The sequence below is a fragment of the Schistocerca piceifrons genome, chromosome 9 (genome assembly GCF_021461385.2).
Source record: "Schistocerca piceifrons isolate TAMUIC-IGC-003096 chromosome 9, iqSchPice1.1, whole genome shotgun sequence".
In the NCBI taxonomy this organism is placed as follows: Eukaryota; Metazoa; Arthropoda; class Insecta; order Orthoptera; family Acrididae; genus Schistocerca; species Schistocerca piceifrons.
This window is the reverse complement of record NC_060146.1, coordinates 74,636,361-74,758,256: the sequence shown is the minus strand read 5'-3', so window position 1 is coordinate 74,758,256 and position 121,896 is coordinate 74,636,361. Positions and strand designations below refer to the sequence as shown.

The window sequence follows — 121,896 nt, the reverse complement described above, 5'->3', positions numbered from 1 at the left end:
TTATGCACTCAATTAATATTAAATTTAATGTAAATAATATATCCTTCTGAATGACTTTTCTTTTCATAGATTTTGTCCATTTGTATCCATGAAATTCAGTTTCAAGCTTTAAAATTGCTCTTATGAACCATTTGATAATGTGGACAAAGAACGTTATTTTCCTGTGCTCTTCAATTGTTATCAGTGTTCCAGCACCTGCTGTACAGTTTTTTCCTTTCATATGCATGGCTATTGCAAATATTTACTAATTTCTTCTAGAATCGCCACAGTTTTATTGGAATGCATAAGTACTAACACTGATCATAATTTTCATTGAACTCGGCATAACTCATTTTGTGCATATGTTTTCAGTGGTTAAAGTTACCTTTTGCAATAATTTACAATCTTGAATATATAGCATAGCTACAGAACTGGTTTGCATTTTCCTTTGAATAATACGTGTAGGACTGGTTGCATATAAGCGAGCAGTAATAATAATACACGGTGTTCATTCGTGGTCGTCAAGGAGTTAGGCACTTTAATTCCACCATCACAATACACATATTCGCTAATGAAATTCTTCATAAATAATGCATCACAGTTTGATAAGAACAATGATACCTCCAACACTAGGACAAGAATTAGCTTTGTTACCCATTATTGAAACTGCCAGTGGCCCTGAAAGGACTTCAATAAGCATCAAAATAAAGATTTTGACCGTTTGACCAATAATGTGAAACATCTAACAGGTAGCAAAACAATTTTTAAATCTGACCTAAACTTATTTTTCCCAGACAACTCCTTAGATTATATGAACGAATTTCTGTTTAAAAACCGGTATCCTGCAAACATGTGTATATATTCTGTAAAGTGGCGCGTTCCACATCATTTCGATAAAAGACTGATTCAAATTGTTTATGGAGCATATAATTAACCAATAGGTCGTTTCTATTAGAAACTATGCTGTTCCAGGGTAATAGTGTAACTGTTCTCATTTGTTTACTTCATTCTGTAGGTTTTCCGTAGTAGGGAAGACGTGTGTCACAGTGGCGAAGATGAACAAGTGTTCATAGCTCTGAAGGTATGAATCTTAGAGCTCATGTCTACTCTACGTTTTTTCTTGTTGTGTTCCATACAATCACGTCTCATAATATGGAATACATGAATGCAAAAATTGTTACATACTTGCTTTATGGCACGTCCTCTTCAAAGGAACCATCTCAGCATTTGTCTTAAGTGTTAGGAAAACATGTAAACCTTAAATGCACATGGCTGCATGGTGATCTGAACGTGAGTCCTCCAAGATGTGTGTGTGTGTGTGTGTGTGTGTGTGTGTGTGTGTGTGTGTGTGTGTGTGTGTTAGTGTATGTTGGTGTGAGTGAAAATGAGCGAGAGATACAAAGAGAGAGAGAGTAGACAACTGTAACAAAATTTATCAAAGCCAGGCATTAGTGGAGTTTCGCAGAATTTTGTGCTAATGCATCCAGGACTCATAGTAGTAGAGGACGGTGTGGTAAAGTGTCGATCGTATATTTTTGGACTGATCAGTACTGCTACATGCCAAAGAGTGGGCAAACCAGTTCTAATATACACCATGAATATTGTTAAAGATTTGAAACAGGAAGCTTGTTCCGGAATTTTTCATAACATCTGTTCGGATTTTCAGACCGCTCATGTAAATTAAGTCATTTTACATTCTGGATAAACAACTTATCTAAGCAGTACCTTGGGGCTAAAAAGTAGTTACTTGTTGTTTCCTTCTTTTCGATGATTGCACCCGTGAACCACTAATGTCTACACCCGGTAGGGAAATGTTGCCACACTACTCGTCGGGAGACGTGGCCAAGGTATTTCCCCAATAAGAGTTAGTTACATACGTTTATCATGCATAATGCTACAAATCAGACTATCTTCTGAATCCTTTCATAAACAAAGCTATCACCCGTTGTTATATCCTTTTGTAAAACCATCTCTGTTCTGTTACATTTGCCGACCGAAAACAGTCTGCTGCAGCCTTACGGTATTTTCCATGTACTAGGGCATCAAGATGACTGGAATACGTGTTGAAATCAGAATAACAAAAATGGGATCCTGTTGCGATGGCATTGGCCGCATTATCCCGTTAGATAGGGAAAGTGGTCACTATGTAAGCGTTCAGAAAATCGCGGGTGATTCATATATAAGTTACTTTCCTTTTCACTTAAAATGTTCGGTTGGATACCTTATATTACGTACATTCAGAATGTGTAGGCTTGACTTCTGTCAAGATGCACTGTTTTGTGAAAATCCAGTTTCCCCTGGAATGGTCGCTTTATGGTCACTTTGCCCCACGGTTCTCTGCATCTTGATCGTAGCCTAGTCAGGACTGCCTGTCGAGGCAGTACGTCACAGGATTCCTGCTTAAGCTCAGGCTAAGCTGGTGCCTAGAGGACAGTCACTCGTTGTGCACATTTTGTACTTGAAGTTGTATACAGCACTATTTTCTTTACTCTTTACCAGTTTGTACCGTCATACTTTTGCTGCTGCCGTTGCTTCGGCACTAGATGACCCTCTTGATGCAGGTAGCGACCTCCTTGTGGGGCTCGGCGGGTGTGAAGACGACATCCCCGTCTCGCTCGTACTGGGCATACGGCACGGAGAAGATGCATTCGAAGCCGAGCCGACTGGCGGCGCGCGCCGAGTAGTGGCTGGTGCAGTCAATACGAACCAGTGGGATGCCGTGTTGCTTCGCCAGCTCACTGTGAAAGAACCACACCAGCGATGATAGGCATTAACAGAGATCCCTGTTGTGACTGACAATTCGCAATTTTTCACAAACTTTTATTGATGTAAGTTCACGAGGTTGATGACTGAACATACAAACGAAAGGCAACGATAACGAAAAAAGTCTCCTAATAGAGGTAAACAAAAGTTCACTTCTCATTTTCCACAAAGGTTCATGGTAACACACTCACATACTAGTAACAGTCCAGTTCCGAGACGAAGACGTAATCTCCAACGGTCGCAGTGCACGAGGTCGGCATCCTGCTTGAATTGATCTTCGGACCTGGTTCTAGCCCCTAAATAGCTGCCTCCAGCCAATCAGGTTTTGGCGTAGTGATACTACCTGCAAGCCGTGGCTCGCGCTTCCCCTGCAGGAAGTAGTGCTCCATTGTCTTGTAAGTAAATAGCCGGTGTTTACCATGGTGCTTTAGGGTATGCCTTGGTCATAGGAAACCTCGTACTCTGTGGTGTTATGTGGGTTGCTGTCCCTCGGGGACTACCTGGGTTCCGGTTAAGCCTCTTTTTCACAGCACAGTCACAATTATTTTTTTCATCCAAGTAAAACATGAATGATATAATAATCTGATCAAAAGCATCTGGAAAGCTACTAGTGAAATATGGGCTCTTTTCCCCTTTGGCTTTGCGATGGCTTGTCTTAGCGTCTGGTTGGTTGGTTGGTTAGTTGGGTGGAGGGGACCAAACAGCGAGGTCATTGGTCCCATCGGTTTGGGGAAGGATGGTGAAGGATGTCGGCCATGCCCTTTCGAAGGAACCATTCCGGAATTCGCCTGAAGCGATTTAGGAAAATCATGGAAAACCTAAATCAAGATAGCTCGAGACAGGTTTGTACTGTCGTTCTTCTTCATTTGGGCTTTCCATGATTTCCCTAAATCGCTTCAGGTGAATTCCGGGCTGGTTCCTTCGAAAGGGCAAAGGGCATGGCCGACTTCTTCCCCACCCTTTTCCAATCCGATGGGACCAATGATCTCGCTGTTTGGTTCCCTGCCCCCGACCAACCAACCAGACCCCCACCGTACTGATAGTTTCCCCATATATCATACTATATATCATATTATCATATATCATATTATCACACTAACAATCAATATACATATATATAATTACCAACAAACGAAAGCAGCATTATACTAATAATATACTATAAGGTACTATGTACTTACAAGAGCAGTTGAATGGAATGGACAGTGTCTTGAAAGGAGGATATAAGATGAACATCAACAAAAGCAAAACAACGATAATGGAATGTAGTCGCATTAAGTCGGGTGATGTTGAGGGAATTAGATTAGGAAATGAGACACTTAAAGTAGTAACGGAGTTTTGCTATTTGGGGAGCAAAATAACTGATGATGGTCGAAGTAGAGAGGATATAAAATGTAGACTGGCAATGGCAAGGAAAGCGTTTCTGAAGAAGAAGAATTTGTTAACATCGAGTATAGATTTAAGTGCCAGAAAGTCATTTCTGAAAGTATTTGTATGGAGTGTAGCCATGTATGGAAGTGAAACATGGACGATAAATAGTTTGGACAAGAAGAGAATAGAAGCTTTCGAAATGTGGTGCTACAGAAGAATGCTGAAGATTAGATGGGTAGATCACATAACTAATGAGGAAGTATTGAATAGGATTGGGGAGAAGAGGAGTTTGTGGCACAACTTGACCAGAAGAAGGGATCGGTTGGTAGGACATGTTCTGAGGCATCAAGGGATCACCAATTTAATATTGGAGGACAGCGTGGAGGGTAAAAATCGTAGAGGGAGACCAAGAGATGAATACACTAAGCAGATTCAGAAGGATGTAGGTTGCAGTAGGTACTGGGAGATGAAAAAGCTTGCACAGGATAGAGTAGCATGGAGAGCTGCATCAAACCAGTCTTAGGACTGAAGACCACAACAACAACAACAACAACAACAACAACAACTACATACTATATTATATATACTATATTACTATACACTATAATAATACTAATATATATATATATATATATATATATATATATATATATATAATGACTATTAGTGTAATGCTACTTTAGTTTGTTGGTAATTTTCATGTAGGTCATGCTCCTGGGGTGTCATGTGGGATGCGAGGCCTCCTTACAATGTGCCTGTATTGGCTCACAGTGTTGCCTCAGAGTCTGTAGCGCCATGTGCTGTGCTGTGCCTTGCGATGGAGCCTCTCCTGGTGAAGTTCTTTCCTGTGGACTTCCCAGCAACTGAGAAATACATATCAGCGATTCGATATGGAACGTTCAGTTAGTTCAGACTCGATGTTGACTTGGCTTGAAGATTCTACCAAGTTGCCAATTGAATCCACTGTTTTAAGATTTAATGTACTGTTAGTAAACCACGTGGATAAACAGTCCAGTTGCCTGGAAACGACTGTATGAAGAATTTTTGAGACTTTTCAGGGTTGTCGTCTGACCAACACTGGGGCCTAAATGTAAACAGTAGCGCTCCATTGGAACAAAAGGTCACACTGAGGAGGAATGGCAGCCAGTTATTCTTCAAGGCCGAAGCGACAGTAACGGTTACGACAGGGTCTGTAGCCAATTCGAGGTTCCAACTCATCCCACAGGTGCTCCATTGGGTTCTGTTTGGAACCCGATACAGGCCAGGCCACTTCACCAGCGTCATTAGGGATAAACAATTGTCCCCACAGATGCTGCTTTACGATGGGGAACCTGCGTCTCCTTACTGTTCCTTTAATGCAAACAATACACAATTCTGTGAAATGTGTTCACATCCTTCAGTATTGAGCGTTTTCTTAAATACAATAAGGGGACTAAACCATAATCAAGAAGATCATTCCTAGACTATAACGCCAACTCCTCTGTACTCCGCCAATGGCACTACACTTGATGGTAGGGAACACTTTCTAGGTGTTTACCAAACCCATGTCCTTCCTTAGGAGTGCCACAGGGTATAGAATGATTCATCTCTCGTTTCCAGTCATCCACCGCCCACCTGAAGTGTCACTTAGGACTGGCTACAAAAATATGTTGCTAATAAAGATTGGCATTCTTTTTAACTCCCTTTTTTCTGTTATCAGTCTTCTAACTGGTTTGATGGGACCCTCCACGACTTCCTCTCGTGTGCCAACCTTCTCATCTCAGAGTAGCTCTTTGTCGTCAAACTTTTGTTGAATATTCCCGCCTCTGTCTTCCCCTGCAGATTTTACCTTCTATAGATGCCTCTAGTACCATGGAAGTTAATACCTGATGTTTCAACAGATGTTCTACCATCCTGTCCGTTCTTCTTGTCAGTGTTTTCCACACTTTCCTTTCCCCACCAATTCTACAGAGAACTACTTCGTTTCTTACCTTGTCACTCCACACAATTTTCAACATTGTTCTGTAGCACCAAATCTCCACAACTCAAAGGGCTCGATGGTATTCTGTTCTTGTTTCCCACCGTCCATGTTTCACTACCATAAAATGCTGTGCTCCAAACCTACATTCTCAGAAATTTCTTCCTCAAATTAAGACCTATGTTTGATACTAATAGACTTCTATTGGCCAGAAATAGCCTTCTCGGAAGTCTTGGTCTACCTTTTATGTTCTTCCTGTTCGGCCTGTTGTGGATTGTTTTGCTGCTTTGGTATCAGAATTCCTTAACTTTGTCTACTTCGTGACCATGAATCCTGATGTTAAGTTTCTCTCTGTTATAATTTCTGCTACTTCTCATTATCTTCGTCTTTTATCCATTTACTCTCAGTCCATACTATGTACCGATTAGACTGTTCATTCCATTCAACAGATCCTCTAATTCTTCTTCATTTTCACTGAGGATAGCAATGTCATAAGAATCTTAAAACTGGCATCCTTTACCTAGAATTTTAATTCCACTCTTGAATCTTTTTAACTCTCCACATGCAGCCACTGTGCTAGATGGACTGCTGGTATAACTTTTGAACTCATGAATGAGTCCTCGTGTTCATTTAATGCGACTTTTACAACAGCTCTCCGCAAAGCTGGAAGGTCCCCATCTGTCAATACATGGTATCTGCCTGGTCTTGTTTAACCTACTTCTACATGGTTACTCTGTAATTCACACTTTAAGTGCCTGGCAGAGTGTTCATCGAATCATCTTCATACTACTTCTACACCATTCCACTCTCGCATGAAACACCTAAATCTTTCCGTTCGAACTCTGGTTTTCTTATTTTATTATGATGAACATTTCTCCCTACGTAGGAGGGTGTCAACAAAATATTTTCGCATTCGGCAGAGAAAGCTGGTGATTGAAATTTCGTAAATAGACCTCGCCGCAAAGAAAATCGCCTTTGTTTCAGTGTCTGCACCCCAACTCATGTATTATATCAGTGACACTCTCACCCCTACTGCGCGATAACACGAAACGAGCTGCCCTTCTTTGCACTTTTTCGATGTCCTCCGTCAATCCTACCTGATAGGGATCCCACACCGCGCAGTAATATTCCAGCAGAGGATGGACAGGTGTAATGTAGGGGTTTGTCGCATTTTCTGTGTTCTGCCAACAAAGCACAGTCTTTGTTTCGCCTTCCCCACAATATTATCTATGTGGTCTTTCCAATTTAAGTTGCTCGTAATTGTAACTCCTAGGTATGTAGTCGAATTGACAGCCCTTAGATTTATGCGATTTGTCGTACACCCGAAATTTATCGGATTTCTTTTAGTACCCATGCGGATGACCTCGCAATTTTCTTTGTTTAGTGCTAATTGCCACTTTTCTCACCATACAGAAATCCTCTCTAAATCATTTTGTAACTCGAATGGATTTTCTGATGATTTTACTAGACGGTATATTATAGCATCACCTGCAAACAATCTGAGGGGGCTGCTCAGATTATCACCTAGATCATTTATGTAGATCAGGAACAGCAGAGGGCCTATGACACTACCTTGCGGAACGCCAGATATCTCTTCAGTTCTACTCGATGATTTACCATCCATCACTACGAACTCTGACCTCTCTGAGAAGAAATCAAGAATCCAGTCACACAACTTAGACGATACTCCATAAGCACGCAATTTGATTAATAGTCGCTTGTGAGAAACGGTATTAACAGCCTTATGGAAATCTAGGAATATGGAAACGATCTGAGATCCCTTGTCGAAAGCACTCATTACTTCATGGGAATAAAGAGCTAGCTGCGTTGCACAAGAACGATATTTTCTGAATCCGTGTCGGTTATGTATCAATAAGTCACTTTATTCAACGTGAGTCATAATGTTCGAGTACAGTATGTACTCCGAAATCCTACTGCAAATTGAGGTCAGTGATATGGGCCTGTAATTCAATGGGTTACTCCTATTTCCTTTCTTGAATATTGGTGTGACCTGTGCTACTTTCCAATCTTTAGGAACAGACATTTCGTCAAGTGACCGGTTGTATATGATTGCTAAGAAAGGCGCTATTGTGTCTGCTTACTCTGAAAGGAACCTGATTGATTTACGATCTGGACCGGAAGACTTGCCTTCCTTAAGTGATTTGAGTTGTTTCGCAACACCTAAGATATCTACTTTTATGTCACTCATGCTAACAGCTGTTCTGGTTTCGAATTCTGGAATATTTACTTCGTCTTCTTTCGTGAAGGAATAACTCCGCTTTAGTGGCACCGTCATCGGTAACACTTCCATCGCTATCGCGCAGTGACGGTATTGACTGTTTTTTGCCCCTGGTCTACTTTACATACGAACAGAATCTCTTTGGGTTTTCTACCATATTTTGAGACAATGTTTCATTGTTGAAACTACAAGGTGTGTTTTTAAGTAAGTACCGTTTTGAAATTAAAAAAAAAAAAGACGTGCTAAGATTTCTCAATAATTTTATTTTTAAATGAAAGCCTGTACCTCAAAATACTTTTCTACATAACTTCCGTCAATATTGAGGTACTTGCCATAACGTTGTACCAGTTTTTGAATACCCTCCTCATAAAAGTCTGCCGCCTGACTTGTTAACCACTGCATCACCACCGTTTAGACTTCGTCATCGTCTTGAAGACGCTGACCGCCCAGGTGTTTCTTCAAGTGCAGGAACAGATGGTAGTCACTGGGCGCAAGATCAGGGCTGTACAGAGGACGATCTAGAGTTTCCCATCGAAAAGATGTGATCGAGATCATTTGTCTAATTCGCCACATGCGTACGGGCATTGTCTTGCAGCAAGACGATGCCCTTGCTCAACTTTCATTGACTGTTGCTTTGATTCTGGTGTGACATAGGCCACCCATGTTTCATCGCCCGTAACAATTTGGCTTAAGAAATCATAACCGCCGTTGTGGCACCGCTCAAGGAAAGTCAATGCAGTGTGTAAACGTTTCGTTTTGTGCACATCCGTCAACATTTTCGGTACCCAACGTGCGCACAATTTTCGATAATTCAAGTGCTCGGTCACAATGCCATACAAAACACTACGAGAAACGTTAGGAAAGTCATCCCGCAAGGAGGAAATCGCAAAGCGTCTGTTTTCTCTCACCTTATTGTCCACTTACTGCACCAAACTTTCATTAACGTCCGTAGGACGCCCACTCCGTTGTTCATCATGCACATTTGTGCGGCCATCTTTAAATCTTCTCACCCACTTTCTTACCATTCCATCGCTCATAATGTTTTCTCCGTAAACTGTACAGATCTCACGATGAATATCGTTCGCTTTTAGGCCTTTAGGACTAAGAAATCTTATAAGAGTCCGTACTTCACAGTCGGCGGGACTCACGATTATCGGAGGCATCTGAAACACTCAGTACACAACGAAGAATCAGACTGTAATGGCGTCAGTGCGTAGATTAAGGTACAGGCTTTCATGTAAAAATAAAATTATTGAGATATCTTAGCAAGTCTTTTTTTTAATTTCAAAATGGTACTTACTTAAAAAACACGCCTCGTACTAAAAGCATCTCGCATTGACGTCCGCACTAAACCTGTGGTCGATCCTTTGCGTTTACGCTTTACAATCACATCACCTCAACAACAGAGGAAATGGGCAGGTTTAAGACAGTGATGCATTTGCCAATCAGGTAGCATCCAGTGACTTGTCCACAATCGAAGTCACTGTGAGGCGTAGCGCCGTATAACGATCCTGCCTTGGAGGCGGTTCAGTGGGAGATGTGTCTCAGAGCTGGATAGTGACAGATGGTGACGCGAGACTGGACGCGCACGTAGTTTATGTATCAGCCGATAGAGGACAATATTGGATAGGGGGACTGTGATTTTAGTTTCGATTGTGCCCACTAGAGTGCACTAAAGTAATAGAATGTTTTTCATAAACTGTTCTAGTATTTTCGTAAAGTGTTATTATGTCTTTTTGTGTATGTAAAATGTTAAAAATGTGTTTTAGCAGTATGAATGATGCGTGAGTGTGGTTTAAGGTTAATATGGAGATAATTGTTTAACGAGTTATGTTGTGGAATTTAGTGTGGGAAGATTTCGAAGAAGTAGGGATATGGACAAAGGGGATTTTTGTAGAATAGATTTGTAAAGTAAGTTTATGGTAAAGGGAAAGTTAATTCAGGTATAAATAACAATAGTAAATAACTTTATCCATAAGCAAAACTTCAGCATATTAGATAATTACGTCGGTAAAAAGTGCAGTTGTTAGGTTTACTATTTTGCGATTGGTTATTGATGAAACGCGGACTGACGCGGAAGAATGTTGTTTTGCTATTGGCTGTTGAGTAAACTGACCAATGGTAAAGCAATATTCTTCGCGCGCCTTTCTCTGCTGGTAGAGAAGACTTAGAGTATGCTACAGTAGACTGGGAGCCTAGCTATAAAACAGTTCGGACGTGTGCAGTAGTAGTTCCGATGGAAATGATAAGTTGCTCGATCTAGCAGTGTTTCATACATCAAAAGTGTGGTAAAGTGACGGCATAATTATTCCGATGTGTGTGTAGAAATTTCGGCATTTTTAAGTGAATTTTGTGACGAGAAAAGACATAAATTCCTCGTGGCGTATTGAGCAGGTCGGTGGCTAAAAACTGCGACTGCATTTGGCACCGACAGGCTTAATATTTGGCGAGCATTCTCAATCAAAAACAATCCGCATTTTTTTAGCTAATACGTTTTCGGGAAATGCAACACCATAAACTTGCTAACGTGAGTGAAAGGGATTGTGATTGTGTTAAGACTAGCACAGCCTTGGTAGTGATATAGTAATTAACCCTTTCGTGAGCCGCGGGAAACATGCTTCCCACTACAGTGAATTCGCTCCTAGTCCCGTGGGATTCACAGTTCCCACCTCTGTACGGTGCTACCACCTAGTGAACAGTATAGGGTACTACTTCCAATCGGAAGTTCCCGCCGTTTTTGCTGTACCTTCGCGCAGAGGCATTGTATAGCTGAGTGTTGCTCTGTAGAGGAGCCTTTCAGTGCTGTCTGCGTGACATTTTGTGATTTTTTTCCTCAAAGCTATAGTATAAGGTAAATACTTTTGATTTACCCAAATTTATGAAGGAAAACGTAAAATTGGAAAGTGGATGATTCCAGTTTGAAACAAAAGGAGCCATTTCTGCAGTAAAATGGATGGATAACCGACCAGTCACTTTCCTGTCGCCGGACGGTTTGGCCGTGCGGTTCTAGGCGCTTCAGTCTGGAACCGCGTGACTGCTACGGTCGCAGGTTCGAATCCTGCCTCGGGCATGGGTGTGTGTGATGTCCTTAGGTTAGTTAGCTTTAAGTAGTTCTAAGTTCTAGGGGACTGATGACTACAGATGTTAAGTCCCATAGTGCTCAGAGCCATTTGAAGCATTTGAACTTTCCTGTCCTCAATTCATGACCCACGAGAAACAGCCACAGTGAAAAGGAAAAACAAGGGTGGTACTAGTACAGAGATTTCTTGTCCTGAAGTTGTGGCAGAATATAACAAACTAATGGGTGGTGTCGATAAGTTTGATCAATTACGAGAAAGGTATGCTACTGGCAGACGTTCTGTAAAATGTTGGCACAGAATATTTTATTTCCTAGTGGACGTTTCTGCAGTGAACAGTTTTATCCTGTGGAAAATAAGTAAAAGAGAAAGTGGACAGCATGATCAGCTCACATACAGTATCCATATAGCCAGACAATTTATTGTTGGCTTCTCATCCCAAAAAAGGCGTGGACAAAAACCTGTCTTTCTGGCAAAAAGGGGTAAAGTACCTGAAGAGTTTCGTCATGTGGGTGTAGGGGAGCATCAACCCATTTTAGGAGAAACCTACTGGACGTGCCGTCATTGTAGTACCAAAGCTGCGGAAAAGAGCACTCGCTCTGTTTGTACATATTGTCAAATACCACTTTACATAGACCCATGTTTCAGAAAATTTCATGGCAAGTAATTGTGAACAATCATTGTAACAAGAGAAGTAAATTTATCAAATAAATATGACATATATTGAAAAAGTTGATTTGTCATTTAACTCCAAGGAAGGGCAGTGGGAAGAATAAATGGTTCAAATGGCTCTGAGCACTATGCGACTTAACTTCTGAGGCCATCAGTCGCCTACAACTTAGAACTAATTAAACCTAACTAACCTAAGGACATCAGACACATCCATGCCCGAGGCAGGATTCGAACCTGCGACCGTAGCGGTCGCGCGGTTCCAGGCTGAAGCGCCTAGAACTGCTTGGCCACTCCGGCTGGCTATTGAGCATTTCCTGTAAATAACATCATCGGCTCCAGACTGTAGCGCATAGAAGCGCACGGCCATACCGGCCGGCAGTGGGAAGAATACGTCCCTCCTTGTTGTGTGACCTCACTTTCACAGTTGGAGCAAATTTGATATTCTGTATGATAAATATACCTATCTGTTGACTACTATCTGATCTCAATTCATTAAAAAAACTGCTCAATAATTTTGCCCACAAAAGGGTTACGCACGAAATTTCCAACCTTTCATTTCGTGAGAAAACTTTCTCCCGAAACGTAGATTAGTGACTTTAATTGCAGCCTAGCTCACGTCGAAGTACAGTAGGTTTCACTCGGCTTCCCTACTGATGATATGCTGATGGTTCAAATGGCTCTGAGCACTATGGGATTTAACATCTGAGGTCATCAGTCCCCTAGAACCAGGGTGCGATTTGTGCTTTTACCAGTAGGGGGGATGTCTTAGGGGGTTAGTATAATTACATATGTTACTAGCTTGGACCGTGGCGTTACCCATGGTTAAACATTTACTTATAAATAGATATTAATGCCGAAGCTCACTATTCACTCGTGTACACTATCAGAAAAGCCATCCCTTGTTATATCTTTAAAAGTACATTATAGGTAAAGCTTATTTACAAAATCACTACATACAGGTATACGAGAGGAATTCAAAAAGTAGAGGCCCATTTGTGAAAAGCTGTACTTATTCTGATGTTAGAAAACTGAAACATATTAATAGTAAGACTTACTAAAAACTTTCAGTGTTCGGCTCCACAAATTTAAATTATATGTAAAGTTTTACTCCAGTGCGTGCGAAATAAACATCCCAGGTTGGGATGCATAAACTAAAACCAGAGGAGGGGATGGTCTGATGCAGAGAGGGGGAAATCCCCCCCCTCTCATCCCCCCCTGCAAATCGCACACTGAAGGTTAGGACTACTTATACCTAACTAACCTAAGGACATCACACACACCCATGCCCGAGGCAGGATTCGAACCTGCGACCGTAGCAGCCACGCAGTTCCGGACTGAAGCGCCTAGAACCGCAAGGCCACCGCGGCCGGCTGATATGCTGAGACAATGTTCACAGGTAGGTGCAGGTCGTAAAGGGACGGAAAGAACCGCGCTGCCGCAACTGACCTCTTTTGATTTATTAGTATACTGTGAACTGCTTCTGTACTGACAACAGAATGGTTCCCACCCCCTTTTATACTGGCTGTTTCCCCTATCAGTCAATTCTGCGAAGCTGTTGGTATAAACTTCTCTCCTTGGGTGCCGGTTCTAACAGAGTGTAGAGGCAGGGTAGGGTGGGTCGGGAGCGCCAACCTGGAGCGGCTGATGAGTGCCGTGGCGAGTCCTCGGCCGCGGGCAGCGGTGTCTACGCTGACGACGCGAACCTCGAGCTGGCGGCGGTCCGCTGGGTCGGGGAAGCGGCTGGCCAGCTCCGCTGAGGCGCGGGCGTCCACGAAGGTGAGCAGCTGCAGGATGCGCCGGAAGCGCGGGTTGGGGCACTGCGCAGCCGCCGACTCCCCCTCCGCCTCGCCGCCCGGCTCGTGGATGCCGTTGATGCAGACCGCCAGCATCTCGCCCGACGCCGCGTCCACCGCCATCAGCGACAGGTCTGCACATCCAGAAGGTCACCTCACAACATTACTGGCAGTGTCGTCACCTCACACACGACACAACATATCACTACCAATTATTGCACTACTGGCCATTAAAATTGCTACACCAAGACGAATTGCAGATAATAAACCGGTATTCATTGGACACATATATTATACTAGAACTGACATGTGATTACATTTTCAAGCAATTTGCGTGCATAGATCCTGAGAAATCAGTACCCAGAACAACCACCTCTGGCCGTAATAACGGCCTTGATACGCCTGGGCATTGGGTCAAACAGAGCTTGGATGGCGTGTACATGTACAGCTGCCCATGCAGCTTCACCATACCACAGTTCATCAAGAGTAGTGACTGGCGTATTGTGACGAGCCAGTTGCTCGGCCACCATTCACCAGACGTTTTCAGTTGGTGAGAGATCTGGAGAATGTGCTGGCCAGGGCAGCAGTCGAACATTTTCTGTATACAGAAAGGCCCGTATGTGACCTGCAACACGCGGTAGTGCATTATTCTGCTGCAATTAAGGGTTTCGCAGGGATCGAATGAAAGGTAGAGCCACGGGTCGTAACACATCCGAAATGTAACGTCCACTGTTCAAAGTGCCGTCAACGCGAACAAGAGGTGACCGAGACATGTAACCAATGGCGCCCCATACCATTACGCCGGGTGACGGGCCATTATGGCGATGACGAATACACGCTTCCAAAGTGTGTTCACCGCGATGTCGTCAAACACAGAAGCGTCCATCACGATGCTGTAAACAGAACCTGGATTCATCCGAAAAAATGACGTTTTGCCATTCGTGCACCCAGGTTCGTCGTTGAGTACACCATCGCAGGCGCTCCTGTGTGTGATGCAGCGTTAAGGATAACCGCAGGAATGGTCTCCGAGATTAGTCTATGCTGCTGCAAACGTCGTCGAACTGTTCGTGCAGATGGTTGTTGTCTTGTAAACGTCCCCATCTGTTGGCTCAGGGATCGAGACGTGGCGGCACGATCCGTTACAGCCATGCGGATAAGATGCCTGTCATCTCGACTGCTAGTGATACGAGGCCGTTGGGATCCAGTAGGCATTCCGTATTACCCTCCGGAACCCACAAATTCCATATTCTGCTAACTGTCATTGGATTTCGACAAACTCGAGCAGCAATGTCGCGATACGATAAACCGCAATCGCGATAGGCTACAATCCGACGTTTATCAAAGTCGGAAACGTGATGGTACGCATTTCTCCTCCTTACACGAGGCATCACAACAACGTTTCACCAGGCAACGCCGGTCAACTGCTCTTCGTGTACGAGAAATCGGTTGGAAACTTTGCTCATGTCAGCACTTTGTAGGTGTCGCCACCGGCGCCAACGTTGTGTGAATGCTCTGAAAAGCTAATCATTTGCATATCACAGCATCTTCTTCCTGTCGGTTAAATGTCGCGTCTGTAGCACGTCATCTTCGTGGTGTAGCACTTTTTATGGCCAGTAGTGTAGGAGGTGAAAAACAAAGCTTACATATACACATCGTAATTATAGAAATAGTGTAGTACTTAGAAAGGGCGTTCAATAAATAATGGAACACATTTTTTTTCTAATCATGTTGGTTCTGCTCAGGATTTCAATACACCTTTTTTTCAATGCAATCTCCTTTCAGTGCGACGGCCTCACTGACAGGATCTGCATGCCCACATGGTACCACTTAACTGATCCACGTCGGAGTCAACGGCTTGCTGCGTTAATAGCTTCCCAACCATCCATGTATTATAGTATGAAGGCTTTCACGACCGGATGATATATCTTCTGGTAAACCATCCGGGATGTAAGGTCGTGGTCTATGAAAGTCTTCAGCTCCTAACGTTTCGTCCAGAGCTGCGCTGGACATCTTCAGAGGGGTGTTTCTCCTCCGGTGAGTCTTGCCGGCAAGACTCACCGGAGGAGAAACACCCCTCTGAAGATGTCCAGCGCAGCTCTGGACGAAACGTTAGGAGCTGAAGACTTTCATAGACCACGACTTTACATCCCGGAAGGTTTACCAGAAGACATCCATGTATTGCTGCCCACAGAGTGCATCCTTCATTGGACCAAAGAAATTGAAGCCGGAATGTGCGAGGTCCAGGCTGCTGGTCGGATGAGGAGGAACTCTTGTGGGCTCCTCTCGGGACACTGGACGCATTCGGGAGGACGGCGGTTCAATCCCGCGTCCGGCCATCCTGATTTAGGTTTTCCGTGATTTCCGTAAATCGCTCCAGGCAAATGCCGGGATGGTTCCTTTGAAAGGGCACGGCCGACTTCCTTCCCCATCCTTCCCTAATCCGATGAGACCGATGACCTCGCTGTCTGGTCTCCTTCCCCAAACAACCCCCAAGCTCCTTTCGGCTGCGCAGACTTGTTTGAGGCCTTGGGTTGTCATGGAGACGGGGAAGTCCGCTTCCATTTTTGTGGCTACGAACACGTTGAAGCCGTTTCTTCAGTTTCCTTTTGCAGCACAGTACACATTCAAATTGATCGCTGCGCCATGAGAGGACATCAAACAGAATAACCCATTCAGAGACCCAGGAGACCTTACCGGCTTTGAAAAGCTCTTTGAGAAACAGGTAGTGTGGCGCCACTCCATATAATCCTGTTTTGTTTCCGTTTCGGACTGATGAAACCATGTTTTATCGCGTGTGACGATGTTCGATAAAAATTGTCACTGTCAGCCTCGTGATGCGCAAGCAGTTGCACGGAGATGGCCCATATTTATTTATTTATTTATTTATTTACACGTCTAGTTTTGTAGGACCGAATTGTGGAGCAAGTATCCAAGGTCAGTACATGAAATTGCAACATAAAAGGAACAACAAATGAAACAAAATGTTTATGAACCCAAAGACGTCAAGCCATAAGTTTATTTAAACGCAATCAACAATGTAACATAGGAATCAGCTTAATTTTTCAAGGGACTCTTCGACAGAACAGAAGGAGTGACCCATGAGGAAACTCCTCGTTTCGATTTGAAAGCGCGTGTAATGCTGCTAGAATTTTTTAATTCTTTTGATAGCTTACTGAAAATGGATGCAGCAGTATACTGCACAAGATTTAAGAAAGTGCGATATAAATGCAGACTGGTTTTCTACCTGGTATTAACTGAGAGAAGGCCGCAAATTCTTGGAAATGAGCTGATGGTGTTAACAAGAAACGACAGTAATATATATAGATGTATATATATATATATATATATAGCCATATTAGTGAACAGGGGTCAACAAGAGGTTCGCAAACTTGCACCACTTATTGCCCAAACTGCCCGTTTCTGAGCAAAAAATATCCTTCGTTGCTACTTACGGTCTTGTGTTAGGCAGTGAGGAAGCCAGCGGGCTCACACCTTTGAGCACCCTAACTGGTGGAGGAACGTGACTGCGCTGCTAACAGAGACGTCCAGTTGAGCAGCGAGGTGTACGACTGTGATCCGTCCATGACTTCGAATGAGAGTATCCGCACGTTCCAACACTGCAAGAGTCACAGGGGATCGGACAGGTTTGCATGACATTATTGCATTGACGCCAGAAGCCTCTCCCAACGACTCACAGTGCTTTTGTTCACTGACAGGTTTCTGTGGACATTTTGCAAGTGCCTGTGAATATCTGCGGTGCTCTGGTTTTCCTTCAAAAGAGAATAAAAGAGAGTTCTCTGATTTGAACGCAATCCTGTTACAGACGCCATATTGAAGGCTAGGTATAGCACCGCCACCTGTAGAAACTACAAGGGCTGAAGCAGGGATATTCCATGATGTATCACGACAAATTATGCATTTTTTAAAACCGAAACTGGCCAAGAAATGGTTTGCATTATTTACTGCACGCCCCTCGTACCTTACTTATGCATTGCTCATCACAGTGTCTCCAGTGTTTCTCTGAATAATAGCGGTGTGGTTATACAGGTTTGGGATGTCTCCATAAGTTAATTCCGTCTATAGTACTTAATCTTGTTCAGAGGTTGTATACTGCCCTCCCCTCCTTTTCCATCTTCTCAGGCCTCTCCCTCGGCAGGTCGCTCATGGCAGTTTTGTTCTTCATAGTGTGTGCTCCAGGTGGGTTTAAAGTGTGTTGTTCTGGAGTGTTTTGAATACTGTGGCCAACTTTTAACCTGTGCGTATAACTTCAGTGTTTTTTTTTGTGTTCTACGAATCGACAACTGTGTTTTTAAACTTTGTGTCGACTTTTGTAATTGTCCCCCATGAACGTCTCCATGTCAGTGTCTTTTTACCTCCATTATCTCCCCTTACTCCGTTTTATTTTCCCCCTTTTTTATCGCCTTATATATAACGTTTTCTTCTTGTATTAACTGTTCTCTCACTCGGCTGAAGAGTGGCGGATTGTGCCGCTGACAGCCCTCCCCTGTCCATATTGGGCAGGGGAATGAAATTATAATAAAGAGAAAAAAATTGCATACTGGCAAGTTGTTACTTCCACACTTCCTATTGTAACATCTCCTGTTAATTTCCTGGTTTCCGATGGCAAAACACACTTCATAAGGCAATGTATCTGAACTCTTTACGAAACGTCAAGCACTATAAACGAAATAAGCTTAAAAATATATCTAAAAACTGCATGATTGCATTGCTAGTTACACGAAGAAAGATTGGAGACACTTGGGTAAGTATTGCAGTAGTAAGGTCTGTAAATGTCGTCTAACTCATGGCCAATCCTGAGTTGGACGTTTTACTGTATGAATCCGTTTGCTAACAGTCGCACAACACTTACATCGATTAGCGCCTGTCGCCTGCATGAATATTGTTTCTGATACCGACGTGGAGCGGGTTATGTAAAACGAATCGCTAGAGGCAACTGAATCACCCTGTACATTAATTACATTTTTGTCCCCCCCCCCCAACCCCCCATGTTGCACTTTAAGGGGGGAGAATTGAGCTGTGCATGAGTTAGGATCGATTTCTACCGCTCATGAAACCTCTGTGCTCCTCGTATCCCAGCGACAGGTTGCTCGGTGCATCGCAAGGGGGAGCATAGTCGAGTACTGGGCTCCAATTCGCTGTGTTTTAGATGGCTATGGAAAGTGCGACTACTATGTTTGAAGAATTACTGTTTCCCTCTGCCTCCGTGGTCGCGGGTTTGCGTCATTGGAATTTGCACATTTGTTACTTTTCCTACCTTGGTTGTGGATACCGTGATGCCAGTATTTATTTTGCAGTTAAATATTTGCGTACAAGTAAATGATGTGCATGTGACACTTTAGGAATTATTGCTGCCCCCTGCCTTCTTGGTCGTGGGTTTGTGTCTTCAGAGACCTTCTGTGACAAGGGTATTGGAAAGTTGGTACAACACTACAGCAAATGTCTAAGTCGGAGCCCCGACTATGTTGAGAAGTGGGGCTAGAAGATGTAGTTAACTGTTGCAAATAAAACATTTTATTTTCCCTGTGATTTCCATTTCGAGATCTATCGGACCTTAATAAACGAATAGCCCTCAAGAATAAGCATTCCATGTTAACAGCACAAGTCCGAGGTTATTCTAAGCCTACTTCTAAAAGGTAAACAAAATTTAGGTTATGGTGTTGCTCGTTTTATGCAAGTTTTATTTCTGTGTTTATTTGCCAACAAGAAATTAAAATTAAAATTGATTGTTTCCTTTTAAAAACCCATAAGTTAAAACTTCAAAGACGTTAGCCTCTGAAAGAACTTTTTCTCTTTTTAACTCTCACGTGGCAACGTACTATTGTTATTATTAAGACACATTTAAAACCTGGCTCGGCCTTATGAAGTTTATTATCGTGCGAATAATAATTCCTGTTGTTATCACCTTCTCTCTCTCTCTCTCTCTCTCTCTCTCTCTCTCTCTCTCTCTCTCTGTGTGTGTGTGTGTGTGTGTGTGTGTGTGTGTGTGTGTGTGTGTGTGTGTGTGTTATAGAGCTCCTAATTTAAGCTGATTGAAGGGACTGAATGATGTCTTGGGTAAGTTCAAGTTAATCGCCTTGTGCTAACTTCTCCATAATGACTACATGTATTTGTTTCTGGTCATCCAGCTGTCATTTAATATTGTCATTATTTTTAATTTAAAATTTTATTAAAAGCGATTATATTATTTTTTAAAAATCGTGTGCATTCCTGACGAAGATAATTTCTTTAAGTATTTCATGACTTAATTTAAAATTTTCATTGTGTCATTTTTTAAATGTTTTATGATGACTTTCTCATTATTTAGCTATTGTTAAAATATCACTAAAGCAAATCAAAATTGTTAATATTCTTTTCGCTTTTGGTTCAACACCTTACCACTCTCAGGTTGATGCTCTCTGCCACTTGAGCGATGTTCAATGGTCTAAAGTATATTAAGCTGATGATATGCTCTTAGTTACTGATGAAGAAATACTATGAAGCATGCCTATTCACATATAGAGGTATGTAAACAGGCAGACTACGGCGTTGGGGTCGGCAACTGCTAAATAAGAGAACAAGTGTCTGGCGTAATTGTTATAACGGTTATTGCAGCTACAATGGCAGGTTATCGAGATTTAAGTGAGTTTGAACGTGGTGATAGTCGGCGCAAGAGCGATGGGACACAGCAGCTCCAAGGTAGCGATGAAGTAGGGATTTTCCCGTACGACCATTTCACGAGTCTACCGTTAATATTAGGAATCCGGTAAAACGCCAAAGCTATTACATCCCTGCGGCCGGAAAAAGATCCTGCAAGAACGGTACCAACGACGACTAAAGAGAATCGTTCAAAGTGACAGAAGTGCAATCCTTCCGCAAATTGCTGCAGATTTCAATGCTGGGCCATCAACAAGTGTTAGCGTGCTAACCATTCAACGAAACATCATCGATATGGTCTTTCGGAGCCGAAGGCCCACTAGTGCACCCTTGATGACTTCAACACAAAGCTTTAGTCCTTGTCTGGGCACGTCAACACCGACATTGGACTGTAGATCACAGGAAACACGTCGGACGAGTCATGTTTCAAATTGTATCGAGCGGATGGACGTGTACGGATACGGAGACAACCTCACGAATCCATGCATTCTGCATGTCAGCTGGGGACTGCTCAAGCTGGTGGAGGCTCTTTAATGGTGTGGGTCGTGTGCAGGTGGAGTGATATGGGACTCCTGATACGTCTAGATACGACTCTGACAAGTGATACGTACGCAAGCATCCTGTCTGATCACCTGCATCCAGTCATGTCAATTGTGCATTCAGACATCCAGAATTGCTACAGCGTGGCTACAGTCACACTCTTCTGAGTTTAAGCACTTTTGCTGGCCACTAAACTCCCCACTGTTGAGCATATCTGCGGTGTCTTGATGCCTGATTTTCAGAAGAGATCTCAACCCACTCGTACTCTTACGGCTTTATGGACAACCCTGCATAATTCATGGTGTCAATTCCCTCCAGCATTATTTCAGACATTAGTCGAGTCTATGCCACGCCGTGTTGCGGCACTTTCGCGTGCTTGCGGGGGCCCTACACGATATTAGGGAGGTCTACCAGTTTCCTTGGCTCTTCAGTGGGTAATAATCGCTACTTCACATCACAAAAATAGACAATATTAACAGAGTAGGGTATTCTATGTGGTCAGAGTGACGCATTCTACGTCTAGAGACATAATCCACCAACCAACATGCGGTGCATGGCGGAGGGAACCTTGTACCTCTGGTAGTCATTCTCTCTCCGCATAACGAATGGACGAGGGGAAAACGACTTTCTATATGCGTCCATACAAGCACTGATTTCTCTGACCTCGTGTTTGTGGTCCTTACACGAGATACGTATGCTGGATTGTTCTGCAGGCTGTCGCAGATTGCGCTTCGATGTACTTTCGCAATATTGGTTCGTTCGTCTTCTTCCCTCAAAAGGCTCGCATTTAACTTCGTGGAGTATTTCCGTAGTAGCCACGTGTTCATCGTACTTAATAGTAACAAATCTTACAGCACCCATCTGAATTGCTTCGACGTCCTCCTTTAATCTGATACAATGAGGATCCCAAATACTCGAGCAGTACTATAGAATGTGTCGCTCAAATATTCTGTATATATGTATACATGAGCTACATTTTCGTTTGAGTCTTCCAGTGAACCGAAGTCGGTGATTAGACGCCACTAAAAATCACCTTTCGCGTTTTCGTTTCTTGTCACTTTGAAGTATTACGTCGATAGAGGGTGAACATTAATACAACCAACAAACTGCAGGGATGGATGCCTGATTGCAAACGGAGGAAAGTAGTTGCTATGAAAATGTGCCCGGAAATGGACGGTGTGCGCGCGGTGACAACAAATCGTCCCGGAACACTGTACAGAGCTGCGGCGTATTCACGTCACAACAGATGTTCAAAGCGGCCTCCATCGGATTGCAGGTGACAGGGATAGTATAGGTTATCATACATGACACACATAATCGTACTTTGGCTTACACCATGTTACCGGACCACTTGCCTGGAGCTTGTACTAGGGTTGGTCTGACAAGGGAACCTCCCCATCGCACCCCTCTCAGGTTTAGTTATAAATTGACACAGTTGATAGGCCTTGAAAAACAGAACACAGATCAATCGAGAAAACAGGAAGAAATTGTGTGGAACTATGAAAAAAATAAGCAAACTATAGAAACTGAGTAGTCCATGCGCGAGATAGGCAACATCAATGAGAATGTGAGCTCAGGAGCGCCGTGGTCCCGTGGTTAGCGTGAGCAGCTGCGGAACGAGAAGGCCTTGGTTCAAGTCTTCCCTCGAGTGAAAAGTTTACTTTATTCATTTTCGCAAAGTTATGATCTGTCCGGTCGTTCATTGACGTCTCTGTTCACTGTAATAAGTTTAGGTCTGTGTTTTGCGACCGCACCGCAAAACCGTGCGATTAGTAGACGAAAGGACGTGCCTCTCCAATGGGAACCGAAAACATTTGGTCGCAAGGTCATAGGTCAATCGATTCCTCCACAGGAAAACACGTCTGATATATCCTATACGACACTGGTGACGGCATGTGCGTCACATGACAGGAATATGTTGTAGACCCATCTAACTTGTACACTTGGCGAATGGGTAAAAAGATTCCTTTACCTTGCCCGATTTAGGTTTTTTCGTGGATGTGATAATCACTCCCAAAAAAGTGATGAAAACATAAGAGTTTGTCACATAAACTGCAACAAATGAATGCAACAGTTTCACAGTCGCACAGTTTTCCCTGTGCTCTGTCAAAACATATGTATTTAACGTTTTCAAATTTTTCCGCGTGTAGACCGTCAAATCCTGCATATGTCCAAGCAAATCTGAACATGTTCTGGAATTTTGTAGAGCGAAGTTGATTATGTGTGAGTGCCTGAACTTCGATAAGTGTCTGAAAATGAAAAATTAAACTTTTCACTCGAGGGACGACTTGAACCAACGACCTCTCGTTCCGCAGCTGCTCACGCTAACCACGGGACCACGGCGCTCCTGAGCTCACGCTTTCATTGATATTGCCTATCTTGCGCATAGACTACTCAGTTTGTATATTTTGCTTATTTTTTCTTAGTTCCACACAACTTCTTCCTGTTTTATCGATTGATCTGTGTTCAGTTTTTCAAGGCCTATCCACTGTGCCAACTTATAACTAAATCTGAGGGGGGTGCGATGGGGAGGTTCCCTTGTGAGTATCCTGTACAACTCGGTCCTCTAAATCTGGTGTACCCACAGTCCACCTCCTCCCTGCGCGTTCGTCTGTCTGCGAGGACCGGTGATCACACAAAAGCTTAAGAAGGACTTGAAACGTTGTGTGAAGTGGTTGGTGTCTGCGAGGGTACTATTTTTAGTATAGACGTGCTGCCTCTCGACCATTTCCACGTCCTGGCAGTACACAAACACCACCTTTGTTTGTTCCCGACACGAATACGTAACCACTCTGTTACTAACCCAAGCTGCGTCAACCACACAGCCTGAAACACACAGAGAACACACGGCGCGTCTACCGTGGCAACGATGCGCTTCCGGACACATGCTCGTAGGACGTTTTTCCCTCCATTTGCAGTCAGGGATCCGTCCCTGCAGTTAATATTCACTTCGCATACTTAGTGGAATTTTTACGTCAATCAGTACACCACTGATGCTACCGGGTGATCAAAAAGTCAGTATAAATTTGACAACTGAATAAATCATGGAATAATGTAGATAGAGAGGTACAAATTGACACACATGCTTGGAATGACATGGGGTTTTATTAGAACCAAAAAATACAAAATTTCAAAAGATGTCTGACAGATGGCGCTTCGTCTGATCAGAATAGCAATAATTAGCATAACAAAGTAAGACAAAGCAAAGGTGATGTTCTTTACAGGAAATGCTCAATATGTCCACCATCATTCCTCAACAATAGCTGTAGTCGAGAAATAATGTTGTGAACAGCACTGCAAAGCATGTCCGGAGTTATGGTGAGGCATTGGCGTCGGATGTTGTCTTTCAGTATCCCTAGAGATGTCGGTCGATCACGATACACTTGCGACTTCAGGTAACCCCAAAGCCAATAATCGCACGGACTGAGGTCTGGGGACCTGGGAGGCCAAGCGTGACGAAAGTGGCGGCTGAGCATACGATCACCACCAAACGACGCGCGCAAGAGATCTTTCACGCGTCTAGCAATATGGGGTGTTTTTTTTGGTTCTAATAAAACCCCATGTCATCCCAAGCATGTGTGTCAACTTTTACCTCTCTATCTACATTATTCCGTGGTTTATTAAGTTTTCAAATTTATACTGACTTTTTGATCACCCGGTGTACAAACATTACGGGATTGTTTTTGTGGTCATTTTCAAGAGGGATGCTTACACCCTTCCCTGGGGGGCCCCATGGTGAGCAACACTCTGGGTTTTATCACTTAAAAATTCTTCGGGACAGGTGACTGAGAACCAGTTCCGTATGCTCCGATCTTTGTTAAGTCTCCAGTTTGGCACTATGTCAAACGCTTTTCTGAAACCCAGAAATGCGGGATATACCTATTGTATGCGTACAGGTGGGAAAAATCAGCTGCTAAATAATCGTTGAAATTCATGTTGAAACCTTTAGCTGTCTTATTTTGTGCAGTGCTACTAGTTTCGGTCATACATCATTTTCAAGCTTAGCCTGCTAAGTTTGCAAATGGTCTACGAGTGAAACAGGCAGCACTGCGAAAATAAAAGACACCTCAAGGTTTTCAACAGGAGCTTCTACGATGTACCTGTTGCCCTTCCTCCATGGTTCGTACGATAAAAGGGATGATGAGCTTCACAAGATCAGTGGTTTCTGTATGATGCTATTTCTCTCAGAACAATGGTTTTCACTTTTGCTGATGTTAGGCTCCTTCTATAAAAGTTTAAAATTTCCTTCTTATACAACGCGTTTTGTGTATATTTACTCTCTTACTTGGGATGGTGTTGGTCAAACGCAGAAAAAGTCCTACAAACACATTCCCGAAAACATATAGTCTTTCAGACATCAGCCATTCTGTCCCACGATAGCCGGCCGGTGTGGCCGAGCGGTTCTAGGCGCTTCAGTCTGGAACCGCGCGACCGCTACGGTCACAGGTTCGAATCCTGCCTCGAGCATGAATGTGTGTGATGTACATAGGTTAGTTAGGTTTAAGTAGTCCTAAGTTCTAGGGGACTGATGAACTCAGATGTTAAGTCCCATAGTGCTCAGAGCCACTCCAATTTGTTCTATGATAGCTGCAGCGTCCGTACCGTGCGCCTGCGACGTCAGCAGCCCGCACGACGGAACAGAAATGCGGGGTGCCTTCATCACAGCGAGTGAAACTAAAGCAGACGTTTACGGTATGAACGACTCCGCTATTTTCCTACGCCACTCCCGTGATCCGAAGTAGTGCCAGAAGATTCATTCGCCAACCGGCCTTATAAGCCGGCGCACCGATGGCAGTTTCACACCACCTGCTCGCAGGGGTACCCTATTCGAGGGACCGATTCAGAACCACTGCCAAAACCTTTTACGAAAACACACAACAGTCAGATAACGACCTTGTACGAGAACTTGGACACAGGGTGCACTACCTGGCCTCCTCCAGATGGCCCGACGATCTATGCGAATGACAAGACTGCACATCTTGTGTATATATTTTTATATAATTTTTTTAATTTTAAATCTTATTTATTGCATTTATTATTTATTTATTTATCTATTATTATTTTTTATTTAAAAATGTTGAATGAATGAGTGTGAGAATGTGTTAACTGTAATATGTATGAGTGTGTACAATGTGTATATCGTGTGAATGTGTGAGCGAATGGGAAAAAGTATAAAAAAAACAAAATAAAATAAAAAAGAAAAAATAAAAAAATAAAAAATAATAAAAATAAAAAATAAAAAAATGAAAAAATAAATAAAAAATATTAGCATCCAGTCAATGTCTTTTTAAATAATTGAAAACCAGAGAAAAACAAGACAACCAAAAAGCTATTGTTTTAATGTCAATTCTTATTATTGAAGGCGTAGCCGCAAGGCCTTTAACTTCCATTTTCAGACTGGGCAATCCTTGATGCCCCAATATATTCTGCAGCGGCAGTTTGACACGTCACCCAGACTTGTAGCGGTCTGCTATCCCGGCCGCAGCATCCACACGCCTCGTTTGCCGGTAGTTCTGGATCGTCAGAAGTGGTAGCTTCGCACTGTGACTCAAGAATGTCGTGTTAAGATAGTCTGGCCTCTCTGGACAGCTTTGTCGTAATGTTGTGCCAACCACTCTCTAGCGGCGTTGTTTTCTTTGGTGGACTTTCTCGAGCGAGAGACTTGTGAGGAACACATTTTATTTTTTTATCCTTCTGATACAATACCCGAAGTAGAATTCGTACTTTGTTTTTTGCTTAAACTGTGTTTTGTTTAACTACTTTGACGACACCAGCAATGCTCTTGTCTATTGGTTTTTCGCAAAAGAAACAGACTGAGAAATATCGTGTGGTGTCACAGGGCTTAGGCCTGTCCCGCCCCTCATTAAATCGATCAAGACTTATACGAATAATTGTAAGAACATTATTATTATAATGTTCTTTAAGTTTGTTTTTGGGGTTTCAGAAATGCTGTGGGAAGAAAGTTTATTTATGTTGCAGATAACGTGGAAGACGTTGCCCAACGATCACCATGAAAGTTCGACGTAGTGGCAAGTGGGCAAAGAATAAAACGAATACTGCAAACTACCGCGAGACATGGAAGACCCTGGGCCGCGAGGGCGTCGAGCTTCCTAGGTCGTTGTTGGACAACGTCAAAGAAAGAGATATTCTTCTTTCTCTTTGTAAACAGATCGATCGAGTCTTGAAAGGTTCATGTAAAACGTATAGGCGGGTGACACATTAGGTGGGACCCGATGCCTGTAATACTTCCACAGTTATTAAAAAGTTGTTAAACGGTAAAACCAATAGTTCATCATTTGTATAGATAAAAAGTAGTATAGATATAGGAAAGGAACAGTTGCGGCGTCAGAACTAAAAGTGATACATCGCTCAGCAACGAAGAAGGACGTAAACAGCGGCAGTTACGTGGTGAAAACAAATCAACTGATAAAATAGTAAGTCTGCAATTAAGCATAAAGCCACGTAGCACTGCAATCGTTCGCATTTTGTCTCTGCTGCCGAAAATACAGCATTAGCTATTTGCCTGTTGACTTTACATGAAATGCACAATTTTGTTCCCAGTCGCTATTACGCGTGGCTAAGGACTTCTGAAATGATCATGGACTCTTGAGGACACGCCTGACTGCCTTCGACTTTGGTCACGTGGAGGACATACGCTCCTGTAGCGTATGCACGTTGTCGATATGTGTGTAGTGCTACAACCGCTGAAAATTTGAACATGTAACACGTCAGCCTCAGTTCCAAACATAAACCAAACTTTACCCAGGTTTCAGCCAAAATAATTTGGCCTTCTTCAGAAACGAGTGGCACTATACTTTTTTCTTGACATGGCCAAACTTAGGCATGCAGTAGTTTATTGTCACTCGCTTCTGAAGAAGGCCAAATTATTTTGGCTGAAACCTGGGTAGAGTTTGGTTTCCATTTGCAACTGAGGCTGACGTGTTACATGTTCATTTATCACAGTTGCTAACAGGGTTGCACAATGTTAAAAATTGTTAAAAATTCCCCGCAAATTTCCCCTTAGCTGAAAACCTATCATAATGTAAACGGGCAGGCCGTGCTACTGAACCCTTCCAGCCAAACAATCACTCAGTAAACGTTTGTGTTAGGTGCTGCTGCACGACGTGTAGAAATTGGGCTGGTGCCCGTCGTGTACAAACCATTCTCGTTCTCCTGTTTTCGAGAGTAACGTTTTCCAATAACAACAAATTTTGCAGATCAGAAGTCGATGATAAACTCCACCAGTTAATTTGCCCGGTAAAGTCTTTGGAGCTATTAATCTGTCACTGACTGTTCCTGCCCACGCATTATTCAACCACGGCCCTATAATGGGTAAAATAGTATGGGTGCTAATGACTCAGATGTCCTGCAGCTTAAGCTCAATTACGTCAATTCGTCCTCCACACCAGAAACAGCTACACTATGAAGCTCAGAAGAATTTCTGTGTCGGGTGCCCCACGACTGCTATTCGTCGTCTAAAAAAGTATTGCCAATAGACTTAATTCTTCAACCTTGTGTTTCATTATTCGCTGTTTAGGACTCACAGTTTCTTTTATATGTTGTTAGTAGAGAAACCCGGCGTTGCAGGTATGCGTCCACGCCAGTAGCACGCAGCGTCTGACCTTCTCCTAAATGTTTATGACGTCACGTTTCCAAAACTGTCCCGCACAATGGTATAATTTTGTAGGTACTTTCAGCAGCACTGTGAATACTACCTGCCTAATGTGTTGCGAGTGGAGTTAGTAGCAATGAAGTAATAAATTTAAATATCACTCATGATGAGGCAGTTTTTCTTGCATCTCACTGTTTATGGCGCCATATCTCCATATATGTGTCGCACAGTTATATAATGTAGTAGGTGCAGTCAGCAGAATATGTGGATACTCCAGAATGAAATTTTCACTCTGCAGCGGCGCTTACACTGCTGTGACACTTCCTGCCAGATTAAAACTGTGTGCCTGATCGCATCTCTAACGCGGGACTTGTGCCTTTCGGGGGTAAGTGTTTTAGCAACTGAACTACCCGAGTGCGACTCGTTTGGTGGAAGTAAGGTTTTCAGGACTGTCTTCAGTCGCGGTAGGGTAGCTCAGCTGGTAGAGTACTTACCCGCGAAAGGCTGAAGTTCCGAGTTAGAGTCTCGGGCCGGCATACAGTTTTAATCTTCAAGGATGTTTCATATGTGTACACTGTCTGCGAAATTATTGCGAATAGAGTTAGCACAAAGGAATAATAAATTTAAATGTCATGCATCATGCGGCAGATTTTCACGCATCTCATTGTTTACGACGTGATATTCCCTCAACTACGTGTCTTGGAATGACATAATTTTGCAGTTACATTCAGTGCTATATATCCATACTGTCTACAAAATGTGTCGGTAATACAGTTTGTAGCAAGAAAGTAATAAATTATTACGCCATACCTCATGGACTACTTTTAGTGCAAGAGCAGGTGAAAAACTGTAAGCGATAACCTTTTTACCTCCACCATTTTGCAGGGGCTGTCACCGAGAAAACATTTCCTAAGGTTTTAAAATTTAAAAAATTGTTGCAAGTCGCTAAGTGCCCTCAGTCTCAAATATTGCGTGAATTAAGTCTGGGAATTCACGTGTCACGTGCTACGCTACTTTTTCACCCTTGCCCACACCGCTTTGACAGACAGGTGGTTTATAAGCTCACAGCGATCGTTGTCTGACAGTATGTTATACAGGGTGTAAATTTTAAGCTGACAAACCAGAATAACTCGAAAAATAAGCTTCACACGAAAAAATGTGTTGAATGCAAAGTTGATGGTTTTCGAGGGGGACATCTGATGGTGCTAAAATTAGCCCGCCACCCCAGTCCCCTGGGGAGCGGGGGTGGGGGGGGGGGCGGGAGCCAACTGTAAAATTCCAAATGGGAACCCCCATTTTTTATTGCAGAATCAGATTCTACATAAAAAACTACGTGCATTTGATTCTTGGTAGTTGGCGCTGTAATTCAAGAACATCCATGTTCTCATTTTTGCGTGGAAAATGGTTACGGACAAACAAAAAAAAAACTTATTTACTTCGTAAATTTTGCTTCGCTAAATCTAAAACCCACCCTCTCTCCCCTTAGTGTGGGGTCTGAGAGAGAGGAATTAGTGTTTTACAAATGTTGATCCACATATTAATTTTTCTGCAGATTCAGATAAGTTTTGTTTCTTTCGTGGTCAACATTTGTGAAACTAATTCCTCTCTCTCAAACCCCACCATATGGGGAGAGAGGGAGAGTTTTAGTTTTAGCGAATCAAAATTTACGAAGTAAATAAGTATTTTTTATTTATCCGTAACCATTTTCCACGCAAAAATGAGAACATAGATTTTCTTGAATTACAGTGCAAACTGCCAAGAATCAAATCAAATGTTTAAGACAAAATGTATATAGTTTTTTTATGTAGAATCTGATTCTGCAATAAGAAATGGGGGTCCTCAATTGAAATTTTAAAGCTGCCTCCCTCCCTACCCCCAAGGGGCTGGGGTGGCAGGGTAATTTTAGCACCATCAGATATCCCCCTAGAAAACAATCAACTTTGGATTCTACACATTTTTTTGTGTGAAGCTTATTTTTCGAGTTATTCTGGTTTGTCAACTCAAAATTTACACCCTGCATGTGCACCAAGTTTGCTTGAAATCGGTCCAGTAGTTTAGGTTCAAAATGGTTCAAATGGCTCTGAGCACTATGGGACTCAACTTCTGAGGTCATTAGTCCCCTGGAAGTTAGAACTAGTTAAACCTAACTAACCTAAGGACATCACAAACATCCATGCCCGAGGCAGGATTCGAACCTGCGACCGTTGCGGTCTTGCGGTTCCAGACTGCAGCGCCTTTACCCGCACGGCCACTTCGGCCGGCAGTAGTTTAGGAGGACATATGGAACATACATACACAGACACTTACATGTATTCATTTTTATACTGTGTATGGATTTACAGTTCCAGTGCAAGAGAGGAAAAATCTAGTACAACGTGAATGCAGACATCGCATCCATATTAAAAACAAGAAACAGAGAAAATATCCTGCCATTGGTTATGTTTTAACCGAATAGAATGAAACGTTTTTCGTAACGAAAAAAGACGTTTAAGTAGTTTCGTAGACAGTTTCATGAACTATTCATATGGCAGTTACTGATACTAGCACAGGAATGTAGGATTTAACCATGAAGACGTGAAAATATTCAACATATTTATTTCTGTCAGACCTCAATTTTCACGTAGCTACATTCACGAGAATGTTTTTAGAACACCGCGTACTATCGTGACTCGACCATGACACTTGCAGTCACATTCCTGGCGCGCGCATTCTTCTGATCTGCGGACAGCACAGATGTGAACCCCTGTAGTTTATGCAACCCAAACAACGAGTCTGTGTTGCCGGTTGCAAGCCTGCTGATACAGCAGGCGCTGGGCGGCCTACGCGGAGAGGCGAGTCAATGAGTTGTTGGCTAGACAGGTAGGTAGTGGAGTGGCTCTTACTGTCGGGCAGCGAGGACAGGCAGTAATCTTCCAGCTCGCGGCACGTCTCCTCCCCCGGCTGCACCAGCTGCACCGCCACGTTGAGCGGTTCGTCACGGAAGAAGAGGCGCCGCAGGAACGAAATCATGCGGGGGCCATCCTGCTGCGTCAGGGGGCGGATCTCGTAGCTGAGCGCGGCGGCAGCGGCCGTGGAAGGAACGGGCGCCGTCGGGGACGACTCGAGCTGCTCATAAAAAGGAGAAAAAACGACACTTAAAAATGGCTCTGAGCACTATGGGACTTAACATCTGTGGTCATCAGTCCCCTAGAACTTAGAACTACTTAAACCTAAGGACATCACACACATCCATGTGTAGGGAAGCAGCCTACTCACGCCTTATAAAATTCACATCAGTCTTTCCATTGTGTGCCAGCCAGTCCACTGTAACTAGCTCTGACGTCATAAATGTTGCGCAGTACTTTAAAAATCAAGTAAATAACCTGAAACGTTTCTAGCATGTCAAGAGTAATACTAAATCAATATGTGTTGAATATCAGTTCAATAACTCTAACCATTTTCGAAATTCGGACGTTTTTCTGTAAAAATCATTGGCGCAACAGAAAAGAGCTATAAACTTAAAAATTTATATTTAGATTCCTTTTGCATAATAATTTAGTAGAAACAGTATTCTGGATCTCACAAATTAAAATTTTAGTTGAAATTCATGAGTTTCTGGTTTTTATCTTAAAAATTAAGGAAGCAAGATAGATTAAGTAGGCGAATAAATAAAGCTAGGATGTTTAAATTTAAGTAGAAGGGACATCCGCTATAATCATAAAGATGTGAGAAGTTTCAACTGAATAAATATAAAACTATAGCGATAGCGTATCTCCAAAGGGCAAGTTCAGAGCTCGTCTACTGCGTGTAGTGTAATTAAATTAATTCTGTCGCCCAAAATACTTGATTTACCCACGTCAGACTTTTATTATGATTATTTACTTGTGTGCTGACTGCACAATTAGATTGAAAGCTTCATCGGCCATCAGCAAAGGAAGCAATGATTTATTCGATAACTTGAAGTGGTGCATTACTAGCCCAGCAATTAGTCGGGAGAGCAGATTTGATCAGGCGTTCCCTTAGCCTTCCGCACCACGGCTTTATATGTAAGAACGCTGAGCGAGAGAAGGAAGGCCCCAGTTCTCTCCAGACGCTGATTAGCGCACCACCTGTGCCAGGAGTCGCGTAGCGTCGGTATCATTGATATAAACAGCCTCGGATGCAGTAATAAGGGATACGCGTAACCATGAAATCGTTTTCGAGTGAAGTGTTAATTCTGGGATGACTTTAATGATCTAGCTTCAGTTTGCGTATGTCGTATTTTCACGTGCCGCCACAGGACAGACATTCTACCATTATTTAGCGTGGCGTTTGATGAACATTATCATCAAATTATGGCGAGCATTCACTTAAACATTTAATTTGAACAGTTATAGTTGCATCAGCGCATTAGACTCTGAACTGCTCTGGTAGTTGGATTGTGTGGATTCTTTTTGGTCTGTGACTTTTCAGAATATAGTGAACATTTCAGAGAGAATTGTTTTTGATTATGAATCCCAGACAATCTCCTAATTCCTCAGAGCTATAAGCTGTAGCTATAAATGTATTTCTCAGATGAAGTGGGCACTAGGAATTCTAATTACAGGCTTCACGTTTTGCTAGTCACTTTCTGGTCGCTAATATTGTAGTTAGAGAGCCAGTGTTGAGAACGGCAAACAACAGCATAAATACAAAACACTTATTTTATAATTCCACCTGCCACCCCACACATGTCCGAGTCAGGGTTCGAACATGCGACCGTAGCGGTCACGCGGTTCCAGACTGAAGCGCCTAGAACCGCACGGCCACACCGGCCGGCTAACGACACTTAATGTTTCAACATTTCTGCTGCATCAACAGGTCGTAGTCCGAAACGTTTATGCAGGGTGACATCAGAGAGAAGGTTATCATTACGAGTGTCCCAGGGAAGTGAGATAAGACCGCTGTTGTCTTGTATATACATAAATGATTTGGTGGGAAAGGTGGGCAGCAATTCGTGGTTGTTTGCTGAAGATGCTGCGGTGTTCGGTAAGGTGTCGAAGTTGCAACGTTCTCTGGCAGCACTCATCCAAAGTGAAAGTTAAAAGTTTAGATGTTCAAAAGGCTCTGAGCACTATGCGACTTAACTTCTGAGGTCATCAGTCGCCTAGAACTTAGAACTAATTAGACCTAACTAACCTAAGGACATTACACACATCCATGCCCGAGGCAGGATTCGAAGCTGCGACCATAGCGGTCGCTCGGTTCCAGACTGTAGCGCCTAGAACCGAACGACCACTCCGGCCGGCATTTCGATGTATAATGCTCACTCACTGTTGGTGAAATACTATCTGTGGCGGAGGATGTGAAAACCGCCACAGAAGAAACGATATGTAATCAAAATGACAAAGACTGTACAAGAATTAGTTAAGATATAAATAGGCAATATACTTTAATAGAATCGCTTGTCTTCTGCACGGACTGAATGGGAGAGGAACCCGTGAAATTGCATTAGGCTCTTACGTAGTCTTCATTTGTCATAAGTCGATGATGGACGCCATTTGTAGCTGGGATTCTAAAAGGTGTGTAAAGATTTTAATTGTTTCTGTTAAAATATATTTATCTAGTAAAATCTGTTTGTCACAATTACTGCAAAGTTCGCACCGGACATTACCCATTTTATTTAAGAAATTTCATCATTTTGTAGAATATCGCTGGCGGTGTGGAGATCCGCCGCGAGCGAGCAGTCTGCAACAGCGGCAGATTTAAGTACGCGGTCGCAATAACGACCACATCCTAAAAAGGGTACAGGTAGGGGTGAACTAAAACGATGAAGTGTTTCTTTTCACAGTATTCCTGACGCAGAATAAAAAGAGATAGTAGATTTTACCTTGTGCATTCGCAGGTGGATACAAGCTGCAGCTTTTGTACATTTTCATTAAAAAAAGTGATAAATTCTGAACATATCGTAAAGTGTATTTAAAACTGGATAATTTTCATGAGAGCTTAGCAATATAAAAAAGAAAATATTTTCATATGGTAAAGATAGTCTTATGCTTCAAAGCTAGTCGGGGCATACCCAGTTAATCAAAAATCCACTGCAACGTGAAAATGTTTGTAAGGTCGATGGACAATAATATTTTCATTCTTGCACAAACAGCTTTAGTGCTTGAATAAAAGTAAAACTTGAATAATTATTTTGGAATATTCAAAGAAATTCATTTTTATTAATCTGCAACAGAATATTTCATACGTAAAGTAATAATCATAGGTGACAAATTTATTGCAACCTTTCATTTCTCATGTCCATCCATGTAAATGTTAAGTTCAATCTCAACGGTTTCCCTATCAAATTAAACGCAAAGAGCAAAGAAAGTTTAAAACCACACGTTCAACTCCCGAATAATAAAAACAGACAGAATCACATTAAAAAAGTTGAGTGACTGTAGGAAGATACAAGACGATTTAGACAAAATTTCTGGTTGCTGTGATGAACGGCAGCTGGGTCTAAATGTGGGAATATGTAAGTTAACGTGGATGAGTACAAAGGACAAACCCGTAATCTTCGGATACGGTATTACTAGTGTCCTGCTTGACACAGTCGAGTCGTTTAAATATCTGGGCGTAGCGTTGCAAAGCGATATGAAATGGAACGATCATGTCAGAACTGTGGTAGAGAAGGCGAGTATTCGGCTTAGGTTTATTGTCAGAAACTCAGGAAAGAGTGGTTCATCTGTAAAGGAGACTGCATATAGGACGCTGGGGCGACCTATTCTTGAGCACTGTCGAGTGCTTGGCATCCGTACCAGGTCGGATTGAAGGAAGACATCCAAGCAATTCAAAGGTGGGCTGCTAGATTTGTTACCGGTAGTGTTGCAGAGATGCTTGTGGAACTCGAATGAGAATCCCTGGAGGCAAGGCGACGTTCTTTCCGAGAAAAACGGTTGAGAAAATTTATAGAACCGGCGTTTGAAGCTGACTGAAGCCAACATAGATTGCGCATAAGGACCACGAAGATAAGATACGAGAAATTATTTCTTATGCGGAGGCATATAGGCAGCCGTTTTCCCCTCGCTCTATTTGAGAGTGGAACAGGAAACGAAATGACTGGTAGTGGTCCAGGGTTCAAATGGCTCTGAGCACTATGGGACTCAACTTCTGAGGTCATTAGTCCCCTATAACTTAGAACTAGTTAAACCTAACCAACCTAAGGACATCACACACATTGTAATATTAGTAATTTTCGCCTCACAAACATTAATATACGCTCAATAGTAAACGCCTGATGGCCTAAAGTTATCGAACAATTGTAAAGTAAAAGAAATGAATCATCGCATAGCAGCGACAGAATCTATTATTCTTTATCTTAGCCGTTCTTGCGCGGTGCCAGTAAATCTCTATGTACATGTATCGATTAATGGTATAAAAAAGAATTCTGTTGTTTCAAGACAAATGAGGCTTTTCGCGCCTCACCTTTTGCTGTTTGTATTCCATGAGAGGCGGACGCGGACTTGCTGCGTTCCACAACTGTATTTTATATTTGATGTGAAAATATTGAGTGAATATGCTAATTGTTATTTTTTCCAATCAGAAAAGATGTAGTTTCTTGTAACTGATATCGAACAGACAGCATCAAGAGGACATTTTGACTGTTATGTATAAAGTATTTAACCACAATGGTCATCTATTGTAATTTAATATAGAAAGGTACGTAGCATTAAAAAAAAGTGTGTTAAAGATAAGTGTGCTTATTTTCGTAAATTAACCTTGATGAGTCCATCTCCTTATTTACTTAACTGTTAATTATTTTGTGTTACTTCATCATCAGAAATTACGATCACGCTGATGGGCCGAACGCAGCATGAGGCAGAAGGAACATTATCGTTTTCCTATTATTTCTGAACCAACTTTTTTTTAATTGTGTAGTGTTGCATTTCTTTTAAAGTCTATAAATCTTCTGGTCCCTTAGTGTTGATCCGGGTATGACTACATCGCGACTATAAAAATGCACAGAAATGATAATGTTTCTTCCGAGCGATCTCAAATATATATATATATATATATATATATATATATATATATATATATATATATATATATATATATATATATATATATATGCTGCTCTTATTCAGGTATTTAATGATCAACGTATGTTATTATAATAGCGTAATAAATCCCTGATTCTGTTGCCAAGTGGCCCACCAAAATATTCACTTTTTCGACATTAAAAAACAAAGTAACAGTTCTTTTTATTTTCGTCCCCCAAGAACAACGCTACAACATCCATGCCCGAGGCAGGATTCGAACCTACGACCGTAACAGTCTCGCGGTTCCAGACTGCAGCGCCTAGAACCGCACGGACACTTCGGCCGGCTGTGGTACAGGGTACCCTCCGCCAAGCACCATACGGTGGCATTCAGAGCATCGATGTAGATGTAGACTCAAAAGAATGAGAAATTTTGGAATGTGTTGTGAACTCTGCGAGGTAGGTGGTGGTAAATGTATAGACTGCTGTTCGCACTGTTTTGCCATTTAGTAAAGAGTAAACATGGAGCAATGGAACGGTGTGTAGCGTGCCTTTGCGGTAAAAGACTTTTACAAGAATGGAAGTGTGGCGGCCGCGCGTCGAGAATTTCGGCATAGTTTCGACATCGGATGGCGTGGCCGTGTTTCCTTAGCTCAAGCAGTCAGCACTTGGGTTCGCCGTTCCGAAGCAACGGGTTCTGCATTGAAGAAGCAATCTGCAGAGAGACCCCGAATCGCTGGTACGGGAAACAATACCGAGGGTGTGCGCACTTTTTTCGTAAGAAGCCCACAGCATCCGCAGTGTGTCTACAGCTGCGTCGTTCGAGTAAAACTGTAAGTGGATTTATAGTTCCAACTGTACGAGCTGCAGATCTACATCTACATCTACATCTACATTTATACTCCGCAAGCCACCCAACGGTGTGTGGCGGAGGGCACTTTACGTGCCACTGTCATTACCTCCCTTTCCTGTTCCAGTCGCGTATGGTTCGCGGGAAGAACGACTGTCTGAAAGCCTCCGTGGGCGCTCGAATCGCTCTAATTTTACATTCGTGATCTCCTCGGGAGGTATAAGTAGGGGGAAGCAATATATTCGATACCTCATCCAGAAACGCACCCTCTCGAAACCTGGCGAGCAAGCTACACCGCGATGCAGAGCGCCTCTCTTGCAGAGTCTGCCACGTGAGTTTGCTAAACATCTCCGTAACGCTATCACGCTTACCAAATAACCCTGTGACGAAACGTGCCGCTCTTCTTTGGATCTTCTCTATCTCCTCCGTCAGACCGATCTGGTACGGGTCACCAACTTCACCCTAACGATCTGCTAATGCGTAGACGATATTCTGGCGGCGTCTCAGCAAAAGTGCACGACGAGGAATATTTCATTAACAACGTGTGGATCTCGGACGAAGCTCACTTCTGCATCTACATCTACAAAGATATCCCACAAGCCACTGTACGGTGCGGGGCGAAGCTTACCCTGCACCACTACTAGCCTTTGCCTTTCCTGTTCCACTAGCAACAGAGCGAGGGAAAATCGGCTCCGTATGAGACCTAATATCTCGTATCTTATCTTGGTGGTCCTTACGCGCGATGTATGTTGGCAGCAGTAGAACCGTTCGGTAGACAGCTTCAAATCCGATTCTCTAAATTTTCCCAATACTTTTCCTCGAAAAGGACTTCGCCTTGCCTCCAGCGATTCCCATTCGAGTTCCAGAAGCATCTTAGTAGCACGTACTGTTGGAACCTACCAGTAACAAATCTAGCAGCCAACCTCTGAATTGCTTCAATGTCCTCCTTCAGTCCCACCTGCTATGACTCCCAAACGCTCGTGCAGTACTCAAGTAAATGTCGCACCAGCGTCCTATATGCGGTCTCCTTTACACGGGAACCACTCTTTCCTAAAATTCTCCCAATAATTCGAAGTCAACCATTCGCCATCCGTACCATAGTTCCAACATGCTCGTTTCATTTCATAACACTTTCGAGCGTTACGCCCAGATATTTAAGCGACGAGACTGTGTCAAGCAGTACACATTTAATGTTGGATTCGAACATTACAGGATTGTTTCTCCTACTCGATCAACATTGACATATTGTAATTCTTCAGGCTTTCCCGGCGATCTAATGACATCTTGGATTGTCGGGTGTTCTGCTGTCACCACCCTGCACAGAAGAACGGTGTTCTTAAGACAATAGCCCACAGAGCACGTGCCTTGTCAGACCAAGAAATTCTACCATCAGAAACAGAGCATCTCAAAACAGTGTTTTGCAAAAATGGATATACACCGAAACAAATTGAGATGGCACTCCAACCAGCCAGTACACCACAAATTCCAGAAGCAGAGTGAGATGAAGCAAAGAAGGTGGCGTATTTGCCCTATGCTGGCTCTATTTCTGTCCATCCAGCAAGATCGGGGGGCTGGTGGGAAATGTCAAGAACGACCTGGGTTTACGGAAACCAGGGATTTGTAATATACCCTGCCAATGTGGCATGTCCTACATTGGCCAGACGACATGAACAGTAGATATCAGGTGCAAGGAACATGCACACCCTATTAAGACAGGCAACAAAATCAGCCATTGCTGAATACCGCCTAGAACTAGGTCACATCATGAATTATGAAGAAACCAAGTTTCTAGCACAGACACCCAGATTTTGGGACAGTGTTATAGCGGAGTCAATAGAGATAAAAGTGGCCGATAATCTCATGAACCGTGACACGGGGTACCAGCTAAGTAAAGTCTGGGATCTTGCTCCGGAATCGCTGAAGAAGCAACAGGGGCAGGTGCAGCACTCCACAAATAGAAGAATTGGACATGGAGAACGATCCTCATACAGAGTTCCAGGCGCACCAGACCGAAGATGGAGCGCCCACGGTCGGGACTGACGGGCGCGGACCGCAGAGGGAACATCTGGAACCGCAGTGGACCGAAAATGGAACGGCAACGCTCCAGCAGATCGCAGTGAGCAGGAGAGGACCACTGGGGGAATACCTGGTACCACAGACGGGATTCCAAACGCACCAGACCGAAGCTGGAACGCCCAAGAGGGCGGAAAAGGGAACAGCAATGCTCCAGAAGATCGCAGCGAGCGGGCGCGGACCGCAGAGGGAGCGCCTGGTGGAGGGGGAAGCCACAGGCATAAATACTGGACCAGGTCCACTCGAGGAGCTGCACCTGGTGCCGAGCGCCTGAGTGCCTAGTACTGAAAGACGACTGCTCCACAACCTCGCGACACTCCCGGCAAGGACGCCCAGCAACGACGTATACGAAATATTTAACGTAGAAACACTCCAGACACGACTGACAAAACCACATCTACATCTACATCCATACTCCGCAAGCCACCTGACGGTGTGTGGCGGAGGGTACCTTGAGTACCTCTATCTGTTCTCCCTTCTATTCCAGTCTCGTATTGTTCGTGGAAAGAAGGATTGTCGGTATGCCTCTGTGTGGGCTCTAATCTCTCTGATTTTATCCTCATGGCCTCTTCGCGAGATACAGGTAGGAGGGAGCAATATACTGCTTGACTCTTCGGTGAAGGTATGTTCTCGAAACTTCAACAAAAGCCCGTACCGAGCTACTGAGCGTCTCTCCCGCAGAGACTTCCACTGGAGTTTATCTGTCATCTATGTAACGCTTTCGCGATTACTAAATGATCCTGTAACGAAGCGCGCTGCTCTCCGTTGGATCTTCTCTATCTCTTCTATCAACCCTATCTGGTACGGATCCTACACTGCTGAGCAGTATTCAAGCAGTTGGCGAACAAGCGTACTGTAACCTTTGTTTTCGGATTGCATTTACTTAGGATTCTTCCAATGAATATCAGTCTGGCATCTGCCTTACCAACGATCAACTTTTTATGATCATTCCATTTTAAATCACTCCTAATATGTACTCCCAGATAATTTATGGAATTAACTGCTTCCAGTTGCTGACCTGCTATATTGTAGCTAAATGATAAGGGATCTATCTTTCTATGTATTCGCAGCACATTACACTTGTCTACATTGAGATTCAATTGCCATTCCCTGCACCATGCGTCAATTCGCTGCAGATCCTCCTGCATTTCAGTACAATTTTCCATTGTTACAACCTCTCGATATACCACAGCATCATCCGCAAAAAGCCTCAGTGAACTTCCGATGCCATCCACAAGGTCATTTATGTATATTGTGAATAGCAACGGTCCTACGACACTCCCCTGCGGCACACCCGAAACCACTCTTACTTCGGAACACTTGTCTCCATTGAGAACGACAGGGTGCCTTCTGTTACCTAGGAACTCTTGAATCCAATCACACAATTGGTCTGATAGTCCATATGCTCTTATTTAATTAAGCGACTGTGGGGTACTGTATCAAAAGCCTTTCGGAAGTCAAGAAACACGGCATCTACCTGTGAACCCGTGTCTATGGCCCTCTGAGTCTCGTGGACGAATAGCGCGAGCGGGGTTTCACACGACCGTCTTTTTCGAAACCCATGCTGATTCCTACAGAGTAGATTTCTAGTCTCCAGAAAAGTCATTATACTCGAACATAATACGTGTTCCAAAATTCTACAATTGATCGACGTTAGAGATATAGGTCTATAGTTCTGCACATCTGTTCGACGTCCCTTCTTGAAAACGGGGACGGCCTGTGCCCTTTTCCAATCCTTTGGAACGCTACGCTCTTCTAGAGACCTACGGTACACCGCTGCAAGAAGGGGGGCAAGTTCCTTCGCGTACTCCGTGAAAAATCGAACTGGTATCCCATCAGGCCTTTCCTCTTTTGAGCGATTTTAATTGTTTCTCTATCCCTCTGTCGTCTATTTCCATATCTACCATTTTGTCATCTGTGCGACAATCTAGAGAAGGAGCTACACTGCAGTCTTCCTCTGTGAAACAGCTTTGGAAAAAGACATTTAGTATTTCGGCCTTTAGTCTGTCATCCTCTGTTTCAGTACCATTTTGGTCACAGAGTGTCTGGACATTTTGTTTTGATCCACCTACCACTTTGACTACGCAACTACGGACAACGAATACTAACGCAAAGACCTGACATGGAAAGCATAATAACAACAAGACCACAAACTCATCGACTTCCCAAGCACAAGTATATCTGGCCAGCGCGTACAGCAGCTCAAAACACAGCAAGCCACTTTCCACACCTAGTCCCCACTATGGAACCGCTAATAACCTACACCACTACCCCTCCCCACCTACACGCCAGACAATAAAACACAGACACACAACATGGAAACCAACACCCAACTACCACTCACTCTCTCTCTCTCTCTCTCTCTCTCTATCACACACACACACACACACACACACACACACACACACACACACAAACGCACACAAACAAGCTGGCACATGTACAACTACTCACTCCTGTTCTGCCACTGAGAAATAGGGAAAATAGCCATAGTTGTTTAGCAACAAAAATTAGTAATATCAATAGCACAACTGCAAAAACACCTGAATATGTCAAATAGGCATCGACTACTCAGTCTCCACTCAAATATACCTACCTACCACAGTTACACCACATACACCAATAACCACAATTAAATATTACAATATGTGACCCTCACACTCACTTCAAAAACCCCCTTCTCATCTCTTCTCCTCTCCTCCGTTCTGCTATTGTATATATTGTTAAAATAAGGTATATCTCATGCAAATTACGTACAGTAACACTACACACACCAATGTGAATAATCATAAATATATATTATCGTATGTTAATGTTTACATCTTTATCTCTCACTCTCACTTCAAAAACCTCTCCTCTTATCTTATCTTCTCCTATATTCTATTATTATATACATTGTTAAATTAAGATACACCCCATGCAAATTATGAAATTATGTATTGTGATACCAAATGTCTATTGTAAATGATCACCTTAAAAGTGCAAAAAGTGTAAATAGCACCTTTTAAAATTGTATTAAAAGGAAAAATAAAATTGTAAAACCTGCTATGGCTAAAAAGTGCAATGCAAGCACTAGAATAGCCCGCCCTGCCCCCTAAGGGGAGGGAATGAAATGTGCTAAAAAATAAAAAAACACTCGGGGAGTAGTCTCAGGTCGCACCTGATGAAGGTAACGAGTTACGCTACCGAAATATCGTGCAAGTACGACGCTGATATACGGAGGAACACCCGACAACCCAAGATGTCATTAACTTATATTTTTTGTAAATTTAAACCAACTGTAAATTACGTGTAAATCGTCTTGTAATTACTACAGTCACTCAACTTCGACACCTTACCGTCCACCGCAGAGGCTTTGTTAATAGACAGAATTTTTGCTTTTGGTCCTACCGAAACCCACGTCAGCTACACGAGCGTCCATTTTTCAGGAGCAAGGCTACTGTATGGTGCACCATGTCATCGAATGGCGGTATAGGCCCCTACGTTTTTCAAGATGAAAGTCGGTATGCAATCACTGTAACGTGTGTTTGGTATGTTACCGTGATGGAAAGCTTTTTTGCGCATGAGGTGCCCCATTTTCCTGGCAACAGTTGGTTTCGACATGGCTGAGAAACGGGACATACTGCACAGATATCGATGGGAACTGTGCGACGATTGTTTGCTTACCGTGTCATTTTAAGGCACCGTGATATTATGACGGTCCCCAAGATCGCCTGACCTGACGGTGTGTGACTTTTTTTTGTGGCGCCACCTTAAGGGCACGGTTTACCGTTCTCGACGTACTACGACCTAAGAACAATACGAGAGCAAATCTCCAGGGTTCCTATTGATATGTTAGGTCATGCCGTGCATAACGTTCCTGTCAAGCTGCAGGAATGTGTGCTCCGAGGGGGAGCTCGTCTACCGGATATGATATACAAGAAATAAAAATGCTTGTTACATTCAATGGTTCAAATGGCTCTAAGCACTATGGGACTCAACATCTTAGGTCATAAGTCCCCTGGAACTTAGAACTACTTAAAGCTAACTAACCTAAGGACATCACACACACCCATGCCCGAAGCAGGATTCGAACCTGCGACCGTAGCAGTCCCGCGGTTCCGGACTGCAGCGCCAGAACCGCACGGCCACCGCGGCCGGCTGTTACATTCAATAATGGCACACTCCGTACTATACGCAGACATATACGACAGTTGTCCAGAAAGTAAGTTCCGATCGGTCGCGAAATGGAAACCACTGGGAAAATCCGGTAAAGCTTTGCTCAGGTGTTTTGGGTAGTGTCTGTAGTGTGGCCGTCGATCGTGTCGCGTCGTTTTCAGTTCTGAGTGAACAGTGAGCACGTAAAGATGCATAGGAACAGCGTCTTCCGCCAAGTATGAGGGCCTTGTTAGAGATTCGGCCTGTGTCATGCAGCCCACATAACACAACTGTAGAGCAGTTCCTTCTTCATGCCAAATCTGGGCCGCACACTGCAGCGGCAATGAAGACGCTCCTGCAGCGTTTCTGATCATAAGTGTCTGATCACCCACAATATAGTCCGTAAATGGCTCCCCCTGAGTCTCATCTCTTCTCACAGGAACCGCTAGCTATGAAGACAAAATTTTTCCACAGACGTCGAGCTGCAGACCAGTGCAGATAACTGGCCGAAAGCGTAGGCGGCTGCTTTATACGATGAGGATATTGGAAAGTTGATACAACACTACGACAAAACTCGAAGTTGGAGCGGCGACTACGTAGAGAAGTAGGCGGAAAGTGTACCTAACTGTTGCAAATACAACGTTTCTGGTTTTCACTGTGGTTTCCATTTCGCGATCGATCGGAACTCTCTTTCTGGATAACCCTCGTAGAAATACGTGTTCAGAAAATGCGATACTCCATTAACCTCAATTTCAAAATCTCCCGTTTTTTTCAGTGATGCTGTATTTCACATGTTTATACACTCCTGGAAATTGAAATAAGAGCACCGTGCATTCATTGTCCCAGGAAGGGGAAACTTTATTGACACATTCCTGGGGTCAGATACATCACATGATCACACTGACAGAACCACAGGCACATAGACACAGGCAACAGAGCATGCACAATGTCGGCACTAGTACAGTGTATATCCACCTTTCGCAGCAATGCAGGCTGCTATTCTCCCATGGAGACGATCGTAGAGATGCTGGATGTAGTCCTGTGGAACGGCTTGCCATGCCATTTCCACCTGGCGCCTCAGTTGGACCAGCGTTCGTGCTGGACGTGCAGACCGCGTGAGACGACGCTTCATCCAGTCCCAAACATGCTCAATGGGGGACAGATCCGGAGATCTTGCTGGCCAGGGTAGTTGACTTACACCTTCTAGAGCACGTTGGGTGGCACGGGATACATGCGGACGTGCATTGTCCTGTTGGAACAGCAAGTTCCCTTGCCGGTCTAGGAATGGTAGAACGATGGGTTCGATGACGGTTTGGATGTACCGTGCACTATTCAGTGTCCCCTCGACGATCACCAGTGGTGTACGGCCAGTGTAGGAGATCGCTCCCCACACAATGACGCCGGGTGTTGGCCCTGTGTGCCTCGGTCGTATGCAGTCCTGATTGTGGCGCTCACCTGCACGGCGCCAAACACGCATACGACCATCATTGGCACCAAGGCAGAAGCGACTCTCATCGCTGAAGACGACACGTCTCCATTCGTCCCTCCATTCACGCCTGTCGCGACACCACTGGAGGCGGGCTGCACGATGTTGGAGCGTGAGCGGAAGACGGCCTAACGGTGTGCGGGACCGTAGCCCAGCTTCATGGAGACGGTTGCGAATGGTCCTCGCCGATACCCCAGGAGCAACAGTGTCCCTAATTTGCTGGGAAGTGGCGGTGCGGTCCCCTACGGCACTGCGTAGGATCCTACGGTCTTGGCGTGCATCCGTGCGTCGCTGCGTTCCGGTCCCAGGTCGACGGGCACGTGCACCTTCCGCCGACCACTGGCGACAACATCGATGTACTGTGGAGACCTCACGCCCGACGTGTTGAGCAATTCGGCGGTACGTCCACCCGGCCTCCCGCATGCCCACTATACGCCCTCGCTCAAAGTCCGTCAACTGCACATACGGTTCACGTCTACGCTGTCGCGGCATGCTATCAGTGTTAAAGACTGCGATGGAGCTCCGTATGCCATGGCAAACTGGCTGACACTGACGGCGGCGGTGCACAAATGCTGCGCAGCTAGCGCCATTCGACGGCCAACACCGCGGTTCCTGGTGTGTCCGCTGTGCCGTGCGTGTGATCATTGCTTGTACAGCCCTCTCGCAGTGTCCGGAGCAAGTATGGTGGGTCTGACACACCGGTGTCAATGTGTTCTTTTTTCCATTTCCAGGAGTGTATTTCCAAATTTCACAGATAACTTTCGACGTTTAACACAGAATACTATTCAGTTGCTAGTGTGAGTCGCTCCCACGCGGATGGCCTTGCAGCTGTAGGGTTGTAAGGAGTATTACTATGGCTTGTGCTGTTGCGTAATAAATTGTACTCCTTACATATCGCTTCTTTCTGCGGCGTCCGGAGCTGAGCATGTCAACTTCTTGAGGTGGCATTAGCTTGCTACGAGCGCCAAGCGCTTCTCGTCACGCGCATTGCATGAGTCTGGAGTCTCTTTTTGGCTATCTTAAGCAGCGGGAGACTTAACACAACGATTGGGGATCACGAAGAATTCTGCTACATAGACATCAAAATAACCCATGATCACGGAACAAGGGGGACATAAAAAGCAGACTAGTGCTGGTAAAAAGGGCTTTCCTGGGCATGAGAAGTCTGTTAATATCAAATGTAGATGTTGATTTTAACCTTTGACTATGCCTATTTAGGCAAGCTGTTTTATATTTGTTCTGAAGAAGGCGTGGTTACCCACGCCGAAACCTAGGTAAACACCTGGTAGTTTGTGCAACCGAGGCGGATTTTTCATAATGATTTGATATTAAACTTCCTGGCAGATTAAAACTGTTTGCTGGACCGAGACTCGAAATCGGGCCTATGCCTTTCGGGGCGCAAGTGCTCTGCCGACTGAGCCACCCACGCACGACTTACGACGCCGCTCACATCTTTGGAAGGCAGGAGACGAGATACTGGCCGAATTAAAGCTGTGAGTGCGGGTCGTGAGTCGTGCTTGTGATGTCGTCAGTCATACCACGACACCGCCGCCTGAGAGATCGATCCACAGGATGCGATTCTCTCGATAAACGGAACAGAAGAATGGCTGTGCTAGCCAAAGTGTACATAGCCAGTCACAGTACTTATGCTCGCCACGAGGCGCCTCTAGGCCACTTCATGTGCAGCAGGGGACTCGTGCAGCTGTGCCAGCCTACAGTTCGTAGCCGCGCTCAGTGCTCAGCCAGCGCCGATGTTAGACAGTCATCGCCTGCAGCTCAGTCATCGCTGCCATCAAGTCTCTCTAGCCCAGTTGTAAAGTTCCGTAATAGTACTACAGTAAAGTCGACAGTACTAAGTTGGCAGCTATAAGCAATTCTACGTTCTGTCATGTGGACAGGCAAGCTAGTCTTCAAAATCACCGGATTCGACATTCAAGATTACCAGAGATTAATTCGTCACTGCAAGATTTGTGGCTTGTAAATTATATCATTCTACAGACGCTTAGTCTAGTTCCTTCTATAACTGCCGGCCGCGGTGGTCTAGCGGTTCTGGCGCTGCAGTCCGGAACCGCAGGACTGCTACGGTCGCAGGTTCGAATCCTGCCTCAGGCCTGGGTGTGTGTGATGTCCTTAGGTTAGTTAGGTTTAAGTAGTTCTAAGTTCTAGGGGACTTCTAAGATGTTGAGTCCCATAGTGCTCAGAGCCATTTGAACCAGCCTTCTATAATTGTAAACCAACAGATATTGGACTACAACAATGTTAAGTAATAAATACTTTCTTATTTAGTATTCCTGCTAATTAATTGTGTTTTCCTGTTGTAGCTACCAAGCAGTCTTGGCATAGTAGAACCCACGTTTCCACCTCCTTGGCTACCTCATATTTGCTACCTCATGTTGATGGACTCAGTTTTGGAGGAAGATCGAGAGCCATCAGTGCATGTGTAGCTCAGTTGGTAGGGCACTTGCCCGCAAAAGGCAAAGGTCCCGAGTTCGGCTCTCGGTCCGGCACACAGTTTTAATCTGCCAGGGAGTTTCAGTGTTACACCAGACTGTGTAACTTCAGAGACCGATATAGACACTATTACTTTGTACTAAGTGATACGCAACAATATGACTATGCAGTCTGTTTTCTCATGTGTTTGTCCCAATTGAATATAGGCCTGTAACCAGCTTCTTAAATTTTTCTAGATCTAAATATGGCAGCTTAATTTGCTGACACTAGTTATCAATGTACGAATATTTGCAATCTTTGCTAATAAACTGTCCTCACCAGAAGACTAAAGTGGCGCTAGGCTACAACCCTTTCTTACTCCTTTCACATCTACTCCTTCCCTTTCGTGCCCGTTGATTTTTTAACTGCAAATCAGTTAGTGTAGAACTTGTAGATAACTTTTCATTATTTGTATCTTACCCCTGCTACCTTGAGAATTTCAAAGAGAGTGCCTACATATGTCTCAAAAACTTGGTAATTACCATCAAAAGATATCGGAATAATAGATATCGTTAAGAGAAAGGTGCTTCTAACAGTCATTGGCCGAACATGTGGAAGAGCAAGATGGAAGAGGAGGAACAATTACGAGCTGTATACAGAATATTTAAAACGCTTTGCGTCATACGTATAGGGATGATAGGTCACAACTTTTGTTTAACACTAAATATTCGCTGATGCTTGCCACTGACGCTACGCGTGTTTTATACACACATCAAAAAAAGTTTTGCATCGCCTCGGTTCCTAGAGTTCCGGGAATTGTACAGAAAATTGAAATAGAGATCAACGTAAACATCATTTCCACCCTTTTTATTGCTCATGAAAACCACACATTGCATGTTGTACAACCGTGCAAGAAGACCTTCAGAGGTACTCGTCCAGATTCCTGTACACGCCAGTTCCTCTAATACCCAGTTGCACGCCCTCTTGCATTGATGCATGCCTGTATTCGTTGTGGCATACTATCCACAAGTTCATCAAGGCAGAGTTTCCCACTCTTCAACGGCGATTCGTCGTAGGTCCCTCAGAGTGGTTGGTGGGTCACGTCGTCGTAAAACAGCCCTATTCAATCTATGCCAGGCATGTTCGGCAGCGTTCATGTCTGGAGAACATGCTGGCCACTCTAGTCGAGCGATGTCGTTATCCTGAAGGAAGTAGATCACAAGATGTGCACGATGGGTGCGCGAATTGTCGTCGATGAAGGCGAATGCCTCGACAGTATGCTGTCGACATGGTTGCACTATCGGTCGGAGGATGGCATTCACTTATCGTACAGCTGTTACGGCGCCATCCATGACTACCAGCGGCGTACATCGGCCCCACATAATGCGACCCCAAAACAGCAGGGATCTTCCACCTTGCTGCACTCTCTGGACAGTGTATCTAATCCGCTCAGCCTGACCGATTTGCCTCCAAACACGTCTCCGACAATTGTCCGGTAGAAGGCATATGCGACACTTATCGGTGATGTGAACGTGATTGCCAATCCTGAGCGGTCGATTCGGCATGTTATTGGGCCCATCTGTACCACGCTGCATGGTGTCGTGGTTGCAATGGACATCGGGAGTGAAGTTGAGCATCATGCAGCCTATTGCGCACAGTCTGGGTCGTAAAAAGACGTCCTGTGGGTGCACGAAAGCATTGTTCAACATGGTGGCGTTACTGTCAGGGTTTTCCGAGCCATAATCCGCGGGTAGCGGTCATCCAGTAGTAGCCCTTGGGCGGCCTAAGCGAGACATGTCATCGACAATTCCTGTCTCTCAGTATCTCCTCCATGTCCGAACAACATCGCTTTGGTTCACTCCGAGACGCCTGGACACTTCCCTTGTTGAGAGACCTTCCTGCCATAAAGTAACAATGCGGACGCGATCGAACCGCAGCATAGACCGTTTAGACATCGTTGAACTACAGAGAACACGGGCCGTGTACCTCCTTCCTGGTGGAATGACTGGAACTGATCGGCTGTCGGACCTCCTCCGTCTAATAGGCGCTGCTCGTGCAAGGTTGTTTACATCTTTGGACGGGTTTAGTGACTGAACAGACAAAGGAACTGTGTCTGTGATGCAATATTCACAGTCAACCTCTATCTTCAGGAGTTCTGGGACAGGGTGATAACTGTTTTTGATGTGTGTAGCTGGTTCTGTCACTGACACGTGGCAGGGTACAGGCACTCTGTGATGTCCGTATGCAATGCGAATAGTTTGTCGTACGATCATTACCTTCCCTTGAAAGGGGGTAGGTCGACCTTCTAAACTACATTGTCCATTCACATTAATTTGATCACCTATACGGTCTAAGTCGCTGCAGTCATGGACTGTGCGCTGGTTCCGGTGGAGGTTCGAGTCCTCCCTAGGGCATGGGTGTGTGTGTTTGTCCTTGGGATAATTTAGGTTAATTAGTGCGTAAGCTTAGGGACTGATGACCTTAGCAGTTAAGTCTCATAAGATTTCACACGCATTTGAACATTTTTGATCACCTGTATAAAGCCTGAATAACCAACTTTTGCAGCACGGCCTGCTACGTGACGCGCAGGGACAGAGTCAGTGACTTTCTGGTAAGTACCGAAAGGGCTGTGGAGTCATTCAGACTCCAGTATCAGTGCTGCGCTAGACTTCCCATTTGAAGATCCGTGGTGCGAACAGCCCGATCGAGGTTGAACCGTAGGTTCTAGATTGGCTTTAAATTTAGGGGAGTTAAGAGGCCAGTGGATTAAACTCACCCTGGGGCTCTTCGAACCACACACGTACAATTTGAACTGTGACACTTTGCATTGTCCTCCTGGAAGACACCATCGCACCAAGGAGGAAGAAGCTTCATGTAGGGGTGGACATGGTCCCGAAGGATAAATGTATACTTGTGCCTTCCACAATGACGAAGTCAGGGAAGTCCTCGAAAATATTCTCCGATCTATAAAGCTCCGTTCTCCTGGCTGGACCATTCCAACCATTGCTGGAGGGTGTTTTAGTTCAGACGTTTCAAGCCGAAGGAGCATAAACGTGATTCACCTGAAAATGTCAACTGCCTCATTCAGTGGACGTCCAGCTGCGTTACCAGCGTGTAAATTCCAGCCTTCTTTGCCGATGAGGAGCAGTCAGCATGGGTGCATAAACCAGGCGTGTCCCGCAGGGGCCTATACGCAGCTACGGTCGTTGAGTACCCACTGAAACCTTCCCGTCTCCTCTATATCTCTATTTTTTACGCAACCTTCCCTTCTACAATAACCTATGAAACCTTTCCTTAGGATTTCTATCTCTTGCTTAATAACAGCAAATGAAATCTTCCCTTTGAAATTTATTCTCTTTCTCAATCTTCGCATAAAAATTTAATGGCTGCTTATTTAAAGTGATTTTCTGATTATTTCGACGAAACATAGAATGTGTCGTCGTCGTGGCCCTCAGTCGTTATCTGCAATAACCCAAAACTGTTCCTTACCTTTTTTACTGTTACTGGATCGTCATCTGACTGCTACATCGAACTGTGACATGAATATACTTATTCTGGTTTACTATACTGTATTATCTCCTGGTGGGTTGTCATAATAAATGACTGTATTTATTACCAAAGCTGACGTTATTCTTTAATAGCAAAGCTGACGTTATTCTTTAATTAATTTGACAGAAGTTACGTAATTCATAGTTACACTTTTTCTTGACAACAATAAAATTTTTGCAAAGTTTTTCGTTGATGGTTTTTGGGTTGGATTATAATCAGTAATGCAACATTGCTGGCAAAAATTAATTATATTCTGAAAACGCTTCAAATATTTGCTGTTGGTAATGAAATGATTTTACAAACGTTGAATTGGGACTTACTTTTTACAATGATCTTACAACTAGAATTGCGCAAACATACCTTCAGTAGTTTTGGGTTTCGCAAAGAAAATAATTCAATGATATTAGTTCCTCTTATGGTAATAGTTAGCTGATGTCTCTGTACATCCGTTTATAATCTCTTGTAAATTATAGCTGGTGCCTGGCAGGCAAACTGCTCCTCTCAACCTCTCGCTTCAGACCTGCTACAGACTCGCTTCACATCTCGCTTACTACTGACTTCCTACGAAGCGCTAAAGTACGGTCTCTCCTGCCAACAATGCTTCCCAGTGCAGACAATCCCTGCTACCACTACAAAATGTATCAATGCGCGGTCTTTCCCGCTCTTTTCTTAAAATGTAGCCATACGCGGTCTCTCCCGCCCTTTTTAAAATTATATCAATTTGCTGTCTCTCTTGCCAACAATACTTTGGTGCAGACATTCCCCGATACCACAATTATTTCCAACATGACAAATATTAATTATTCCTACTTAATCCTATTAATAAAATATATGACTGGGTGTTGTGTGATGTCCTTAGGTTAGTTAGGTTTAAGTAGTTCTAAGTTCTAGGGGACTGATGACCATAGATGTTAAGTCCCATAGTGCTCAGAGCCATTTGAACCATTTGAATAAAATATAAACATCTTTCATAAATTGTGGTTTGACAATAGACAATAGAAATATACACGTCTTACACCCCTGTTGGTGGCCCCTTGGTTGATTTGGTCGGTCAGTTGCTCAACAGCTGCACGTCTATTCCCCCGTATAAATCCGCACACTTTTCGTTCGCCCCTGTCGTCTATGGCCCGTTGTGTACCATAGTTGCCGCGGCTCTCGACTTGGATAGCGCCATTTTGCCATGCACGGTATACGTTAACCGTGGCGACACGCCAACACATTACAAACTTACTTGTTTCGAAAATTGCTTCCAAGCTTGACCCTAAAGCCAATGTTCATGCCCTTTTCGACGGCAGATAAATCGCACATTTTCATCGTTATAACAACTACTGCACTGTCTTGTACCCTCGACACGCTTTATATACCCTCCATTGCTAGTTGTACCACCTGCTGTCTGTGAGTGTTTCTTGCACGTAGACCTCGAACATAGGCGATGGTCACATTAATGTGACTATACCGCGTATATACAGGGTGTTACAAAAAGGTACGGCCAAACTTTCAGGAAACATTCCTAACACAAAGAAAGAAAATATGTTATGTGGTCATGTGTCCGGAAACGCTTACTTTCCATGTTAGAGCTCATTTTATTACTTCTCTTCAAATCACATTAATCATGGAATGGAAACACACAGGAACAGAACGTACCAGCGTGACTTCAAACACTTTGTTACAGGAAATGTTCAAAATGTCCTCTGTTAGCGAGGATACATTCATCCACCCTCCGTCGCATGGAATCCCTGATGCACTGATGCAGCCCTGGAGAATGGCGTATTGTATCACAGCCGTCCACAATACGAGCACGAAGAGTCTCTACATTTGGTACCGGGGTTGCGTAGACAAGAGCTTTCAAATGCCCCCATAAATGAAAGTCAAGAGGGTTGAGGTTAGGAGAACGTGGAGGCCATGGGATTGGTCCGCCTCTACCAATCCATCGGTCACCGAATCTGTTGTTGAGAAGCGTACGAACACTTGGACTGAAATGTGCATGAACAACATGTTGTGTCGTATTTGTAAAGGCACATGTTCTAGCAGCACAGGTAGAGTATCCCGTATGAAATCATGATAACGTGCTCCATTGAGCGTAGGTGGAAGAACGTGGGGCCCAATCGACACATCACCAGCAATGCCTGCCCAAACGTTCACAGAAAATCTGTGCTGATGACGTGATTGCACAGTTGGGTGCGGATTCGAGTCAGCCCACGCATGTTGATTGTGAAAATTTACAATTTGATCACGTTGGAATGAAGCCTCATCCGTAAAGAGAACATCTGCACTGAAATGAGAGTTGACACATTGTTGGATGAACCATTCGCAGAAGTGTACCGTGGAGGCCAATCAGCTGCTGATAGTGCCTGCACACGCTGTACATGGTACGGAAACAACTGGTTCTCCCGTAGCACTCTCCATACAGTGACGTGGTCAACGTTACCTTGTACAGCAACAACTTCTCTGACGCTGACATCAGGGTTATCGTCAACTGCACGAAGAATTGCCTCGTCCATTGCAGGTGTCCTCGTCGTTCTAGATCTTCCCCAGTCGCGAGTCATAGGCTGGAATGTTCCGTGCTCCCTAAGACGCCGATCAATTGCTTCGAACGTCTTCCTGTCGGGACACCTTCGTTCTGGGAATCTGTCTCGATACAAACGTACCGCGCCACGGCTATTGCCCCGTGCTAATCCATACATCAAATGGGTATCTGCCAACTCCGCATTTGTAAACATTGCACTGACTGCAAAACCACGTTCGTGATGAACACTAACCTGTTGGTGCTACGTTCTGATGTGCTTGATGCTAGTACTGTAGAGCAATGAGTCGCACGTCAACACAAGCACCGAAGTCAACATTAACTTCCTTCAACTGGGTCAACTGGAGGTGAAGGAAGTACAGTACATACTGACGAAACTAAAATGAGCTCTTACATGGAAATTAAGCGTTTCCGGAAACATGTCCACATAACATTTTTCCTTTATTTGTGTGTGAGGAATGTTTCCTGAAAGTTTGGCCGTACCTTTTTGTAACACCCTGTATTGACCTTCGCCCGTTCAAATGTTTATCAGATACCATGTAAAAATATGGAATAAACCTGTGAAGATTTTTTCGAAATTTTTGGAAACAACGGGCCACATCGATTTAGTTAGGCAAAAAAGTGATAGAAAGTATCCGGACACCTGGCTTAAAAGTTCGTGGTGCCTTCCATCGGTAATGCTGGAATTCAAAATTGTGTTGGCCCACTCATAGCCTTGATGACAGCTTCCACTGTCACAGACATGCGTTCAATCAGGTGCTGGAAGGATTCTTGGGTAATGGCAGCCCTTTCTTCACGGAGTGCTGCACTGAGGAGAGGTATCGATGTCGGTCGATGAGGCCTGGCACGAAGTCAGTGTTCTTAAACATCCCAAAGGTGTTCCATAGGTTTCAGGTCAGGACTCTGTGCAGGCCAGACCATTAGAGGGATGCTATTGTCGTGTAACCATGCCACCAGAGGCCGTGCATTATGAGCAGGTGCTCGATCGTGTTGAAAGATGCAATCGCTATCCCCAAATTGCTCTTCAACAGAGGGAAGCAAGAATGTGCTTAAAACATCTATGTAGGCCTGTGCTGTGATAGTGCCACTCAAAACAACAAGGGGTGCAAGCCCCCTCCATGAAAAGCTCGACCACACAATAACACCACCGCCTCCGAATTTTACTGTTGGCATTACACACGCTGGCAGATGACGTTCACCGGGCATTCGACATACCCACACCCTGCCATCGGATCGCCACATTGTGTACCCTGATTCGTCACTCCACACAACATTTTTCTACTGTTCAATCGACCAATGTTTACGCTCCTAATGTGAAGTGATGCGTCATTTGGCATTTACCGGCGTCATGTGTGGCTTATGAGGAGCCTCTCGACCATGAAATAGAAGTTTCCTCACCTCCAGCCTAACTGTCATGCGGTGGATCTTGATGCAGTTTGGAATTCCTATGTGATGGTCTGGATAGATGTCTGCCTATAACACATTACGACCCTCTTCAACGGTCAGTGGTCTCTGTCAGTCAACAGACGAGGTCGGCCAGTACGCTTTTGTGCTATACGCGTCCCTTGACGTTTCCACTTCATTATCACATCGGAAGCAGTGGACCTAGTAATGTTTAGGAACGTGGAAATCTCGCGTACAGACGTATGGCACAAATGATACTCAATAACCTGACAACGTTCGAAGTCCGTGAGTTCCACGGAGCGCCCCATTCTGCACTCTCTCAATGTCTGATGACTACTGAGGTCGTTGATATAGAGTACCTGGCAGTAGGTGGCAGCACAATGTACCTAATACGAAAAACATGTTTTTAGGGGTGTCCGAATACTTTTGATCACATAGTGTAACTAGGAACAATGAATAGGACGTCAAAAATCAGAGGAAAACAGACGATAGAATATAACGGCACTGAAACAAGGTAGTAGATGAATTAATATAACATCTTAAATATACCTTTTACGAGTAAATGTTATTTAATGTAATATTTTGAACGCTTTTGTAAATAAGAAAACAAAAAATATAGCCATTTAAGTTACAGATTAGGGAAAGAGCAACTTCGGTTTGGAGGATAAGTCAGTTTTCTCCGTCACTGATATTTAAAAACTAACACCATTATCTTACAAGGACACAGTGGGCCGCTATCATGCGCACTATTGCCAACCCTTGCATATTACCGTTCTGAACGATCTCGTCCGGCTCTAGTAGAAAGCGGTGATGACCAAGGAATTAGTGAGCGTAATACTAAAATAAACGCATCATCATCTGCTACGACGTAAGTTCTATGAGAGAAACGTGGAATTTGAAAAGGAAGGAAGGAATGAAGATTGGGTTTAATATCCCTTCGACATCGAGGTCATTAGAGACGGAGCACAAGTTCGGATTGTGTCAAGGATGGAGAAGGAAATCGGCCGTTGTTCTTTTAAAGGAACCGCCCCAGCATTTGTCTGGAGCGATGTAGGCAAATCAAGGAAAACTAAATCAAGATGGCTTGACGCGGGCTTGAACCGTCGTCCTCCCGAACGGTAGAATTCAAATCTGCCTGTAGTAGCAAATCAGCGCTCCATATGAATGATGTGAATTGAAAGGATTTTCGAGTTTCATGGTGTATGTTGACGGGATGTAGAAATGAAAGAAACACTGAAGTGGAGCCTTACACTGCTTACTTTGTGATGAGAAATATTTATAAAATGTGTGACGACTCACTATCTGGGACAAGACAATTCGATAGTGTGTACGATATTTTGTCTGTTTATTTTGTTCTAGCAGCTTTTCATTTGGAAGTTAGCGGCCGTGCCAGACTTTGCTGCCATAGACATCCTGAGATGTCATGAGGAGTCAAACCCAGGTCCTTTCAATCACTAGCCAGTGACGCTAACTGTTTTTTCTCCTTCGAAATTATCTATTTTATTGGCAACGCAAGTTACTGCAGCTTTACCCAGAAATTGAAATAGGTACATTGATTAGGTACATTGATTAGAAAAATTATTTAAATAAAAATCATTTTTTAAATATACCACATTTTGAAACCAGACTGAAAAGTATAAAATAATTTCTGCTAGCCCGATACAGATTCCGAGTTCCATACACATAGTTCTGGATATTTGTGATTGAGAATACTTGTAAGAGTTAAACCGAGGAGCGTCGGACGCATCAGTACTCAGCTGATAAACAAATAGTTCATCCCCTTACTATTATCGATTGCATGCGCCCCACGTTTTTTTATATAAATATTACAAGTGTTTTCACAGTCCCAAATTATCAGGAATATGTGTATGAGGTTATAAATCTGTCTGGGGCTAGGAGAAATTATAAAAAATACTTTTTAGCTCTGTTTAAAATGTGGTACATTAAAAATTGAATTTTGTTTTATCATTATTTTATGGTTTTCAGTCCTGTGTTTGTGTGAAATTTTTCAATCAGTTTCAAACATATTGATGAGATTACAACAGAGACATGTGGTAAATTTCATGTTTATTTCCGTTTCACTTCGTCTGAGCCAACTAGTATATTGGTTCCTTCTACATGTATCTCGCAAAAAGATTGCGAATATAATATTAGACAGATTCAAACTAACACGAAGACTTACCAGCAATCGCGCATCCCGCGAATCTTTCGCTACTGGAACAGGAAAAAAAGGCGAAATGGTCATGGTACCAAACACCAGACAAGAAAAGGAGTTACTATTCCACTGTTATCCAGTTTTGAGATATGTTAAAAGTCTCACATCTCCAACTCATAGGGAAAAGACAATGGTAAACAAAGTACCTTCCGCCATACACTAGACATGAAAGCTAATTGATATTACATTGTCATCAAGTTGTGAGCTGTGTTGAAAGTTTTAAGTTTCTCCCTTACGGGTTCATTGGCGCCTCCAGCTGCTTGTTGCCAACCTTTTGCGTGTCAGTGCGTATATGTGTGGGGGAGGGGGAAAGGGGGAGGTGGGGTGACGTGTGGGACAGTGGGATAGGAGATGGAGGATTATGAGTTTAGTTTCAACTTCGTGCACACTCCACTTCTGCATTTTTTTAAAATTCAAAGTAGGTTTTAGGGTTTTGTAATTGAAAATTACGTTACGATAGTCAGGGAATTAAACATCACAACACACACATACTCCTGCCAACAAGCAACTGAATGTCTAAGCAGTTTAGAAATGACAGCAAAAATATAACAGCAGTCTATATTTATCAGCAGCTGATTGCGGTTCAGAGGTCTGTCACTTAATCACACGCCGAGCGCGTGCATTGTGCGAACCGGCATTAGCTAACAGCTCCCAGGATTGCATCAGCGTAATTGAGTTGTCGGTCACGCGGATATATAATTCAGCTGCCCCTACCGATCGTTCTTATGCAACCTGCAGCACCTTTAAATGGCACAGGCAAGATATTCATATATTCTCCCATTTTATGTGCAAACTATTAGTCCTACAGAAAAAATGAACAGGGCCGTTATGAAGGATATTTAATGAAGTTAAATTTTGTACTCCGATTCGTTTTAGCTAGAGGCCGTAGTATTCGGGTCAATCAACAACAAACTACACAAGTGACTTTATACTCGTAAGCCGCTGCCTGGAGCGAAAAAGTACCCAGTACAAAATTGAGGTACATTAAGTTTTCTACAGAAATTTCCGATTCATTTGTAATGTAGCATATAACGAGCGTGGGAACATGAAAAACTGGTGTATGGTTTTTGAAGGCTCCACAGGTTACATAGAATCCAGCACTAGGGGCAGCTGAATTACTCTTAATATACACTGAAGAACCAAAGAAACTGGAACAGCTGCCTAATATCATGTAGAGCCTCCACTAGCACACAGCAGTGCCACAACACGACGTGGCATGGACTCGACTAGCGTCTGAAGTAGTGCTGGAGGGTACTGAGACCACGAATCCTGCAGGACTGTCCATTATTCCATAAGAGTACGAGGGGGTGGAGATCTCTTCTGAACAGTACAAGGCATCCCAGGCTCAATAATGTTGATGTCTGGGGAGTTTGGTGGCCAGCGGAAGTGTTTAAACTCAGAAGAGTGTGGCTGGTGCCACTCTGTAGCAATTTTGGAAGTGTGGGGTGTTGCATTGTCCTGCTGAACTTGCCCAAGTCCATCGGAATGCACAATGGACATGAATGGATGCAGGTAATCAGACAGGATGCTTACGTACGTGTCACCCGTCAGAGTCGTATCGAGACGTATCAGGGGTCTCATATCACTCCAACTGTACACGCCCCACATTATTACAGAGCCTCTACCAGCCTGAACAGTGCCCTGCTGACATGCAGGTTCCATGGATTCATGAGGCTGTGTCCATACCCGAAAACGTCCATCCGCTCGATACAATTTGAAACGACACTCGTCTGACCAGGCAACCTCATTCTAGTCATCAACAGGCCAATGTCGGTGAGGACGGGCCCACGCGAGGCGTGAAGCTTTGTATTGTGCGCCATCAAGGGAACACGGGTGGGCCTTCGCTCCGAAAGCCAAAATCGATGATGTTTCGTTGAATGTTTCGGAGATGCTGTGTCCCATCGCTCGCGCGCCGACTGAAATACTCCGTTCAAACTCTCTTGATTGTTGATAACCTGCCATTGTAGCAGCAGTAACCCAGTAACCGATCTAACGACTGCGGCAGTCTTACATACCCGTTGCCGACCACAGTACCGTATTCTGCCTGCTTACATATCTCTGTATTTGAATAGGCATGCCTGTACCAGTTTCTTTGGAGCTTCAGTGTTTATGATGGTGTTTATAAAAAAATAGAGAAACGTCGAGATGGTTCTCGTAATGCCTAGAACTCTCACAGAACATTCATACAAACATGTGAGAGTGTTAGAAAGGACATTATTTGGGATGTTAAGATGTTGTCTTGGCGACGCGTCAGAGGCCCATGTTGCACTATGTCGGTTTGCGGTAAGGACGTATTCATAGCATCAAGTCTTCACACCCGTTCTGATTTTTTTCCAGAAAAGAGTTTCCATATTTTATATTTTATTCAATTCCATATCTTCAGGTAAGATGTCGCCCTGCCTCACTTCTCCAACCATGCCTGACATTATGTGAATATCACCATTCTAGGATGCTGGATTGGAATAAGGGGGTGCAGGATATCAATTTATCGTCTATGTCCTCTCAGATCATCAGACCGTACCTCCTGCGATTTTTATCTGCGGGGTGCACCTATGTCAGAAGAATAATATACAGAATAATGAAAAAGAAAACTGATGTGTTAGATGACGGTCAGTTTGGCTTTAGGAAAGGTAAAGGCATCCGAGAGGCAATTCTGGTGCTGCGGTTGATAATGGAAGCAAAACTAAACAAAAGTCGAGACACGCTCATAGGATTTGTCGACTTGGAAAAAGCATTCGACAATATCAAATGGTGCAAGATGTTAGAAATTTTGAGAAAAAGAGGCGTAAGCTATAGGGAAAGACGGGTAATATATAATATGTACAAGAGCCAAGAAGGACTAATGACAGTGAAGGGTGAAGAAGTAAGTGCTCAGATTAAAAAGGGTGTAGTCTCTCGCCCCTACTGTTCAATATGTACATGAGGTTTGCTTTAAATCGCGCTGTAAGAAGCGATGATGGAAATAAAAGACAGGTTCATGAGTGAATTAAAATTCAAGGTGAAAGGATATCAATGATACAATTCGCTGATGACATTGCTATCCTGAGTGAAAGTGAAGAAGAATTACATGATCTGCTGAACTGAATGAAAAGTCTAATGAGTACACAGTACGGGTTGAGAGCAAATCGCAGAAAGAGGAAGAGAATGAGAAGAAGTGGAAATGAGAACAACAAGAAACTTTACATCAACATTGATGGTCACGAAGTAGATGACGTTAAGGAATTCTGCTACCTAGGCAGTAAAATAACCAATGACGGACGGAGCAAGGAGGACATGAAAAGCAGTTTAGCGCTGACTAAAAAGGGCATTCCTGGCCAAGAGAAGTCTACTAATATCAAATATCGGCCTTAATTTGAGGAATAAATTTCTGAGCATGTACTTTTGGAGCACAGCATTGTATGGTAGTGAAACAAGGATTGTGGGAAAACCGGAACCGAAGAGAATCGAAGCATTTGAGATGTGGTGCTACAGGTGAATGTTGAAAATTAGGCGAAGTGATAAGCCTAGGAATGAGGAGGTTCTGCGCAGAATCGGAGAGGAAAGGAATATGTGGGAAACGGCGACAGGGAGAAGGAACAGGATTATAGGACATCTGTTAAGAGATGAGAGAATGACTTGCATGGTAATAGAGGAGGCTGTAGATCGCAAAAACTGCAGCAGAAGGCAGAGTCTGGAATACATCCAGCAAATAATTCAAAAAATGGTTCAAATGGCTCTAAGTCCTATGGGACTTAAAATCTGAGGTCATTAGTCCCCTAGACTTCGGACTACTTAAACCTAACTAACCTAAGGACGTCACACACATCCATGCCAGAGGCAGGATTCGAACCTGCGACCGTAGCAGCAGCGCGGTTCCGTACTGAAGCGGCTAGAAGCGCTCGGCAACAGCGGCCGGCAGCAAATAATTGAGAACGTAGGTTGCAATATCTACTCTGAGATTGAGAGGTTGGCACAGAGGAGGAATTCTTGGCGGGTCATATAAAACCATTCAGAAGATTGATGTCTCAAAAGAAATTGCCTGCTAGTCAGCATCTACATAATCATAAATGGTTCAAATGGCTCTGAGCACTATGGGACTTAGCGTCTGAGGTCATCAGTCCCCTAGACTTCGGACTACTTAAACCTAACTAACCTAAAGACATCACACACATCCATGCCCGAGGCAGGATTCGAACCTGCGACCGTAGCGGTCGCGCGGTTCCAGACTGTAGCGCCTAGAACCGCTTGGCCACTCGGGCCGGCTCTACGACATCGAATTGTATTTGTGATAACTAGAGATCCTGTCTCACATGGTGCTCACAGTGTGCGCATATCATTTGGACACTGATGTCGACCTCTCTCTATCCAAGAACTTTTGGAGTGGGTTTGTACCGTTTGTAGTTCGTGTGAAATAAAAAACCTGCACTAGGAATCGATAAAACTGTGTTGCGTCATTAGGATAAGAGAATAAGGACTGTGAAGAAACCTGCTATCTCCTGAGAAGTAAGGAAGAACTGGAATACTGTACTGATGGGCAGATGGACCTCCGTTGCGGCGAGAAAAATGCATCGCCTTGTTGGTGTACGATAACACGCGTTGCAGGGACGACACCGCAGTATACGTAAACAGAAGTTAAGGAAAGTAGGCCAGATTTTATCTGCAGCTGATTGCGTCCCTGCTGTGCAGAGGTCTATCGCTTAGCCACACGCCGAGCGCGTGCATTGTGCGAACCGGCATGAGCTAACAACTCCCGGGATTGCATCAGGGTAATTGAGTTATCGGTCACGTGGTTCGTTTATCGATGTCATTGACCGGCAACGCATTCTCCTGGGAGGGTCTGCGTTGTTGTTTCGAGGGTCGACAGGTGATTACGTATACTGAGTGTGTGCTGATCCGCACTGAATTAGGTGAAACATTGGCAGTACGAAACAGTGAAATCGTTAGAGGTAGGTACTGACTGATGTGAAATGAACGTAGAAAAAAATCCGTACAACAAGAAGTAATTAACGTAGAGTAACGAAATTTTGGGAATACGCGCGTCTAGGTGACAAATTTAAGTGATTAACCTTGTACCAGGTGATCAAAAAGTCAGTATAAATTTGAAAACTCAATAAACCACGGTATAATGTAGATAGGTAAAAATTGACACACATGACTGGAATGACATGGGGTTTTATTAGAAAAAAGAAAAAAAAATACAAAAGTTCAAAAAACGTCCGACAGATGGCGCTTCATCAGATCAGAACAGCAATAAGTAGCATAACAAAGTAAGACAAAGCAAAGATCATGTTCTTTACAGAAAATGCTCAATATGTCCACCATCATTCCTCAACAATATCTGTAGTCGAGGAATAATATTGTGAACAGCACTGTAAAGGATGTCCGGATTTATGGTGAGGCATTGGAGTCGGATGTTGTCTTTCAGCATCCCTAGAGATGTCGATCAATCACGATACACTTGCGACTTCAGGTAACCCCGAAGCCAATAATCGCACGGACTGAGATCTGGGGACATGGGAGGCCAAGCATGACGAAAGTGGCGGCTGAGCACACGACCATCACCAAATGACGCGCATCTGTCGGACATTTTGTGTTTTTTTTTTTGGTTCTAATAAAACCCCATCTCATTCCAAGCACGTACGTCAATTTTTACCTCTCTATCTATATTATTCCGTGGTTTATTAAGTTTCAAATATATACTGACTTTTTGATCACCCGGTATGATCACACATTGTAAGCCCTAGAAAAGGCATTATAATTCTGTGAAATGCTGCCACATTAATGACAGATGTAACAGCCAGAATGCTGAACGCAAGCATGTGGATGTGCATGGATTGTGTCGTACAAGTGCCGGATGTCAGTTTGTGGACTGGAGTTTCACACCTGTTGCACGTGTTCGGTCAATACAGGGACGGTTAATGCTGGTTCTGGGTGACGCTGGAGTCGTCTTCCGGTGATGTTCCATACGTGCTCGACTGGATACAGATCTGGTGATCGAGCAGATCAAGGTAACATGTGGAGACTCCGTAGAGCATATTAGGTTAAAACAGCAGCTTGTGGGCGAACGTTATCCTGTTGGAAAACATCCCCTGGAATGCTGTTTACGAATGGCAGCACAAGACTGACGTACAAGTTTGCAGTCAGGGTGCTGTCATATGAAATCGCACCCCAGTATATGTCCAGTGTGTCTAGTTCGCAGACAGGCTGATTGCAGACGCTCACCTTGCCTCGTCCTAATCAATACACCGACGCAGAAACGGCTTCCGTTAGAAGTCAAAACAGACCTCCACTCCGCCCTCCATTGAGCTTCTGCTGGACATCTCCGAAGTCTCCAACGGTGGTCACGCTACAGAGCGGCTGGTTCAGAACTGTCCTTGAAATAACCGATTTGGAAGAGTTCGTTGTGTCACTGTGGAGCTGACCGTTGCTTGAATTGTTGCCGCAGACGCCCTACGATGCGCCACAGCCATACGCCGAACACGTTCGACTTCCCTCTCTGTAATGCCACTTGTCCAGAGCCATACTTGCGACCACACTTTCACGTGACCGCCGCTGCCGGCAATCATACGAGGTGCGGCTAGAAAAAAACCGGACTGATGCTGGAAAAAACATTTATTTACAATTATTTACAATTTCATGTTATCTCCTTCAATGTACTCTCCTCCTCGGTCTCTACACCGCTCCATACGAATTTTCCACTGTTCATAGCAATGCTGCAGATCATTTTCGGTAAGTCCATACATTACTTCCGTCGCTTTTTCTTTTACTGCTTCAACAGTCTCAAATCTAGTTCCTTTCAAAGCTGACTTGACTTTAGGGAAAAGAAAAAAAGTCACAGGGGGCCAAATCAGGTGAGTAGGGTGGATGATCTAAGATGGGAATGTTGTGTTTTGCCAAAAACGTCTTCACTGACAACGCACTGTGAGCTGGGGCATTATCTTGGTGAAGAATCCATGACTTATTTCTCCACAAATCGTTCCGTTTTCTCCGTACTCGCTCACGTAGGGTAGCCAGGACGCTAATGTAGTAATGCTGATTCACTGTTTGTCCCTCTGGTACCCAATCAATGTGCACAATCCCTTTGATGTAAAAAAAAAACAATCATCATTGCCTCGAATTTCGATTTTGACATTCGTGCTTTTTTTTGTCGTGGAGAACCAGGAGTTTTCCAATGCATCGATTGGCGTTTAGTTTCGGGATCGTAAGTAAAAAACCACGATTCATCGCAAGTAATAACATTTTGTAAGAAGGTGGGACCACTTTCAATGTTTTCCAGGATGTCAGAACAAATCATTCTTCGGCGTTCCTTCTGTTCAATTGTGAGACACTTTGGAACCATTTTTGAACACACTTTGTTCATGTTGAAACTTTCATGAAGAATCTGCCTAACACTTTCCTTGTCAACTCCTTTTAACTCAGACACTGCTCTGATTGTTAAACGGCGGCCTTGTCGAACAAGTTTACCGATTTTTTCAATGTTTGCATCAGTTTTTGCTGACAATGGTCTGCCAGTGCGAGTGTCATCACTGGTGTCTTCGCGGCCATCTTTAAATCGTTTAAACCACTCAAACACTTGTGTTCGCGATAAACAATCATCAAAAAAATGGTTCAAATGGCTCTCAGCACTATGGGACTTAACATCTGAGGTCATCAGTCCCCTAGAACTTAGAACTACTTAAACCTAACTAACCTAAGGACATCACACACACCCAAGCCCGAGGCAGGATTCGAACCTGCGACCGTAGCGGTCGCTCGGTTCCAGACTGACGCGCCTAGAACCGCTCGGCCACACCGGCCGGCAAACAATCATCGCCGTACACTTGTTGTAACATTACAAACGTTTCACTTGCAGATTTTCCTAGTTTGAAACAAAATTTGATGTTAACACGCTGTTCTTTCTGTACACTCGACATTTTCCGACTCACAGACAAAACGTCAACTACTTAAAACAGACGCCACGGGCAGACTGAGTGCAGGAGGCAGATGAAACTCGAGGAGTAGGCGGAGCGAGAGTCACGTGACAGACCACGCGACTTTCAGCCTTATTGCATTCGTTTTATTGTTTCACCAGTACTAGTCCGGTTTTTTTCTAGCCACACCTCGTATACAGTGGCTGCATCCCTGCCAAGTCTTTTTTCAGTATCGCGGAAGGAACATCGAGCTTCTCGTAGCCTCGCATGCCTCAGTGAGCTGCTTTAGCTCACAACCAGTTTTTTTACGTCTTCAGTTATTTGCTGGATGTATTCCAATCTCTGTCTTCCTCTACAGTTACCTCCAGTACCATGGGAGTTACTCCCTGATGACTTAACATACAGGGTGGCGCACGAAATGTGTTACCACTTTGTTTTTGAATATAAACTTTATTGTCAAAAAAATCTGAAAGGAAAATATACTACAACGAAGAGCCGTCCATGGAGGTTTGTTCTAACTCAGTACATGCTGAATATGTCCACCATTTCGTTTCCTAACTTCCTTCAAACGAACACTGAAGTTAGTGATTACCCTACTGCACATGTCTTCCGTAATTTCATTGCAAGCTTGAAGAATAAGTCTTCTGAGCTCCATTAAATCACGTGGACGTTTCGGTAAAATTTTTTCCTTTAGGTACCCCCCCCCCCCCCAAAAAAAATGTCACATGGATGGAGGTCTGGACTACTGGGGGGCCAATTTTGTCCGTCATTGAAGCGACCTGGAAACCTGAGTGAAATGATCCGCATGTCGAAATGCTCGTTTAAAAACTCCAACAGAGTGTTTGCAGTATGTGGCCTTGCTCAATATTGCATGAACCACTGCGTGTTGAAGGGCAAGGCGGTAGCAAGAAGCTGTGGAATGAAGCTATTGCGAAGCATGCTCGAATAACGCTCGCTGTTCACAGTTTCTTCAAAGAAAAAGGGTCCAATAAGTCCGTGACTGGAAATTGCTGCCCACGCTGTAATCCTCGGAGCATAATGTTGTCGTTCATGAAGCACTTGTTGGTTTTCAGTTGCCCAAAAGCGTACATTTTGTTTGTTAACCACACCGCCTAAATGAAAATGCGCCTCGACTGAAAACCAAAAGTTGTTGAGAGTTTCTTCCCTCTCCTCCGCCCACTGAGCAAACAGTAGTCTTCAGTGAGCTTCTGTGCACAGGTAATCTTGTATGGGAACATATGGAGTTCACTTTTAAGAATGCGTTGAACGGAGCGTCTGGATATTCCCAGTTGCACTGCTGCCTTTCTACACGATTTCCCGGGACTTCTCTGTACAGCAACTCTCCGGCGAACAAACAGACTTAGGCCGAGGTCGCTTCGCTTCCAATACTGTTCCTTCCTGTACAAATTTATCGTACAACCTGTGGATGGTCTTCTTGCAAGGGACCCATCGTGTGTTAAACTGTTGTCGAAAACGCCTCTGAGTCACAACAAGGCTTTTCGTTTCATGAAAAGTAACACAATTGCCGATCATTGCTGTGTCGTCAGTCTTCCATTGTCAGCCATTGCTGCTTACTAGTCTCCTAGCGGCAGTGTCGTGAATTACACGTAATTTCGTAACTCATTTGTTTTTCCAAGCTCTGCTGGTATTGCTGTACAGATCCCAGCGGGATATCTAATGTGCGTCGTAAATTGTGAAAGAAACAATTGGTAACACATTTCGTGCGCCACCGTGTATTTCCTATAATCCTGCTCCTTTTTCTTGTCAATGTTTTTCGTACGTTCCATTTCTAACCGATTCTACGGAGAACATCCTCATTCCTTACCTCATCAGTCCGCCTAATTTGAAACATACTTTTGTAGCACCGCATCTCAAAAGCTCCGATACTTTTCTACTTCCTCATGTTTCACTTCCATACATTTCTCCAAACGTACATTCAAATGTCTTCCTAAAATCAAGATCTATGTGTGCCGCTACCAGACATCTTTTCGCCAGGAATGCCCTTGTTGCAAGTACTACTCTGATTTTATGTCCTTCTTGCTGCATCCATCATTGATTATTTCGCTCCATAGCTAACAAAATTCCTTAACTTCATCCACTTTCTGATCGCCAATCGTGATGTTAAGTTCCTCGCTGTTCTCATTTCTGCTACTTCTCATTACTTTCGTTTTTCTTCGATCTACTCTCAGTCCACATTCTGTATTCATTAGGCTGTTCACTCCATTCAGCAGATACGGTACTTCTCCTTCACTTTCACTAGGGTAGTAATGTCGTCAATTATCATTCATATCCTTTCACCTTGAATTTTAATTCCACTCTTGAACCTTTCTTTTACGCCCATCATTGCTTCTTACAGCGCGTATTTCAAGCAAACCTGATTTCATCCTCACCACTAGAGCCACCCTTAAGCGACTGGCGTGAAATTTGAATGGAGATCATCTTTCTGATGCAGAAACACGCCTCTAATCTCGTGCAACTGCGTCATGGAGTTGTGATTTTTTCCGCAATTGAACGAAGGTTTGTCAAAGTTGTAACTATCAGCTCGAAAAGAAATCGAGCTTCTATAAAAAAAATTCGCGTTTCAATGTGACACGTCTTTTCCTACGACGGATGACTTGTCGGAGATCTTGGTTGTAGAGGTCTGATTCTGGTACTCAGGAAACTTTCTACCTTTGAAAAGGTAGTGTCATCATTCTGGTTTTCATCTGAGGAAAAACGAAGAATTGGTTCCATGTCAGAAGAATGTGGGGGTGCGCCCGAAGAAGCAGCATGTGTTGACTGGGTCCCATGACGATTCTTCTTTACAGACTCCTGTATCCTCGTCACGATATTTCGTTGGGATGCTCCTGCGTCAGTTTTCCCCTGACGAGCACTACTTCTAAGGGCTGTCAATTCGACTAAATACCTGGGAATTTGTGGTGTGCGTACTGTAAGATATTCAGTACGCACAACATCAGATTATTTGACTTGTCGCTCTAACGAAGCAGGCGAGTGTCAGCAATATGTCTCGTGGTCTTATCGTGGCGTGTTTATCTTCTGCCGTTAGGTCAGACGATGGAAATGCCACTTGCACGCTTAGAGTAGCAGATTGACGGTGACCAACTTTAAACAGAACTTGATTAATTTTCACAAACATTTATTAAAATAATAAAAAGCATAGACATTATGTAACTTGGTTCTGGATGCTGTTTACAATTGACAATCTGAAGTTCCTTTGGTCTTGGTACGTTAATCTTATTCTCACATATCTCTGATACTTGACAAAGTGTCTATTCATTTATCTTCATGGCTATGTGGAGGAATATGGTAATCTTATTAGGCGCAGACTGAAACTTGACTATATACTGGTACAGTCAAATGAAGACTGGTACAGATTAATGCAGACAATTGCAGACTGACTAATCAGAGGTCTGTACACTCGTTATAATACCTCGCGCGTTCAGGTATCACTGCGCGAGTGTGATCAGCGAGGAGAAAAGTTCTACGTTAGCAGCAATCTCATTGGCTGCGTTACATATTAATATGCGGATCGGCGGAAGCAGAATTTGGTCCGTCTCTAAGACAGCGCCATCTCGTAGTGCGGAGACGGACGAGCGCTGCACCTGCGCTGTTGTGCTTAGCGAGGCGCGCTCTAGTGGGAAAGTTGTGTACATGCTGACTACGCGGAACTATGTACACAACAGAATTACAATTACGAGCAACTTAAATTGGAAAGACCACATACTCCTAGATAATATTGTGGGGAAGACGAAACAAAGACTGTGCTTTGTTGGTAGAACAGATAGAAGATGCCATAAACCCACTAAAGAGACAGCCTACATTACACTTGTCCGTCCTCTACTGGAATACTGCTGTGCGGTGTGGGATCCTTACCAGGTGGGATTGACGGAGGCCATCGAGAAAGTGCAAAGCAGGGCAGCTCGTTTCGTGTTATCGTGCAATAGGGGTGAGAGTGTCACTGATGTGATACGCGAGTTGGGGTGTCAGTCACTGAAACAAAGGCGGTTTTCTGTGTGGCGAGATCTATTTACGAAATTTCCATCACCAACTTTCTCTTCCGAATGCGAAAATATTTTGTTGACACCCACCTACGTAGGGAGAAACGATCATCATAATAAAATAAGAGAAATCAGAGCTTGGACGGAAAATTTTAGGTGTTCCTTCTTCCCTCGCGCCATTCTAGAGTGGAATGGTAGAGAAGTAGTGTGAAAATGGTTTGATGAACCCTCTGCCAGGCACTTAAGCGTTAATTGCAGAGTAACCATGTAGATGTAGATCTGATAGCACCACACCGAGGCGGTGTAAAAAGTATGGCAGTACTTTCTCCAACAATGATCAGGTTTTCGTGCGTGACGGCGGTAGTGAATTCACACGTTTCCAGTGTTTACTTTGTTCCCTTATTTTGGGACGATAATTACATACCACTCGTGGTGGTTAGGTAGCTAATGAGGTGACAGGACTGTCCTAATACAGTAGCAAAATTTCAAATACTGTCTCGATTAGGCGGGACTTTTGATAGAGTGTGAGCAGCCGTGGAACCCAGCAGGTGGCCACCTGTCTCGTGTTCAAAACTGTAAGAGTTTCTAGATTATTTTTGACATTCAAGCGATGTGATAGCTCTGTATTTTCATTCCGTGTATCATACACCGTACCTGCACTTTTGATATTTTTCGAACAGTAGTCTTCAGCAGTCCGTCTGCTGCGCCACAGAGGTTCTGAGTAAAAGCAATGTGGTCTTTGGTTGTCTGTAGCATTATCATTGCTGTAGCATTCTGTGGGAAGAAAGTGAATAAATCGGGCCTTGGTCACATTACTGAGAAGGGGACCATACGAACTTCAGCCCATCGATTTGACTCATATTGAAAGGGTGTGCAGGACTCTACTGGGTTTCAGCACACACTAATGATGCAATGAAGGCTTTCACGACTGGGTGTTTCAGCTGCTGAGAATTCTTCCGGGTTGTATGGCCGTGGTCCATGGATCTCTTCAATCCCTGACGTTTCGTCCAAGGCTACGTTGGACATCTTCGGAGGTGCTCCTGATTGTGCTGAGTCTTGCTGACGGCCATACATCCTGGAAGAATTCTCAGCAGCTGACACACTAATGACCCAAAACATCATGACTACCTGTTTAATAGCATGTTGGATTGCACAGTGAGTAACCCTCCAACCTCTGCGTTTTGTGATGCTTCGTGGTCGTCCAGTACCATACGGACTACTCGTTATTTCCCAATCATTCAACCACTTTCCACAGGTGCTCACGACAGTAGTACGCCCACAAGCGACCAGCTTTGCCGTTTCAGAGATTCCCGTTTCCAGCGGTCTTCGTCAGAACCCCTCACATCAATGGATTTCCGCAGTATTGGCTACCCACTCGTCTCTCTTCCGCTTACGTTCTTTCCTTACTGCGTCACACGCCAGCAGCACCACCAGAAGGCAACAATGTCTTGGCTCACCAGTGAAAGTAAACAGAAAGACACAAATCTCAACCGTTTTCGAGAAAATTGAGTTTCAACATTTTTGACGTGGTTGTATACTTTGTAAGGTCGCTAATAATCAAGCACTGCGCAACCGAGCGAATAAGCGTATAGTTCCGTAACTGCGAAGTCTTTGGATCGAATCTCACTGTCGGTACTTCCTTCTTTTTGTTTTCATTCCCACATGTGTGGTACGCCACAAAATAGTGTGATGAGCGAGAACCGCTTAGGAATGTAAACCAAGTTTGTTTTACAATAGACGCATTGAAAGAAGCGTGCAAAAAAATTAGGCATTCGTTACATTTTCTGCATGTAGCAACAATAGTTGTTTTCCATATTTCCACTATTAGCATCATTCTGATTCGTGCAGTGCACCGTAAGATAACGTTATACATATGTGTGGATACATAATATACCAAGTGATCAAAAAGTCAGTATAAATTTGGAAACTTAATAAACCACGGGATAATGTAGATAGAGAGGTAAAAATTGACACAAATGCTTGGAATGGACATGTCCGAAAGAACAGATACCATACTCATATATATAGTTAAGGCTCACCGGCCACTTGACCATCTTCTTCTTCTTCTTCTTCTTCTTCTTCTGTGCGAATGCACGAACAGTGCCCGAACTCTTACGGGAATCGGCAACGCGCCGCGAGTAATGAGTATTATGGGCGGGGGCACTACGAATGTAGTGCGGGACAATACGTTGAGAATGTGGGTTTCGCGGGAGGCGTGCCAGAGATATAACCCTGCAGTCGCGCTATCCTCTGTGCCCTCGGTGGCTCAGATGGGTAGAGCGTCTGCCACGTAAGATCCCGGGTTCGAGTCCCGGTCAGGGAACACATTTTCATCTGTCCCCGTTGACGTATGTCAACGCCTGTAAGCAGCTAAGGGTGTTCATTTCATTGTAATTTCATTTTAACGAGCTGCTTGGTCACCGATGGTATCTGTTCTTTCGGACATGTCCGACATGTCTGGAGGAACAAATACCATCTTAGTAAATACATATTGAGCTCTTCCTGTAAAGAATATCATCTTTGCTTTGTCTTACTTTGTTATGCTAATTATTGCTATTCTGATCAGATAAAGCGCCATCTGTCGGACATTTTTTGAACTTTTGTATTTTGTTGGTTCTAATAAAAACCCATGTCATTCCAAGCATGTGTGTCAATTTGTACCTCTCTATCTACATTATTCCGTGATTTATTCAGTTTTCAAATTTATACTGACTTTTTGATCACCCAGTAAATAAAATGATTGTACTGATTTCATTGAAAGTATGTGTCGTCTTTTTATTTCCAGTCTCCTTACCAAAACATTTTTTCTAGTTTTTTCAGGATAAAGATTATGAAAATAATAAACATATTGCTAGAATTGCATGGGAATGAAGAAAAAGCGGTAGTGCTGGCAATGGGAGTCGATCCGGAGACCTCGCGCTTATAAAACAAAGCAGATACTCTCTTGGCTATCGATTCATTGATTGCTAGCGACCATGAAAAGTATACGAGCACGCCTAAACTTTTCAGAGAGGTTTTTCTCGAAAACGGCTGAGAGCTGCGTGTTCCTCTTTGCATATATTCAGGTCCTATCCGTGCTCTAGAGATCCTAAGTCGGTGGAGGAAGAGGAGAGGGGTGGGGGGGGGGGGGGGAGACTTCATACTGTCTCCTCCTGGGTTAGTCTGAAAATACACTCCTGGAAATGGAAAAAAGAACACATTGACACCGGTGTGTCAGACCCACCATACTTGCTCCGGACACTGCGAGAGGGCTGTACAAGCAATGATCACACGCACGGCACAGCGGACACACCAGGAACCGTGGTGTTGGCCGTCGAATGGCGCTAGCTGCGCAGCATTTGTGCACCGCCGCCGTCAGTGTCAGCCAGTTTGCCGTGGCATACGGAGCTCCATCGCAGTCTTTAACACTGGTAGCATGCCGCGACATCGTGGACGTGAACCGTATGTGCAGTTGACGGACTTTGAGCGAGGGCGTATAGTGGGCATGCGGGAGGCCGGGTGGACGTACCGCCGAATTGCTCAACACGTGGGGCGTGAGGTCTCCACAGTACATCGATGTTGTCGCCAGTGGTCGGCGGAAGGTGCACGTGCCCGTCGACCTGGGACCGGACCGCAGCGACGCACGGATGCACGCCAAGACCGTAGGATCCTACGCAGTGCCGTAGGGGACCGCACCGCCACTTCCCAGCAAATTAGGGACACTGTTGCTCCTGGGGTATCGGCGAGGACCATTCGCAACCGTCTCCATGAAGCTGGGCTACGGTCCCGCACACCGTTAGGCCGTCTTCCGCTCACGCCCCAACATCGTGCAGCCCGCCTCCAGTGGTGTCGCGACAGGCGTGAATGGAGAGACGAATGGAGACGTGTCGTCTTCAGCGATGAGAGTCGCTTCTGGCTTGGTGCCAATGATGGTAGTATGCGTCTTTGGCGCCGTGCAGGTGAGCGCCACAACCAGGACTGCATACGACCGAGGCACACAGGGCCAACACCCGGCATCATGGTGTGGGGAGCGATCTCCTACACTGGCCGTACACCGCTGGTGATCGTCGAGGGGACACTGAATAGTGCACGGTACATCCAAACCGTCATCGAACCCATCGTTCTACCATTCCTAGACCGGCAAGGGAACTTGCTGTTCCAACAGGACAATGCACGTCCGCATGTATCACGTGCCACCCAACGTGCTCTAGAAGGTGTAAGTCAACTACCCTGCCCAGCAAGATCTCCGGATCTGTCCCCCATTGAGCATGTTTGGGACTGAATGAAGCGTCGTCTCACGCGGTCTGCACGTCCACCACGAACGCTGGTCCAACTGAGGCGCCAGGTGGAAATGGCTTGGCAAGCCGTTCCACAGGACTACATCCAGCATCTCTACGATCGTCTCCATTGGAGAATAGCAGCCTGCATTGCTGCGAAAGGTGGATATACACTGTACTAGTGCCGACATTGTGCATGCTCTGTTGCCTGTGTCTATGTGCCTGTGGTTCTGTCAGTGTGATCATGTGATGTATCTGACCCCAGGAATGTGTCAATAAAGTTTCCCCTTCCTGGGACAATGAATTCACGGTGTTCTTATTTCAATTTCCAGGAGTGTAGCTTGCAGTGCATAGAGGTAAACATACAGAGCATGTTCAATTGTGAAAATACGATTTGGTGAGGATTTTCAGGTAACGTTGGTGCTACATTCCTTGCTTGCGCGTAATTTATGATGTGTTTGGAAAACAGAAATTTATAGTGAGTTTTTTTCTTTATTGGTTCAAACATTGGTTAGTTTCATTGGTGAGGCACGATTATGCAAAGTTTTCAGTTCACATGGCTTGCATTCACAAGTTAAAGATTTAGCACACCTTCGCCATTCTATTAAGTCATGGCAGAGTCATAATTCCCATTAAAAGAGTGATTTTTTAAAAGATGGTTGCAGTTGTTGAAGAATCAGAGTTTTAATATAGCTTTTGAATGCTAGTCTCTTTCTGTGCCATTAAGTAAATGCTGCCTTCTCTATCACCTCGTCATGAATTTCATTTTCTGGTTATGTACTCGTATATTATGTAATGGATATTATTGTTACTTCATTTAGAACGGGAAAGTGGTCAAGCTTTGATTATTTAAATGTGTTAAAATGTAAAGTAATGTAGAATAAGCTGTAGCGAATCAGATGGAGCGCTTCAGAAAAGGCAACTGCGCTAGTCAGTTGAGCGAGTATGTTCGGCGCGCAGGAGACGGATAGAGGACAGTTCGGCTGGAGACACCAAAGGGTACAGTTCGGATTGAGACGCGAAAGCGGAAGTCGATCTTTAGGTGAAACGACTTGAAAACTGTGTGGTATCGCGGGACTTAGACTCTGAGCGGTGAGCAGCTGCGCGCCTGCAGCGAACTCCTATAACTTTTCGTGTAAATATCGAGGTGGAGTATTGTGTTTCGCGATGAGATTGTGAATGGTCCAGCTGTGTCAAATGGATATGCGCTTTAGTGTAACAGTAACTCTAAATACGACCACTTTCGCTATTTGTTTGCTTTCTGAATAAACATGATTCTAACCAAATCGCAACTGTCTGGCCTACATCGTTTGTGGGTCGTTAATTTAGTTGCCGATATTATTATTACTGTTATTATACGTTATGTTTACTTTGTATTTCGCAAACTTGCCATCAGACAGACAATTTAACCAATACAATTGCCTTCTTAACTTTGAATGTCGCGGCCAATAGCCTTGCATCAATGCGCTTTCTGATAAATAAAGAACAAAAGTAGCTATTATGCACTAAACTTTACAACAAATATTTTGTTGCCTAATGATTCAATAAGGTGTCATGCTGTCATCGTACAATGTGTTTTGGGTGGAGGCTCAAATGGTTCAAATGGCTCTGAGCACTATGGGACTCAACTTCGGAGGTCATCAGTCGCCTAGAACTTAGAACTAGTTAAACGTAACTAACCTAAGGACATCACACACATCCATGCCCGAGGCAGGATTCGAACCTGCGACCGTAGCGGTCTCGCGGTTCCAGACTGCAGCGCCTAGAACCGCACGGCCACTTCGGCCGGCTCTGTGATAATCTGAAAATACTGATAATTTACTATATCTTCCAAACAAAGAAAGTTACAGAGTTTATATTTACAACGTTTGTCAATTTAATGATGCGCTTCTATATGAAATGTCGATCAACCAAAGCGTTCAGATTTTAGCATTCAGGTCTTTGTTACAAAATTTGTTAATTTCAGTTTAACACTACATCCCTAAGCCTTATAGATATGATAAATATTCAAATTTTATTGGGATTATCATGAATATTTATGGAGAATGGCAGATTAAAATTACTATGGCTGGATTCCCTGCATTACTACAGAATTAATTAGTTTTCATAAATGTTTCCCTTTATGGCCGATCTTAGATCCGCCATATTTAACACTGCTACGTCTCCTCGGTCACAATGGCTTTTGCTGGGTTTCCCTCTGACGTAGGTTCTCGTCTGTCTCACTCGCACACTGCAGCGCTTAGCACTCAATAGACAATAGACCCCATCTTGTGGTGAATCTGCGCCTTTTGTGGCACGCGGTCCTGGAGGACAGAGTTCGTTTCACAGTTCCTGTAGGCTGACTCTTTCGGCCATATACTTAAATGAGAGAGCAGTGCTCGTTAACTCACAATGTGATCATTAAAATGTAGACGCAGGCTTCCGCGGCCGCTGTCACAGTCAATAAAATTCTTCTGGGTTTGAGGCCGCATTGTCAACTACAAAATTCCGACGTTTCGACGACTGTTGCAAGGCGCCTTACTCAGGGTATATTGCAATACAGCCTGAGGAAGGCGCCTTGCAATAGTCGCCGAAACGTCGCAATTTTATAGTTGACAATGCGGCCTCAAACTCAGAAGAATTTTATTGACTGTGATTAGTAAAACTTCATGACTACCCCTCGAATAGGAAGATACCTACATTATTTCTCCCTATATACCACTCATGAATCGCATACACAGGCGGAAGGGAGGCGGGAGCGGGATGATGTTGGTACACAAGATAACCTCCGTAACGCACCACTCGCTGACTTAGAAAGTGCAGATACTGTTGCGAGCTGCTACGTCAAAAATGAGTCACACGGCAAGATAAACAGCTTACTGAATGCTCTACTACAGAGTACAACACAGGAACACGACACCAATTTCCTCTGTAAACAACGATTGGAATGTAACACCAATCGTTCGATTGACATTAGCTCCTTAGATCATGGAGCACGTCTACAGCGGCTGTGAGAACGTCCTTAGAAAATCTCTTTGCACCAGATGTTCCTTCAACTGCCGAACATATGGAAATCGTGTGGTGCACGATGTGGACTGAATGGCGGATGTTTACAAACCACCCATCTAGAAGGGTGAAGTTGGGCCTGTAACGTGTTCGCCGAGTAGAGTGTCCCACTGTCGAACGGCACTGCTCAACTTTCCATTCCTCTTGACGTCGCACAGCATTGCGAGTGTCGCACAGTGCGAATAGCCGTAATGGTTGTGTCCTTTGTCATAAACTCTGCGTACACAACTCCTTCACAGTCGAAGAAGACAGTGGCCATGACGATCCCTGCTGACGACGCAACATAGCACTTCATCCGCGGAAACGATGACGTGTGTCTCCATTCTGAAGGCGCTCTCTTTGTTGCACGTGGAAAATTATTGACACGTGTCTCATCGAGCGTAGGACGGCTCAGCAAATCACTGCTTTCCGCGGATGCGGTCGCTCTGTCACTAGGTGCAAGTATTTCTATTTGACAGCACATCGGCGACTCGCTCTTATTTGTGATGAAGAAGTAGGGATAAGGAATCATGCCTTATCCGAAACTCACCTTGAGCAGTTAATCAAAGAACCAACTAGTGGAAGTGACGTCTTAGGCCTGCTGTTGAAAAATAGACCCCATCTGTACCGTAGAACAGGGAATCAATGACCATAAGGCAGTTAAAGCATCACTGAATACGACGGTAAACAGGAATACAGAGATAGTTAGATCATTCTGTTTAGCAAGAGCGACAAAAACAGAGTTTATTCTTCAGTTTCTCCCGGTGTATTTGTTGCTCGAACAGTCCACGGGTATATAGCTCTAACACTATGGGACTCAACATCTGAGGTCATCAGTCCCCTAGACTTAGAACTACTTAAACCTAACTATCCTAAGGACATCACACACATTCATGCCCAAGGCAGGATTCGAACCTGCGACCTTAGCAGCAGCGTGGTTTCGGGCTGAAGCGCCTAGAATCGCTCGGCCACAGCGGCCGGCACCACGGATATACTGCCGGTTCATAGTGTCCAACGGAAGTCATAGTGTCACGGAAGAAGAGGTAGCCACTGCCTTTATTCCGTACAATGGCGCACTATCAGGGAAAATCGGCCGTATATTAAAGAAACAGCGAGTTAAAACCGTCTTTTGCCCGACCAATAAAACACGGTCATTACTGGTAAGTGTGAAAGATGACCTCTGTTTGAGGATGGCCGGCATATACCAAATTCCCTGTGAGTGTGGGAAGACTTATATCGGACAAACAGTGCGCATTATCGAAGATCGTTGCCGAGAACATCAAAGGCACACTCGACTGAAATATCCAAATCAGTCGGCGGTAGCAGAGCACTGTTCGTCCGAGAAACACGAGATGGATTATGAGTGTACCAAGATCTCGTTCAGACCTCTAAATATTGGGACAGCGTTATAAGGGAGGCTATCGAAATTTGCACCAGGGAAGATCAACCGAGATTGCGGCCACAGTCTCAGCAAGGCTTGGGACCCAGCACTGAATGTAATTAAGAAAACTCTCAGCAAGAAGTACGAACTGGCGACCAGGGCGGACGTAGCAAGCACCTCGGCGCTACGACAGATCAGATTCCGACGCCCACGTCTTCGCGACCGCCGGCGCGCGGGCGCGGACGGCGGAGAGAGCGGCCCGCGTGGGGAGGGGAGTTAAAGCGGCCGCCCGCCCTCAGGAGCTCAGTTCGTCAGCGCACCTGACGATGGCGACATGTCTGATCGCCGAAATTTGTGCCCGTTGGACACTATGAACCGGCAGTATACCCGTGGACTGTTCGAGCAAAACAGAGTTTAGATTATATGACAGGTCAACATGAAAATTTCATCTCCAGCACTGACAACGATGACCATCAATGGACAAAGTTCAATAGCATTGTAGAATTGTTTCGATCGATATTTGCCGAGAAAAATTGTGAGGGTTGGAAAAGACACACAGTGATTCGACTATCAAGCTGCTACAAAAGCAAAGAGGGCTTCCCTGCTAATTTAAACGTAGTCAAAGTCTCAAACATAAACAAAAACTAAACGAAGAAATAACTAGCGTAAGAAGAGCCATGTGTTCAGCAAATTTTCTTTTTTCTTTGCGTCTTCTCCCGCTCCAAGGAGGGGTCGCCCTTGTTATTACGCATTTGGCAGTGTTAGTTGCAGAGGGTGGCCGGATGCTTTTCCTGCCGCCACGCCGACCCCCCCGGGACGTAACGAGTGTACCACAGCTGTCTGCGTCTAGTGTAAGCCACGAAATAGTGCGGACGTGTTCAGGCGTGTAACTGTGGCGGAACGTGCAGACCAGCTCGGTGTTCACCTAGCGGAATGTGGAAAACCGCCTAAAAACCACATCCAGGCTGGCCGGAAAACCGGACCCCGTCCTTAATCCGCCGGGCGGAATCGATCAGGGGCCGGCGCGCCTACCCGAGTGTAGAGACCCTGTATACAGAGAGAGTGGCCATAGATCAAGTTGCCCGTGATTGGTTGATTAGCTTTGGCAGAAAAATGGCGCCAAACGTCTCTCGCGCTTCCTATGTTCGCCGTGCTTTTGAATTGAAGTTCAGAGGACTTTTGGAAACGATTAAAAGGTATTTGAATTACTGAGAGACTTGTTATGCGTTGTGGATGCATGTTCGATTTAGTTGTATATCGTTTTTAGTACGCAATTAGCGTTTGCGATGTTAAATACGAGTTGAAATAATGAAGTGTTTTGTGATGAAGTCGGTAGCCCTACATGTTTGAAGTAAACACGTTAGTAATTGTACAGTATTGTTTTTGACATCTGTAATTCGTTCTGCAGACGTTCGTAAATGATGCCAGGTTGTGCTTCATTTGATTGTTCCAATAGAGGCGAAGGTGGATTTCGAATGTCAGCATTTCCACGCAATGAAGAAAGACGAAAGCAGTGGGCAGTAGCAGTCAACAGGGCTGACATACGAGTAAATCAAACGGGAGCCTTGTGGAAACCAACCAAGTACTCTTATCTATGAGAAGTAAGTCGTTTTTGCTTTTGACTACATATAAAACAACTTGCAATACACATCGTTAAATTTGAAAACAGACCTGTAAATTGGCTGTGTGAAAATTATTATAAGACATTATTCTTATAAACAAAGGCATTTAACGAATGATTACGCCATATTGTCTTGTGCTTTGGAGTCGGTGAGTTTGTACTCCACTACTCCACTACTGGTGATTCAAAAGTCCCGCCCGCAATTTGGCAGAAAAATGGCCGCCGTATCGTCCGGTTGGCCGCTCTCTCCCTATACAGGCTCTCTACCCGAGTCCAGGAAGCAGCGCATTAGCGCTTTTTGTTACTCTGGAGGGGCCATGTGTTCAGCAAATGCGAAAGTAAAATTCTGTCTATCAACATGATAGAAAATTCTCAGCAGTTTTGATCTTACGTTAAAGAAATGGACCGAAGACGTCTGCCCACTCACTCTGTGACCATACTGGCGCTGTAAAAGAGGATGATACAGAAAATGAAGAAAGGCCGGTCGAAATGTCCGAGCGGTTCTAGGCGCTGCAGTCTGGAACCGCGAGACCGCTACGGTCGCAGGTTCGAATCCTGCCTCGAGCATGGATGTGTGTGATGTCCTTAGGTTAGTTAGGTTTCAGTAGTTCTAAGTTCTAGGGGACTGATGACCACAGATGTTAAGTCCCATAGTGCTCAGAGCAATTTTTGAACCAAAATGAAGAAATACTAAATGTCTTTTCCAAAACAGTTTCACAGAGGAAGAACGCACTGTAGTCACTCATCTCAACCGTAGCGTATACAACATAGTCACAGATAGGCTATGTACACTGAAGAGCCAAAGAAACTGGTACACGAGCCTAATATCATTTAGGACGCCCGGGAGCACGCACAAGTCCACAACACTACGTGGCTTGGACACGTCTAATGTCTGAAGTAGTGCTGGAGGCAACTGACACTATGAATCCTGTAGGGCCGTCCATAAATCCGAAAGAGTACGAGGGGGTGGAGATCTCTTCTGAACAGCACGTTGCAAAGCATCCCAGATACACTCAATAATGTTCACGTCTTGGGAGTCTAGAGCCAGCGGCAGCCTTTGAACTCAGAAGAGTGCTGCAAGCGTGCAGAAGTGCCGCAACTCGACGTGGTATGGACTCGAGTAATGCGTGATGCAGCGCTGGAGGGAATTGACACCATGAATCCTGCAGGGCTGTTCGTAAATCCGTAAGAGAATGAGGGGGTGGCGATCTCAACAGCACGTTGCAAAGCAACCCAGAAGAGTGTTCCTGGTGCCATTCTGTAGCCATTCTAGACGTGTGAGGAATCGCATTCCCCTACTGTAGTCGCACAAGTCCGTCAGAGCGCACAATGGACAAGAATGGATACAGGTGGTCAGGCAGGATGTCCACGTACGTGTCACGGTGTCAGAGTCGTATCTAGACGTGTCAAGGTCCCATATCACTCCAACTGCACACGCCCCACACCATTAAAGCGCCTCAACCAGCTTCAACAGTCCCCTGTTGACATGCAGCGTCCATGGATTCATGAGTTTGTCTCCATACCAGTTCACATTAATCCGCTCGATACAATTTGAAACGAGACTTCTCCTACTAGGCAACATGTTTCCAGTCATCAACAGTTCAATGTCGGTGTTGACAGCCCAGGCGAGGCGTAAAGCTTTGTGTCGTGCAGTTATCAAGGGTACACAAGTATCGATGATGCTTCGTTGAATGGTTCGCACGCTGACAGTTGTTGAAACAAATGTTCAAATGTGTGTCACATCTAATGGGACATAACTGCTAAGCTCATCAGTCCGTAAGGTTACACACTACTTAACCTAAAGTATCCTAAAGACAAACACACACACCCATGCCCGAGGGAGGCCTCGAACCTCCGCCGGGACCAGCCGCACAGTCCATGACTGCAGAGCCTGAGACTGCTCGGCTAATAACGCGCGGCGACAGTTGTTGAAAGCCCACCACTGAAATCTACAGCAATTGGCGGGAGTGTAGACTTCTGTCACGTTAAACGATTCTCTTCGCTCGTCGTTCGTCCCGTTCTTGCACGATCTTTTCCCGGCCGCTGCGATGACGGAGATTTGATGTTTTACCGAATTGCTGATGTTATTGGTACACTCTTGAAATGGTCGTACAGGAAAATCTCCAGTTCATCGCTATCTCGGAGATGCTGTGTCCCATGGCTCGTGCGCCGACTGTAACACTATATTCAAACTCACTTATATCTTGATTACCTGCCATTGTAACTGCAGTAACCGATCTAACAGCAGCGCCAGACACTTGTCTTATATAGGCGTTGCCGACCGCAGCGCCGTATTCTGCCTGTTTACATCTCTCTGTATTTGAAAACGCGTGTCTGTACCAGTTTCTTCGACGCTTCAGTGTAAAGAAGTAGCCAAGAGATAGAAAAACAACTGAAATCGCTCAACGAGATACCAGTTTGATTCTGCACAGTGTATGCGAAGTGGCCTGCCCCTCTTTAAGGAGCTGTGTAAGCCCAGGCCTCTGGAAGAGCGAAACGCACCGAATAATTGGAAAAAGGAACAGGTTATTCCAGTTTTGAAAGAGGGGCGTCGAAAAGACGCAAAAAATTATAGGTCTATACCTCTGACGTCTGCCTATCGTAAAATTTTGGAACATGTTTTAAACTGACATATTATCACATTTCTGGAGCCGGCCGAGGTGGCCGAGCGGTTCTAGGCGCTACAGTCTGGAACCGCGCGACCGCTCCTGTCGCAGGTTCGAATCCTGCCTCGGGTATGGGTGTGTGTGATGTCCTTAGGTTAGTTAGACTTAAGTAGTTCTAAGTTCTAGGAGACTGATGACTTTAGAAGTTAAGTCCCATAGGGCTCAGAGCCATTTGAAATATTTGAACATTTCTGGAGACGATGATCGTGTGAATCGCAGCTCGCTCTGTTCGCCCGCGAGAACCAGAGAGCTGCAGATACAGGCGCCCAGGTAGATGCCGTGTTGCTTGACGTCCGGAAGGCATTAGGTACAGCTCCGCGCTGTCACGTAATGAATAAAATACGACCGTATGGAATATCAGACCACAGCATGTCATTCTGAATGGGGAAGGGTCTTCAGACGAAAAAATTACTTCGGGAGTACCCAAAGTAGTGTTACAGGTCCATTACTTTCTACTTAATACGTAACGTCGGAAGTTGCACAAGGCTTTTCGCGGATGATGGGGTTCTGCCCAGAGAAGTCGCAAGTGGTGTGAGATGGTTCAAATGGCTCTGAGCACTATGAGGCTTAACATCTGAGGTCATCAGTCCCCTAGAACTTCCATCTACTTAGACCTAACTAACCTAAGGACATGACACACATCCATGCCCGAGGCAGGATTCGAACCTGTGACTGTAGCAGTCGCGCGGTTCCGGACTGAAGGGCCTTGAACTACTCGGCCACCGAGGGCGGCGATGTGAGATGGAACCAGCGTGTGAGAACTGTGGTACGGAAGGTGAATTGACGACTTCGGTTTATTGAGGAAATTTTAGGAAAGTACACTACCGGCCATTAAAATTTCTACACCACGAAGATGACGTGCTACAGACGCGAAATTTAACTGACAGGAAGAAGTTGGTGTGATATGCAAATGATTAGCTTTTCAGAGCATACACACAAGGTTGGCGCCGGTGGCGACACCTACAACGTGCTGACAAGAGGAAAGTTTCAAACCGATTTCTCATACACAAACAGCAGGCGTTGCCTGGTGAAACGTTGTTGTGATGCCTCGTGTAAGGAGGTGAAATGTGTACCATCACGTTTCCGACTTTGATAAAGGTCGGATTGTAGCCTATCGCGATTGCGGTTTATCGTATCGCGACGTTGCTGCTCGCGTTGGTCGATATCCAATGACTGTTAGCAGAATACGGATTCGGTGAGTTCAGGAGGGTAATACGGAACGCCGTGCTTGATCCCAATGGCCTCGTATCACTAGCAGTCGAGATGACAGGCATCTTATCCGCATGCCTGTAACGGATCGTGCAGCCACGTCTCGGTCCCTGAGTCAACAGATGGTGACGTTTTGCAAGACAACAACCATCTGCACGAACAGTTCGATGACGTTTGCAGCAGCATGGACTATCAGCTCTGGGACCACGGCTGCGGTTACCCATGACGCTGCATCACAGACAGGAGCGCCTGCGATGGTGTACTCTACGACGAACCTAGGTGCACGAATGGCAAAACGTCATTTTTTCGGATGAATCCAGGTTCTGTTTACAGCATCATGATGGACGCATCTGTGTTTGGCGACATCGCGGTGAACGCAAATTGGAAGCGTGTATTCGTCATCGCCATACTGGCGTATTACCCGGCGTCATGGTATGGGGTACTATTAGTTACACGTCTCGGTCACCTCTTGTTCGCGTTGACGGCACTTTGAACAGTGGACGTTACATTTCAGATGTGTTGAGTCCCGTGGCTCTACGCTTCATTCGATCCCTTCAAAACCCTACATTTCAGCAGGATAATGCGCGACCGCATGTTTCAGGTCATGTGCGGGCCTCTCTCGATACAGAAAATGTTCAACTGTTGCCCTAGCCAGCACTTTCTCCAGATCTCTCACCAATTGAAAACGTCAGGTCAATGGTGGCCGAGCAACTGGCTCGTCACAATACGCCCGTTACTACTCTTGATGAACTGTGGTATCGTATTGAAGCTGCATAGGCAGCTGTACCTGTACACGCCATCCATGTTCTGTTTGACTCAATGCCCAGGTGTATCAAGGCCGTTATTACGGCCAGAGGTGGTTGTTCTGGGTACTGATTTCTCAGGATCTATGCACCCAAATTGCGTGAAAATGTAATCACATGTCAGTTCTAGTATAATATATTCGTCCAATGAATCCCCTTTTATCATCTGCATATCTTCTTGGTGTAGCAACTTTAATGGCCAGTAGTGTATATTTCACTTACTTTACTCCTCGGCTCTAGAGCCCTTGAAGGGCCTTGGCCTGCATCACAATATCCTGCCATTCTGTCCGATCCATGACTTTTCGTCTCCATCCTCTGACACCCAGCTTTTCATGTCTTCTTCAACTCCATCTACCCATCTCTTTCTGAGGCGTCCGTTCCGCCGTCTGCCTCCAGCCTTGCCATCACAAATCCTCTTACATGCTCTGTCTTCTTCCATTCTGACCACCTGCCCTGCCCACCGCAGTCTTCTTATTTTTAATGGTGGTGACAATGTCAGGTTCTTCAAAAAGGTGTTGTTCTGCATTCGTACGAATGCGGCAACCTTCTTGATCATATATTGGGCCATATATTTTACGTAGCGCCTTTCTTACTCATATGCTAAGGATCCTTTCCTCATTTACAGTCTTGGTCCACGTTTCGGCACTATACATAACAGCTGGTCTTATAATTTTTTTGTAAATGAGGATTTTGTATTTTTGTGATAGAAGCGAACTCCTAAGCATGGGTACTGCGGTAAAGTAGCATCTGTTACCTGGTGCTATTCTGGCTTTACCTCACTGCCAATGTCATTTGAGTCAGTGATAGTCGACCCAAGGTACTTTAAGTCTCTCACCCTTACAAACTCCCTGTCGGCTATCCTTAGATTTGGTAGGTTTTGTGTCATTGCCATATACTTGGTCTTTTCGACATTGACTGTCAGGTCAAGGTCCCTTGCACCTTTTTCCAGTTGTTGATAGGCTTCGCCTAGCACAGCAGTGTTTCGTGCGAGTAATGCTACATGTCAGCGTAGGCTAGGTACTGTAGTGAACGATTTAGGAAAGTATGATTCATCTCTAAAGGAGAATGCATACAGCACGCTGGTGCGAGCTGCTCTTGAGTTATGCTCGAGTGTTTTGGATCCGTACCAAGTCGGCTTGAAAGAGCCGCGCGGAATTAGCCGCGCGGTCCAAATGCGCTGCAATCATGGACTGTGCGGCTGGTCCCGGCAGAGGTTCGAGTCCTCCCTCGGGCATGGGTTTGTGTGTTTGTCCTTAGGATAATTTAGGTTAAGTAGTGTGTAAGCTTAGGGGACTGATGACCTTAGCAGTTAAGTCCCATAAGATTTCACACACCATTGAACATCGGCTTGAAGGAAGGCATCGAACCAGTTCAGGTGTGGGGTGCTACATTTCGTACAGATAGGTTCCAGCAACACGTAAGTTCGGAAATTCAGATGGGACTCCCTGGAGGGAATGGGACTTTTTTTTTCGAGAAACGCTATTCAGAAAATTTAGAGAATCGGGTTTTCAAGGTGACTGCCGCACGATTCTATTGCCGCCAACATGCATTGCGCGTAAGGGCCACGAAGATAAAATTCGAGTAATTAGCGCTCATACTGAGGCGTATAGACAATCGCTTTTACCTTGCTCTGTCTGCGAGTGGCCGGCCGCTGTGACCGAGCGGTTCTAGGCGCTTCAGTCTGGAACCGCGCTATTGCTACGGCCGATGTTCAGATGTGTGTGAAATCTTATGGGACTTAAATGGTTCAAATGGCTCTGAGCACTATGCGACTTAACTTCTGAGGTCATCAGTCGCCTAGAACTTAGAACTAATTAAACCTAACTAACCTAAGGACATCACACACATCCATGCCCGAGGCAGAATTCGAACCTGCGACCGTAGTGGTCACGCGGTTCCAAACTGAAGCGCCTGTAACCGCACGGCCACACCGGCCGGCCTATGGGACTTAACTACTAAGGTCATAAGTCCCTAAGCTTACACACTACTTAACCTAAGTTATCCTAGGGACGAACACACACACCCATGCCCGAGGGAGGACTCGAACCTACGCCGGGACCAGCCGCACAGTCCATGACTGCAGCGCCCAAGACCGCGCGGCTAATCCCGCGCGGCAGTAGCATAATTGTCCGTGCCTTGGAGCCAGAAACGTGTTACAGCGGATGGAGGAACTCATCTTGATGTCTCGGCGAACAAACTCGCCGGACGTAAATCCTATTGAACCCGTCTGGATCGCTGTCGGGCGTCATCAGCGAGTACGCAAATTACCTGCCCGTCATGTACGCGAATTACATGACCTGTGCGTAGACATCTAATGCCTCATACCTCCACAAACCTACCAACGAGCTGTCGGATCCCTGACACGCAGAAAGGTCACCTATTTCTTTCCTAAGATGGACAAAGAAGCTACGAGGTGTGGCTAGAAAAAAACCAGACTAGTACTGGTGAAACAATAAAACGAATGCAATAAGGCTGAAAGTCACGTGGCCTGTCACGTGACTCTCGCTCCGCCTACTGCTCGAGTTTCATCTGCCTCCTGCACTCAGTCTGCCCGTGGCGTCTCTTTTAAGTAGTTGACGTTTTGTCTGTGCGTCGGAAAATGTTGAGTGTACAGAAAGAACAGCGTGTTAACATCAAATTTTGTTTCAAACTAGGAAAATCTGGAAGTGAAACGTTTGTAATGTCCAACAAGTGTACGGCGATGATTGTTTATCGCGAACGCAAGTGTTTGAGTGGTTTAAACGATTTAAAGATGGCCGCGAAGACACCAGTGATGACACTCGCACTGGCAGACCATTGTCAGCAAAAACTGATGCAAACATTGAAAAAATCGGTAAACTTGTTCGACAAGATCGCCGTTTAACAATCAGAGCAGTGTCTGAGTTAACAGGAGTTGACAAGAAAAGTGTTAGGCAGATTCTTCATGAAAGTTTCAACATGAACAAAGTGTGTTCAAAAACGGTTCCAAAGTGTCTCACAATTGAACAGACGGAACGCCGAAGAATGATTTGTTCTCACATCCTGGAAAACATTGAAAGTGATCCCACCTTCTTACAAAATGTTATTACTTGCGATGAATCGTGGTTTTTTACTTACGATCCCGAAACTAAACGCCAATCGATGCATTGGAAAACTCCTGGTTCTCCACGACAAAAAAAAGCACGAATGTCAAAATCGAAATTCAAGGCAATGATGATTGTTTTTTTTTGACATCAAAGGGATTGTGCACATTGATTGGGTACCAGAGGGACAAACAGTGAATCAGCATTACTACATTAGCGTCCTGGCTACCCTACGTGAGCGAGTACGGAGAAAACGGAACGATTTTTGGAGAAAAAAGTCATGGATCCTTCACCAAGACAATGCCCCAGCTCACAGTGCGTTGTCAGTGAAGACGTTTTTGGCAAAACACAACATTCCCATCTTAGATCATCCACCCTACTCACCTGATTTGGCCCCCTGTGACTGTTTTCTTTTCCCTAAAGTCAAGTCAGCTTTGAAAGGAACTAGAGTTGAGACTGTTGAAGCAGTAAAAGAAAAAGCGACGGAAGTAATGTATGGACTTACCGAAAATGATCTGCAGCATTGCTATGAATAGTGGAAAATTCGTATGGAGCGGTGTAGAGACCGAGGAGGAGAGTACATTGAAGGAGATAACATGACATTGTAAATAATTGTAAATAAATGTTTTTTCCAGCATCAGTCCGGTTTTTTTCTAGCCGCACCTTGTATTAAGCACCTGGTCATAATGTTTTGGCTCATCAGCATACTTCCATAAAATATCTGGTCGTATGCGTTCTGAGCAATCTGAAGCGGCACGACCACATAAAATTAATCTCTGGTAAGGTAGATGTTACACTGATATTCATTGGAAGAATCCTCGGGACATGTAGTTTAGCAACAAAGGGAGTAGCTTACAAAACACTCCATTCGACCAATACTTGAATATTGCTCTTCACACTGAGATCACTACAAGGTGGGAGTAATAGAGGAAACAGAGGACATCGAAATAAGAGCAGCACGTTTCGTTACAGGTTCATTTAGTAAGCGCAAAAGCGTCACACACATGCTTAGGCAACGTCTGTGTCATGTACTGTAGGAGAGGTGTTCTGACTCACGGTATGGTCTACTGTTAAAGCTCCGAGAGCGTAGCTTCCTAGAAGAGGTAGCTAATATACAGGGCGTAACGTGTATAACTGTAGATATTTTATTGGCTGAACGACTTTTCATCAGTATTTAATTCATTTGCAGACTAACAGTTATAGCTATTAGGGTTAGTATGTTTTGGGGCTGGTTGTAACGTCCTAGTGCTTGTGGCAAGAGAAAGCCGTTAAAGCTTATTTTCCTCTCGGTATCAGGTCAGGTGTTGAAGAGTGGGTGCAAGACGCAAAACGGGCAGTCTATGCTGACAGGTGCTAGTTCACTTAGTGGTGCAATTACGGCCATGCAGAAAAAACAGGTCGTAATTTTTGTGACGTGTTTGTGGAGAGACAGTTCGATGCAGAGTAAAAGGAACCACCTTCCTAATTTGTGTACGTATTACGATACAACACACAAAAATAGCTGCACTTACATTCGTTATCACCCACTCGAGTCAGAAGATAGCAAGAGCCGACAAATTCAAGAATTATAGCACAATCAGCTTAACAGCTCATGCATCCAAGTTGCTCACAAGAGTAATATACAGAAGAATGGAGAAGAAAACTGAGAATTTGTTGTATGAAGATCAGTTTGGCTTTAGGAAAGGTTAAGGCATCACTGAGACAGTTCTGGCGTTGCGTTTGGTAATGGAAACAAGAGTGAAGGAAAAACAAGACACGGTCGTTCGATATGTCAACCTGGAAAGAAGCGTTCGATAATGTAAAATGGTGCAAGATCTTCGAAATTCCGAGTAAATAGGATTAAGGTATGGGGAAAGAAGGGTAATATATAATACGTACAAGAACGAAGAGGGAAAGATAAGACTAGAAGACCTCCGGCCGAAGTTGCCGAGCGGTTCTAGGCGCTTCAGTCTGGAACTGCGAGACCGCTACGGTCGCAGGTTCGAATCCTGCCTCGGACATGGATGTGTGTGATGTCCTTAGGTTAGTTAGATTTAAGTAGTTCTAAGTTCTAGGGGACTGATGACCTCAGAAGTTAAGTCCCATAGTGCTCAGAGCCATTTGAACAATTTTTGACTAGAAGACCAAGATAGAAATGCTGCGAGTAAAAAGGGTGTAAGCTAATGGTGTAGTATTTCGCCCCTACTGTTCAATTTGTACAACGAAGAAAGATTGAGGGACAAAAAAGAAAGGTTCAAGCATGCGATTAAAATTAACGGTAAGAGAATATCAGTGATTATTCGCTGATCACGTTGCTGTCCTCAGTGAAAGTAAAGAAGAATTATAGGACGTGCTGAATGGAATGAACAGTCTAATGAGTAGAGAATATTGACTGAGGGTCAATCGAAGGAAGACAACAATAATGAGAAGAGCAGAAATGGGAATACCAAGAAACGTAACATCAGTATTGGGGTCACGAAATAGAAGAAGTTAAGAACTTCTGCTACCTAGGTAGCAAAAATAAACCTTCATTTATGGGTTGCCATTCAGGCAAGTGTCATATTAGTCATGAGTTTGTTCTGCAACAGGACAATGAGCGCAAACATGCTTCTAAACTGTGCAGAAGTTATGTCAGTAGAAAAGGAGAAGTGAGGGGAACTGAAGAACTTCACTTGACCAAGTCAGTCATCTGACCTAAATCGGGCTGAACTCTTACGAGGTGAATTTTACATGGAGGTCAGTAAACCAACGTCATCTAATGTTGAAGATCTATGGAGTAATTTACAGACATGTCGGACTGCAATATCTGCTAAAACACACAAAATCATATTTCCAAAATGCCAAGAGTTTATACAGCTGTTCTGGGGGCAAAGGGTCGGTACTTTGAAGACACTGCAATACAAACTATATTTTATTCTACTTAGTGCTAGAGGGAGAAAATATTTATTTTGTTCGTCTGTTTAGTTTGGTCGATGTGTTTGTACAATGTGATTAAGTGTATGGTTTTTATGATAGGTAATCAAAAACTTTTGACTGGTAGTCTATTTATTTTTTTATTTCCTCTCGAGGTACTGTAAAGCCTTCAGACGAACCAGTTCACTAATGGAGTAAGAGTTGCTAAACATTACTGTAATTTCAACATTGCTAGCTATTACAAAAGGTTATATTAGAAGCTGTGCAAATAAGCATCCATACAAATAGTAAATGCAGTTTTCGTTAGTGTTACTAACTGGTTTGGCACAAATGGGCTAGCTTTTAAACCCCGAAAAAGTACAGGTAATCCAGTTCTGTACTTTCAGAACTCTGTTGCAGTATGTAGGGTCTCAAAGGCAGGCAGGTGCTGAAGTAAATATGTTATTTAATCGAAGGCTTCCGAGTTTTGCCAGTTTCTGCTGAGTGATGATTTGAGAAAGACGCGACGGTGGAGGAAACGAAGAATATGTGGAGGTGATGTGTAATTTACGTTCCCCCTTGCGATGTAATCAGTCCTAATACACATTATGAGCTCCCTAATACGGATATGTATCGATATTTTCATTTGTGAGAGAAGAAGCTCATATAAAACTATAATCTCCAAAACTCCATCATTCATGTATCGCTTTTGACATTTCACGTCATTAGGATAATTTAGAAATTTTGACGTTAAATATTTTCGCTAAGTTCCTTAAAAATATTAGTTGATTTAAACAGGGTCTTTATCACAAATGTAAATAATTTTCTTTTTTGCCTTTATACGGAATATTTGTCCTCTCTCGCACTTTGGTGGGAAGAGCTCTAAGAAGCAGTTCTGTTTTAGTTGTTGTAAAGAGCAGTCCTGTTGTGTACAGAGCTAAAGGTTGGAGGCTGATGGCTGTAAAATTTCTTAATCAGTCGAGTGAAACATTTCCTTATATAGATGGTAACAGTGTGTAAACTTTTCATTTCATAGTTAGCGACCGAACGAACACTAGAACTTTTGATTTCTTAGTGCAAGAAGTATCCGCGACCGTCATATCCCCGAAAAGAACACGAGTCCAGCAACAGAATCACGTAAATAACAATGCATTAAATTCGTAATATGGGCCTTCCTTTCAGTATTACTAAAAAGTGTCTAACATCCTGGAAGTGGAAACGTCACTAAACAGTTATTCTTTAGTGAAACGACATGTTACACCCTCCAACCAGTATTATTGCCGCTCCCAAGTTTCGGTTGATATGATCTGCTGTGAAAACAAGAAAGAATCCAAGAAGCAGTTGTTAATCGTTTTACCTACAGACTGCTACCCTCTGTTCGTCTACCATCAAGCTAAACCGTCGTGTAAATTTATCATCGGCTGCATTATTCAAGCCGGCCGGAGCGGCCGAGAGGTTCAAGGTGCTACAGTCTGGAACCGCGCTACCGCTACGGCCGCAGGTTCGAATCCTGCCTCGGGCATGGATGTCTGTGATGTCCTTAGGTTAGTTAGGTTTAAGTAGTTCTAAGTTCTAGGGGACTGATGACCGAAGCAGTTAAGTCCCATAGTGCTCAGAGCCATTTGAACCATTTTTTGCATTGTTCAAGCTTGTGGTACCGATAATACCGCTGGAAGTAGATCTGACTCATGTTTAAGGTATTTTGCTGTTTAGAGCGAATTTAAGGCTATCACTTGCTAAGGAATCGTAACTCTTAAGTTTACCAGACAATAGTTGTGCTAAATCCATCTAATTCTCGTATGAAATCTCAATTTCGATGTCTTAATTTTTAAAAAACTAACTTACAAAATTATAAAAGTCGCTAAATCTGCGTAGAAACATTTGCAAATTGTAGAAGAACTGGAGGAAAGTTCGTCGGTTCTGACAGAATCGTTGAATCACGTCTGCGTCGAACTAGTGGCCAGCTACAAAATGGTTCAAAACAGCTCTGAGCACTATGGGACTTAACATCTGAGGTCATCAGTCCCCTACAACTTAGAACTACTTAAACCTAACTAACCCAACTAAGGACATCACACACATCCATGCCCGAGGCAGGATTCGAACCTGCGACCTAGCGGTCGCGTGGTTCCAGACTGAAGCGCCTAGAACCGCTTGGTCACACCGGCCGGCTGACTAGCTACAACGGACACGTGCAGCTAGGTATGATAATCAACTGTGATTCCACACACTCACGGTTATGCCCTCGTTGGCTCCATCCCACGCCTTCGGCTCCCCGTCGGGCAGCGTCTTCTCCTTAGGCTGCCAGCTAGAAGACCCTCCGCAGCACGCAAGGATCCTTCCGTACGGAGACATGGCAGAGAGCTGGGCTACTGGCAATGCGAAACGTCGCAGCTGGTGTAGAGAACGGGGCCACGAGCGGAAGGGGCAGATAAAGCTGCCGAGATGCCGTATCGCCGCTGATACCGGTGGCCATGACGAAATCCAATGTGCAGAGGTGTGCCGTTTTAAAAAGAGCGGGACGTCTACTTGCACGTACGAAACGAATATCCAACCTGTGTTACTCTAAATTATACTGGCAATGACCATAATTTACGTCACAGCTCGTAGGGGTTTAGAGACAAACGTACAGAAAAAACGCCAGGAGATCGTGCTGCGATAATGTCGCACTGCCGACCAGCTTTAATTTTGATGAGACTTTGTCTCCAGTACCATCCTCTTCATTTCAGTTTTTATTAAGGATGAAACTCTTCCAGCTGTACTTAAGATTTCATATTTATTTGGCTACTACAGGGTGGCGCACGAAATGTGTTATCATTTAGTTTTTGAATATAAACTTTATTGTCAGTACAATCTGAAAGGAACATATACTACAATGAAGAGCCGCCCATGGAGATTTGTTCTAACTCAGCACATGCTCAATATGTCCACCATTTCGTTTCCTAACTTCCTTCAAACGAACACTGAACTTTACCCTACGGCACATGTCTTCCGTAATGTCACTGCAAGCTCGAAGAATAAGTCTTCTGAGCTCCATTAAATCACGTGGACATTTCGGTAAAATTTTTTCCTTTAGGTACCCCCCCCCCCCAAAAAAAAGTCACATGGATTGAGGTCTGGACTATTGGGGGCCAATTTTGTCCGTCATTGAAGAGACCTGGAAACCTGAGTGAAATGATCTGCATGTCGAAATGCTTGTGTAAAAACTCCAACACAGTGTTTGCAGTATGTGGCCTTGCTCCATCTTGCATGAACCACTGCGTGTTGAAGGGCACGGCAGTAGCAAGAAGCTGTGGAACGAAGCTATTGCTCAAATAACGCTCGCTGTTCACAGTTTCTTCAAAGAAAAAGGGTCCAATAAGTCCGTGACTGGAAATTGCTGCCCACGCTGTAATCCTCGGAGCATAATGTTGTCGTTCATGAAGCACTTGTGGGTTTTCAGTGGCCCAAAAGCGTACATTTTGTTTGTTAACCACACCGACTAAATGAAAATGCGCCTCGTCTGAAAACCAAAAGTTGTTGAGAGTTTCTTCCCTATCCTCCGCCCACTGAGCAAACAGTAGTCTCTGCTGCTTGTGTTCTTCAGTGAGCTTCTGTGCACAGGTCATCTTGTATGGGTACATATGGAGGTCACTTTTAAGAATGCGTTGAACGGAGCGTCTGGATATTCCCAGTTGCACTGATGCCTTTCTACACGATTTCCCAGGACTTCTCTGTACAGCAACTCGTACCGCTTTAATATTCTCCGGCAAACAAACAGGCATAGGTCGAGGTCGCTTCGCTCCCGATACTGTTCCTTCCTGTACAGATTCATCGTACAACCTGTGGATGGTCTTCTTGCAAGGGACCCATCGTATGTTAAACTGTTGTCGAAAAAGCCTCTGAATCACAACAAGGCTTTTCGTTTCATGAAAAAGTAACACAATTGCTGATCGTTGCTGTGTCGTCAATCTTCCATTGTCAGTCATTGTTGCTTACTAGTCTCCTAGCGGCAGTATCGTGAATTACACGTCATTTCGTAACTCATTTGTTTTTCCAAGCTCTGCTGGTACTGCTGTAGGCATCCAAGCGGGATATCTAATGTGCGTTGTAAATTGTGAAAGAAACAATTGGTAACACATTTCGTGCGCCATCCTGTAGTTTCGACACTGCGTCAACGCCATCTTCAGGTCCGAACACTTTGGTATCAGTTGTGTGTCGCTGAGTGCCATAAATCTGCTGTGAGGCCAACACGTGCTCCACATGGATGGCGGGCAGTAACTAACATTAGTTACTACTCAGTACTCAGCCACACACGATTGATATCATCAGAGTGTACGGGCCTGAAGATGGCGTTGACGCAACGTCGAAATTAGTAGCCAAATAAATATGAAATCTTAAGTAGAGCTGGAGGAGTTTCATTTTTAATAAAAATTGTACGAGCTGAAGTCCTCCCATCATCCAGTTTAAATATGGATGTACGAAGATCTCCATTTCAGAGTGGCACTTACACCCTATGCCTCAAACAGTATTCCAATATTAAACGAACCGAGGAATCTGACTATCTCAGAAGCACATACCTGGTGAGCTTTTCATCTCGAGACAACGAGATATCTCAAAAATTACGCATCAGATTAAAAAACAGAAAAATAGGCGTCGAATATTTCTGAAAATGCTATCGGGTGAAAGTGTTGATTCCCCACCCACCCCCCGCAGCCTCTTCTCAAAGGGATGGATTGGGGGGGGGGGGGAGGGAAATGGGAAGAGGCAACTTTGAACTCTTAAATACACTGATGGAAAAAAAGATTCCAACACCAAGAAGGAGTTGTGCGAGGTAAACGAAAGTTGGTAAGCGTGTTTTTACGTATGAAAGATGACGTCTATTCAGATTTTTCGCCAGTCGTATCTATGAGGATGCACATCAAGTCTACTGTAAATATGCGCTGCAACAGTCGCAAGCGTGCGTTACCTTTGAGATTGAAAGTAGTGAGTTGATACTTCCTGGTAGATTAAAAATGTGTGCCGGACCGAGACTCGAACTCAGGACCTTTGCCTTTCGCGGGCAAGCGCTCCACCATCTGAGCTACCCAAGCACGACTCACGGCCCGTCCTCACAGCTTTACTTCTGCCAGTACCCCGTCTCCTACCTTCCAAACTTCACAGATGCTCTCCTGCGAACCCTGCAGAACTAGCACCCCTGGAAGAAAGGATATTGCAGAGACAAGGCTAACAAACAGTCTGGGGGATATTTCCAGAATGAGATTTTCACTCTGCAGTGGAGTGAGCGCTGATTTGAAACTTCCTGGCGGATTAAAACTGGAAACATCCGCCAGGCTGTGACTAAGCCTTGTCTCCGGAATATCCTTTCTTCCAGGAGCGCTAGTTCTGCAAGGTTCGCAGGAGAGCTTGGGTAGCTCAGATGGTAGAGTGCTTGCCCGCGAAAGGCAAAGATCCCGAGTTCGAGTCTCGGTCCAGCACACAGTTTTAATCTGCCAAGATGTGTCAAATCAGCGCACACTCTGCTGCAGAGTGAAAATCTCATTGTGGATTAGTGAGTTGATGTTAACCAAGAAAGCACTATGACGCCATCATCAACACCTCAGAGTTTCAACTAGGTCGCGTAATAGCACTATCAGAAGCCGAATGTTCCTTCTGCGATACTGGAGAAAGACTCTGGTGTAGACACTGTGTAAGATGTCGTGGTCTCCTGACCTTCATTGCTTACGTATTCCGCCCTCACAATCATATTCCGCACATCAAGACGCGCTTCATTCGAACCCAAACTCGATAAGATAAAGTCAATGTTGTATGAATTCATGTAAACAATATGCAAATAACTAATAAATCGCAAGTGCGCACCGTGGTTGAAATACTCAAGGCTGCCGTACACACATACATTCCAGACATGTCGGTCACAGGAGCTTTTAGTTCGAGAGAGGCAACCGCACGCCAGGAGGCTGGTCCCAACCCATCTACATCGGCCAGTGACCGCCTGTAGAGAAGACAGCGCTTGTCCGAGTGAAAGGACGACCCCGTGTTTGGCTTAAAAGCAAATTCCGCTACATTGTGTGGGAGCGGCCAGCCTACGCATTCTTTACACATAGCACACAATTTCAGAGATTTTCACAGGGAGACAGCAAACGCCAAACGCCGAAACTACAGATTTCCAGATTGGTCGCCTTAAACGAAACGTCATTCTCCCATTTTAGAAGAGCAATGCTGATTGGCAGACGATATTTCTGACGCCTTGAGCTGAAGGAGTAATGGAAGAGACCGAAAGATATACCCCTTCATGTCTGGCGTGGAGAGGGGCCGTTCCGTTGTCACTCTTGGAGCGAGAACACGTAACGAGAGCGTGCGCCATCGTGTGTGTACTCAAAGAGTGAGGAACAAGTCTCTCCTCAGTACTTCACTGGGAGAGCACCTCTGTCGAGAGCGAATCGGAGTGCGACTCTATATTGAGCCCTTGCGATTAAGCGTTATTCACTGTGTTGACCACCACACTTATTGTGCAGTGTGAATGGACAGAGTTATAGTTAAACACCTGCGAGCCAATTTTGAGTGGCATCACAGTGGACTGGTTATCTGACTGGTGTACCACGCCAATAGTTAGACTAGGGGCGAATAGGAGTCCTTGACTTCATCAAGGCGTAGGGAGAGTTTGATTGGCGAAGGTCAATCCAGATAGAAGGAGAGTTATCTTATTTGTTAGCAGCGAGCGGCACAGACAGCAGTCATCGCAGCTTACGGTATTGTGCGCAACAGATTTTGCGAGCCCCATATTTCCTCCACAACAGTACACTTCACTGCATTTCACACACAACAGCCTCGACCGTACCTAGCAACATTCTAATGGGTAATTATTCAAGTTGAGTAGGAGTAGCTCTCAGTCATTCTGCCAAGTCAATAACAATCTTAAACTTTGTATAGAAATTTCATTAGTGAATCCTATCCTTGAGAGGTAACTTCACATTCCGAAAAGAACCAGGAAATAACGTGTTAAGTTCATAATTAAAAGTGCCATTTTGATTTCTCAGAATTTTGGCAAAGTAAATAATAATTGTTGTTAGTTTCATGTTTTTCTTACACTAACTAGCACTGTTCCAGTACCCAAGTATCCCAATAGTTACATAAGAAATTTTGTGAATTTTTTGTGTCATTTCCTTACAGCGGACGACTCCAGAAATTTATTGCTGAAAGTTTTTCAGGCATTTCTCTTTAGAACGTTAGGAGCGTCTGTCTGACTTCTGTAGTAGTGTGGGGGTGGAAATTGCATCTTGCAGGAGCCACAGGGTAAAGGGTACATGTCAGATTAATCCGTTGCACAGAATGACAGAATAGAAAACCCATACGCTTACAACTGTACATGACTATGGCCATCACGGGGAGACGCCTACGTGGCCTTACCAAGAGGGAAGACCGCTGTATTGGGCGTGTGCTTGTGGCGCATCGTACTGCGTCTCCAACAGTTGGCACCACAGTGACAACGCACTCTTACAACTCTGTTACTTCAAGGACAGCTCCGAGCGAGATGCCCTGTAGCCACTGACTCCAAACCATCGCCGCCTGCAACTCACTGATGTCGGAATGGAAGTCCATTGTGTTTTCTGATGAAAGTTGGTTCTGCCTCGGAGCCAGTGATGGCCGTGTGCTGGTTATAAGGAGGGCAGTTGAGGGCCAGCAACCAACCTGTCTGCGTGCTGGGCACACAGGACCTACACCTGGATTTATGGTCTAGGGTGCGACTTTGTATAATAGCAGGAGCACTCTTGTGGATATCTCATGCACCCTGACTACAAATGTGCCCTTCACTCTGGTGATTCGACCTGTTGTGATGCCATTCATGAACAGCATTCCAGGGGATGTTTTCCAACAGGATAACGCTCGCCCACATACCACTGTTGTAGCCCAATATTCTCTATAGTCTCGACATGTTGCCATGGCCTTCTCGATCAGCAGAACCCTGACTGCAAATGTGCTCTTCATTCTCGTGATTCGACCTGTTGTGCTGCCATTCATGAACAGCATTCCAGGGGATGTTTTCCAACAGGATAACGCTCGCCCACGTACCACTGTTGTAGCCCAATATTCTCTATAGTCTCGACATGTTGCCATGGCCTTCTCGATCAGCAGAACCCTGACTGCAAAAGTGCTCTTCATTCTCGTGATTCGACCTGTTGTGCTGCCATTCATGAACAGCATTCCAGGGGATGTTTTCCAACAGGATAACGCTCGACCACATACCACTGTTGTAGCCCAATATTCTCTATGGTCTCGACATGTTTCCTTGGCCTTCTCGATCAGCAGAACCCTGACTGCAAATGTGCTCTTCATTCTCGTGATTCGACCTGTTGTGCTGCCATTCATGAACAGCATTCCAGGGGATATTTTCCAACAGAATAACGCTCGCCCACATACCACTGTTGTAGCCCAATATTATCTATAGTCTCGACATGTTGCCATGGCCTTCTCGATCAGCAGAACCCTGACTGCAAATGTGCTCTTCATTCTCGTGATTCGACCTGTTGTGCTGCCATTCATGAACAGCATTCCAGGGGATGTTTTCCAACAGGATAACGCTCGCCCACATACCACTGTTGTAGCACAATATTCTCTATAGTCTCGACATGTTGCCATGGCCTTCTCGATCAGCAGGACTCTGACTGCAAATGTGCTCTTCATTCTCGTGATTCGACCTGTTGTGCTGCCATTCATGAACAGCATTCCAGGGGATGTTTTCCAACAGAATAACGCTCGCCCACATACCACTGTTGTAGCCCAATATTATCTATAGTCTCGACATGTTGCCATGGCCTTCTCGATCAGCAGAACCCTGACTGCAAATGTGCTCTTCATTCTCGTGATTCGACCTGTTGTGCTGCCATTCATGAACAGCATTCCAGGGGATGTTTTCCAACAGGATAACGCTCACCCACATACCACTGTTGTAGCCCAATATTCTCTATAGTCTCGACATGTTGCCATGGCCTTCTTGATCAGCAGAACCCTGACTGCAAATGTGCTCTTCATTCTCGTGATTCGACCTGTTGTGCTGCCATTCATGAACAGCATTCCAGGGGATGTTTTCCAACAGGATAACGCTCGCCCACATACCACTGTTGTAGCCCAATATTCTCTATAGTCTCGACATGTTGCCATGGCCTTCTCGATCAGCAGAACCCTGACTGCAAATGTGCTCTTCATTCTCGTGATTCGACCTGTTGTGCTGCCATTCATGAACAGCATTCCAGGGGATGTTTTCCAACAGGATAACGCTCGCCCACATACCACTGTTGTAGCCCAATATTCTCTATAGTCTCGACATGTTGCCATGGCCTTCTCGATCAGCAGAACCCTGACTGCAAATGTGCTCTTCATTCTCGTGATTCGACCTGTTGTGCTGCCATTCATGAACAGCATTCCAGGGGATGTTTTCCAACAGGATAACGCTCGCCCACATACCACTGTTGTAGCCCAATATTCTCTATAGTCTCGACTTGTTGCCATGGCCTTCTCGATCAGCAGGACTCTGACTGCAAATGTGCTCTTCATTCTCATGATTCGACCTGTTGTGCTGCCATTCATGAACAGCATTCCAGGGGATGTTTTCCAACAGAATAACGCTCGCCCACATACCACTGTTGTAGCCCAATATTCTCTATAGTCTCGACATGTTGCCATGGCCTTCTCGATCAGCAGAACCCTGACTGCAAATGTGCTCTTCATTCTCGTGATTCGACCTGTTGCGCTGCCATTCATGAACAGCATTCCAGGGGATGTTTTCCAACAGGATAACGCTCGCCCACATACCACTGTTGTAGCACAATATTCTCTATAGTCTCGACATGTTGCCATGGCCTTCTCGATCAGCAGAACCCTGACTGCAAATGTGCTCTTCATTCTCGTGATTCGACCTGTTGTGCTGCCATTCATGAACAGCATTCCAGGGGATGTTTTCCAACAGGATAACGCTCGCCCACATACCACTGTTGTAGCCCAATATTCTCTATAGTCTCGACATGTTGCCTTGGCCTTCTCGATCTACAGATCTACCTTCAATAGAGCACATATGGGACATCATCCAGCATCATCCAGCATTAACCGTCCCTGAATTGATCGATCAAGTGCAACAGGCATGAAACTTCGCCCCACAAACTGACACCCATAACAATGCATCCATGTCTTCATGCTTGCACTGAACATCCTGGCGGCTACACCGGTATTAATGTACCAGCATTTCAGATTTTCAATGGTTTCTCTCGCACTTACATTAACCTGTGATCTTGCAATGTTAATCACTTAAAAATGCTACCGAGAAAAGTGTTTTCCCGAAACTTCATTACTATACAGTAATTAATTATTGCTACTCTGATTTTTTCTACGTCAGTGAAGGAACATCCCATTTCTATTGCATAATCGTATTCCAAAGAAAAAAATACGTAGCTTTTGTATGCAACACAATTTTCGTTCTGTGATAGATGGTGCTGTACAAAAAACAAAATGCAGTTCAAAAAAGACATTGACTTGAGAAAAATGCATTCTATCAAAAAAAGAAAACAAACGTTTTCAGTAATTATGAAAAAACATGATTTGAGTCTGTCCTCTCACCTCTCACCAACATGGTGCTTGTTTGTAACATTATTTTTCAGTATCTGTTCAAAAATGTCGCTATCAACTTCGATGCAGTTATTTATCCGCACATGGAATGACTCGGCACAACTGAGAAGTGCGTAATCTTCTGATATGCATTGGCGATACGCTGAATGATGTAACGCGCTTTGCTAGCATTTCATTATAAATTTCCCTCTTACGCAATCCCATAAACAAAAGTCAGGTGACGTCAGATCCGGTGATCTTTCAGTCCAATACAATGGACCACTTCTTACCGATCCATCGATAAGTGTACATTCGATCTAATACTTCCCGTGCCGCTTCAGAATATCGTGCTGCAAAACAATCATGTTAAAACCACATTGTTTGTTTTAAATCCAACGGAAGGTGTGCAAGTAATACCGAGAGATCGTCCTCCAAGGAGGCTCTATGTTTATCACCATTTAAGGTGTCATCGATGAAGAATGGACAAATGAGTTTGTCACCAATTATTCCACGCCAAACGTTCATATTCCCCTGCCCCTTGTATTCAGTCTGGCGCTACCAATGCGGGCTTTCCACATTCCAATAGTGCATGTTGTGTCGATTGATCGTATGTGGTTCGTGAAGATCAACACGTCACAGAAAAATACTCCAGCGAAGAAACCGGAGTGTCTCTCTATTTGCTGCAGCAAACACTGGAAAAATGTTACTCGCTTCTGGATAGCATTGCCATGCAGTTCCTGATGGAGGGAAATATGAAGCGGACGCTATATCTACGTTTCGAAAGTCGGCAAAAAGTAGTCTCACTAATTCCCGGCTTTGCTCGCACTTGGTCCCTCATTTATTGGCACCCTGACTACATCATTAGCTAGAATGCAAGTTCTTAAGACAGAAGGGAAAACTGAATCGGTTTTAGATTTGTGGAGAAAATAGCAAAAATGTCGATAATACTGTAACCTGTTATGTACACGTTTTCCACACAGGGTGTGAGCAGCCGCTTCTTTTTGTCGAGTTATTCGGCAGTTCTCGACCGATGTACAGTCACGAAAAAGGAACCGTATATAAACTCTTTTTGGAGAGAAGAAGAAAAATGTGATATTAGCTGCAGTGAATCATAACCGCCACATCAGCACTCGGCAGTGAATTAGTGAATCGGGAATTAGTTCAAAAATGGTTCAAATGGCTCTGAGCACTATGGGACTTAACTTCTGAGGTTCAAAAAATGGTTCAAATGGCTCTGAGCACTATGGGACTTAACTTCTGAGGTTCAAAAAATGGTTCAAATGGCTCTGAGCACTATGGGACTTAACTGCTGTGGTCATCAGTCCCCTAGAACTTAGAACTACTTAAACCTAACTAACCTAAGGACATCACACACAGCCATGCCCGAGGCAGGATTTGAACCTGCGACCCTAGCGGTCACGCGGCTCCAGACTGTAGCGCCTAGAACCGCACGGCCACTCCGGCCGGCTAACTTCTGAGGTAATTAGTCCCCTAGAACTACTTAAACCTAACTAACCTAAGGACATCACACACATCCATGCCCGAGGCAGGATTCGAACCTACGGCCGGAGTGGCCGAGCGGTTCTAGGCGCTATAGTCTGGAACTGCGCGACCGCTACTGTCGTAGGTTCGAATCCTGCCTCGGGCATGGATGTGTGTAATGTCCTTAGGTTAGTTAGGTTTAAGTAGTTCTACGTTCTACGGGAATGATGACCTCAGAAGTTAAGTCCCATAGTGCTCAGAGCCATTTGAACCACTTTTGAACTAATTCCCGATTCACTAATTCACTGCCGAGTGCTGATGTGGCGGTTATGATTCACTGCAGCTAATATCACATTTTTCTTCTTCTCTCCAAAAAGAGTTTATATACGGTTCCTTTTTCGTGACTGTACATCGGTCGAGAACTGCCGAATAACTCGACAAAAAGAAGCGGCTGCTCACACCCTGTGTGGAAAACGTGTACATAACAGGTTACAGTATTATCGACATTTTTGCTATTTTCTCCACAAATCTAAAACCGATTCAGTTTTCCCTTCTGTCTTAAGAACTTGCATTCTAGCTAATGATGTAGTCAGGGTGTCAATAAATGAGGGACCAAGTGCGAGCAAAGTCAAATAATAAATGAATGAATGTTTCGAAACAGCTACACGGAGAAAACTGCAAAACATAGAGTCGTTTACCAAACACGTATATTTTTATGTTTCTGTGCCTTTCTTGCGAGGTATTTCCGTTTTCGAACAGTGTTATTTGTCGATAACAGCCTCATCTATCACGCGACGACAGAAGTGTACACACAAAACTTACATATTCTTTCCAGTACATCTACACCTACATCTAAATGGATACTCTGAAAATCACATTTAAGTGCCTGGCAGAGGATTCATCGAACCACCTTCACAATTCTCTATTATTCCAATATCGTATAGCGCTCGGAAAGAATGAACACCTGTATCTTTCTGTACGAACTCTGATTACTCTTATTTTATCGTGGTGATCGTTCCTCCCTATGTAGGTCGCTGTCAAAAAAATATTTTGTCATTCGGAGGAGAAAGTTGGTGATTGAAATTTCGTGAGAAGATTCCGTCGCCTTTCTTTTAATGATGTCCAGCCCAAATCCTGTATAATTTCTGTGACACTCTCTCCCATATTTCGCGATAATACAAAACGTGCTGCCTGTCTTTAAACTTTTTCGATGTACTCCGTCAGTCCTATCTGGTAAGGATCCCTCACCGTGCAGCAATATTCTAAAAGAGGACGGACAAGCGTAGAGTAGGCAGTCTCCTTACTAGGTCTGTTTCATTTTCTAAGTGTTCTGCCAATAAAACACAGTCTTTGGTTAGCCTTCCCCACAACATTTTCTATGTGTCCCTTCCAATTTGTTCGTAATTGTAATACCTAGGTATTTAGTTGAATTTACGGCTTTTAGATTAGATTGATTTATCGTCTAACCGAAGTTTAACGAGTTCCTTTTAGCACTCATGTGGATGACCTCACACTTTTCGTTATTTAAGGTCAACTGCCACTTATCGCACCATTCAGATATTTTTTTAAAAATCGCTTTGCAGTTTGTTTTGATCTTCTGATGACAGCGTCATCTTCAAACAACCGAAGACGGCTGCTCAGATTGTCTCCCACATCGTTTATATAGATAAGGAACAGCAAAGGGCCTATAACACTACCTTGGGGAACGCCAGAAATCACTTTTATTTTGCTCGATGACTTTCCGTTAATTACTACGAACTGTGACCGCTCTGACAGGAAATCACAAATCCAGTCACATAACTGAGACGATATTCCTTGAGCACGCAATTTCACTACGAGCGGCTTGTGTGGTACAGAGACAAAAGCCTTTCGGAAATCCAGAAATATGGAATCGATCTGAAATCCCTTGTCAATAGTACTCAGCACTTCATGTGAATAAAGAGCTAATTGTGTTTCACAGGAACGCTGTTTTCTAAACCCAACTTGACTGTGTGACAATAGACCGTTTTCTTCGAAGTAATTCATAATGTTCGAACACAATATAAGATGAACATTACCGAAGGCAAAAGGAGGATAATGGAATGTATTCGAATTAAGTCGGGTGATGCTGAGGGAATGAGATTAGGAAATGGGACACTTAAAGTAGTAAAGGAGTTTTGCTATTTGGGGAACAAAATAGCTGATGATCGTCGAAGTAGAGAACTAGACTGGCAATGGCAAGGAAAGCGTTTCTGTAGAAGAGAAATTTTTTAACATCGAGTATAGATTTAAGTGTCAGGAAGTCGTTTCTGAAAGTATTTGTATGGAGTGTAGCCATGTATGGAAGTGAAACTTGGACGATAAATAGTTTGGACAAGAAATGAATAGAAGCTTTCGAAACGTGGTGCTACAGAAGAATGCTGAAGCTTAGATGGGTGGATCACATAACTAATGAGGAAGTATTGAATAGAATTGGGGAGAAGAGTTTGTGGCACAACTTGACAAGAAGAAGGGATTGGTTGGTAGGACATGTTCTGAGGCATCAAGGGATCACAAATTTAGCATTGGAGGGCAGCGTGGAGGGTAAAAATCGTAGAGGGACACCAAGAGATGAATACACTAAGCAGATTCAGAAGGATGTAGGCTTCAGTAGGTACTGGGAGATGAAGAAGCTTGCACAGGATGGAGTATCATGGAGAGCTGCATCAAACCAGTCTCAGGACTGAAGACAACAACAACAACAACAACAACATATGATCCAATACGATTCTACAATGAAAATGTAATATTCGTATTTAAGTTTTCGAAAGTTTACGTCCAAAGAGTGAGCAGGGACCCGATGATTTTTAGGCACCCGTATCGTGGTATTCCATAGACCCTGTGGGTACTGGGCAACGTCGCTTTACTGCCAAGGCTTACCTGATCATTTTGGCTGGTTAGATATGTGCCCCAGCGAAGATGCTGTGTTCGAATACGACAGGGCCGCTGTTCATACCCCTCACATCGTCTTGGACTGGTTTTCTGAGCACCAGGACTAACTGTCGCATCTACCCTGCCCACCATAGTAGCCCGCTCTCGATATTATTGAGACTTCGTGGAGAGAATGATGTATGGCCAGACCTTCGTGGTTACCTCAACTTGCCACTATTTTGCAGAAACAATTGTATGAGACTCTTTGAAACCATACAGGACCTGTATTTATCCATTCTGAGACGACTGGAAGCTATTTTGAGTGCCAACGGTTTTCATACACCATAATGCGTTTTTGGTGTGCACTCGCTGTTCATCAGACACGGAACCTATGCGTGCGGGCCTATGTTTACGGCTTTTGTCATCGTGGGAGACGCTAATGTCCAGATCATACAAGGCGCGACAACAAAGTAACGAGACTGATTTTCTTTGTAAGATGTGGCAACCCTTCAGGCTTCTGTGGGCACAATATCTTTGGCCTTGGTCTATAAGCTGCTTCTAGTCCAAGCGGCACATCGATGCAACCGCTCTGTCGTGAGTTGTGCTGTAATAAGTTGACACGTGTTTGTGTCACGGAAATGGAACCGCACAATATTTCGCAACGGTATGCCATTTCTTTTTGGGTGCAGTTGTGTGAAAACGCGACGACAACTTACGGTAAGCTTCAGAAGGCTTTTGGAGAGGAGGTTATGCCAAGAGCTCAAGTTTTTCGTTGGCATAAAATGTTTAGTGAAGGCAGAACGAATGTTGAAGATGAAGACCGAAGTGGACGACCATCAACCCACGGACGGATGTCAAATTGGCCAAGTTTCGTGAACTCGTACGACCTGATCGAAGATTATCCGTGAAAATGATTGCAGAAGAACTGAACATCAATCGAGAAACGGTTGGTCTAATAATGAAGATCTTGGTATGAGAAAGATTTGTGCAAAAATGGTCCCCAAAAATCTCACACTACAACAGCGAGAAACACGGAAAAATGTGACAGCCGGTCTGTTAGAGCAAACGGAAATCAATCCAGAATTGTTGAGCCGTGTTATCACTGGTGATCGAAGTTGTTTTTTTCAGTACGATCCGGAGACAAAACACCAAAGTTTACAATGGTGCTCAAAAGGATCACCCAGACCAAAAAAGCTTGCATGTCAGTCAAAAGTGAAATGCATGCTTATGCGCTTCTTTGTTTCCAAGGGAATTGTTGATAAAGAGTGGGTGCCTGCTGGACAAACAGTTAAGCAATATTACTACAAAGAAATTTTTGAAAGACTTCGTAAAAGAGTTCTTCGTGTCTGTGCCAACATTGTTGATAACTGGATTCTGCATCACGATAATGCGCCATTCCATACTGCTCTGTCAGGACAGCAATTTTTCGTCTCAAAACAAATTTCAGTACTACCACAGCCACCTTATTCACTAGATATCGTTCCGTGCGACTTTTTTCTATTTCCAAGAGTCAAAACGGCGGTCAAGGGACACCATTTCCAAACAACACAAGATGTCCAAAGAGTTGTGACGAGGGTCTTGGAGGATATTACAGAAGATGAGTTCCAGAAATGTTACCATCAATGGCAGAAGCACTGGAAAAAGTGTGTGCAATCAGAAGAGAACTACAACACTAAACTTGACTAAAAGTGTAAGCAACAGTTTTTTCACATCAGTCTCATTACTTTATTGTCGCACCTCGTTCACCAACACGGAAATGAACAAAACAGTGTAACATTTTGTCACCAAGCACGTTGCAATAAACCTCCTGGTTCACCTGAAAGAGTGGGCTCAATTCACGGTCCCTAAAACATTACAGAACCACCTGCGGCCTGAAATTCACCCGCAACACCCTAAAGTGTAAATACGTCATTCGGGGAAATCACCACTCTTCGGCCCACACTACACAGACACTCAGTCAGCTGCTCTTCAGTTTCTGCGTGGTTTGGCCCAACAAAGGCGTGCAGCTTTACGTGCCGCTGTGAGCGATGGTCTTTTACGGAGTTTTCGTTCCCAACTGTCTATTGATGCAGTTGCCCTACCAAAATCAAGAACGCAAGCGACGAGAGGCGTTCAAATGGTTCAAATGACTCTGAGCACTATGCGACTTAACTTCTGAGGTCATCAGTCGCCTAGAACTTAGAACTAATCAAACCTAACTAACCTAAGGACATCACACACATCCACGCCCGAGGCAGGATTCGAACCTGCGACCGTAGCGGCCAGAACCGCACGGCCACTCCGGCCGGCAGAGGCGTTCAATAAGTAATCCAACAACACATGTTTGCTCTGCCAATTTCAGTTGGGAAAATGCAGAATATGTTGTGGGACATCGTGGAATATTCCTGCTTCAATCCCTACAGTTTCATGAAGTTTCGACAGGTGGCGACGCACGCGTAGCCTTCAGAGTGGTATCTGTAACGGAAGTGCATTCCAAGGAAGCAGTGTCATCGAGTTTCTTTCAGTGGGAAACCACAGCATCGCAAATATTCATAGGCGCTTGCAGTATATCTACGGGTAGTTGGTAGTGAACAAAAGCACGGCGAGTCGATGGGCGAGGTGTCTACCATCATCGCAACAAAGTCGCGAAAACTTGTCCGATCTTACACGTGCCGGCCGGCCGCACTCAACTCTGACTCATGCAGTGTTTGAAGTTACAGACGGATCACGATGAAACACCTCGCTGCACAATTGGACGTCTCTATTGTTAGCGCTGACACACACGTCCTACTTTTGGGGTACCCAAAGGTGTGCGCCCGCTGGGTTCCTTGCAGTCTAACAGAAGACCTTAAAGAGCAACGAAGGATCATTTGTGCGAAATTGCTTGCGCTTTACGAGACTGATTGTGACACTTTTATGTCGCTGGCGATGAAACATGTATTCATTGTTTCGAACCGGAAGCAAAACGGCAACCATGGAGTGCCGCCACGCCATCTCTCCTCCAAAGAAAAAGTTCAAAGCCGCTCCCTCAACCGGTAAAGTGATGGCGACGGTGTTCTGGTACTCTGAAGAGTTATTCAGTTTTATCTCCTCCCTCGTGGTCCAACGATCAACTTTGAAGCATGTCAGGAGACTGAGGAAGCCACTTCAGCGTGGTCATAGCCTGAAAAATGCAAGCGAACTTCTCTTTCTCCATGACAACGCACGGCCTTACCCTAGTCTGCGCACTCGAGAGGACCTCAGAAAACTTCGACGGACTGTTCTTCCTCGTCCACCCTACAGCCCTGATCTCGCACCTTCCATCAGTTCGGCCCAATGAAGGATGCACTTCGCGGGAAGCTGTAGGAGGTTGATTTGGAGAGTAATTGCAAGAAGAGAACTATTGTTGTTATTGTGGTCTTCAGACCTGAGACTGGTTTGATGCAGCTCTCCATGCTACTCTATCCTGTGCAAGCTTCTTCATCTCCCAGTACTTACTGCAACCTACATCCTTCTGAATCTGCTTGGTGCATTCATCTCTTGGTCTCCCTCTACGATTTTTACTCTCCACGCTGCCCTCCAATGCTAAATTTGTGATCCCTTGATGCCTCAGAACATGTCCTACCAACCAATCCCTTCTTCTAGTCATGTTGTGCCACAAACTTCTCTTCTCCCCAAACCTATTCAATACCTCCTCATTAGTAATGTGATCTACCCATCTAATCTTCAGCATTCTTCTGTAGCACCCCATTTCGAAAGTTTCTATTCTCTTCTTGTCTAAACTATTAATCGTCCATGTGTTCACTGACATACATGGCTACACTCCATACAAATACTTTCAGAAACGACTTCCTGACACTTAAATCTATACTCGATGTTAACAAATTTCTCTTCTTCAGAAACACTTTCCTTGCCATTGCCGGTCTACATTTTATATCCTCTCTACTTCGACCATCATCAGTTATTTTGCTCTCCAAATAGCAAAACTCCTTTACTACTTTAAGTGTCTCATTTCCTAATCTGATTTCCTCAGCATCACCCGACTTAATCTGACTACGTTCCATTATCCTCGTTTTTCTTTTGTTGATGTTCATCTTATACCCTCCTTTCAAGACACTGTCCATTCCATTCAACAGCTCTTCGAAGTCCTTTGCTGTCTCTGACAGAATTACAATGTCATCGGCGAACCCCAAAGTTTTTATTTCTTCTCCATGGATTTTAATACCTACTCCGAATTTTTCTTTCGTTTCCTTCACTGCTTGCTCAATATACAGATTGAATAACATCGGAGAAAGGCTACAACCCTGTCTCACTTCCTTCCCAACCACTGCTTCCCTTGATGTTCCTCGACTCGTATAACTGCCATTTGGTTTCTGTACAAATTGTAAATAGCCTTTCGCTCCCTGTATTTTACCCCTGCCACCTTCAGAATTTGAAAGAGAGTATTCCAGTCAACATTGTCAAAAGCTTTCTCTAAGTCTACAAAGTCTAGAAACGTAGGTTTGCGTTTCCTTAATCTAGCTTCTAAGATAAGTCGTAAGGTCAGTATTGCCCCACGTGTTCCAGTATCTCTACGGAATCCAAACTGATGTTCCCCGATGTCGGCGTCTATTAGTTTTTCCATTCGTCTGTAAAGAATTCGCGTTAGTATTTTGCTGCTGTGACTTATTAAACTGACAGTTCGGTAATGTTCACATCTGTCAACACCTGCTTTCTTTGGGATTGGAATTATTATATTCTTCTTGAAGTCTGAGGGTATTTCGCCTGTCTACTGAACTATAGTGGGCATAACATTTTCTCCGAGCAGAGGGTACTCTTCTTGACAAAGCATTAGTACATCAACCGACTGGTGGACGTCCAAGGGGTCGTTCGCGGAGCTGGAAAGACGGAAGAAGCAGATGCAACAGCCAGCATTGAGGATGCCCGAGACAGAAGTAAATGGCCAAACGTATGTGATTAGCTTCTATGATGTTCTATTTAATCATGATTCGTGGATTTGATCTATTACCGGTCGCTGTGACCGGCTAGGCGCTTCAGTCCGGAACCGGGCTGCTGCTACAGTCGCAGGTTCGAATCCTGCCTCGGGCATGGATGTGTTTGATGTCCTTAGATTAGGTAGGTTTAAATAGTTCTAAGTCTAGCGCTTTGATGACCTCTGATGTCCCATTGTGCTTAGAGCCATTTGATCTATTGATCATTACGTTATGTTTTATGTTCATGCATTTGTATATTTCTGTCTGCTGCTCTGGGCCTGAATGGCCTGTTTATATGCAATAAATGATTATGATGATGATGTTTAATTCCAGTATGTCCATTATGGATGACGAACTGCAACTATGATTTGAATCGACGATTTATGAATATGCAACTAGTCGCAATTTTTGATTGTAGATACGATTTATTGTACCATCAACTAGTTTTTGAGCCGCTGCAGGCTGAGCATCAGATGGAGGTGTTACAGGGACATCATATCGTGGTCCAAGTGTAGCTGCGGTGACGGGGGGAGCAGTGAGAATAATTAGTAGTGTTCACCCAAGGACGTCATGTAGGCACCTTTTCAAGGAGATATTTTAACTGCACCATCAGAGTACATACACTACTAGCCATTAAAATTCCTACACCAAGAAGAAATGCAGATGATAAACGGGTATTGATGGGACAAATATATTATACTACAACTGACATGTGATTACATTTTCACGCAATTTCGGTGCATAGATCCTGAGAAATCAGTACCCAGAACAACCAACTCTGACCTTAATAACGTCCTTGATGCGCCTGGGCATTGAGTCAAACAGAGCTTGGATGGCGTGTACAGGTACAGCTGCCCATGCAGCTTCAGCACGATACCGCAGTTCATCAAGAGTAGTGGCTGGCGTATTGTGACGAGCCAGTTGCTCGGCCACCATTGACCAGACGTTTTCAATTGGTGAGAGATCTGGAGAACGTGCTGGCCAGGGCAGCAGTCGAACATTTTCTGTATCCAGAAAGGCCTGTACAGGACCTGCAACATGCGGTCGTGCATTATCCTGCTGAAATGTAGGGTATCGCAGGGATCGAATGAAGGGTAGAGCCACTGGTAGTAACACATCTGAAATGTAACGTCCACTGTTCAACGTGCCGTCAATGCGAACAAGAGGTGACAGAGACGTGTAACCAATGGCACACCATACCATCACGCCGGGTGATACGCCAGTATGCCGATGACGAATACACGCTTTCAATGTGCGTCCACCGCGATGTCGCCAAACACGAGAGTGACCATCATGATGCTGTAAACAGAACCTGGATTCATCCGAAAAAATGACCTGCCATTCGTGAACCCAGGTTCGTCGTTGAGTACACCATCGGAGGCGATCCTGTCTGTGATGCAGCGTCAAGGGTAACCTCAGCCATGGTCTCCTAGCTCATAGTCCATGCTGCTGCAAACGTCGTCGAACTGTTCGTGCAGATGGTTGTTGTCCTCCAAACGTCCCCATCTCTTTGACTCAGGGATCGAGGCGTGGTTGCACGATCCGTTACAGCCATGCCGATAAGATGCCTGTCATCTCGACTGCTAGTGATACGAGGCCGTTGGGATCCTGCACGACGTTCCGTATTACCCTCCTGAACCCACCGATTCCATATTCTGCTAACAGTCATTGGATCTCGACCAACGCGAGCAGCAATGTCGCGATACGATAAACCGCAATCGTGACAGGCTACAATCCGACCTTTATCAAAGACGGAAACGTGATGGTACGCACTTCTCCTCTTTACACGAGGTATCACAGCAACGTTTCACCAGGCACCGCCGGTCAATTGCTGTTTGTGTATGAGAAATCGGCTGGAAACTTTCCTCATGTCAGCATATTATAGATGTCGCCACCAGCGCCAACCGTGTGTGAATGCTGTGGAAAGCTAATCATTTGCATGTCAAAGCATCTTCTTCCTGTCGGTTAAATTTCGCGTCTGTAGCACGTCATATTCGTGGTGTAGCAATTTTAATGATCAGTAGTGTAATAATCTCATAATAACAAGCTTTTATTTCACGCGTTTTCAAACTTCTTATTTATATATTTTTTTACGGGGCCTAAAATATACTGGAAATTTAAAAAATTGCTGAAACCAGACCTATCATCTGCTGTTGTGCTGTTCAGCCACACAATTTGCACCAGAAAGAACATCCGTAAGTACTTAGGGACAATGTGAAAGTATCTTGACACTCCGCCCGTCAGTTCAGTTGAGATGGGTGCGGCTGTGGCGTGAAAGATGGGCATAGCTGTACACGAGCGTGTGTAAGTGTTTATGTGTGTGTGTGTGTGTGTGTGTGTGTGCGTGAGTGCGTGCGTGTGGGTGCGTGAGTGCGTGCGTGCGTGCGCTCGTTGCTGTCTTTCGCGGTAGCCACTTTGCGGCCTTGTTAGCTGTAACCCTACGCGGCTGTTTGCTTAAGGCAATCTACGCGGCTCTGTGACGCGCCAGCAGGCATGAGCGCCCATTTAGCGACCTGTTGTCCACTGAGCGGTAGCGTGGCTTAGGAGCTCAGACTTGTCCTGATAATGGAAAGAGTATACAATGTAAAGTGGCATACCAAGAACACCTCGACCGAATGCTATAACGCTGATGCTACAATAGATATTGGTTAAAATTTCATCCATTTCTCTTTTGTGCCAACATCATCTCAGAGTAGCACTTGTATCCTACGTTCTCAGTTATTAGTGTGATGTTCTCCAGTCTCTGTCTTCCCCTAAAGTTTTTTCCTCTGTAGGTCCCTCGAGTATCGTGAAGGCTATTCCCTGATGCCATAACACATTTAATATCGTGTCCCGTTTTCTTGGCGGTCTTTTCAAAATAGTTGAAATGGCTCCAAGCACTATGGGACTTAACATCTGAGGTCATCAGTCCCCTAGAACTTAGAACTACTTAAACCTAACTAACCTAAGGACATTACACACATCCATGCCCGAGGCAGGATTCGAACCTGAGACCGTAACAGCAGCACGGCGGTCTTTTCCGCATGTTCCTTTCCTCGTCAATTCTGCGAAGAACCTCCTCATTCCCTACTTTATCATTCCACCTAGTTTTCAACATTCTTCTATAGAGCTACTTCTCAAACGCTTCGATTCTCTTCTGTTCTGACTTTCCCACTGTCCATGATTGACTACCGTACAGCTCTGAGCTCCAAACATACATTCTCAGACATTTTTTCCTCAGATTAAGGCATACGTTTGATACTACTAGACTTCTCTTGACCAGAAATGCTCATTTTCCTCTACTAGCGGTTTTTTATGTCCTCTTTACGTCCTCCGCCATATGCTATCTTGCTTCCAAGACAGCAGAACTCCCCAAATCTGACGTTAAGTTTCTCACTACTCTCATTTCTGCTACTACGTATTACCTTCGTCTTTCTTCGATGTACTCTCAATCCACATTTCGTACTCAGCAGACGGTTTTGTCCCATTCACTGTGTACTGTATGTTTTGGTTGGCAGGAGAGCCAACACCGGGTTACTAGAAGGAGGCCGAAAGGCACGCGTTTTAGCTCACGCAGGCTGGCGTGAGGTCTGGAACAGGACAAGGAAATTAGACTTTAGAAAAAAGGACGTATCTGGTGGAATACTTAACTTTAATCCATTAATGGTGAGCGTCGCTCTTGACTGTACACGACTCAGTATCAATAGTAACTGATAATGGCGCCTTGCTAGGTCGTAGCAAATGACGTAGCTGAAGGCTATGTTAAACTATCGTCTCGGCAAATGACAGCGTATTTTGTCAGTGAACCATCGCTAGCAAAGTCGGTTGTACAACTGGGGCGAGTGCTAGGAAGTCTCTCTAGACCTGCCGTGTGGCGGCGCTCGGTCTGCAATCACTGATAGTGGTGACACGCGGGTCCGACTTATACTAACGGACCGCGGCCGATTTAAAGGCTACCACCTAGCAAGTGTGGTGTCTGGCGGTGACACCACGCTGTAATTCTTCCTTACTTTCGTGGAGGCTCGCAAAGTCATCGGAGAGTCATTGTCTTTCTCCCTGCATTTTAATGTCATTTATGAAAATCCGTTTTATTTCTCCAATAATATCATCAATGTATAAACAGTAGCCGGTCGCTGGGGCCGAGTGGTTCTAGGAGCTTCAGTCCGGAACCGAGCAGCTGCTGTGGTTGCAGGTTCGAATCCTGCCTCTGGGATGGATATGTGTGATGTCCTTAGATTAAGTTAGGTTTAAGTAGTTCTACGTCTAGGGGACTGATGACCTCAGATGTTAAGTCCCACAGTTTTTAGAGCCATTTGAACCATTTTTTGAACCAAACAGTAAGGGAGAAAGCCTGCATCCCTGTCTTACAACCTTTTTCATCCTAGTACTTCGTTACTGGCCTTCTATTCTTATTTTGTATTACCCGTCTTATTCTATAACTTACACCTTTTTTTCTGAAAATTTCGAACATCTTGCACCATTTTACATTATCTTAGTTAACATACAGGGTGTTTCAAAAATGACCGGTATATTTGAAACGGCAATAAAAACTAAACGAGCAGCGATAGAAATACACCGTTTGTTGCAATATGCTTGGGACAACAGTACATTTTCAGGCGGACAAACTTTCGAAATTACAGCAGTTACAATTTTCAACAACAGATGGCGCTGCAAGTGATGTGAAAGATATAGAAGACAACGCAGTCTGTGGGTGCGCCATTCTGTACGTCATCTTTCTGCTGTAAGCGTGTGCTGTTCACAACGTGCACGTGTGCTGTGGACAACATGGTTTATTCCTTAGAACAGAGGATTTTTCTGGTGTTGGAATTCCACCGCCTAGAACACAGTGTTGTTGCAACAAGACGAAGTTTTCAACGGAGGTTTAATGTAACCAAAGGACCGAAAAGCGATACAATAAAGGATCTGTTTGAAAAATTTCAACGGACTGGGAACGTACGGCAACCACAGAGGGCAACGCGCAGCTAGTGCAGCAGGTGATCCAACAGCGGCCTCGGGTTTCCGTTCGCCGTGTTGCAGCTGCGTTCCAAATGACGCCAACGTCCACATATCGTCTCATGCGCCAGAGTTTACACCTCTATCCATACAAAATTCAAACGCGGCAACCCCTCAGCGCCGCTACCATTGCTGCACGAGAGACATTCGCTAACGATATAGTGCACAGGATTGATGACGGCGATATGCATGTGGGCAGCATTTGGTTTACTGACGAAGCTTATTTTTACCTGGACGGCTTCGTCAATAAACAGAACTGGCGCATATGGGGAACCGAAAAGCCCCATGTTGCAGTCCCATCGTCCCTGCATCCTCAAAAAGTACTGGTCTGGGCCTCCATTTCTTCCAAAGGAATCATTGGCTCATTTTTCAGATCCGAAACGATTACTGCATCACGCTATCTGGACATTATTCGTGAATTTGTGGCGGTACAAACTGCCTTAGACGACACTGCGAACACCTCGTGGTTTATGCAAGATGGTGCCCGGCCACATCGCAAGGCCGACGTCTTTAATTTCCTGAATGAATATTTCGATGATCGTGTGGTTGCTTTGGGCTATCCGAAACATACAGGAGGCGGCGTGGATTGGCCTCCCTATTCGCCAGAGATGAACCCCTGTGACTTCTTTCTGTGGGGCACTTGAAAGACCAGGTGTACCGCCAGAATCCAGAAACAATTGAACAGCTGAAGCAGTACATCTCATCTGCATGTGAAGCCATTCCGCCAGACACGTTGTCAAAGGTTTCGGGTAATTTCATTCAGAGACTACGCCATATTATTGCTACGCATGGTGGATATGTGGAATATATCGTACTATAGAGTTTCCCAGACCGCAGCGCCATCTGTTGTTGAAAATTGTAACTACTGTAATTTCGAAAGTTTGTCCGCCTGAAAATGTACTGTTGTCCCAAGCATATTGCAACAAACGGTGTATTTCTATCGCTGCTCGTTTAATTTTTATTGCCGTTTCAAATATACCGGTCATTTTTGAATCACCCTGTATCCTACGAGGCTATATTCTTTTTCTTTATCCGAACTTATTTTTGAGTACACAAAAAACTATTCCTTCAGAATAAGCACAGTGTGAGTTCGTGACGGCTTTGGGATCTCTCTAATGTTACTGAAACCGTCCCCGGATCACATTCTTTGACACTTTGATAAAGGTCAGGTCAGAGGGGTGATGGACGTGGGAACATCATACCAACACGCCTCACGCCGTAGTGCAGTTACTGTAGAACGGGTAGTGACGAAACGGAGAAAGAACACCAACGTGGCGTAAGGGGGAAGACCCGGGGCTCTTCTAGAACGGCTACACTGGTGGGAGACCGTCCCGGTCACTGCATCGAAGTGTATATCACTCCTCTGAAGGAGTGTAAGGAGAACAGAGAGAAAAAAAATAAGCCAATGGAGACATGTCTTATGTAATAAAGAGATGCTTTCATGTTCATACTTCAGTAAAACCTTCACGTGGGAAATTTCAATTACTTCTCATTCAGATTATATGTTGAATGGATTTTGTTTTTGTTTAACAAAATGGTCCATATTGGGCCATCTTATGGTTATATAAAAGATCATGAGCTGGGCAACATTCAAATATTTGCTTACAATACGACAGCCTCGTGACACAGGTTGGTTGGTTTGGGGGATTAAAGGGACCAGACTGCTATGGTCATCGGTCCCTTTTTCCAAAGACAAAGAACACCCACAGAGAATAAAAACGAGGAACAGAAGAGATCACAGACGATACAGAACAAGAGAAACTGAGACAAAGACAAGACAAAACGAACTAAAACCACACAGAGTGTGACGGTGGTTGGCCGACCATAGAAATAAAAAAGGAAAAGCCAACCACTTAGAAACACATTAAAAAAAATCAGTTGAAAATCATAGGCCAAAGGCCAGAATCAACACAAAACAATAAAATAAAACAGAAACACTCAGATTAAATGATAAAATCCCCCTGCCCGAATAAAACGTAAAACTAAGTCAGCCATAGTGGAGTCGTCTGTTAAAAGGGCAGGGAGCGTATCAGGCAGCGCAAATGTCTGCCTGACCACAGCTAAAAGGGGGCAGGCCAACAGAATGTGGGCCACTGTCAAAGCTGCCCCACAGCGACATACAGGAGGGTCCTCCCGGCGCAGTAAATAACTGTGTGTTAGCCGGGAGTGGCCAATGCGGAGCCGACAAAGGACGACGGAGTCCCTGCGGTTGGCTCGCATGGATGACCGCCACACAGTCGTCGTCTCCTTAATGGCACGGAGTTTATTGGGTGTAATCCGATCGCGCCATTCAGCGTCCCAAAGCGCAAAAACTTTTCGGCGGAGGACTGCCCGCAAATCAGTCTCTGGGAGGCCAACATCCAGAGATGGTTTACACGTGGCCTCTTTCGCCAGGCGGTCAACATGTTCATTGCCCGGGATACCGACATGACCGGGGGTCCACACAAAGACCACAGAGCGGCCGCAACGCGCAAGAGTATGCAGGGACTCATGGATAGCCATCACCAGACGAGAACGAGGAAAACACTGGTCGAGAGCTCGTAAACCGCTCAGGGAATCGCTACAGATCACGAAGGACTCACCTGAGCAGGAGCGGATATACTCTAGGGCTCGAAAGATGGCGACTAGCTCAGCAGTGTAAACGCTGCAGCCAGCCGCCAAGGACCATTGTTCGGAATGGTCCCCTAGAGTTAGCGCATACCTGACACGACCAGCAACCATCGAACCGTCGGTGTAAACAATTCCAGAGCCCTGATACGTGGCAAGGATGGAATAAAAGCGGCGGCGGAAGGCCTCTGGAGGGACCGAGTCCTTCGAGCCCTGTGCCAAGTCGAGCCGAAGGCAAGGGCGAGGAACACACCACGGGGGTGTACGCAGAGGCGCCTGGAAAGGAGGCGGAACAGGGAAAAACCCAAGCCCACAGGGAAGCTCCTTGACGCGTACGGCGATCGGACAACCCGACCGGGGCCGACGGTCCGGCAGATGGACGACCGACTGCGGGAACAGGACACGGTAATTTGGATGCCCGGGCAAACTAAAAACATGGGCAGCATAAGCAGCCAGTAATTGTTGGCGTCGTACCCGCAGTGGAGGTACACCTGCCTCCACTAGTACGCTGTCCACAGGGCTGGTGCGGAAAGCACCAGTGGCAAGGCGTATCCCGCTGTGTAGTATTGGGTCCAGCACCTGCAACGCAGATGGGGATGCTGAGCCATAAGCCAGGCTCCCATAATCCAGACGGGACTGGATTAACGCCTGGTAGAGCCGCAACAGGGTAGAGCGGTCGGCGCCCCAGCTGGTGTGGCTCAAGCATCGCAGAGCGTTTAGATGCCGCCAACACGTCTGTTTCAGCTGCCGGATATGAGGCAGCCAAGTCAATCGGGCATCGAAAACCACCCCCAAAAACCTGTGGGTGTCCACCACAGCAAGGAGTTCGTCGGCAAGATAAAGCCGCGGCTCAGGATGGACTGTTCGGCGCCGGCAGAAATGCATAACGCGGGTCTTGGCTGCCGAAAACTGAAACCCATGCGCTACAGCCCAAGACTGCGCCTTACGGATAGCGCCCTGTAGCTGACGGTCAACAGCTGCAATGCCAGTAGAGCTGTAGTAAAGGCAGAAGTCGTCAGCATACAGGGAAGCGGAGACAGAGTTTCCCACGGCCGCAGCAAGCCCGTTAATGGCTATTAAAAACAGACAGACACTTAAAACAGAGCCCTGTGGCACACCGTTCTCCTGGACGTGGGAGAAACTATACGAGGCCGCGACTTGCACGCGGAAGGTACGACACGACAGAAAATTGCGGATAAAAATCGGAAGAGGACCCCGAAGACCCCATCAATGAAGCGTAGAAAGAATGTGATGACGCCATGTCGTATCGTACGCCTTCCGCATGTCGAAAAAGACAGCGACCAGGTGCTGACGGCGGGCAAAAGCAGTACGGATGGCCGACTCCAGGCTCACCAGATTGTCGGTGGCGGAGCGGCCTTTACGGAACCCACCCTGAGACGGAGCCAGAAGGCCCCGAGACTCCAGTACCCAATGCAAGCGCCGGCTCACCATCCGTTCAAGCAACTTACAAAGAACGTTGGTGAGGCTAATGGGACGGTAGCTGTCCACCTCCAGAGGGGTCTGTCCTGGTTTCAAAACGGGGATGACAATGCCTTCCCGCCATTGCGACGGAAACTTCCCCTCGACCCAAAGACGGTTGTAAAGATCGAGAAGGCGCCGCTGGCAGTCCACTGAAAGGTGTTTCAGCATCTGACAGTGGATGCCATCTGGCCCAGGAGCGGTATCAGGGCAAGCAGCTAGGGCACTGCGAAATTCCCACTCACTGAATGGAGCATTGTAAGATTCCGGGTTGTTGGTGCGAAACGAAAGGCTCCGACGTTCCAGCCGCTCTTTAATGGAGCGGAAGGCCTGGGGGTAATTCGCAGAAGCGGAACTCATAGCAAAATGCTCTGCTAAGCGATTTGCAATGACGTCGGAGTCAGTACAAACGGCTCCATTCAGTGAGAGCGCAGGGACGCTGGCAGGGGTCCGATAGCCGTAGACGCGTCGAATCTTGGCCCAGACCTGCGAGGGAGTGACATGGAGGCCAATGGTGGACACATACCGCTCCCAGCACTCCTTCCTGCCTTGGCGGATAAGGAGGCGCGCCCGCGCAGGCAGCCGTTTAAAGGCGATAAGGTGGGCTAAGGAGGGATGTCGCTTGTGACGCTAGAGCGCCCGCCGGCGATCTTTAATCGCTTCAGCGATCTGAGGCGACCACCAAGGCACAGCCTTCCGCCGAGGGGACCCAGAAGAACGGGGAATGGCAGATTCGGCGGCAGTAACGATTCCGGTGGTGACCGATTGAACCACCGCATCAATGTCATCAGTAGAGAGAGACTCAAAAGAGGCAGCGGAGGAGAACAAATCCCAGTCAGCCTTATTCATAGCCCATCTGCTAGGGCTATGAGAAGAGTGACGCTGTGGTAGTGACAAAAAGAGCGGAAAGTGGTCACTACCACACAGGTCGTCATGCACACTCCATTGGACAGACGGTAAGAGGCTATGGTTACAGATGGAAAGGTCAATGGCGGAGTAGGTGCCATGCGCCACACTGAAGTGTGTGAAGTGATTTAACAGCGAGAGATCGAGCTGCGACAATAAATGCTCAACGATGGCGCCTCGACCTGTGGCCACTGACCTACCCCACAGAGGGTTATGGGCGTTGAAGTCGCCCAATAGCAAGAAAGGTGGCGGCAATTGGGCGACCAGTGCAGCCAGGACATGCTGCGAGACATCACCATCCGGTGGAATGTAAAGACTGCAGACGGTAACAGCCTGTGGCGTCCACATGCGTACAGCGACAGCCTCTAAAGGCGTCTGGAGAGGGACAGACTCGCTGTGCAGAGTGTGAAGGACATATATGCAGACGCCACCAGACACCCTTTCATAAGCAGCCCGGTTCTTAAAATAACCCCGATAGCCACGGAGGGCGGGGGTTCGCATTGCTGGAAACCAAGTTTCCTGGAGAGCAATGCAGAAGAAAGGGCGAAGGCTGATAAGTTGGCGGAGCTCAGCTAGATGGTGGAAAAAACCGCCGCAGTTCCACTGGAGGATGATATTGTCCATGGCTGAGAAAGGCGTGAAAGGACTGGGAAGGCAATTTACGCCGCTTGTTCACTCACTGCCACCGATTCAGTACCCGTACGAGAGGCATCCATGGCGTCTGAGGGACCAGCGAGATCAAGGTCATCAGCGGACGCTAGAATCTCGACTTCACCCTCAGACGCAGAGCGCGAAAGGTGCGGTGGGGTTGGTGCCACCGCAAGTTCTTTGGCCTTAGAGGTCTTTTTCTAGGACTTCTCTCGCTGAACCTTGGGTTTCACCGGCTGGGAAGGCTTCACCGATTCAGTCTCCGGGACAGAGGAGGATCGTGAAGCCCTACGCCCGGCCGCTGGTGAGGACTTATGCCACTGGCGGCCGTCATCCTTCCCGCTGGTGGAACCCTGGGAAGGGAGGGTCCCAAGGGAACTCTTACGGGCGAGAGTAGCTGAAGAAGTTAGACGCTTCTCCGGATGAGAAGCGGGGACGGACGTCCCCGACGGGTGGGAGGAGGTTGCTCCTGAGGTAGGTGGTGCAGGAGCAACTGGTTGGGTAGAGCCCCCCACGGGCAAAGGGGAAGGAGGAGTCTTACTGCTTATCGAGCTGGCTGGAAGTCTCGAAACTGATGGGGCTAGCACAGGTGTTGTAGCAGCTGCATAAGAAGATGTCATTCTCACAGGATGGAGTCTGTCATATTTCCTTTTGGCCTCAGTATAGGTCAGCCGGTCCAGGGTCTTATATTCCATGATTTTGCGCTCTTTCTGAAAGACTTTGCAGTCAGGCGAGCAAGGTGAATGGTGCTCCCCGCAGTTGACGCAGATGGGAGGCGGGGCACATGGAGTATCGGGATGAGATGGGCGTCCGCAATCTCGACATGTGAGGCTGGCAGTGCAGCGGGAAGACATATGGCCGAACTTCCAGCACTTGAAGCACCGCATCGGGGGAGGGATATAGGGTTTGACGTCACATCGGTAGACCATCGCCTTGACCTTTTCCGGTAACGTATCACCCTCGAAGGCCAAGATGAAGGCACCGGTAGCAACCTGATTGTCCCTCGGACCCCGATGAACGCGCCGGACGAAATGAACACCTCTACGTTCTAAGTTGGCGCGCAGCTCATCATCAGACTGTAAAAGGAGGTCCCTACGGAAAATAACACCCTGGACCATATTTAAACTCTTATGTGGTGTAATAGTAACGTTAACATCCCCCAACTTGTCACAAGCAAGTAACCTACGTGACTGGGCGGAGGATGCCGTTTGTATCAGTACTGACCCAGAGTGCATTTTAGACAAGCCCTCCACCTCCCCAAACTTGTCCTCTAAATGCTCGACGAAGAACTGAGGCTTTGTGGAGAGAAAAGACTC

At 44.8% G+C, this 121,896-nt stretch overlaps 1 protein-coding gene across 1 annotated transcript; it reads right to left on the bottom strand.

Annotated features, from left to right (window-relative positions):
* Positions 1-201: 201 nt before the first annotated feature.
* LOC124717187 (arylalkylamine N-acetyltransferase 1-like) lies at positions 202-92,427 on the bottom strand. The gene is made up of 4 exons (XM_047243963.1): positions 92,307-92,427; positions 31,540-31,762; positions 13,691-13,985; positions 202-2,717 (listed from the first exon to the last, which is right to left on the bottom strand). The coding sequence occupies exons 1-4, from the start codon at positions 92,424-92,426 to the stop codon at positions 2,519-2,521; spliced, it is 837 nt and encodes a 278-aa protein (XP_047099919.1). The 5' UTR covers position 92,427; the 3' UTR covers positions 202-2,518.
* Between the last annotated feature and the right edge of the window lie 29,469 nt (positions 92,428-121,896).

Coding starts and splice junctions, on each gene's coding strand:
- LOC124717187 (XM_047243963.1), bottom strand. CDS start 92,426: ATGTCTCCGTACGGAAGGATCCTTGCGTGCTGCGGAGGGTCTTCTAGC. Junction 13,986..31,539: donor CCTGTCCTCGCTGCCCGACA/GTAAGAGCCACT, acceptor CTGGATGTGCAG/ACCTGTCGCTGATGGCGGTG. Junction 2,718..13,690: donor GCACTCATCAGCCGCTCCAG/GTTGGCGCTCCC, acceptor GTTCTTTCACAG/TGAGCTGGCGAAGCAACACG.